This window comes from Pleurodeles waltl, chromosome 3_2 (assembly GCF_031143425.1).
Source record: "Pleurodeles waltl isolate 20211129_DDA chromosome 3_2, aPleWal1.hap1.20221129, whole genome shotgun sequence".
NCBI classification, from domain to species: domain Eukaryota; kingdom Metazoa; phylum Chordata; class Amphibia; order Caudata; family Salamandridae; genus Pleurodeles; species Pleurodeles waltl.
In genome coordinates, this window is record NC_090441.1 from 216075910 (window position 1) to 216220088 (window position 144179).

Sequence of the window (144179 nt, forward strand, 5' to 3'; positions counted from 1 at the left end):
CCGCAGTACTTATCCGTCGTTGATTCTCTACTCTCTCTTGTGTACTTCGTTTGATGTCGTGATCGGGCTTGCGATAATGGGCCTCGGGTGAGCCTCAAGCCTGTACGTTCTCCTCACTACGTGTGCCTCAGGGGGGGGGGGCCCGTCGCCTTCTCGGCCCATATGTCCTGTGGCTCCAAGATGTCCCCCATTGGCGTGCCACGGCGTGCGCCCTCTTCACCGTGGCCAAATGCCAGAGTTTGCAATGCTGCCCGTGGATAGTAGCTTGGGGACAGGAATTGAGGTGAGAGCGGAGGGGGCCCTCTTCTGTCGCTACTCACCTCCACGCCTCCCGGCACCTTGTGCCACTCACCTCCACGCCTCCCGGCACCTTGTTCTTTGCTGGTAGTCTCAGTCGCTCTGTTTGGATCGTAGCCGTGGTTCCAAGACTTCCGAAGGTATTTATTTCGGCGGGCAGGCCCCTCACTTTAGGCCGCGGTCGGCCACGCCGTCAGAGGCCTCCAGCGGTCTGCGTCCGATGGCGTTGCGGGCATCATATCTCGCTGGGGAAATCTGTTATTTCCCCGGGCTGCACATCTCGCAGTCCCGGGAAGCCGTTGTGAGGCTGCCTGAGGCTCGTGTTACCCCCGTCGTAGCCGAAATCTATCTCAGCGCGCGGAGCTTCGTCCTCAGGCGGCCATTCTGTTCGGAGGCCAAACCACGCCCCCGCTATCTGTCTTTGAATTAGTGGCTTTCCAAAAATTCACAAGAACTTACAGAAGTCGACAAGGAAATTGTACTCCTAGAAAATATCTGTGAACTGTATTTTAGCACAAGCACTTATGCATGTGTAGATTTGCTCACACAAAAATCTGTTGAGCATTTACAAGTTCACAATGACTCCAACCACTTTTTTCCCAATCCTGGAAGAACTACTTCTGTCATTATCAGGAGTACATTTCCAACCTTTCTCAGTATGGGGAAAGATTAAAGAACAGCTAGTGAACATACTTAAAACATGCAAGTTAACATCCTTAAAACATGCAAGCTAGTAGGTTTGCAGACTCAAAGGGATTCCAGCCCTGGAACTATTGCTTACTGCTTCCTCCAGCCCCAGTATGTAGATCTGCGGAAAGGTAGCAAAATAAAGGAATTGCTATAGTAGGGATTGAAATGGAAATGGAACTATTGCTTACTGCTTCCTCCAGCCCCAGTATGTAGATCTGCGGAAAGGTAGCAAAATAAAGGAATTGCTATAGTAGGGATTGAAATTGCAGGTATTCAAGCCCTACTATAGTATTTGCCCTGGCATATTCAGAGAGGCCATTTGCAGAGCTCTTACAGAATGAGATTGCTGCCATAAATTGTCGCCACACTACATGGCACCAGAGGGACAAGTAGATTTTTTTACAGAAGTAGATTTAAGAAGCAACCTGTCCCCTGGACAAGTAGATATTTTATTAAATTCCACACCTCTGGGGTCCCCCAGAGCTTGGGGAGCCCCCCTCACAGTGGGAGCTGTGGGGACTATTGTTCCACCACTGCGCTGAGTCAGAGGGCCTGTGACTGGTGATTAAAATAAGGCACTGGGTATTCACTTATGCTATTAAAATATTACAACTTTCCCACTTGCTGATCAGGAAATAAAGAGTAATTTTCACCCATTAAGGACTTTGGATTGAAATTATACACACCATTTTACAACAATCTTTAACAAACAGTCAATCATTTACAAATACTGAGACTCCAAGATTGTTTCAAGTATTTAATAAAATATGTTAAACCACATTATCAAAATGCAGAGTGTTAATTTACCAGCCTTTTTTTTGCAAGAACCAGTCGAGGTCTATCTGGATGCGTGTCACGCTGCTATGAATGGTTGACAGAGGTCTGACCTTTGTGGAAGCATTAGGTGTTGTGCACCAGCAGTGCTTAATTGGTAAAAAAATAAAATTAAAATAAAAAAAGTGCCAGGGCCCTTGCCAGGAGACTACTGCAGCTTGCACGATCCATTGCTACGGTGAGTGCTATCAATGACAATTCAGGCTTTTTATACGCTAAAAATGTCTAGTACCCGCCGCCCAAGCCATTCTTTCACGCTTTGCATGCCAGGTATCAGTCATTTTTCACATAAGTAGAATTATTAAACAAGTGTTGTTGTCTTCACCACAAAATTAGTCAAGCAGTGCCACCATGTGGCAGTCTGTCATATGTGCCAGTATTGATTGACAATGAAGGGCCGGTGCCGAGCACCAGAAACCACTGGCTCAAATTAAGCACTGTGCATCAGGGACCTGCAGCTGCTCCTCTTGTGCTGCGGATGGAGCGCTTTGCATAGGCACATCTGTTATACAGAGAAATGTGAGATTAGCAGAATGGTCCTACGAACCCTGATTGGATGATCCAGTGTGCCACTGGCTTTCTGGTACAGATCCTTACTCTGCGTCAGGAAACTAATTTACCAAGTAGCAGTACTACTGGGAAGATTTTTCAGCGATACTGGGGATGCTTCGCTGATTACCAGTATGTCATCATCTTAGTTTCTGTTACTTACTGTTTTCGCTGCGTGGTTAAATAAGTATTACAAAAAAATGAGGCCCTATTTAGACTCTTCACTCAGTAAGAGATGCAAGAATGAAACCGAGAATCCTGTGTTTCTGTCTAGACAGGGACTGCCAGTTCAGGCTGGACTGGTCCTGCTGGAGGAGAAACAAACCAGATTCGTGTTTGGATGGTTTCTATCCGGAGTGGCGCAGAAGCAACTAAGAGGTGGACTAGAACAGTGGTTCTTAATCTGTGGACCACAGACCCATGGCGGTCTGCAAAGCCTACTAAGGGGGTCTGCGGCTGCTTAGAAAATTAAATATTAACAAACTGAAAACTGTATCTAAATAAAGAAGCAAAGTGTAAAACAGAAACATTTGAAATGTTCTGTAAATTTGAAGGAACTTCAAATTTAAAGCTAAACTATAAGTTAGCACCTCGGATTGATTCATGAGGATGCTGGGCGAAGTGTGTCCTTGACCGAATCAGGAAAAGGTCTAACCTACAATTTAGATTCTTGTATTTTTTGTGAATTAAATAAAATACTTCATCGCTTGCGTGTTTGTTTAATGAATGCTAGTTTCTGTATTTTTTTCATAATGATTTGCGGTTCAAATCGTCAAAAATGCTTAGGCCTCGGTCCCCGGGCTCCAATAATGGTTCAGTGGGAGGTCCCGGATTCCAATATTGATTCAGTGAGCGGTTCCCAGTAATGAGCTCCACAGATATTAAAAGGTTAAGAACCACAGGACTGGAAAGTGGACCAAGCTATTATCAGTGGCTGGAATGAATGCAAGCATCCCACTGATTACCTTTTTATCTTTCTCTTGACTGACCTGTCTGGATGGTGAACAAGGAGATTTAATTCACCTTTGTAATTGTTATCACAGTTCCTGTCTTATCACAGACATCTACATTTGCGCGGAATCAGACGCAGTTCCAGTGCTGCTTATATACACCCTCGGAAAACTTGAACTCAATTATTTTTTTCATTTATCAACTGAGCTTCACATTTAATTACCTTCATGAAGAAAATCAACATTGTACTGAACAATAAAATATAATTAAATAGCCAAAATGCAGCAGAGAGAAAATAAAATGTGAACAATTGTGCAAGACTCCTTCTTAGACATACAAACATCAATATACCTAAATTTCCACTATTGTGCAAACTTGATGCACTCACACACCCACTTCCTGTTTCCGGGGTGTGCCATTTAAGTTGTATAACTTAAGCCTCCTAGCAGTTCTTGTGGAACAGAAATGGCTGAAGGCGCACACTGATACCGAAGAGAGTGAGGGGGTGGGGCACTATAACTCTCCAAGTGTGACAGACACACAGACAGCTAGAGAGTGGGGGAGTGGTGCACCATAAATCTCTGAGGGTGACAGACAGACACACAGACAGCTAGAGAGAGTGAGGGAGTGATGCAGCATAGCTCTCTGAGGGGGACAGACAGATTGACATACAGACAACTAGAGAGAGTGAGGGAGTGATGCAGCGTAAATCTCTACGGGTGACAGACTGACATACAGCCAGCTAGAGAGAGTGTGGAAGTGATGCACCATAAATCTCCGAGGGTGACAGACAGACTGACATACAGACAGCTAGAGAGAGTGAGGGAGTGATGCAACATAGGTCCCCTGAGGGGGACAGACAGATTGACATACAGACAGCTAGAGAGAGTGAGGGAGTGATGCAGCGTAAATCTCTGAGGGGAACAGACACACAGACAGCTAGAGAGTGAGGGAGTGATGCACCGTAAATCTCAGAGACTGACAGACTGACACACAGACAGCTAGAGAGTGAGGGAGTGATGCACCGTAAATCTCGGAGAGTGACAGACCAACATACAGACAGTTAAGGAGAGTGAGGGAGTGGTGCACCATAACTCTCTGGGGGGACAGACACACAGACAACTAGAGAGTGAGGGAGTGATGCACCGTAAATCTCAGAGACTGACACACAGACAGCTAGAGTGAGGGAGTGATGCACCGTAAATCTTTACGGGTGACAGACTGACATACAGACAGCTAGAGAGAGTGAGGGAGTGATGCACCGTAAATCTCAGAGACTGACACACAGACAGCTAGAGTGAGGGAGTGATGCACTTTAAATCTCGGAGAGTTACAGACTAACATACAGACAGCTAGAGAGAGTGAGGGAGTGATGCACCGTAACTCTCTGAGGGTGACAGACACACAGACAGCTAGAGAGTGAGGGAGTGATGCACCGTAAATCTCAGAGAATGACAGACTGACATACAGACAGCTAGAGAGTGAGGGAGGGATGCACTGCAACTCCCTGAGGGTGACAGACAGCTAGAATGTTTCTACATCTGGCTGGGGTTAACCTTGTTGTCCCTTGTCAGGTTTTGAAAATATCTTGGGTCAGATTTATACCAATTATGAATGACACGTTTCTTTAAAGTAGCCCTTTAAAAAAAATGTGTTGCTTTTTAAGCTTTAAAATTGTATTTGAAATAAAGCACAATGGTTAACTGACCCTTGCATCCCTTTGATTGCACAAAATCAAAATTTGCGACCTACCTCTTGAATATTAATGTCCCTGGTCGGACTACAACCCACTGTGAATTGGAAGTTTGGGAACCAGCTAGACATTAAATAGGTTGTTTCACCATTTTTCAAAATTCCACTCTGGTTGCAAAAATACTGGTCGCACATTGAAATCAGTTTTTGCACCCAGTGTAATGATACACCTAGCCGTTATTCCTTGTGCAGACTACAGAATACTTTGGTCCCAACTTCTTCCCCCTCCCTTTACAATCTCCTCAACCATGTTTCCTGGCAGTAACCCTGTAGAGCTGGGCCCACAGGACTAATGTAAAGGAAGAAAAGTGGGTGCTCTGTGGGCGGTGTGGGTGTGGGAAGATAGGGCACTGCAGGGCAGGGATGAGACTGTCTTACTTTGGTTATTGTGAGCATTATAGAAGTCTTACAAGAACCCTTCGCAGTCATTAACACAGGGGAGAACCATGCCTCCAGGTGAACATTCCTGGACAGAAGCCAGTACAGGCACCGCTCCTGCCTGGTAATCCTTGAAAAGTGCAGGCAAAGTCTACTACTAAGAACAGGAGTAAACAGGTCTATACCAGCAATGCATGACCCTTTCCTGGACAGATCAAAAGTAGCAAAAAGATAGTTGCATGTACGTAGAACGCTTTCTTATCCAGATTCCATCTCCCGAATGGCGTCCCCTGGCACAGCAGGAGTTGGATCACATTTTGGGAGGATGGTGTCCTGTTGGAAAGGGAAAGGAGAGGGTACTTTAGGCTCAAACTCTAGCCCTGGCTGGATCTCCACCCTGCCTGAGAAGAACTTCACGAACGAGACCACTATACGAGACAGTCCAGTTGTCCTTGAACTCATCTTAATTATATTCAAAAATCACTTTGGCTGACAGAAGGCAAACTGGAACCCAAAAAGAAGCTGAATGGGTGGAGCCTGTGAGGTTTGCAGCACCACTGGAAAGACTGGTGAAGCAATAGGGGAATGCCCCTCATGGTGATCAAACATTTTTGTAATATAGCTGCAAGTGACTGCATTCATGAAAACTCCGACTCATCCTGATGAAAAGGCTTTCATCACTGCCCACAGAGCCCTAAGCAGGGGCATGGAGAGGGCAAGCAGAAAGGAAAGTGTTATTTACCCAGAAAGCATCTGTTTGTGACATGTAGTGCTGTAGTTTCACATGCTTTGCATAAGTTCGACATCTAGTGTTAGGTCCAGAGTGTTACAAGTTTTTGTTCGAAGAATCTTTTCAAGTCACGGGATCGGGTCACTCCTCCTCTCAGTGATACTGTACATGGGCATTGAGTCCTTTGTTAGAGTGCTTTCTCGCAGGCGGGTGAGGAAGGGGTATATAGAGAGTAATGAGAAAGAAATGTCCATGCAATGTATTTACATATTTACCATATTTATATATTAACATAACTATAATGGCCACAGGCATCCAGGGGGGAGGGTGCATGTGAATCTACAGCTCTACATGCTACAAACAGATGTCTACTGGGTAAGTAACATTTTCCGTTCAATGGCATGTGTGGCTGGAGATACACATGCTTTGCACAGACTGTAAGGCAGTCCCTCCATATAAGCGATGACTAGCATGTGGGAGTTGCAGTTAACTAAAAAAGTGTTCTGAGCACTGCCTGCCCAACATTGGCTTGTTGGCATGCTAATATATCTACACAATAGTGTTTAGTAAATGTGTGTGGTGTAGACCATGTAGCAGCTTTACATATATCTGCTATGGGGATATTACCCAGAAAAGCCACAGAAGCACCTTCCTTTCCGGTGGAATGTACCCTGGGGATAATAGGAACCTGCCTCTCGGTCTTTAGCATAGCAAGTCTGAATACATTTGATTATCGATGTAGCGATACAATTTTTTGATATTGGGTTACCCTTATGAAGTACTGAAAATGCTACAAACAGGTGTTTTGATTCCCTAAGTTCTTTGGTTCTGTCAATATACAATACATGAGAACCCTTTCAACATCCAGTGTATGAAAAGCTCTTTCTGCTACCGAGACTGGCAGCGGGAAGAGCACTGGTAATTCAATAGACTGGCTGATATAGAATTGTGAGACACCTTTTGGAAGGCATTTAGGGTTTATTCTTAGAACTAATCTATCCCTGTGCATTTGGAAGAATGGTTCTTCTAAAGTTCAAGCCTGAAGCTCACTTACACGTCTTAGGGAAGTGATAGCCACGAGAAAAGCCACTTTGCATGAAAGGAACTGTAACTGCCATGAATGCATTGGCTCGGAAGGTGGACCCATGAGCACAGTAAGTACAACATCAAGGTTCCAGGATGGTGCTGAAGGTACCCTGGTGGAATGAATCTTAAGGCCTTCCATGAAAGCCTTAATAACTGGTATTCTGAATAGAGAGGTGTGTTGTCTGTTTTGGAGATCTGCAGCGATAGCTGATAAATGAAGACAAATAGATGAAAATGCTCATTATGCTTTCTGCAAATGTAGCAAATAACAAACAATGTCTTGAACCAAAGCTTTGAGTGGGTCAATGTGTTTAGATTGATAGTAGCAGACAAAACGTTTCAATTTTGCAGCATAACCCTGTCTGGTTGTAGGTTTACGTGCTTCTTTCAGAAGGTCCATACATTCCGGTAGTAGTTTTAAGTGACTAAACTCTAAGGCTTCAGGAGCCAATCGCAAGGTTCAGCGATTTGGGGTCTGGATGCCTTATCTGCCCTTGATTCAGAGTAAGAAGGTCCGGCCTGTTGGGGAGCTTTTCATGTGGAACTAGTGATAGAGTCCAGAAGTCTGGTGAACCAAGGGTGACGTGCCTATGTAGGTGCGACAAGTATCACAGTGAGAGAGGTTTACCTCAATTTGCGAACTAGAGATGGGACGAGTGGGAGAGGCAGAAAAGTCTAAGCAACTATCCATGACCAATTCATCCATACAGCACTGCCCTTGGACTCAGCGTGTGAGTAAATGGATGTAAAGTTTTGGCATTTTGTATTTTCTGCAGTGGCAAAGAGGTCTATTTGGGGTGTTCCCCACTTTAGGAAGTACTGTTGAAGGACTTGTGGGTGGGGTTCCCATTCATGGACTTGTTGCTGCATCCTGCTGAGCAGGTCTGCACATTGGTTGTCCGTGCCTGGGAGATACTCTGCCACTAAGTGAATGTGGTGGTGAATTGCCCATTACCATTGTTTGAGCAAGACGTGGCAGCTGAGACGAACGTGCCCCTTCCGTTTCTGCAGATAATACATGGCTGTCATGTAGTCTGTACGGACTAGAACCACTTGGTGCAAGAGGTGTTGAGGTGTAGAGTGCTAGGAAGACTGCTTGAAGTTCCAGGTTTCCAGGTAGTTTATATGTAAAGACTGATGATTGGATAGACCCTGTATTGTTAGGTTGTGAAGGTGAGCTCCCCAACCTGTCAGTGATGCATCTGTAGTCAGAATGATTTGAGGCACAGGGTCTAAAAAGGGCCGCCTCTTTGAGAGGTTGGCGTAGTTCCACCATTGCAGAGAGGGGTGAGTCTGGCAGTCCAACAACACTAGATCTTCCAGATGACCCTGTGACTGAGACCACTGATGAGACAGACACTGCTGTAGGGTTCATATGTGCCGTCTGGCATGAGGTACGATGGCAATGCAAGAAGCCGTTACACCTAATAGTCGCATCATAGTTTCCACTGTGTAAGTGAGGTCTTCCTGTAACTGGGAAATTAAGTTTTGAAAAGTCTGAATCCGTGCTGGACTTAGATATGCTAACCCCAACCGCGCAATGAGCACTGCTCCTAGATAAGGTTATATCTGCAAAGGTTGAAAATGGGATTTTGGAAAGTTGATGGTGAATCCCAGAGTGTGAAGGAGATCCACTGTTAGCTGAGGGTGTAGCTGACAGTGTTGGCTTTGATGAGCCAATAATCAAGTATGGGAAGACATGAATGTGTTGACGTCTGAGATATGCAGCAACTACAGCTAGCTAAGCACTTTGTGAAGACCCTGGGAGGGTTTTTGTGACCCCAAAAGGTAAAACTTTGAACTGGTAATGCTTTCCTGCAATCATGAATCTGAGATATTTGCGGTGTGCTGGGTGAATGGGAATATGAAAGTAAGCATCCTTTAGATCTAACACTATCATAAAGTCGCCTGGCTGTAACAGTGGAAAGACATCTTGGAGGGTGACCATATGGAAATTCTCTGAAAGAATGTAGAGATTTAACAGTCTGAGATCTAGGATTGGCCTTAGTGATCTGCCCTTCTCTGGTATAAGGAAGTATAGGGAGTGTATTACTGATCTTTGATGTGACAAGGGGACTGGTTCTATGGCCCGTTTGAGAAGGAAGGATTGAACCTCTTCTTTGAGAAGTGTAAGGTATTCTTGTGAGAATTTGTGAGTGTGAGGGGGACTGTTTGGTGGATTGGAAGTGAGCTCCAGACAATAACCATGTTGGATAATTGAAAGGACCCACTGGTCTGTGGCAATATTGGACCATTGTGGGTAAAAGACTTTTAGTCTTCCCCTGACCGGAGAAGTATGAGGTGGTGGAAGGTGTAGGTAGTCACTGACGGGTACTGGAGGCAGATCCTCAGGAGGTGGATGCCTTACCTCTGCCTTTGATTTGTGTCTCTGTATGATCTCCTAAAGGAACCTGTTATAAACATGGGCGGCTTGTTTGGTTTGGGAGGTGGCAGACTCTGTAGACAAGGGTTTGAAGCCTCCCCTGAATGGTGGCCGACGAAAATTACCATGTTGTGTAGCGTTTAGTAGAGCCCCCATTGCTTTAGCTTTCTCAGAGTCCTTTTAAGATTATCACGTGTGGTATCCACTTGTCTAAATAGCCCTATTGAACGGCATGATTACTACTGCGGACCTACGGCACAACAAATGCAATTGTTGGTGATAGCTTGACTTTCTGACACTATTTCTTATGCTATATTCTTCTGGGAGGTACTGAAGGAGATCCTCCATTTCGTCCCAGTGGGCCCGATTTTAGCGTGCTAACAGTGCTTGCGAATCAGCGATATGCCAATGATAGGCAGCTTGTGGAGCTACTCTTTTTTTTTGCTTTCGTTTTTAGGAGGGGGTGAATCTCCTGTAGACTATTAGCACGTTTTCATGCAGTGCTGACCACAACAGAATCAGGAGGGATATGAGCGTGGATAAACAGGTAGGAGCTGCTTTGAATTTGTTATCAACCCTAGGGGTGATGACTCTGGACCTTAGGGGTTCTTTAAAAATGTCATGAGCATGACGAAGCATGCTGGGTAGGATGGGGAGGAATTTACTTTCTTTGTGTGTAGCTGTAAGCGTGTCAAAAAGGAACCTTGCTATCACATGCTGATATGATGAAGAATCTTCAGGTGGTGATGGTCGTGCAGGGCATCGATCTGGATTATTTGGTAATATGGGATCTGGATCAAGTGAATCCCATGGATCTAGATAATGAGGTGCACCACCTAAGTCGTCATCTTGAGGTGAGGGTGAACCTTGTGGTGAAAACTATGGTATAGGAGGTGGATGAGAACGTAGAGGTGGAGGGGTGGAAAGAAGAACTGGAGAATGAGGAACAGAACGAACTGGAGCTTTGTCCTTGGAGGCCTTTTTTTGTGGGTGTCCAAGGTGTCTTCCTAAATTAACTTCCTCTTTAATGGAACAGGGGGAAAAGGAGAGGAACAATAATTCTTCCTGTTCCTTTTTAGTGTGGAGCTGTAAACCTCTAAAATTGATTCCACTGGTGAAGTAGAATCTGTAGTTTGACTGGTGTTCTCATGAGGCACAATCTTGTGTTTCAAAATTTTCGGCACCAAGGTTTTCAGTCGGTGTGACGGGGTCAGCTTCAAAGCTGATTTTGAGGCTTTCTTGGTCAATTCCGAACCATCTGACGGTTCGGCTAGATCCCAAAGCTATATGTGAATTGGTCAAGCTGGAGGTCGATGCCGAAGACATTTTGGTCTAGGCTATCTTTGGTGCCAGGCCGGCAGGTGGAGCATGTGAAGGAGATATGGCCCAAAAAGTGGTGGTCCAGTGGCCTCTTTGTGGGGCTTTTTCAAAGTCTTTTTGGAGTAGGGCTTATTCTACTCACAGGTTGTGCTGATGTCACTGGTTGACTCTCAATGTCGGATTGTACATCTGACTCAGAGTCCTCGATGGAGAAGGCCTCCTCTCGATCTGGCGCCTCCTGCGCGTGTTCTTCCCCAAAGATATCAGACATGTCCTCTGGAGTCTTGGTCGCCATTGCCAGCCAACGAGCTCTTCAGTTCCGGATCGTCTTTTTTGATTGAAAGGAACAGCAGGCGTCACAACTCTGTTCATTGTGGTCAGGGGACAAGAACAGATCACACACCAGATGTTGGTCGGTGTGGGGAAATTTAGAGTGACATTGAGGGCAAAACCGAAATGGAGTACGTTCCATTAGCCCTGCATAGTCCGACGCCACGTGGAGGAGTAGGCCAGAAATCGACGAGTACGCCCCAAAGGGTGGTGAGTCGGATCCCTGAGTTGGAATTCAGACTGACAAGGCAATAATCTGACAACGCGATCAAAGTACAATACCCTTACTGATAGAAATATGAAATAGAACATTTCTGAGTGTTCCAAGTCAAGAAAAACAGGAGTGAGAGGAACATACGTCCAAAGTTGACGGCAGAGTTAAAACAATCTAACAAAAGACTCGATGCCCATGTGTAATATCACCGTGAGGAGGAGTCACTCGATCCTGTGACTCAAAAAGATTCTTCGAACAAAAACAACTTGCAACACTCTGGACCCAACACTAGATGGCGGTCTTATACAAAACATGTGTATCTACAACCACTCATGTCTCAAAACACCTAGAATGAAAACAGGTAGATAGATCTTTGTGAGGAGTCACCAGAACTGTACAAAAGATGTGAATCCTTTTTTTTCAGTAGCAACTTTACATGAGCAGTCTTTCCTATTGAAATCTTTTCCTTTTAACATCCACACTACTGTGTAATGCCCAAGGAAAACCAAAGTTTAGAGATGGCATCAGAGGTATGCAACAGCATAAAAAAGGACATCAGAGGAAAAATAAGAGATTTGGAATATCTTCACCTCATCACTGATCCTCGAGAGAACCACAAAAGCAATGGAATGGAGGAGGATGTGTGCACTTCATCATGGGACCAAAAGAATGGCTACCACCACAAAGACAGCAAAGATACTACTCCAAACAAAATGTGGGTAGAGTAGCTTTCTCTTTTAGACAACAAGATCCAGAAACTGAATGCTGCTTCTCTGATTCAGCTGCAGAAAGAACAACTGACAAAGCTAGAAATAAACAACCTAAGGGACTATTTTCCTGAGGCAATCTTCACACCCATTCTGCCATCCTGGACGTCTGGCTGTGAATGAACGCAGGAGAATATATCTTCTTCTTAAACCAAAGCCAAAGGAGATACTTTAGCTACAGAGTTGACCCCTCATTCATCCTGCCTGCTGACATTTGGTAATATGTTTATCAATTCGAACAAGAGCATAGTGACCAGAGAACAGAAAAAGTGCTGGTATTATCCTGTTAACCTCTTCCAATTTGCAGTGTGCCTCTCCTTCTCCTGCAACCGCGAGTCCAACGTGACTTTGCTTTCCCGAGATCCACCAGGCCTTCAGGCCTGCATTTGGTGTGAGGACTAAGGGAAAGGACACATCCAAAGCATCCCCTTCAAAGAGTGAGATGGCTCCGACCACTAGATCAGGCACCCGATCTATAACAGTACTAGAATCCTGCCTCTACATGCTCAGGAGAAGGCGGAGGGTGGAACTCGGAGAGAAGGCATAGACGACCAGATAAAGGTTTGAGATGTCTCTTATGTCAAGGACGTGTGGATGGAATGTAAGCAGAATGTTCAGAACAGAAGCTGGACTTGTATGCTCAGAGGATGAAGGAGGGGTGGTAAGTAAAACAAGGCAAGGAAGAAGGAAAATAGCTCAATAGTAGTCTGCATAAAGGCAACAAATATAGAAACACTCTATAGAAACAACTACACTGACCTGTCACATGATGCAAACCCCCTTAAACTGGAAAAGGGATATAATGTGGAAGTGTGGAGCAAGCAGTGCTGAAGTTCATTCTCATTGTGCCTTTGGACATACCCAAAGCTAGCCTCGTTCCAAAACTGCTTGCCAAAGAATCACAAACATAATAATACACTGACGCGCACAGAGACGACATGCTAACAGAGGCAGACCCAAACAGACAGGTTCAAGATGACATTCACAAAAATAAAACTATTAGACCCATCTGCAAACAGAAAGAGAGATTAATGCATATAGCCAGCAAAATAGTCAGAGAGGATGGGAGAACTTGAGTGATAGAGAGACATACACGTGCACACAGGAGGGTGGACTAGAGAGTACTAGAAACACTAACAGCCTTGTTTACGGCCTGAGGGACAGGATACTTAGCGAACACATGGCAGAGATCCAGTCCACAATATTCCGAGTGCCACGGTCTAAACTGCACTTGTGATGTGGCGGGTGGCATGTCCGCTATGTTTGCAATGGAGTATCCCATCTGCCAAACTGTACATAAGGGCACACGTTTGTAGAACACACATAAAATCGTAACAAGTGAGAGACTAACATACCCACAGCAATAACCATGGGGAAAGAGAGTGAAAAGCACAAATAAACAATGACGGCAAGAAAGGAGATGAAAAGACAGCCATAGAGACAGGAGGACATAAGAGACCAACTGAAGATACTGTCAGATGACACCAAAGCACAGGCAGAGGCATATATCGAGCACAGAGATTTAAAATTGAAAGGAAGAGGGAAGGAGGAGAGACTGAGAAACTACAAGGGAGACTGAAAAACGCAGGAGGAAAGACAGCTAAAAGTTTAGCTATGATTTTGGGGTTTCACCAGCCATTTCCGTTTACTCATTTGGATGTTCGACTATTTGGAGGTACTGTATGAGGTTGGAGAACCCGAGCATGTCACTGCTATTACGTCCTTTTGATTATTTTGGTTCTGTCAGTACTATATATAGTGCCAATAATATAAACAGTATACCATTCGCTGGATATTACGATCATGTGCTCTATACACTGACTGTTCTCTTGGTAGACTTTACTTGCATCAGTACTAAGCACCAGCTGTACTAAACACTGGTTGCTGAATACTGGTTGCAATCTGGCACCAGTATTTTGAAAACTGACCAATGTACTAATAGGTTGGTTCACAAAATACCAAATCATAGTAGTTCATAATACAACCTACCTCATGGATATGAGCACGAATGGAGGTCATCATAGGGAGAGCAGCCTGCTGGGGTCAGCAGACCACCATGTCGTTGATTGCTTTCTAATAAAGAAAACTTTTAAAATAAAATGCAGCCAGTTTCCCTTAAAGCAAACGGTACTGCGTTTAAAAAGAAAAGTTTTATTTATTTTGTTTGTTTAAGAGGAAATGTAATAAACTTTTTTCTTTTACACTGACAAACGGGAAAGGGTCCCAAGAAGACCTCTTCCCTTTTGCAAATCGGTCCCCCGCGTTTGCGGTGTCAAGATATCAATACGTTGCAACAGCAGCTCGGTCGCAAAACATTGATACATGGCATACAGGTTCAGTATTTAGAAGGGACGCCTACAATACACCCTTTCCAAATACCAAATCAGTATCCATTTCTGAACATATTTAGTAACTGAGAAACACTTTTCTGAATCACTAATTGTGTTCAGAACATAAACAATAGTTTTAGCATTCACATACCCTCTGATTTACTGATTCTGAGGGTTTGTAAATGCATAAACCCTTTGTACATCTGGCCCTTTGTGCCTTACTAACGTAGTTAATACGGAGTTGTCTTTATTTCTATTAGGAAAGATTATGTAAATATCTCTTGATTTCTCTTCATGGGAGTCACCTTTCTGTTTGGAATGTTATCTATTGAATCTCAAAGTGTTGTCCCTGCCATTCTCATGACCCAGTACCTCCTCTTGAAATTGTATAGTGCTTCATACTAGTTTACAAACATTACATTTTGTGTTGTGATGTTTGTTCTATTTATATTTATAAAATATACGAACTGATCGACTGCTAAGGTGGCGCTCTTATCACACATGCTTTTTTCGATGTTGATTTAACTCACCTTTCTGAGTGAAGCATTTCTCGCATTCAGTACATTTGTATGGTCGCTCTCCAGTGTGTGTTCTAATATGTCCATTAAGATAATCTTTGCGACTGAAGCTTCTGTAACAGAATGTGCATGTATATGGTTTTTCCCCAGTGTGTATTCTATAATGGTTTATAAGATTCCCCTTATGGAGAAAGCTTTTCCCACAGTCAGTACAGGTATAGGGCCTCACCCGGGAATGTGTCCCTTTATGTCCAACAAACCTCTCCTTGAGACTGTCGCTATTACCACATTTAGCGTAAGTGTACGATGTCTGCTGTTGTTGTGTATTTGAAAGATCGTTGAGGAATTGTGAATTGCTTGGAAGAAATTCAAAGTCATCATAAGTCTGGGTTAACTCTCCCACGGGTGCTCCGGGAAATGCACCAACATGCTGTGTTGTGCTGGATCCATCTGCACATTGAGCTGCTGCATCGTCTCCCTGCTCCTGGTAAGCTCCCGACAACAGCTGGCTTCTAGAATGTATATCCTTGTGGAAGTTCTCAAGCACCTTGGTGGTGGTCTTCCGAACTAAAGCTCTACACAGTGGTTTCCGTTTGGTCCACCGTATGGACTCTCCAATTTTTCTTTTCCTGTTCAAGCTTCTATCACCTGCTGGATTTAAGGGAGAGTTACTAGTTACAATTCATTTTTGCAAAAACAATCTGTAGAATAATGATTTTCCCTGAGTAAATGCGAGTAGGAAAACAATTTATCTGCATTGAATGCCAGGAATGTGAACTGAGTAAAATGCAATGAAACTGGTAGTGTGCACAGGTGTGCACGCAGGCAAGCACAACACACGCACACACACACACACACCGCCCCCCCCCCATGTTTTAAGTTACTTTATCTTACTTTGTGACAACAATGTCAAGTGGCCAATCGGGCAATCAAGTGGCAGGACCAGTGTCTGTATGTGTTCTAGTATCTCATTAATCTGAAGAGGCTTAGATAATATTGAGTGGAAGGGGGCGCCTGTCCCTTCACTTGAACAAATGGGCTACAGTGGCTCAACCTCAAGTGCTATTTGTTTAGATTCCAATTATATTCCTACTGATGCTCATATTAATGCGACGAGACCGCTAAAACCTGCAACTAAAAACAAAATGTTTTAAATTACCACAGCTTTACAATAAATTTAATGCATAAATAAATTGTATAGAGGACCTAAATAGGTCAGCAAAGTAGTAAAGTTTTTGTAGAGGGCAAAACTTGCCTGTGTGAGTTATTTTGTTGTGAACTGCTGTGTAATTACAGCAGCATATAGGAATGTTGGTGTGGCACTGCTGTAACATCTCAGCAGGTAAAGTCACCCTATCTGTGCTGCTGTAACACCTCAGCAGGGTACAGTCACCCTATCTGGGCTGCTGTAACACCTCAGCAGGGTACAGTCATCCTATCTGTGCTCCTGTAACATCTCAGCAGGGTACAGTCCCCAGTGTGTGCTGCTGTAACATCCCAGCAGGGTACAATCCCCAGTGTGTGCTCCTGTAACATCCCAGCAGGGTAGAGTCACCCTGGGTGTGCTGCTGTAACATCTCAAGGGGGTAGAGTAACCCTGACAGGTCTCATCACGGAACCCGGGCAGAGGCATATTGGCGGCAGCACTGGACCCTTGAAGAATGTGTGACTAAAGGGTGGTGCTCCCACCCGGCTCCAATGAAGATAGGCATTTATGAAACTCGAATACTGAGTGTGCTGACGAATTAAAGAGCATCTAGCAGCACGAATTAACTAGCCTCCTGATCATAGGACAGGTAGGGCTCTTCCTTACAATACTGGGACAGGGGGAAGGTCCTGATGAAGGCCGCATGACCCTAGTGGGCATTAAAAATAGGCTGAAACATGTTGACCCTCCTCAGAGATTGGGGTGTACAGGTGATTAATTCCTAAAACACCACCAATAATATTTTTATCCTGTCCAGGCTGCACCACAATAAATTAGTGAAGTGATCACCCTGAGTCAGTTTTAGATATTTTTTCTGTTGTTCGTCTGTGATCCCTGTACCATAATTGTTGGTCTTGTCTTTCGTGCTTATATGTCCCCCCACCCTTACTGCTCCACTCCAAAGGAGATTTATATTTTTGGAGTGTGTTAGCAGGGCCCTATGATGAAGCATGCCACAATTTGTGGGTGAGGGCCGTTTTTTCAAAATATTGTTGATTTTTTAATTAGTCGGGTCTGGAACTTGACTATATTCTTGTCCTTGCTGTGTGATGACACTGCTGTACAATCTCATCAGGGTACAGTCCCTCTCTTCGCTAGCCACCAGGTGCAGTCCTCAACAGTGCAGCCTCTCTTTGCTGGTCCCCCAGTGCAGCAGGGCAATCCATCTTCAGTCCTTCTTCCTCCAAGCCGGTCAAGAACTGAGCTCTGGCGGTCAGGGGTATACCCCTTTATGCTTGAAATGTGCACTCAGGGCAAGAAGCAGTTGGTAGCGGATGGGCTACCAGGTTCCTTCCTACCTGGTGCCAACTTCCTGTGGGGTCTGGCATCTGGCTATCCAAGGATGCACTATTCTCCCCACTCCCAAGATGACGAGACCCATCTCTTTTGTTGTTCAGTCCGCACTAGCCCCCGGCACCCGGGCCGTGGCTACCGCATGGCTACACAGCCCTGGGGAAATTGGTTTGGCAATTGGTTTCCTCTATCTACTTCCCGTGCCATCCTTTCTAACTCAACAATGGGGCAGCCCTCCTCTCTGGTGTTACATATCTGTCCTATCAAAGGTGGCTTCACCATTGATACCTGCCTTCTGGGGCTAGCACCCAAGTGGTTTCCTGGAGAAGGGAGGTGACACCTCCCTGGCCTGCAATCCCTCATTGCTCTCCTTCCTGGGAGTCGTTAGCACGTCTCTCCAGGAGGGCAGAAAGCGGTCACGTGGGGCAGGCTCTATGTGCGCCCGGGAAGGCACAGGAGTTTTAAAGGCATCAAAGTGGCAGCTTCGCTATAGCTGCACACTGCACAAGTCCCATTAATTGCAGCTTGAAATACAAGTTGGGCTTAATGTAAGGAATTGTTTGATACCGTGAAGTGCCCACCTTAGTCGCACCGTTCATGGGTAAACACAGCTGAGGGGTCAGTGTGTAACCCTGCACTCGCCAATTAGGTGACTAAGGCCCTCATTCTAAGTCTGGCGGGCGGCGGAGGCCGCCCGCCAGACTTCCCCCCTCCAAAATACCGCTCCGCGGTCCAGAGACCGCGGAGGGTATTCCAAGTTTTCCCCTGGGCTGGCGGGCGGCCGCCAAAAGCCCGCCCGCCAGCCCAGGGGAAAACAACCTTCCCACGATGAAGCCGGCTCGTAATTGAGCCGGCGGAGTGGGAAGGTGCGACAGGTGCTACTGCACCCGTCGCGTATTTCACTGTCTGCTATGCAGACAGTGAAATACTAGCGGGGCCCTCTTACGGGGGCCCCTGCAGTGCCCATGCCATTGGCATGGGCACTGCAGGGGCCCCCAGGGGCCCCGCGACACCCCCTACCGCCATCCTGTTCCTGGCGGGCGAACCGCCAGGAACAGCATGGCGGTAGGGGGTGTCAGAATCCCCAAGGCGGCGCAGCATGCTGCGCCGCCTTGGAGGATTCATTTGGGCAGCGGGAAACTGGCGGGAGACCGCCAGTTGTCCCGGTCCGACCGCGGCGTTACCGCCGCGGTCGGAATGCCCAAGGGAGCACCGCCGGCCTGTCGGCGGTGCTCCCGCCCCCGTTGGCCCTGGCGGTTCTGTACCGCCAGGGTCATAATGAGGCCCTAAGTCTTTTAACAGTAAAAACTGTAGTTTTGCATGTTTTACTGTTAGGACATGCAAACTACATGTCTCACGTGTGTCATATGTTGAACCCTGTCTTAGGACTCAATAAGTGGTGACTTTGTCATTGCTTTTAATGGCAAAGTGGGGCTAGCAGTGTCAACTGCTCTACCAGTCTGCAGTGCCAGACTTGGGGGAGTCCTCCAGGGTGGCACAACCAGTGCTACAAGCCCTGTACCCCTCAGGCCCTGGATACCAGGGTACAATCTTGTAGGGACTTACAGGTAAGGTATTCATTTCCAATTAGGTGCAGCCAATTCGACATACACTTCAGGGTCAGGGCACTGGCACGGAGGTCTGGCTAGTGGCCTCAGTGCACTCTCAGAGAAAAAAACAGCAGCATCAGTCGATAGCTGACCATAAATAAGGGCGGCTAGTGTGACTGGAGCAGGGCTTTCTTGCTAGGAATTCACCGGAGCTGAACTTCAAGAAATGAGGGCCTCAGACAAAGAGGCACAAAGCAAGAGGTACGATTTAGCTGAGCTAGCAGTGGCCTCAGCGGCGAGAATGAAAGACATTCAACCACTACAGCGGTGGGCACACACAATTTGAACAAAACTGATTGCTGAGTTTGTGGCCCCTTCCTATTAATAAAGAAATACACGTTCAGCAGGGGGAGTAACTGACTCCCTCCTTTTCACAAAGAGAGTTCCTATGATGCTCGAAGCTCTGGACGCAGTCATTTGAGCTATTAAAGAATGCAGCAAACACGCAGCCAGCCGGCGTCCCTTCGGCCTCGGAAGCAGGTCGGTGCACAAGAGGTAATGTAACATAAGAACGTAAACAGGGTTCACAGTAATAGGAGCAAGCAGCAGGAAAAGGTTCCTTACTTGTAGCCTCAGTTCTTCAGCACAGCACCGTCCATTGAAGTTATACACGTTAGAATAATTCCCCGCTGCACGTATGTATCCCAGGGCACACATATCATGTAACTGTTCATTCCCCGCCGCATGTATGCATCCCAGGGCACACATATCATGTAACTGTTCATTCCCCGCCGCTTGTATGTATCCCAGGGCACACATATCATGTAACTGTTCATTCCCCGCCGCATGTATGTATCCCAGGGCACACATATCATGTAACTGTTCATTCCCCGCCGCTTGTATGTATCCCAGGGCACACATATCATGTAACTGTTCATTCCCCGCCGCATGTATGTATCCCAGGGCACACATATCATGTAACTGTTCATTCCCCGCCGCTTGTATGTATCCCAGGGCACACATATCATGTAACTGTTCATTCCCCGCCGCATGTATGTATCCCAGGGCACACATATCATGTAACTGTTCATTCACCGCCGCATGTATGTATCCCAGGGCACACATATCATGTAACTGTTCATTCCCCGCCGCATGTATGCATCCCAGGGCACACATATCATGTAACTGTTCATTCCCCGCCGCATGTATGTATCCCAGGGCACACATATCATGTAACTGTTCATTCCCCGCCGCTTGTATGTATCCCAGGGCACACATATCATGTAACTGTTCATTCCCCGCCGCATGTATGCATCCCAGGGCACACATATCATGTAACTGTTCATTCACCGCCGCATGTATGTATCCCAGGGCACACATATCATGTAACTGTTCATTCCCAGCCGCATGTATGCATCCCAGGGCACACATATCATGTAACTGTTCATTCCCCGCCGCTTGTATGCATCCCAGGGCACACATATCATGTAACTGTTCATTCCCCGCCGCATGTATGCATCCCAGGGCACACATATCATGTAACTGTTCATTCCCAGCCGCATGTATGCATCCCAGGGCACACATATCATGTAACTGTTCATTCCCCGCCGCATGTATGCATCCCAGGGCACACATATCATGTAACTGTTCATTCCCCGCCGCTTGTATGCATCCCAGGGCACACATATCATGTAACTGTTCATTCCCCGCCGCATGTATGTATCCCAGGACACACATATCATGTAACTGTTCATTCCCCGCCGCTTGTATGTATCCCAGGGCACACATATCATGTAACTGTTCATTCCCCGCCGCATGTATGCATCCCAGGGCACACATATCATGTAACTGTTCATTCCCCGCCGCATGTATGCATCCCAGGGCACACATATCATGTAACTGTTCATTCCCCGCCGCATGTATGTATCCCAGGGTACACATATCATGTAACTGTTCATTCCCCGCCGCTTGTATGTATCCCAGGGCACACATATCATGTAACTGTTCATTCCCCGCCGCATGTATGCATCCCAGGGCACACATATCATGTAACTGTTCATTCCCCGCCGCTTGTATGCATCCCAGGGCACACATATCATGTAACTGTTCATTCCCCGCCGCATGTATGTATCCCAGGACACACATATCATGTAACTGTTCATTCCCCGCCGCTTGTATGTATCCCAGGGCACACATATCATGTAACTGTTCATTCCCCGCCGCATGTATGCATCCCAGGGCACACATATCATGTAACTGTTCATTCCCCGCCGCATGTATGCATCCCAGGGCACACATATCATGTAACTGTTCATTCCCCGCCGCATGTATGTATCCCAGGGCACACATATCATGTAACTGTTCAAAGATTTTCTTCAGGAGATGAATAAGTCTACATGAGGTGCAGCACCCCTTCGAAGTCAACTAAAGGCCAAATGTTTCAGAAATTTACACTGTTAGAAGCTAGCACGCCTGCTTCAAGGTTGTATTGCAACATCCAATACAATAATGGCATAAAAACTGTCTAACATGAAAGAACAAATGAGGCCGAACAGGCTGAGACTGAAGAACGCGAGTAAAGTGCCCCGGCTCTTTAATACTCCAGGATGCTCTTGACACATGATGCATTTCACCGGCAGTTGCCACCCTGAGCCAGTTCTTCTTTTTCACCCATTTGTGTTTCTCATCCAGGTGTTAACGGGAGGACTTCTGTTCAAAGGTTCGGGGTGCTAGCTATCTGCCAGTGAGAGGTCTCTGGCTAGATACGAACGCTTCCTCTGAGCGATCCCCGTCCTGTCCCTCCCCGGTTGTTCCAGTGACGCATGGTGATGGTATTGTCCATTGGCTGTGAGCGTTCTCCGTTGCCAGAGATGGACGGAAAGCCTCCAGAGCTAGACAGACCACTCTCAGTTCCAGGTAGTTGATGTGATCAGATGTTTCCCTGGCTGTCCAGGGATGACCAATGGTTAGGACGAGCTCCCTGGCCTGTCAGTGATGCCTCTGTCATGATCATTTGCGACATAATCTCTTTTTGAAAAGATGTTCCTTTCAGCATGTTCTGTCTTTTGCATCACCATACTAGAGCCTGCTTCGCTAATGGTCCTAGATGCAGTTTATATTCCTGATTGTCTCTCTTCTGCAACCACTGATCCTCTAGGCATTGCTGCAGAGGTCTCATGTGAAGCCTTGCATCGAGGACAATGCAAACACATGGTGCTATCCAACCTCAAAAGGAGATCTGCCGAGCTGCTAGCAACCCTCATGATGTGGCACTTGCCTCAGGCAGGTCATACTCTCTCCTCCAAAGGACACAGTCTTCCTTCTTTTGCGTCTATTGTCGTTCCAAAGGTACGACAGATGCTGAATTGGTCTGAGGTTGATTTTTCTAAGTTGATTTGAAATCCCAGCTTCTTCAGTAGCTTTGTTCTCGTTCTGAAGTCTTGTACAACCTTTAGATGACTGTGTGCCTTCATAAGCCCGTCGTCGAAGGGTGAATGAAACTTCACTTCTCCTCAGATAAGCTGCTACAACTAACAACCATTCTAGCATGTCCGAGGAGCTGATTTCTGGCCCAAGGGCAGCACCATCTATTGATACTGTATTTCTCCTATAACAAAATTGGAGGTACTTTCTTGAGTGACTTGTTACTGGTACGTGAAAGTACGCACCTTGCAGGCCTATTGTGCACATCATCTTGTGGTTTGATGTAGGGAAAGCCAATTAAATTTCACTTTTTGATGAATTTGATTGTGAATCAAAGATCTAAAATTGACCTGTATTCCAGTTTGTGACTTTTTGTTGAATCACAAAATATCTTGAAAATACTCTTTGGCCTTTTGGTTGGATGGAACTTATACCATTGCATGTTTTTTTTTTTTTTTTTTTTACAAAGTACAGTTTTCTCTTTCGAGATGGAAGTGTGGTGCTCTGATGTTGGTTTTAGAGGAACCATCTGTGGTAGTGCTCTAAAACATAGACTGTAGCCTTTCGGCACAAAATTAAGCACCCCTTTGTCCATGTTGATATAACTCCATTCTTCTTGAGGTAGAAAACACCACACCTCTACCAAAGAGGGTAAGGGGAGGTGGATGAAAGACTGTAATATCTATTGCTTACGAAAGTCTCCCTCTGGATGTCTTCGGTGGTGCCATCTTTGCCTTGGAGTACTCCTGTTGATATTGTCGTAGGACTAGCCTCTTTTTGGCATGGTTACCCCCACTTCTTCACTGGGATCCTGCTAACCAGGACGACAGTGACTGTGCTTTCTTTCTCTAAATTTGGTTGTGGGCTGCCTGGGAAAACCCTGAAAACTGGTAGGAGCAAAGCTGGGGGTCCTCTAAGGAGCCCCAAGAGTGCATGGAATCATACAACCAATACTGACAACAGTATTGGGGCATATTTCCAGCATGTTTGATACCAAACATGGCCTGTTTGAAGTTACCATTATGTAGCTGGGCACAGGGGTGTCCAGTACATGGGAAAAATGGCTTCCCCACACTCACGAAGTCCAGTGTATTGGAGCTGGAGTTCGTGGGGACACCTCTGCTCATGCAGGGGTGCCCTCACACACAGCCACTGGGCTAGGAGGGCATACCAAAGGGGTGACTTACAGTGACCTGGTGCAGTGATCTGTTGTGAAAGGGTGGATGCACCTTTTCACACAGGCTGCAATGGCAGGCATGTAGACACATTTTGCATGGGCGCCCCATGGGTGGCAAATACATACTGCAGCCCATGGGGAACCCCTGGAACCTCAATGCCCTGGGTACCTGGGTAGCATAGACTAGGGACTCACATGGGGGCACCAGTATGCCAATTATGGGGTACACTGAGTCAGGAACAACCACATTTACAGGGAGAGAGCACAGGCACTGGGGTCCTGATTAGCAGGATCCCTGTGAACACAGTTAAACACACCGACAACAGGCAGAAAAGGGGTAACCATTCCAAAAAAGAGGGTACTTTCCTACAACAACAACATTAAATTGATGTGTTGCAGGATCCACTCGCAGTGAGGAATTATTATATTTAAGGCAATCAATCAAGAGCCTATGATGCAGACATAAATGAGTTTATGGGGGCTACAGAAAGAGGTTAATAACCTAATAACAACACGTAACTAAAGCCTTGACACAGCTGAGCGCAAAGAGTCATCTACTGAATACCCAAGAGCTTCATGTAGCGGCGGACTGAAAGTTAAGGCTAATCAGAGGAGTGTTAAGCTGAAAGTCGACAAAAGCAGCAAAAGGGAAAGAGAAGAAGTTACACCCGCCGACGACGAGTCCTGGACAGGCGGCTGGTTGCTGTAGCAGACCAAGGCTTTAATCTCAGAGCTGTCTCCAAGCTCAGTCCTGTGGCAGGGACAATAACAAAGCACAGTATGAGAACTAAACCACAGCCACATTACCATGGCAACAAAAGGCACTCCAAGCAAGAAGCCCAGGGTAAATGTCAAAGATGAGGAAGAGGAGCGCATTTATGAGCGAGGTAATGCGGCTTCAAAAGGGAAATTTGTACTCATGATGGCAGTAATAACCGTTTTCATCCCTCCTCAGGCCCTAACTCAGAAGGACAGCACCAAATGAAGAAAGGAAATACAAAGAGAAACCAATTAAGGAAACAATGACACATTTAAAACTATACAGACAAAACCATATACTAATAGGAAGCAAAATGCAGTAATAAAAGACACAAATGCATCTACTGCAAGCATGACCCTTCGAATATACTTACCTGCAAGAGTATCAGATCACCTCCCAAGCTACACCACTGTCCGCGAACCCCCAGCGCACATGCAACTTCAAACTGCAAAGAAAGAGCATCTGAACCTCCGAGAAGCACCTGCTGTACAAGTCCAGGTGATTTACCTGCGGATGTGTGTGATGCAATGAGACTCAACAAATACCTGAGGCCAGGAGCTTTTTTTGCTGCTTTGGCTCTGCCTGAGCGCCACAATACAAAGGGTAACCCGACACAACAGTGGTTTCAGCTGGATGGGGTGCCCCTCCCCTGCAAGAGTGCAGAGGCCTGACACATAAACAAATAGTTAATAACAAGTTTAAAAATGAATCATCTTCAATGTGTGTCTGTGCATGAACAACCTCCATCAGCCACTGCTCAAGGCCAGCTGAACCACAGGAACCAATCATTGAAAGGGGCCGTCCAAACATCCGTTCACTGCGCACGAGCAAGAGTGTGTGTATTACGAGGGGGGTACGAGAGATGAGCTCCAGCAACAGCTAAAGCTGCCTGTAGGCATGAACTAGAGACTCGTTAACGATTAAACCAAGATCATATAGATAAGGCATGCCCAAACAAAGGAAAGACCACGAAAAATGAAAAAGCAGAGTGAAAGTAAAAAAAACAGAAATAGAAACTCTGAGCCTGATTTACATTTTGGCGGATGGGTTGGTGCGTCACGACGGTGACAGATATCACGTCCACTGGAATATAAACCCCCGTACAAAATCTAAATCAGGCCCTCTCTTTTTAGCAATAAGAAACAGCAAAGCAACACGGACAAAACAAAAATAACGTTACCCTGGGAGAACAGGAATAGAGAGCTATTTCGATAAATAAATGGATAAAGGTTGGAGCAGTGTAAGAAGGGAATGACACAAATAGGCAGTGTGATAAGAGAAGCATTTTGAGTGGTGGAGCCAGTTCTGTGACGCCCAATGATAATGCACTTCTGTAAGTGCAACACAACGCCTATTATCATCCAGACCAGCGGTCCCTGTGCGTTCACCACCCACAGGGATACTATCAGCTGTTTAGTTTCCTCTCACAGTGTATGGAGGGAGCCCTCAAACCTCGTACATCTGTGGTTCTCATAAACACTGCCACAGGCTTTCGATGTGCACTAATCTTTACAAACAAATAAAAAACAGAAAACCAGGTATTTCCTCAACTTTATTTTTAAATATGGATAACAATGTAAAATAAGTCTTTAAGTGATTATCAGTGCTGTCACTTATGACTGCCTGGAGATGTGCTGTGCGACTGACATGCAGGGAAGCTTCCTAATGATGTTCAGCAGATGAGCACATACGCCCAACAACACGCGTGCTTCACGCGAGTGTCTGGAACTATCATCTACGGCCATTTACAGCATAAAACAGATCAGGCATCCAAACAGGCTATTTCAGTGGAGTAACACCTTAAACACCTTTACAAAATCAAAAATAAGTACGGGTAACGAGAGACAAAAGTGTCCACAGAATAAATACCATTTAACTAGGAGCACTAATTATAATGAAGATGTCCCACCAGGACTTTGTCCTTTTCTTCTGCTTTATTCCCTGTGTCCACGATCAGACATAAAAAACGAGTGGGAGATTCTAGTGCTTGGAAGCTGCGTCCACCTGGGTGGGCAGAGCAGACGCAACTGGTATGGCTTTTGGAAGAGCAGAACCTCCATCAAATTCATCTCAGCACTTTGTACAATCAGGAATGGCTGCACGCACCATGATGTCAGTAAAAGGTGTCCCTGCCACCTGGGTGTCAGTGCACAGCCAGGTGCACGTGAGCACAGAGAGATGTCGGAAGAAGGGTCCGTCCTCCCAGGTCTCCTTTCTATTGGATTCAATCACACAGGCCCTCATTACAACCCAGGCAGTAAATGTCGCCTACCGCTGTGCTGACGGCCGCCAAGATACCGTGACCGCGGCAGTATTCCGCTACAGGTATTATGACTCACACTGAGAAATCCGCCACTATACAGACACCCACACAAGTCTGCCACACCAAAGATCAGTGATAAATTGGCAATAACAAAACCCACACTGTTACGCCAACAGCAATACGCCCACAGTATCACGATCCACGGATCACTGCGGCGGTCTTTCAACCGAGGTAAACCATTGGTGGTACACACTGCCGCGCTCAAATACACATACACTTACAAAACTACACCGCATTGGACAATTCAAACTACACACACCTGACACACATACACACATCACACCCACACACCCAATCCAATACAAAACACACACCCACATTACCCACAACCCCTTACAGCGAAAAAAAAAGATAGCAAGCAGAGAGAGACAAGCATCAGAGGCACAAAACATCATCACCCATACACCATCCACACACCTCACACCACACACCCCAACACATCACCCCACACACCCTCACACATATCACTCATACCACATCCATGGCACCCCAAAGACACCCCATGTTTTCAGAGGAGCTAGGGTCATGGTGGAGGAAATCATCCGGGTAGAGCCACAGCTATTCGGATCACAGGCGCAGCAGAAGTCCATTGCAAGGAAGATGGACCTATGGCGGAGAATCATGGATAGGGTCAATGCCGTGGGACAACACCCCAGAACAAGGGATGACATCAGGAAGAGGTGGAAAGACCTACGGTGAAAGGTGCGTTCCGTCGTGGCAAGACACCAAGTAGCCGTACAGAGAACTGGCGGTGGACTTCCACCTCCTCCCCCACAACTAACAACATAGGAGGAGCAGGTCTTGGCAATAATGCATCCCGAGGGCCTCGTAGGAGTAGCGGGAGGACTGGACTCTGGTAAGTCAAACCTTTACTACTATCACCCCCCAACCTGCATGCCATCACATACCCCCACCCTCACTATCATCACTCCACCACCTCACACATACCCCAGTATCACAACCCACCCATCCCAATACCAAGCCCTGCATGCCACAACAATCCAGGGACCCCCATCATAGACCTGCATGGATACCCATCTCCACAGCATGCCCAGTAGAGAGAATCACCCAGCCCACAAAATCACCACGCACCCAAGGCAAAGCTGACAGGGAAACCACAACCATACAGCTACATCCAGCACCCCCAGAAGAGGCCCACAGTGATGACAGCAGCTCTGCACGCCTGGATCACGATGACCAACCTGGCCCATCAGGGACCGCTGGACAGTCGGTTACCCTGCCACAGCCTCAACCCACCACAGAGCCCCCCCTCAGGAAACACCACCACAGCACCCACCCAGCGGGCCCATGCCACTGTCCCCAGGACACATCAATCAGCAGTGTGTCCACCACTACAGGGATCCCAGGGAAACCCACAAACACAGGACGATCAGGGACCTGGGGTCAGTGGCAGTGGGCACACGGTTCAGGGGACAGACACACATGACAACAGGGAAGCTGGGAGGACTGCTGTGCAACAGAGGGAGGACAGGCCCAGGGATCCCACTCTCCAGGAGGCCTTCACCAACATCCTGGGAGTATACCACAATTCCCAGGAGACCATGGGCCAGATACAGGCCAAGTTGCAGGAGTCCCAGTGGCTGCAGGAAGGACAGTATCTGGGGATCAGGGAGGACCTCAAACACATCTACACCATCCTGGTCACCATTGCAGTGGAGATGCCCGCCCCTCCGGCCACCGCCCCCACTTTTGGCAGCAAGGCTGGAGGAGATAATGAGAAAAACAAGGAGGAGTCACCCACCAGTCAGGACAGCTCCTAAGGTGTCCTGAGCTGAGGTGACCCCTGCCTTGAGAAATCCTCCATCTTGATTTTGGAGGATTTCCCCAATAGGAATAGGGATGTGCCCCCCTCCCCTCAGGAAGGAGGCACAAATAGTAGCCATTGGCTACTGCCCTCCTGACCTAAACACACCCCTAAATTTAGGGGCACCCCAGAACCCAGGAAAACAGATTCCTGCAACCTGAAGAAGGACTGCTGACCTACAAGCCTGCAGAGACAACGGATGATGACAACTGCTTTGGCCCCAGCTCTACCGGCCTGTCTCCAGAGTCGAAAACCTGCAACCAGTGACGCATCCAACAGGGACCAGCGACCGCTGAAGCCTCAGAGGACTTCCCTGACCCCCCAGGACCAAGTAACTCCTGTGAGCAGTGGCTCTGCTCAACAATCTGCAACAAACTTGCAACTTTTCAGCAACTTTAAAGACTTCACGTTTCCCGCCGGAAGCGTGAGACTTCCCACTCTGCACCCGACGCCCCCGGTTCGAGATCCAGAGAACAAACACCTCAGGGAGGACTCCGCGGTGACCCCCCTGAGCTCCCACAGCGATGCCTGCAGAGAGAATCCAGAGGCTCCCCCTGACCGTGACTGCCTGTAACGAGGGACCCGACGCCTGGAACTAGCACTGCACCCGCAGCCCCCAGGACCTGAAGGAACCAAACCTCAGTGCAGGAGTGACCCCCAGGCGACCCTCTGCCTAGCCCAGGTGGTGGCTGTCCTGAGAAGCCCCCCCCTGTGCCTGCCTGCACCGCTAGAGTGATCCCCGGGTCCCTCCATTGTTTTCTATCTGAAACCTGACGCCTGCTTTGCACACTGCACTCGGCCGTCCCTGTGCCACTGAGGGTGTGTTTTGTGTGCCTACTTGTGTCCCCCCAGTGCTCTAAAAAAAAAACATGGTCTGCCCCCCGACGACGCGGGTACTTACCTGCTGGCAGACTCGAACCGGAGAACCCCTGTTCTACATAGGCACCTATGTGTTTTGGGCACCTCTTTGACCTCTGTGTCAGGTGCTAGCCGGCGCCTACAGGGCCGATCGGGAGATTGTAGTCATTAAGGACTACACTTCCCATGAAGCCCAGCGCGGTAGAGATCGCGTAAAAGTCGGCGCACCCTGGAGAGGGTGTGCGTTATTTGTGCTAATGAGGCAGGTCGGAGCCTCAACGAAGTTGGAGCGGACGGCGTTCCCCAGGGGGGAATTCATCGGCGGCCCGAAAAGAGGAATGCGATTCAGCAAGGCCCCCTCATGGAAACTGACCTTTTACCGGTAGAAGGAGTTCCGAGCTGCTCCTCCTTTTCGAATTCCAAGTACTAAGAAGGTGGTAGGCGGCAAGCTTGCTACTTGCCGGAGGCTATCGCCTTTCTTTATTTCTGCATTCCTTACGGACAGGTTGGGGGTGACTGTCATAAATTGGAGCACTTTACTTTTTGAAGTACCATAATAAAGGAACGGCGATCTTATGAGACATAATCTTTTGGCTTTTTGTTGGCTGCGATTCAGAATGAGATTTACTGTTTGCAGGATTCCAAACAGCCGGGACAAATAATTCTTGTCAACATTCACTGAGATATGAACGAAGTACTTCTTCAAATATACGTGACATTAACGAAAGGCTTAGTGGGTTAACTGAATCATAGGAAGAAGTACAAAATAGATTTTCTTCACCTTATTCTTTCTCCTCATGTTCGTTTCGTTATACGTACTGTAGTATTGTTTAGGAGGAAGGGCGGTGAGACCCTTAGGTGATTATTAGTGGCCGTAGGTGGCTTGGGGCATCCATTGGTGATGCTGATGGAACATAGTCAGGCTTTGGACTAGTTCTGCCCTTATGAGTTATGGGCAGTCCAGGTCGTTTTGGTTTTAGTGAGACCTTATGAGAATAGACAGACAATGTGATAATTAACACTGTGTATTTTTCTTTACAGTTATCCCGTCCCTGCTGATCCTTCCCCTTCCTTCCCTCGCTTGATTACTCCAATGCACTGTGGTTTTTTATCAGTGACTTGGTGGTGTCAGGAGGTGGACCTTGTTTGCATCACACCGAGTCTGAGGAGTACCTACACCGTGACAGAATAACGCACCCACGAATAATACTCCTCCTGCTCGGTGTGATGCAAAGATGGCATCTATGGATGATGTATTACAGGCGTTAGTGTTAGTGCAGCAAGAGTTGGCAGATTCTAGGGTGGAGGCAGCGGCACTAAGGGACAAGGTAGAAAGGCTTACTAGGAATCCCTTCGATGCCTCAGCATCTACACCGCAGATAACCGTGAACGTCTCCCCTCCAATTCCTTTGGCCAGTCCGGAACGGTTTTCAGGGGACCCCAGGAAAGTTCAGGCTTTTTTAACGCAGTTATCTCTTCAATTCTCATGTAGACCGGCGTCTTTTCCCTCTAACCTTTCCAGGGTAATGTTCGCTATTTCTTATCTCTCGGGAGATGCAGCCAACTGGGCAGTGCCGTTAGTTAGAAACGATGACCCATTATTATCGGATTGGAATGCCTTTCGGTCGGCCTTTGAGAAGGTGTTTGATCACAGAACAACCACCTTTAGTGCTGATAGAGAACTGCTGGAACTGAGACAGGGGAGGTCTGACCTGGTTACTTATCTTACCACCTTCAATAGACTGGTAGCGGAATCAGAGTGGCCAGAGGAGAAGAGAATGTCTCTCTATTATCAAGGATTAAGAGACGACATGAAGGATATCCTAGCCCAAATAGATCCACAGCCTTCCACGTGTACTGAACTTGTGAATCTTACCTTGAGATTGAATCATCGGCTAGCAGAGAGAAGGGGAGAGCGTAGAGCGGGTGATAGGCGGCCGGTCATTCCAGAAAGAGAGGGGCGACCAGTTCCTAATTCCCCTGATTTATGCGGGGAACCTATGGAAGTGGGAGCCGTTAGGGCACCTCTGTCAAAGGCCGAAAAAGAGAGTAGGAGGGTACAGGGGTTGTGCATGTATTGCGGCAGGAAGGGTCATTATGTGAGAGAATGTCCCCAAAAACCAAGAAAAAGGTTCTCCTACTCCCCCACTCAAAAGGCCGCGGTGACGTCAGGGAAGATATCAGAGAAAGAGGATTTGCCCTTTATAGAACCCCTATCGGGGTTCCGGTTGACTTCTTTAACCCTCTTGCCACCAGAAGAAAAGGCGTCACACCTGTTGTTATCCGTAGAGCTGGTGTCCCAAGATCGAAACCATCCTGTATGGGCAATGATAGACTCAGGAGCCACGGGAAATTTCATAGATGAAGGGGTGGTTAAGAGACTGGGACTTCTGAGAATTCCAAGAAAGAACCCCGAAATTGTGTTGGCAGTTGACGGTACACCACTGAAGTCTGGACCCCTTACTGAACAAACTGAGGATGTGGGGTTGGTTTTCAGTGGAGTATCTCCGGCACGCAGAGAAATAATTAGGCTAGATATAATAGAGGCTCCTCAGTATGAAATAATTTTGGGAATGCCCTGGCTAAGAAAGAGCAATCCTGTTATCGATTGGCAAGCCAAGACGGTTAGTTTTCAGTCCGTGAGGAGTGAGAAAGTCGGTTCCTTATATGATAACCCCCCCGCGTTAGCGTTGGCTCAAGGGTTACAGTTGGCCACAGTGGTGGAGAAAGCGGTGATATTGCCCTCTGTTTACGCCAAGTTCAAGGATTTGTTTGACGAAGGTCAGGCGGAGACATTGCCACCCCATCGTATATACGATTGCAAGATAGATCTGATTCCGGGAGCACTCCTTCCTTCTTGTAGGGTATATGCTCTATCAGACCCAGAAACCAAACATTTGCGAAGATATCTGGACCGTTTCCTGGAAATCGGGTTCATTAGACCATCTTGTTCTCCGGCAGCTTCTCCACTCTTTTTCATAGCTAAAGCGAATAAAGAGTTGAGAACCTGCATCGATTATAGAATGCTGAACAAGAACACGATAAGGAATAGATACCCTCTTCCCCTCATTCCTGTGTTATTGGAACAGGTGAAAGAGGCAACTATCTATACAAGGTTGGATCTGAAGGGGGCTTACCATCTGGTCAGAATCCGTGAAGGGGATGAATGGAAGACGGCGTTTAAGACCCGTTATGGCCTGTTTGAATACTTGGTAATGCCGTTCGGGTTGTGTAACGCCCCGGCGGCCTTCCAATACTTTCTGAACGATGTTCTCAAAGAATATGTAGACCACTTTGTGATCGTTTATATAGATGACATATTGGTGTATTCTACCTCCTTAGAGCGGCACATGGAACATGTTTCCCTAGTACTCCAAGCATTGCAACAGCACCATCTTTATTGCAAACTGAGCAAATGCGAGTTCCATGTACAGAAGGTTGAGTTCTTGGGGGTGGATTTAAGCCCGGAAGGGTTCTGCATGTCGACAAGAAAAATACAGGCGGTTCAAGAGTGGCCAGTGCCCACTAGTGTGAGAGACGTGCAATGCTTCCTGGGGTTTTCCAATTACTATAGAAGATTCATCTGTCATTTTTCCCACATTGTGTCACCTATAACAAGGTTGCTAAGAAAGGGAGTGTCTTTTGTTTGGTCAGAGGAGGCAGAGGAGGCCTTCTGTTTCTTAAAACAGGCCTTCTGCTCAGCGCCTATACTTCAGCATCCACAGCCAGAAGTACCTTTTATAGTCGAAGCAGATGCCTCGGATATAGCCATTGGGGCTGTGTTATCCCAAAGAAACAAGACCTCAGGACAGCTTCATCCGGTGGCGTTTTTATCTAAGAAGCTATCTGCTGCGGAACTCAATTATACGGTGGCAGAAAAAGAACTACTAGCCATCAAGAAGGCATTTCAGGAATGGAGACACTATCTCTGGGGGGCCCAACACCCGGTCACGGTATATACTGATCACCGAAACCTGCAGTATATGAAGGAGGCTAGACAGCTTACCCAGCGGCAAATGAGGTGGATGCTGTTCTTTTCAGAATATGAGTTTGTAGTAACCTTCCGTCCTGGGGTCGACAATCGCAAGGCAGATTCACTGTCTAGACAAAGGGACGCGAGGAACGTCACTTCAAGACCTGATGAAGCAATCATCCAACCGGAAAAAGTGCTTTGTGCCCTTCATATATCTCACTTCCTAGAAAAGGTCTCTAAGCATAAGTCTGCTGCTCAGTGGAAGGAGTGGGCCGAAGTAAGTCAGGACCGTACCCTTAAGCACGGAATACCGTTGCAAGGTAATCGTTTGTATTTACCAACACCTGAACTTCGAATGCAAGCCTTCAATTGGTGTCATGATGCGGTAACAGCTGGTCATCCGGGGTACACCAAAACTGCGCAAATAGTTCAACGACATTTCAGGTGGAAAGGTTGGGCTAAGGACGTTGCGACATGGGTAGCTCGGTGTGAGATATGTGCTCGATCCAAGGGAGAAAACGCGAAGAGCCAGGGCAAGCTGATGCCTTTGCCCACTCCGGAAAAACCATGGCAAACCATCAGCGTGGATTTTGTGGTAGGATTGCCAATGGATCAGGGGTACAATGCTATCATGGTGGTAATTGATAGTCTTACCAAGATGGGTCACTTTCTCCCTTGTAGAAACCTACCTACAGCAAGTCAGACCGCCCATCTAATTCTGTCTCAAGTGGTGCGGTTACATGGTTTACCAAGAACCATTATTTCAGACAGAGGCCCCCAGTTCGTTGCTAGGTTTTGGCGCATGTGGTGCAAGGTTCTGCGCATTGAATCCGCCCTATCCACCAGTTTTCACCCACAAACCGATGGCCAGACGGAGCGTCTCAACCAAACTCTGAAGAAATATCTGAGGTGCTATGCAAAAGACGCGCAGGAATCGTGGGTGTCATTGCTATGGCTGGCCGAACTATCGTACAACAATGCTTGGCATAGCTCGATAAGGGAGTCTCCTTTTCGTGCTAACACAGGGTTCCACGCGGAAATGTTGCCCATAATCATACCTCGGGATGTCACGGATCAACCTACTGTCCATGCTATGGTTAAGAACCTACAATCCATGCAAAAGAAAATACGACTTAATTTGGATAAAGCCAAGGAACAGTATAAGAAATGGGGTGATGTACATCGGCGTGAGGGGCCGGTGTACCAGCCAGGGGACCGAGTGTGGCTTTCCACCAAGTATATACGTTTTAAGATGCGTAGCATCTTTCATCCTCGTTACATTGGTCCTTATGAGGTGGTACGCAAGATAAACCCTGTGGCTTACCGTCTCAACTTACCTGCTTCCTTAAGAATCCATCCGGTGTTTCATTGCAGCCTTTTGAAGCCAGCTCTGTCCGCGACCCGGCGGGCGGTGCCTCCGGTGGTTAGAGACGGACAGCTGGAGTATGAGGTGCGCAAAGTGTTGGATTCCAAACTACGGGGGGGTAAGTTATGGTACTTGGTGTCGTGGAAAGGGTATGAGGCCGAGGAGGATTCATGGGAGCCGGAAGGCAATGTTCATGCCCCTAGGGCGGTGCAACGGTTTCATGCTTGTCATCCCACTAAACCTGGCCCTAGGAGGCGCTTTGGAGGTGGGCGTACTGTCAGGTGCTAGCCGGCGCCTACAGGGCCGATCGGGAGATTGTAGTCATTAAGGACTACACTTCCCATGAAGCCCAGAGCGGTAGAGATCGCGTAAAAGTCGGCGCACCCTGGAGAGGGTGTGCGTTATTTGTGCTAATGAGGCAGGTCGGAGCCTCAACGAAGTTGGAGCGGACGGCGTTCCCCAGGGGGGAATTCATCGGCGGCCCGAAAAGAGGAATGCGATTCAGCAAGGCCCCCTCATGGAAACTGACCTTTTACCGGTAGAAGGAGTTCCGAGCTGCTCCTCCTTTTCGAATTCCAAGTACTAAGAAGGTGGTAGGCGGCAAGCTTGCTACTTGCCGGAGGCTATCGCCTTTCTTTATTTCTGCATTCCTTACGGACAGGTTGGGGGTGACTGTCATAAATTGGAGCACTTTACTTTTTGAAGTACCATAATAAAGGAACGGCGATCTTATGAGACATAATCTTTTGGCTTTTTGTTGGCTGCGATTCAGAATGAGATTTACTGTTTGCAGGATTCCAAACAGCCGGGACAAATAATTCTTGTCAACATTCACTGAGATATGAACGAAGTACTTCTTCAAATATACGTGACATTAACGAAAGGCTTAGTGGGTTAACTGAATCATAGGAAGAAGTACAAAATAGATTTTCTTCACCTTATTCTTTCTCCTCATGTTCGTTTCGTTATACGTACTGTAGTATTGTTTAGGAGGAAGGGCGGTGAGACCCTTAGGTGATTATTAGTGGCCGTAGGTGGCTTGGGGCATCCATTGGTGATGCTGATGGAACATAGTCAGGCTTTGGACTAGTTCTGCCCTTATGAGTTATGGGCAGTCCAGGTCGTTTTGGTTTTAGTGAGACCTTATGAGAATAGACAGACAATGTGATAATTAACACTGTGTATTTTTCTTTACAGTTATCCCGTCCCTGCTGATCCTTCCCCTTCCTTCCCTCGCTTGATTACTCCAATGCACTGTGGTTTTTTATCAGTGACTTGGTGGTGTCAGGAGGTGGACCTTGTTTGCATCACACCGAGTCTGAGGAGTACCTACACCGTGACACTCTGCACCTGACTGGCACTGAGCTGCTAGTGTGTTAACTTTGGGGTTGCCTTGAACCCCCAACGGTGGGCTGCCTATGCCCAGGAACTGAGGCTTATAAGTGTCTTACTTACCTCACAAACTAACCTTTACTTACCTTCCCCAGGAAATGTTGATTTTTGCACAGTGTCCACTTTTAAAATAGCTTATTGCCATTTTAACAAAGACTGTATATGATATTGTTTTTATTCAAAGTTCCTAACTTACCTGTGTGAAGTACCTTGCATTTTATGTGTTTACTTCAAATCTTGAACTTGTGGTTCTTAAAATAAACTAAGAAATTATATTTTTCTATTTAAAAACCTTTTGGCCTGGAGAAAGTCTTTGAGTGTGTGTTCCTCATTTATTGCCTGTGTGTGTACAACAAATGCTTAACACTAACCTCTGATAAGCCTACTGCTCGATCACACTACCACAAAATAGAGCATTAGAATTATCAAATTTTGCCACTATCTTACCTCTAAGGGGAACCTTTGGACTCTGTGCACACTATTTCTTACTTTGAAATAGTATATACAGAGCCAACTTCCTACAATATGTACAGTTAAATTTCCATTCAAATGACCTTTAGTGGGCAGCAGTAAACATACCAGGAGCCAGAGTGGGCCACAGAGATCTGAAAATAGAGATGCCAAAGGGTACAGTAAGTGGCCATAGACATAGGAAAATCAGGCTGCCATGTACAATGTCCAACAGGAAACTGAAAAGTAAAGTGAAGTTACAGTCTCTTACCTGTGTGTCACTGGAAGTACTGCTGTATTATATTACTTCTGTTGTCAACATCTTCTTCCTCTGCCTCCCCTTCCTCACTGTCCACAGGCTCCACCACTGCCACAAGACCATCTCCAGGCTCATCCAACTGCAGAAAAGGCACCTGGCGTCTCGATGATCTGGCACACCTTATTGGGTGAGTAGTACAGGGATCCACCTGTCAGATGGAGACACCGGAACCTGGCCTTCGGGAGGCCAAAGGTTCTTTCAATGATCCTCCTTGTTCGCCCATGTTCCTCATTGTAACATTCCTCTGCCCATGTCCTGGCATTCCTCACTGGGGTCAGCAGCCATGAGAGGTTGGGGTAACCAGTCACCTGCAAATATTGAGGGACAACCCCAGACACCTACTTATACTGGGTGGGGACCTTGGGTTCACCTATTAGCCACACCCAGTGTCTCTGGAATCGGCCCATCACATATGGGATGCTGCTATTCCTCAAGATAAATGCGTCATGCACAGAGCCAGGGTACTTGCCATTCACATGGGAGATGTACTGGTCCGCCAAACACACCATCTACACATTCATAGAGTGATAGCTTTTTCTATTCCTGAACACTTGTTCATTTCTCGGGGGGAGGGGACACAAATGCCACATGTGTACCATCAATGGCACCAATGATGTTGGGGATATGTCCCACGGCATAAAAGTCAGCTTTCACTGTGGTCAAATCCTCCACCTGGGGGAATACGATGTAGCTGCGCATGTGTTTCAGCAGGGTTGACAACACTCTGGTCAACACACTGGAGAACATTGGCTGAGGCATCCCTGATACCATGGCCACTGTCACTTGGAAGGACCCACTTGCCAGGAAATGCAGCACTGCCAGAACCTGCACTAGAGGGGGGATACCTGTGGGCTGGCGGAGAGCTGACATCAGGTCTGGCTCCAACTGGGCACACAGAACTTGGATTGTGGCCCGATCAAGTCTATATGTCATGATAACGTGTTTGTCCTCCATTGTCGCTAGGTCCACCAGGGGTCTGTACAGCGGTGGATGCCGCCATCTCATATTCAGCCTCAGCGGTTGAAGCCTATGGAAGAAAACGGTGAGCAGAGGGTCATATTCACACATATATAGCATTAATGATGCATCTTTTCCTTTACAGAACCAGTATGTGAATCCGAGAGTCAGTTGCTGTGTCAATCTCTGCTGGGACGCAGTTAGGTGCCATGCCCTGTGCCCCCCTGAAATGGCAGCTGCCTGACCTCTGAGGAGGGACAAGTGGAAATGAGGTAATTCTGCTGGCGTTGTGCGCCGTTGCAGTAGGCGGTCGATGACCGCCACGCAACTTTGCATTGGTTATCATTGGGCCCTATGGGTTTCAAGAGCCAATGGCGATGTACGCTGGTGGTGACGGTACGCACCACCGCAGACGTGACCGCTATTTTATATCTGTTCACTCACTTGCTACCTGACCTTCAACAGGAGAGGACCTGCACTGCAAGTGCTGCTGTGATCTGTGTCTGGAAGCGACAATGGCTCATGTGTCTGGGTAAAGGGCCCCCGCCTTCACTGCAGAGGAGTTGGAGAAACTGGTGGATGGGGTCCTACCCTAGTACACGTTACTCTACGGTCCTCCAGACAAACAGGTACACTGTGAGCATGATGCGTGGGCCATGAATGTATAGAGTGCTGTGTGTGTAAGCCACATGTAGGGGGTGCGGGGGGGCTGAAGCGTCCTGGCCAGAGTGCTGCATATATGGTGGTCAATGTATGTGGGGATGGGAGGGATCTGGTGGGCGATGAGCGTGATGGTCCGGACGGTTGATTAATTCCCTTTTCTGCTGTCTTTTCCATGCAGATCAGCACCCACCAGAAAAAGGGTATTTGGCGTGCTATCGTCAAGAGGTGCGGACCCTGGGGGTCTTTGACAGGCGGAGCACCCACTGCCGCAAATGGTGGGAGGATCTGTGCCGCTGGGCAAGGAAGACGGCGGAGGCCCAGCTGGGGCTGGCCTCCCAACAAGGAAGGAGTGCCTGTCGTACCCTGACCCCCCTGATTTTCCGCATCCCGGCGGTGGCCTATCCAGAGTTGGATGGGCGCTTGAAGGCATCACAGCAGCCACAAGGGGGTGAGTACAGATTAAGAATCATGACTGTGCGTGCGTTAAGGTTTACCTGGGTGGGGGCTGTGGGTGCCCCTTTGCCAGGGCCAACTTGGCAGGGTAGGTCCCTTGTTGGGCAGGCTCTGAAGCACTCCGACCCCAAATGTGTTCGTGGGCATCTACTACTGGGCAGGGTCCTGTGGGTTTCAGGTGTGCAGCTAATGGCAGTAGGCATTGTACCCCATGGGCTGGTGACTATCTTAGTAACTGGTAGTGCATGGCCTAGTGCATAGGGCTGATCCCTGTGTGTTGTGTACGACAATGGTAGTGGTGTTGCTGGCATTGACCAAGTGTATCCTCTGTCTCCCCCCCCTTTCCGTTTTGTCACCCTGTCCTTGTGTGCATTAGCATCATCTGGCGGAGGAGCAGAGGCACCAGCGACAGAGGGAGCTGCATCCTACATGGGCCTGGAGGCCGAATCCACTAACGGTGAGGGCACCAGTGAGATGGACGGCGAGGGGAGCACCACGACGGAGACAGGAGGGAACAGTACAGACAGTGACGCCTCCTCTGATGGAAGGTCCCTGGCAGTGGCAGACACTTCTGTGCCCACCCCAACAACAGGTACAGCCGCCAACCCCCTACCAGCACTGCCCTCCCAGCAGCCCCTCAGTGTGTTTCCCGTGCCAGCTCACCCAGGAGGGTGGGCATCTCCTTCGCCCCAGGCACCTCAGGCCCTGCCCCAGTCAGCCCTGCCGCCCTCAGTGAGGAGGCTATTGACCTCCTGAGATCCCTCACTGTTGGGCAGTCAACCATTCTGAATGCAATCCAGGGTGTCGAGAGGCATTTGCAAATAACAAATGCATACCTGGAGGGCATTCACTCTGGTGTGGCGGCCCAACAGAGAGCATTTCAGGCTCTGGCCTCCTCCCTGATGGCAGCCCTTGTCCCCGTCTCTAGCCTCGGCCTCCACCTTCCTCTACCCAGTCCCAATCCCCTCAACCCTAGCCTATCCCAAGCACACCTTTAGACCAGCATTCACCCAAATCAACACACAAAAGTGGCTCAGGCAAACACAAGCACCACACTTCATCTCACAGGCACTCACACAAACACAATCCCCATGCAGACACACCAACATCCACTGCCTCCACTGTGTCCCCCTCTTCCTCCTCGTCCACCTCCCTCCCAGTAGAGTCTCCACTCACACCTGCATGCACTACATCCTCATCCACTACCTCCATAACCAGCATGCACATCACAACACACCCCTCACTGGCAGTCACCACCCCCATATCCATGCACACGTCACCTGTGTCCTCTCCCACTGTGTCTGTGACCCCTCCTCCCAAAGTACACAAACGCAAGCATCCACACACCAAACAGCCATCCACCTCACAACAGCATCCATCCCATGCACCTGCACCCAAACACAGCAGACAGTCACCTCCTACCACCACTCCTCTTCCTCCACTCCCAAACCCTCTCCCTCTTCCCCCCCAGTGTCTCTAAGACGTTTTTCCTGCCAAACATTGACCACTTCTCTACCCCTCACTCCCCCTGTCCTTCCCCTCGGGACAGGGTGTCCAGAACCCAGCCACCAAGTCGACGTCTGCTGTGGTTCCTGCAGCTATCAGAGGCTCAAAGGGGCACCCATCAGCCCAGCCAGTGTGCCACCAACCCCTGCCAAGGACAAAACCATTCCACCACCTGGCAAGGTGAAGAGGGGGACAGCATCCAGCAAGGGGAAGGAGCCACAACCACCCAGCAAGGCCACCTCAAAGACTCCAGCTGCCAGACCCAAGGTCACACCACCATCTGCCAAAGTGAGGAAGGGGCAAGAAACACCAGGCAAGGCACTTCAGCCGTCGGAGCCTGCAAGTGAAGGCCTGGTGGCTACCAGCACAACCGCCAGCACCGCCACCTGCACCGCGGGCAGCACCGCCAGCAGCCCCGCCGCTATCACCGCCGCAAGCACCGCCACTTGCACCACTGCAAGCACCACTACTGTCAGCAGCAGCAGCCTCAGTGGGCAGCCATCCGAGGCTGCAGGACAAGGGCTGGAGCCTACCACCACCACTGGCAGCACCCCCATCAGCACCGGCACTACCACCAGTTTGCAGCCTTAGCCGCCGCAGGATGGAGTCCCACCCTCCCTCCATGGACTATCATTCAAACTGGTCCCTACAAATCTCGTGCCTCAGACACCCAGGTGAGGGACTGTGAACTGCCACACCCCAATTGCTGCATCACAGGGCACAAGGCCCCCTCCAGAACCAGTGGAGATATGCATCCACTCACCCTGTCCTTGGCAGGTTGAAGCAGACTGGGCACAAAGCCCCCTCCAGAACCAGTGGAGATATGCATCCACTTACCCTATCCTTGGCAGGATGAAGCAGACTGGGCACAAGGCCCCCTCCAGAACCAGTGGAGATATGCATCCACTTACCCTATCCATGGCAGGATTAAGCACACTGGGCACAAGGCCCCCTCCAGAACCAGAGGAGATATGCATCCACTCACCCTGTCCTTGGCAGGTTGAAGCAGACTGGGCACAAAGCCCTCTCCAGAACCAGTGGAGATATGCATCCACTTACCCTATCCTTGGCAGGATGAAGCACACTGGGCACAAGGACCCTTCCAGAACCAGTGGAGATATGCATCCACTTGAGAGACTGTGGCTTTGCACTCCCTAGGACCAAGCAGTGGGCACACCACCCACTTGAGAGACTGTGGCCTTGCACTCCCCAGGACATTGCTGGGGGCATAGAACCCCCTCCAGGAGCAGTGGCGTTATTCCATCTTCCGGCTGAGGTGCCCCCCCTTCCCTGTCCCCCTGAGGTGCCTGTGTGTCTTCGACCTGATGCCCCTGCAGTGTTCTCTCCATATTGAGGCAGGAGTCAAGTGTGGGCTTGGCTCATGAGTTTGGCCCAATGGCTCACGGACATTTTGAATGGACAAAGTACCGCCTTATGTACATATTGTATATTTTTGTAAATACTGTTTTTCTATTCATTACGTCTATCTGACTATTTCTAAAATATCACTGATTTGACTCAATTACTTTTGTCCTTGCCTTCTTCCAGGGGGGTTACGGGTGTAAATGTAATGTTGATGCATGTGTTTGTGTGTATGGTGTTGTGGGTGAGGGTGGGGGTGTTGCGTGTGTGTCACTCTCTTTTTCCTCCCCCCTCCCCTGTGTACTAGGTGCAGTACTCCTGGTAGATGAGGAGGTAGACCAGCATGGGCAGGACCTGCAGCTCAGGCTCCATGGTGTCCTAGTTCTTCGCTGGTGTCCAGAGGTGAGTGGTTTCCCTTCTGTGTTCTGTTTCTGCCGTGCTTTTGATGGCGTTGGTACCGCCCCGGAAAAGATGGCAGATGGGCGGGTTGTGATGGGGTGGGCGGTACATTGACTTCCGCCTGTCTGTTGGTGGTTACCGCCGCAGTGTTTGTTGCCAACGCCGTGGCGGACGGAGTGTTAAAGTGGCTGGCTGTGTTGGCGGTTTCCGCCGTGGTCGTGATCCAATTTTTTTTTTTAATGCCGGCTTGTTGGCGTTATTACCGCCGCTTTAGCACCGACCGCCAGGGTTGTAATGAGGGCCATAGATCTCTCCCTCTTTGTTTTACTTGGACCTATTATTCATTCTGCTGTCCTTAAAGTCCCTTCATGTCAGCCATGCTCCTCAGACCACCACAGTGATAGCACCTTCTGTAATATAATGTGCTCCAACCACTAACCACGTAAACACTACAGAAGCCAACTGATGATGTTGGTCTGGCTTGTAAAAGCCTTTTTTTGGTGGTCTCTCATTCCATATCGAATTTCCAGGGTGTCTCAAGCTACCCACAGATTGTTTCATGTATAAGTTAGTTGTACGGAGGTTTGAAAATTACTTAAAGCCTAGTTTACAGTCTGGTAGATGGTTACTCCATTACGAACCTCAAGGATATCCTGTCCACATTATTACAAGTGCCATCGCATATATTGCTCTTGTAATGAGCTGTACAGTATATTTATTATGTTGCTAACTTAATAATTTATCCGCCATACTTTAAATCAGGTTCTAGGTCCTTGACTAGAAATGCCCAGAATTATCCCCTCACGAGTAACAGTGGGGAGGTGTTGTGATGAGCAGTTACTGCTTACGGTGCAGAACCATGCATTACATGTTTACTAGCGTAGGCAGGTGTGTACCATCTGCTGATCAGTCCTTCCAGGGATCTACTCTACGTGGGCCCTATTCGTCCTGAAGGACTCATCTGCATGGGGCCAGGTCTGTGCTAATAATCAGTGCCCCAAACTAGGAAGACACTTCTTTGGTGCTCCTAATCTGCATGCTCATTCTGGGCACAGGGAGAGGGTACCACACATCCACCATACACAGGACAGAGATGGTCGTACCCTCGATCCGGTCTTCCTGGCAGGAAAGAACAACGCCCTCTCTCACACCTCCGAACACCACTGGACTGACCACTGATGCGTCGATTTCGCTTTCACAAAGACCACCACAGGCCACAACGCTTTCCCGCCTCCCTGGTAGAAACTAGAGCAAGGTCACCGCAGCCCAGCTAGCTGACACACTCAGCCACTCCCCACCAGTAGATGCCACAAACACTAACGACTAGACACACAACCTTCACTGCTGGATCACAGAATGCGCAAACACCATAGCCACCTTCAGAAAACCCCTTCAGAAAACAGCACTGTTCAGTATAGGGAAAGATGCGGAAGACATTGTAACGCGAAGGGTTAATTAGCTTGAGCAGTGTAGATGAGCGTAATGCCTGTTGAAACCCCCTCCCAAACATCGTGGAAAAGTTCATGATATTATTTTCAAGCTTGTTTGTGTAGAAGACTCCGTCTCAACCTTGAGAACGAGAGTACAGGGAGAAGATGGAATGAAAACAAAGGCTGGAGAAGAGCAGAGCAGCCAAGTACTGATAACATAGCTAGAAAATGCCAGAATGAGATAGAATCCAAGCTTCGAGTTATTTAAGCACTGAAGTGTGGGATTTGGAAGCTTGCAGATGGAATTGTGGAAGCTGCCATGGCCCAGCGCTGCCTCCCTGTTTGCTCGTGGTGCTTGAGTGGGAGAGAGGTCCAAGCAGGCGGTAGAGGGCTTCCCAGCATGTGCACTAAGTTAAGTTTCCACGCAGGGATGAAAGGCCTTTGTTTCTCTGCTCTATAATTATGACTGATTATTTATGCTTGCACTGTGTTTATAACCTGAAGTATTCAGTTCGTTTACATTTTGTCTCCTGAACATCGTAGTGAGAGCCTGCTGCAGTAATTGAAACATGCATTTTGGTGTGCAGTAAATCAAAGCTTATCTGAAGTATTCAGTTCGTTTATATTTTGTCTCCTGAACATCGTAGTGAGAGCCTGCTGCAGTAATTGAAACATGCATTTTGGTGTGCAGTAAATCAAAGCTTATCTGAAGTATTCAACTCATTTATATTCTGCTTCGCGAATATCGTAGTGTGATGCATTTTAGTATACAGTTAATCAAAACTTATATCTGTCAATGAACTCTTTGCATATATATACACATAGATGCTCCTTGTAGTGTACTTATATATAAATAAATAGATGCTTTTTATTGCTATTCTTATTCTACTATTGTTAATGTGCTAAATGCCTACATTTTACCTGCAATTCTAGTAAAGCTAAATTGTATTTATAATTGGCGTGTGGTCCTTCATTGAGCGTCCTTATTGACTTATACCGAAAAGGTGTCAACCAGTCACCTGGATAAGGCAAGCACCGTGAGAAAACCAGCTGGTTCACAACAGAACTCCAAGAGTCAAAACGCACCTTCAGACTACTGGAATGAAAATGGAGAAACAGCAAAACAACCGCAGACCACACAGCCTACCAAGATGCAGTCACTGCACATCATCAGCGCATCACAGCCTCCAAGAAGGCTGGCATTCAAAAGTGCATCAGCACCAACACACACAACAGCAAAGGATCTATTCACCATAGTCAAGGAGTTCACGAACCCCGGAACAGAATCCCACCTTTTCCCACCAGAAAATCCAGAACATATACGAAGGATTTGAGAACCAAGCCCTCCCCCACTGCCAACCAGCACCACCTTGAACCCCACGTTGCAGCTGACTCTGAACCATAGTACCCCTATCTCTACTGAAGACACCCGGAAACTCATGAGCTCCATCCATTCAGGGGCACCCTCAGCCCCTTTCCCACATCACATCTTCAACCTAGCCAGCGCCACCATTGCTCCCGAGCTATGCCGGACTATCAACCACTCCATTGAAATCGCCACCCTCCCATCCCACTGGAAGCATGCAGAGATCAACCTGCTACTAAAGAAACCCTCTGCTGACCCAAGGGAGATGACGATTTACAGACCCATATTTCTGCTCCCCTTCCTAGCCAAGCTAACAGAAAAGACCTTCAACATGCAACTAATGGAGTTCTCGAGGCAAATCGCATCCTACACCCCTCCCAGTCCGGATTCAGGAGCAACGACAGCACTGAAATGGCCCTCCTCGGAGCCACCGACGACATCCGTGCCATTCTGGACTACGGAGACACGTCCACCCTCATCCTCCTCGACCTCTCTGCCGCTTTCGACACAGTCTCCCACTCCGCATAATGCACCAGACTCCACGATGCTGCCATCTACGGCAAGGCACTGAAATGGATCTGATCTTTCCTCACCAGAAAAACCCAAGTGTCATACTCCCACTATTCACTTTGTCATCCAAATAAACCTCCTGTAGAGTACCCTAGGGCTCCTCACTAAGTCCGACCCTCTTCCACATTTACATGGCTCAGCTCGCTAAAATTGTCAGACAGCACGGCCTAAATAGCGCCTCCTATTCCAACGATACCCAAATGATCCTCTCTCTGATCGACAGCCCATCAACAGCCAAGAGCAATTTCCACAACGGAATGATAGCAGTAGGCTCCTGGATGAAAGGCAGCTGCCTCAAACTCAACTCGGACAAGGCAGAGATCCTTATACTGGGCTCCACCCACTCTGCCTGGGACAACTCCTGGAGGCCAACCGCCCTAGGTAACGCTCCCACACCCCACCAACCATGCATGTAACCTGGGCATCATCCTGGACTCCACGCCATCCATGACCCATGAAGTCAATGCTGTCTCATCGTCATGCGGGAGCACATGCTTCCACACTCTCCGTCTCTTTCAGAAGATCTTCAAGTGGATCCCCACTGGGATAAGAAGGTCGGTCACCCACGCACTTGTAAGCAGCAGACTCGACTACGGCAACGCACTCTATGCCGGCATCACAAAGAAGCTACAAGCAAGACTACAGAGAATACAGAACGCAGCAGCCAGACTCATGCTGAACATCACCCGCCACATCTCCGCCCACCCTAGAGACTTCCACTGACATCCTGTCGACAAACACATCACCTTCAAGCTACTGAAACACACCTACAACGCACTGCACATCGGACCTGCCTACCTCAACCACTGCCTGACTCTCTCCACTCCCACCAGACAACTCCGATCTTCCCAACTCACACTCGCCACCATCCCCAGAATCAGGAAGAGCACAGCTGGAGGCGGATCCTTCTCTTACCTCGCAGCTCGAACCTGGAACACGCAACCACTCAACCTCAGGCAGGCTCCCTCGCTGAAGCAGTTCAGAAAAGATCTCAAATGGCTTGAATGGTTTACTCTTTGAATGATCAGCACGCCTTGAGACCCTACGGCTGCGCTATACAAGTATTTGACTGATTGATTGATTGTGCCCATACTCCACTGAAGGAATCAAGACTATTAATGTCATGTTCTTTGGTGACACCCATCCATACAAGTGATAAATAATACATAACGATCCTCTGAGAATATATGGAGACAGATATGGCCTATGTTTCCCTTTCCACTTCTCAAGTCAACATTATGGTAAAGAACATTTCTAATGGGTGATCTGGCTGTGTTACATTAACAGGGAATGGGCTTATGGTGTCAGCCACGAATGGGTAGATGGCCAACGGAGTGCGTTAATAAAAGCATTTGAAGCAGGTAAGTGCCCTTCACTCACCTGTTGACCTAAAGCTGCTTCCTCTATTCCGAACATCCTGATGGTCCAATGAACACGCTTCATCCTCTTCCTCTTTTATGATGATGGATATTACATTCTGCTCCACTGTAAGAAACAACGTCAAAGTTGAGAATCATGTCCGACACAAGAGTTGTCATCTATAAATCACACAAATAATGTCATGTTGTCTTAGTGAAAGGAAGAACAGAGGAAGTCCAGATCGTCTGTCACAGGATAGGCAAAAGGGGCCTATTGGCAGATAACATCCTATAGAATGATGCAAGGGCTCTGTAATTGTGCGGCACCTGGCCATACATGGAGTTACAAAGAGCTTCTAAAAAGGTTAGTTAGATGATGACACGTCTCTCGCGATCCAGGAAGTCTAAGGTAAATGCTGATCACCTCCCACTCACCTGTGCCAGGGTTGGGACTGTATTCTTCTTCGCAAGGATAATGCATCGACAATGTTTCTGACTCGTCCTTTTTTCTGTAATGCACTTCGTCACTGAGAAGTGGAAATCCTGCTACATATAAACATATAAAGTTTTTTTAGAAATTTAAAAATACATTTTCAGTCCAATATGTAATGTCATTTTATTGTTCACACTATCACAAGAGCAGTTTAACGCCCATCCTGATGTAAAAAGCTAGAAATTGGGCACCATGCCCTTTCTTCAGACAGAGAGAGTTGATCACATCAGGGCGAGGTCTCCAACGCATTTCAAGCCCACCCCACACAGAGCCTTGAACAATCACAGTCTGTCAGGATGGGCTGTGCTCAGCCTTGGTTTCGGATCCTGCATCTTCACTCAAGCATAATACATTTCCCCCCTGCATGCACCAGTCAGATAGCAATACATTGACAACAATGGATTCAAAGCCCCAAGGATGCTCAAGGGATTTTCCCCAGCCATCACCCCCACATTCTACTATGCTTACAGGGACAACCCCAGGACTCCTAGATCAGCCGCTCCTGCAGCGCACACAAGTCCACTCCTCAGTGCCATTGTGTAAAGGTGGGAGGTGTAGGCTATTTCCAACATGTTGCAATGTCTCTCTTGGCCTGCATCAAGGTGGTCCCCAAAAATGTTCACTCCGCCATCCAAGACCCCCAACAGGACCAACAGGGGGGACAGTGGGATTTCCCAACCGAATACCTCACTCACAACAGCTGACCAAAAGCTTTGAATTGGAGGGCATACCCAAGTCATATGATAGAAATCATCGGAGGAGCCAACACATCGGGGATAAGCAGAGTCCGGAAGGAGCCCTGCCTGATGCAGCTTAGCCGGCGAAATATGATCTCCAAGGACATAATATGTTTGTACCCTGTGCAAGCGGGAGCACATGGTTATAGTCCTAGGAGCCATCAAAGCATCCCACCAGTCTTCATCCTCGTGGGGTCCCAGCCAGTGTTCCCAGTGGCCTCTAATGTGGGCCAGGTCATCAGGGGCGTTGGTAACCAACATTCGATATATTTGGGAAACACTCCCTTTCCCCAGTGTCCCCATGAGAAGTTTGGCTATGAGCGGACTATACTCTGGAAGAGAGAGAGTCTTTATAAGAGAAATGTGAGTGAAAGGCATGGTGAAGTTGGAGGTATTTGTAAAACTGGGTACGAGAGACCTGATCTGTAATTTGGAGATTTTGAAAGGAACACCTGTGCGAACCATCCCATACATCTCTGAGGTGGGCTATACCTAGCAAGTTTCATTTATCAACGCCTTTCAGGTTTGCTGTCTCGCTGTGCCAGAGAGGAATGTGCTGAGTCAGGGTCTCTGTCTAGCAGGTATGTCGCAAGGCCAGGAAGATCTCTTTGGTCACCAAGGCCATACTAATAGAAATAAGGGAGCCGTAAAGGAGACCCAGAATCTGGGGAAACGTAAAGTGGGTAAGCTCAAGCTGATAGGCTGGGTCCAACCAGCCCCCATTAAATCAGTCATGTATAACAAGAAGTTGGAAGGCAAATAGTAAAGATGCAGGTGAGCCATACCCAACCGCTGACAGTGTTGGAATGCTATTAGATGCCTGGTGCCACGGCAGAGGAACGCTGCCGCCGCGCTCCTGGTTCCTGGCCCTGGAAGTGGAATCTTCTGGTAAATGTATACCAACCATGGGAGGATCAGCATTTTGTATAAGGTTTACGGCCCAGAGCACTGAGATGGAGGGTCTGCCACCTCACCAGATCCCCATTAGCCCTCTGAGTCAGTGGTGTGAGGTTCAAGGATGCCAAGATATTTAAAACTCAGACGACGAAGAGCCACAACCCCCTTTCCAGGCAAAACAGTCCCAGGATGGTGCAAGAGGCATTAACACCGACTTAGAAGGGTTCATTTGGAGACCAGTTGCAGCCTCAAAACACCAAAGAAGCTGTAAGCAGCGAGGACCTCTGGTAGCAAGTTCTGCCAGACAGAGGAGGACGTCAACCGCATAGAGAGCTATGCGGTCTTCAGGTCCCCCGCCCCAGCTCCACCCACGAAGGATGAAATCACTTCTGATCAGTTTTGCCAGCAGCTCAAATGCAAAAGCAAAAAGGATAGGAGAGAGAGGGGCAGCCCTGACGAGTACCCCTGCGAATGGGGAATGTGTGCAAGAGAGTTTCATTGATCTGGACCCTGGCCGTCAGGTCTGTATACAAGGCATGGACCAGTCGACAGACCTGAGGCTTCTCAAGACGTGGCTGTTCGAGCAGCAGCAGCACCCCCCACCTCCTCAGTGCCTTGAGACTCTCACGGTGAGTAGTGTGCTTTACAAATTCCTGATTGATTGATTGACAGAAGCGTGGTCCTACTCCCGCCGTTGCAATACCAGTGCCAGATACCCCCAGTCCACTGTGTTAAATGCCTTCTCGAAATCAATAAAAAACAACTAAGTCGGAGGGCAATTGGTGACAGCCGGCCGAGGCTACGTGAAGACGACAAATACAATGTCTCGTGCCTCAATTCGGCATGAACCCGCTTTGGGCCGGACGTATTAAAGTCTGCAATACTTTTTGTCAGATGGGCTGCCAGAATCGTGGCATAAATCTTCACTTCCCCGTTGTTGAGAGAAAGAGGTGGCACAAGACGAGGAGGGAGTGTGGGTTTTCAGAAAAACCACAATAGTGGCCACATCCACCTCAGGTGGAAATGAGCCCAACCGGTCCACCTCAGTATAAATGGCCAGAAGTAGGGGCTCAGAATATCTCGGAGTACAAAGTACTCAGCAGGAAAGCCATCCGTACCAGGAGTCTTTTCAGAAGCAATGGCAGAGATCACCAAAGCTATCTCTGTGGCTGGAATAGGTTGGTCTAACATCTTTGTCTCACACCGAGTCAGTCGAGGGAGGGACACATCCTCAAGAAATTGGGCAGAATAAGCATAGTTGAACTGCAAGGAGACTTCATAGAGTGATTAGTAGTAGTGGGCAAAAGCACCAGCCACCTCAGGGAGTGTGCTCAGCCTAGTACAATCTCAAGGACAATTCTGGATAGTTGCTGGTGGGAAATCAGCCAATAAAGTAGTTTACTGTCCTTATAGCCCCAGCCATAGATTCGGGCTGTGGAGGCTCGCCATAGACATTTGGCTGCCTCCATAAACTGTAGACACATTTCCTCCCTCCGCAAAGAGAGCTGATGGGGTATATCCTCACTCGGGTGCGCAGTCAACGTGTTTTCAAGCCAGTGGGCTTGGGCCTCCAAACAGGTGACCCTTGACAAGAAGGCTTGCTCCCGAGACCGAATAAAGCCCTTAGCAAGACCCCATATCACCACCTTACTGGCTGCCCAAAGGGTGCCCATCATGGTGACAGAGCCATCATTAATATCAAAATATGCCTGAAGCTTCAAGATTTAACATGCCGATACCACACGTTGAGGCGCCACATAGGTCAGCTCTGTGCTCCACGGGGGCCCATGCAAAGGAGAGGAGCATGATCTGAAATGCCTCTTAGCAGGATCTCAGTGTGGGTAATCCCAACGCAGTCAGGGTGAGCATAAAAAGAAGGTCAATGCTGGACTGTGTGTGATGCGCACTGATGTGTGCGTGAACTGCTGGCGCCTCGGATGCCGGGTCTCCATACATCACATAATCCCAGGACGGCAAGCCAGGCCGAGAGATGACGAGCCTTAGTGTGTCTGGAAGTGGAAGCGGGCCAGAGGTGTTATGCACTGGGTGAGGGACCGCGCTGAAGTCTCCACCTATCAGCGTTTTACCATGGGGAAGATCTAGTATTATATTGGAGAAGTCTCCCAAAAAAGTGCGCAGGGGCGCTGGGGGAGCATGATTACAGCAGATTTTACAGCTACTAGAAGTTACTGCTGGGCTCTGTAAGCGAAAAATATATACAGATTAATATAAACCTCACTTTCCTCATTCTGTACACAGTTTATATATTTATTGCTGTCAACATATTTTTAATTTTCCTAATTTTGTGTAACTTAAATTTTGTACTAGGTTATCACATAATATAAGCCTTTAGTTTAAGAATAAATATGTTTCTGTGTGTGCGCTAACCTTGGGGGCAGGGAAGGTAGCCTGAGCGGAAATTTTACAATAAACTCCCAATCGCTGGCAGGAGGATTATCCACAATGGATTGTTTTAAAGTAACCTGTGAAGGAGGGGTGACAACTCAGCTATCAGTTTCCTTCGCACCTTACAAGAGGCAGGGAGACTTTCACTGCTGAGGGAACCAAGCAGAAGCTACTACACTGACTCCCAAGCAACGTGGGCTCAGCCAAGTAGAATTACACCACAGCTGCTAGAGGATCGAAAACTCCAACACAGCCACAGACAATATGAAATTGGTCCGGCAAAATGTCCTCCTTCTAATACGAGAGGAACCCCCTTCGCTTCTTTAACGGATTCTTTAAGCTTTATTAAAAGGGAGTCGCTGATTGAATCTGATGTAAAGTGGCCTCCCAATCATGAGGCCAACACGCAAAGTACAGCTTTGTACAGACTGATGTAGCAAGGACACCCCCGACAGCCCTTTTACTCTGGGTTACAATTCTAGCTAGTGGGACAAGCCTCTAAACATTTATCAGCTACAGGGATTTATTTCCCCCCCAGAGTTATGTCCCATACCAGCAACAAGAAATCTCTATTGGCTTTGAAGAATACAAACAGTAGTTCAAAAACCATCACTGTCCACAGGATTCACTGGGTGTGACTGAAATTGTCAGCACACAACAGTAAGACTAGAAAAGGTGAAGACTGGACTTGGAGACTATCATACGCTTGTGAGCTTTTCCAAGAATCTAGTGGTTTGTTAAGCTTTATCTTCATTTGAACAAAATGACCTGCATCCATCTCAGAATAATATCGGACCAACCAGGAGAGCCGGGGGTCCTGGTGTGGATATATCAGCCAAGAAAACATTACCACATGCAAAAATATGATTAAAATCGTTTTATTGCTATCATTGGCATTTCTTTGGTGGATAACTGTGGTGGGCCACTATCTACTACATATATTGTTTCCACCCACAGTAAGTATAGGGAGAGCTGGTAGGGACGCAATACGTGGAAACAATAATAAAACAAATCCCTTACACAATTTTATCATTTCTGTTGCAAAATAAATGGACACTGCAGTAAAAGTCACGCGTGTTCATGTATCCCGGAGAGAGTTACAATATTTGTTTGTTTCACTTGGGTTGATAATATATTCCCTGCCTTCAAAACTTTTCCACCGGGTTCAACCAACGGCCCTCTTGGCCCAGTTGGTTTCATCCTCTGCACTACTACGCGAATGTCAACACTGTGACTTTTGATGTACTTCAAAGATGACGCGACTCTCCCATTTAAGAATGTATTATTCACATCCTACATATTCTTCCACACAAGTTGTAATCAGTTTGGATGATGATAGTGCGCAATGTTTGCACTGTCACCAACCCCGGATACACAGCTCCACAACGCACACAGGCCCGACTGCCTTCTGGCGCCTGCTTTCTACACATAATGTTGTATCTGTGAAATAATGAATGTCTCTTCTTTTCCTGCGCTATTCTCTACTTATTTTCAGGCCTCTAATGTCATACTATTTTATAGAGCAATATGTGCGACAAAAAAATCATGTTTGATGATGTCATCAATGCTGTCACAAATGATGTCATAGATCATGTCATGAGCAATGTAAAATATGGTCATAAGCAGTGCAAGTTATAGTTGCCCTGCTAAATATAACGGGTGAATTTCTGTGTTTTTTTTTTTGTTCAAAACATTAATGTTGTCACTGACAGATTCATTTACTTATAACTTTAGCTTAACATTTGTTTTTTCAGTGAATTTTTAAGGTTTCTTTTTCAAACAATAACAGATCTTCTTATCACACCTAACTATAACATTACTTTAACCTTTACTTTGGTCAGTGAATTTCTAGGGTATTTTTTTAACATAAAGTAATATTTTGTTACTTTACACATTTTATTACTTTACGTAAAGACAACTCCTAGCTGCACATGGCCGGGATTGGCCACAGGGCCTGCAGAAACACTCCAGAGGGCCTTATGTTTTTTTAAAGGGGAGGAGGGCTGTGTGGCCCCTCTCCCCAAGCCCCATTAGGTTATGGGGACCCCATCACCCAGGGCCCTATGTTTTTTAAAAGGGGACGGGGGTTGTAGGGCTTCTCTCCCCTGCCCCCTCCCGAGTCTCTTTAGGCTCTGGGGAGCCCAGGGCCTTTTTTTTTTTTTTTAATATTAAAGGGGTGGCACCTGCCCCCCCCGAGTCTTATGAGACTCTGGGTGAACCCAATCCCCACAGCCCTTTTTTAAAATTTTATTAAACAGTAAGGGGCTGAGTGCCCCACCTCCCCAAGCTTTCATAGGCCCTGGGGTCCCCATCCCTCAGTGCCTTCTCCCATTAATAAAACAAAGCAGTCCTGACCGCCAATTTGTTTTGTTTTCTACGACCCTGCAGGAATTTCACAGGATTGCACCAGTTTTTGCCCAGTTTCTCTCGCTACTGCTGAATTGCTGGAGTGATGCGGCGTTCCGGAGGTGCAGTAGAAGGTCGTTCCAAGTTTGTGGCTGCCAAATATGAGAAAGAGGGCCCTGTGCTGTTGGCTCGACAGATCGGCAGGAAGAGGGAGGCGGAAAGCAGGTGTCTGATTGGTTAGTGGAGGGTCGGGTGTGTGTTGCTGTTGGCCCTTTGTTCTGCAGGGTTTCTGAATGCGTGGATCAACGTCTTGAACTGGGATCTCTTCTGGATCAGGAGCCACTGGAGCTTCGTCATGTCCGTCTGGAAGAGCGACGATGAGTCTTGCTGCTAAATTTTGTACTGTCTGTATTCATTTCAGGAGGCGTGCACTGATTTTTAAGTAGAATGTGTTCCGGTAGTCCAGTATAGTGACAACGGCATGCATGACGGTCCTTCTGATGTTGACAGGAACCACCTGAAGATCTTGCAGAGCATGCAGAGGTTGTGGAAGCAGGCGGATGACACTGCGTTTATCTGGTTACTGTTACCCAGAATAAACAAGGAGATAATCTACTACTTTTTAGGGTCTAAAGCAGCAATCTCCTGAAACACTGGTGAAGTGCATTTCTTGCCATCAGTGCAAAGAGCAAGTCCAAGGTAAAAGGGAATGACAAAGGCTGCAATTGTGGGTGGGATGGCTCCCCTTAGGAGAGGGCAAAGTCTGCATGATTCATATTGTGGTGTTTGATCTTGCAGGAGGTATAACATGGTTTCTTGGTGGAAGCCACAGACAGGAAGTAAATCTCCCCATCATCCAAAGGGCAAGGAGTGAGTGTGTAAAGGCCCTTGTAGAGTCCTCTCTGTCACTAAAGCAGTTTCCACAAGCATGTGTGATGAACACGACTGTGGCCCCCTATGCACACCAAATAAACAGAGTAAAATATTGGTAGAGTATAAATAGTGTTTGCGGAACTCATATCTCTAGAAATACCCTTCAATGGAGTAAGTGGGGAATCACCCCACCACCACCTTTTCCAAATCTAGGCAATAACAACCTATGACCTTGAATATAACCAGGCTAAAGTGATCTTAAACATCCAATCAGAGGGTGGTGTCACCTCCAATTTCAGGTGATATAGAAGCAATAATACAATACAATTCAATGGCACCATCACAAATCCCTGGACGTAGGTGTAGGGATAACGGGGTGGGTGTGTGGAGACGGTGGGGTGGGGTCACAAGCTCTTTGGAATTAGTGTAACGATAATGGGGTGGGAGTGTGGGGGTAGTGGGGTTAGGGGAGGGTCTTAACCTATAATTCTGCACAGTGACTAAATCTGTGAATTGGAAGTTATTGTCCTCAGAAGGGGGAATAAACCAGGAATCCAGGGTCCAAATCTGTGTATTTGCTTTCACATTTTATTCTGCCCCACCTTGCTCACATTCAGCACATCCCTAACACCCCTCAAATCTCCTAACGGTAGAGGGTTCGCCAGCTTCTAACTCAGCCTAATGGATCCACTGGCCCTGATTCTGGAAAAAAGCAGAGCCAGATCTGCATTTATTACCCCTGCTTGCAGCAGGCAGTAAGTGGATGCCAGGACCTTCTGCTGGTCTGGGTTTTGCATGTGGTGGTGGGAAGGGGGAGGAGTTGGATCACACAGCAGGTGAAGGTGGGGCTGAAGGAGTGTCTGCTGCTCTCTGCTGTGCAGGATAAGGCTGGCTGGGAGACCAGAGGCTGCAGCTGCCCCTCAGCTCCAGGTCGGGTCTGGTGGTTCCAAGGTCACTGCCCCCCTCAACCTCCTGCGGATACTGCTCCCGGTGACCCTGATTAGAGCCCACATGCTTTGCAAAGAAACAGCCAAATCAAGCACCCCTCTGCGTGCCTGACCTGTGCTGAACCAAAGCACCCCTCTGTGTGCCTGACCTGTGCTGAACCAAAGCACCCCTCTGCGTGCCTGACCTGTGCTGAACCAAAGCACCCATCCGTGTGCCTGACCTGTGCTGAACCAAGGCACCCCTCCGCGTGCCTGACCTGTGCTGAACCCAAAGCACCCCTCCGCGTGCCTGACCTGTGCTGAACCCAAGCACCCCTCCGCATGCCTGACCTGTGCTGAACCAAAGCACCCCTCCGCGTGCCTGACCTGTGCTGAACCAAAACACCCCTCCGCGTGCCTGACCTGTGCTGAACCAAAGCACCCCTCCGCGTGCCTGACCTGTGCTGAACCAAAGCACCCCTCCGTGTGCCTGACCTGTGTTGAACCAAGGCACCCCTCCGCGTGCCTGACCTGTGCTGAGCCAAGGCACCCCTCCGTGTGCCTGACCTGTGCTGAGCCAAGGCATCCCTCTGCGTGCCTGACCTGTGCTGAGCCAAGGCACCCCTCCGAGTGCCTGACCTGTGCTGAACCCAAGCACCCCTCTGAGTGCCTGACCTGTGCTGAGCCAAGGAACCCCTCTGCGTGCCTGACCTGTGCTGAACCCAAGCACCCTTCCGCCTGCCTGACCTGTGCTGAACCCAAGCACCCCTCCGCGTGCCTGACCTGTGCTGAACCCAAGCACCCCTCCATGTGCCTGACCTGTGCTGAACCAAAGCACCCCTCTGCGTGCCTGACCTGTGCTGAACCAAAGCACCCCTCTGCGTGCCTGACCTGTGCTGAACCAAAGCACCCCTCCGCATGCCTGACCTGTGCTGAACCTAAGCACCCCTCCGCATGCCTGACCTGTGCTGAACCCAAGCACCCCTCCGCATGCCTGACCTGTGCTGAACCAAAGCAGCCCTCCGGGTGCCTGACCTGTGCTGAACCCAAGCACCCCTCCGCGTGCCTGACCTGTGCTGAACCAAAGCAGCCCTCCGGGTGCCTGACCTGTGCTGAACCCAAGCACCCCTCCGCGTGCCTGACCTGTGCTGAACCAAAGCAGCCCTCTGCATGCCTGACCTGTGGTGAACCTAAGCACCCCTCCGCGTGCCTGACCTGTGCTGAACCAAAGCGCCCCTCCGTGTGCCTGACCTGTGCTGAACCCAAGCACCCCTCCGCGTGCCTGACCTGTGCTGAGCCCAAGCACCCCTCTGCGTGCCTGACCTGTGCTGAACCAAAGCGCCCCTCCGCATGCCTGACCTGTGCTGAACCCAAGCACCCATCCGTGTGCCTGACCTGTGCTGAACCAAAGCGCCCCTCCGGGTGCCTGACCTGTGCTGAACCCAAGCACCCCTCCGCGTGCCTGACCTGTGCTGAGACTCTCTTTGCTTTTCCTTCTGATTGAGGTGCGATCCTGTGGATGGTGAGTTTCTTCTCCTTTTAGTTCCACGGACAATGCAGAGTTATCGGTCATGCCACCTGTCAAGCAAAGAAAACGGTACTTTAGTGTCACACAAAATGGTCCCTTTAGCTTCTAGTTTCCCTCAAACAAGCATTGCTAGTTATTTTACAAACAAAATTATTATTGGTTTTGACGATTCAGGTAACTTTAGACACTGCCAGATACAACTGTGGAAAAGTTGTTTCATCAATATGCTCATTTTACTCCACACACTTTCTCTTTTCCAGCACAGACAGAAAAGCCTAAGACTGAAGATTATGGTTTTTAATTTCCTTTCTAAAAGAGAATGCCCTTACATTTTTAAACTGGTGTTTTTTAACTACTTGAGAAAAGTAGAATATTGCCCAACTAGGCATGAGAGTAGGTCCTTTGTCCATTTTAAACGAGGTACGTCTCCTCCGTGGGTGCAGAATATTCTAATTCGGTCAGAAACAAACAGTCAGAGGGGCCCTTAGGAGGCCTTCAGCAGCCACACCTGAAGGATCCCCACACCCTTCTTGCTACATACCACACGCTGCTGCCAGGAGGTCTCCCGCTCCTGGAGAATCTCACAGCAGCCTTCTCGCCAAGACTGGACGCTACTTGCAGGATTTCCATCTACTATGGAAACCATATGCTTGCTTTGGGGGGAGGAGGGGATGTCTCTACGCAGTAAAAGACGAAGGATACGCTCAGAAATAGGCGGCCACTACATTTTCATTTGGAATCGGCAAGTCATATCACCAGTTATTGTTATGACTGGCTTTTGAACCACCTAGGAGCTATTTTACCTGCAACAAGGAACTGACTTGCTTGATTTTTAACCAGACAACAAAATTGCCTAAAATGGAGGCTAGAGAGCGACTGAACCACTCACAGATATGGTGTCCAGGATCATCTGAGCACAGCAGGACATCAACTTGGCATGTACCCTATAGTGCTAACACAGAGACGTGCTATGAACTAAGAAGTCTGTCACCCAATCCTCAAAAGATCCTAAAAACTGCATTTTCCGGGGCTGAAAACCCCGAAGATCCAGGCCTTGCAGAAATCCTGCCACAAAATCTTATTTGGTGTAGAGCTGCATCAGACATTTGGCACTGAGGATGGGAAAGCGCAGGCCTCCTTGTCCACCACGCCGCAGCTGTTGTGGCACCACAGAAACGTGGCCGTCCGCACTCCGGCGAGGCTTATCCCTCCTCAACGAGGCTTGTTCAGCTTCAGTCACGAGACACCCGTCAACATCCTAAACAGCAATCGAAGAGGAGACGAAGAAACCAAAGAACTGACCAGCTTAAAGTGTCCAAGGGCATAGAACCCCTCTCAGACATTGCCAAGAATCGTATTCCAACTTAAATATTTTAAATCCAAAGAGTCAAAGACACAATGGAACATTTATGAGCAGCCCATACCTCGTGCAGGAGCCTGGCCCCTTGACTCGTGGCCCAGCCTCCCTCTTGGTTCCAAGTCTCACTGATGCTTTGGGGTGTTGTCATATTTTAACACGTGTCATCTTACCCATCAATCTAATGCTCCTCTCCCCAACGACGTCCCTAAGATTGGAGGCTTCCAATGACTTTCATTTTTAGATTAAAGTATGGACATTTATGACAGGAGGTTGCAAGCAAGGTTAATATATTTTGCCACCCCCTGCCGCTCCTTGGCCTTCATTAGACCTAGATCTTGGCTGCTGGGCTACTACTGAGTCAGAGACCACTTCCAAGCGCTCTTTCAAACTACATCTGTTTGCAAACCTCTGGGTATGAACATTTTGGGAGCTCAGATAAACTAGGCCAAGTGCTCTAGTCACTGTCCCACAGGTTTTGAGTACTAAAATTCAGATTTATTTTGAACTTGTAAGTTGCAAACCGTTCACCAAACATTAGCATTTTGGTGCTAAAATACCCAAACTTCAATTTACAAATGCGTAGGAAGGAGGCACGGAGAGTTAACAACGTGCTTTGAGTGCCTTCCTGAAGGACGTGTCACATATAATGGTCTTATACCAATAGGAAGCGTGTGCCACAAACTAGGTCCCAAATATGAAAGTGGCCTGTCTCCCACTCTGGCTCTCCTGACTGTAGGGATGATAAACAGTAGCGCAACATCAGCAGATTTACAGTGAGTAAAGCAAGAGACTAAAGGAGATATTTCCATGCATGATACTTTTTGTGCATCAGGCATGAGGTTTTGGAAATAACTCTTCGTTTCACAGGGAGTCAGTGCAAAGCTCTCCAAGCTTCCAAAACATCGTCACAATGTCTCAATGTATAGATAATCTGGGCCACAACATTGTGTATTCTTTGGAGTTGTTTAAGGATACACTTTGGGAGACACAGATTATACAATAATCTAATCTCGATAGAGTGCATGCTGCCTCTGCTCGCGGACAAATGCTGAGAGGCAGAAAAGGTAATATTTCTCTAAAAAATGGAACAAATTAATCTGGAAGTAGCAACTGCTTTCATTTGAGACTCCTAAATTAAAAGATTCTCAATCCAGATACCTATTGAAAATGAAGGGAGCCCCATAGAGCACTGAAAGCAAAGCAACTGCTAAGACCCTATGTCCTTGAAGAACAATAAATACCATAAAATAAATGTAGTAAGCAGTGGGATACGGTAGGTTTCACTTCGGATTAACGCACAACTACTACAGACGTTGAAACTGCTGCATCAGAGTGCAAGCATGACTCCCCTTCAAAGATGTGCAGGTAGCAGCCAAGATAAGCAGGGAGGGCGGCTCCCGCTTCCTGGACTCTCCAATGTCCGGCAGCCACAAGGAAACTTTATTGTTCTAGCTTATGGGAACTGGCGTGACCAGTGTCTTACGATGGTCATTCACCAACCACAGCAGCCAGTGTCTCACGATGGTCATTCACCAACCACAGCAGCCAGTGTCTTACGATAGCCATTCACACTCACAGCAGCCAGTGTCTTACGATGGTCATTCACCAACCACAGCAGCCAGTGTCTTACGATGGTCATTCACAAAGCACAGCAGCCAGTGTCTTACGATGGTCATTCACAAAGCACAGCAGCCAGTGTCTTACGATGGTCATTCACACTACACAGCAGCCAGTGTCTTACGATAGCCATTCACAAACCACAGCAGCCAGTGTCTTACGATGGTCATTCACACTACACAGCAGCCAGTGTCTTACGATAATCATTCACCAACCACAGCAGCCAGTGTCTCACGATGGTCATTCACCAACCACAGCAGCCAGTGTCTCACGATGGTCATTCACCAACCACAGCAGCCAGTGTCTCACGATGGTCATTCACCAACCACAGCAGCCAGTGTCTTACGATAGCCATTCACAAACCACAGCAGCCAGTGTCTTACGATGGTCATTCACCAACCACAGCAGCCAGTGTCTTACGATAGCCATTCACAAACCACAGCAGCCAGTGTCTTACGATGGTCAGGCACAACTAACCACAGCAGCCAGTGTCTTAAGATGCTCATTCACACTCACAGCAGCCAGTGTATTAAAATGGTCATTCACACTCCACAGCAGCCAGTGTCTTAAGATGGCCATTCACACTCACAGCAGCCAGTGTATTAAAATGGTCATTCACACTCCACAGCAGCCAGTGTCTTAAGATGGTCATTCACACTCACAGCAGCCAGTGTCTTACGATGGTCATTCACACTCTACAGCAGCTAGTGTCTTACGATGGTCAGTCACAACGAACCGCAGAGCCAGTGTCTTACGATGGTCATTCACACTCCAGAGCAGCCAGTGTCTTAAGATGGTCATTCACACTCACAGCAGCCAGTGTCTTAAGATGGTCATTCACACTCACAGCAGCCAGTGTCTTAAGATGGTCATTCACACTCCACAGCAGCCAGTGTCTTAAGATGGTCATTCACACTCACAGCAGCCAGTGTCTTCTGGTGGTCATTCACAACTAACCACAGTGGGCAGTGTCTTCTGGTGGTCATTCACAACTAACCACAGTGGCCAGTGTCTTCTGGTGGTCATTCACAGCTAACCACAGCTCACGGAGGGCAAGACATACAAAGGACAACACGTTCAGTGGTTGTAATGGCTAAAAGTGCGGCCTTTAAGGTTGGTTCCTCTTCTGAACATGGTTTCTCACTCAAAGGGCAACGTCAATGAGCATAACACATTCACTTTCCAAGCAGTAGTAAATAAATCTTCCCTTTGCAATGAACCCTGGCAGCTCATGATTACTCACCTAGGGAATGGTCATCAACGGGTGTTCTCGCGCCGTCCGGGTGGTCAACAGGACACAGACCTTCCTTCTCATGAGCTCGCAATGAAAAGAGAGTGCCGGCTATAAGAGGCCCTAGTATAAGAAGGGAAAGGGAATTAGTAATTTACAACACTGTGATTGAAATGATGGGATTCTTCAGCCCTCAGCAGTTAATGGATTACTAACTGAGTATGACCTGCATTAGGTTTTCAACTAACTCATACAGCGTCTACCATCTATAGGCCTTATGTAGAGTGGGGAGGACAGGATACTCTCTCAATGTGGAAAATGTCCTGTCCATTGTAGTTCAAGTGCTATCGGCTGTAATACGGCAGACAGGACATCCGCAGCGTTTGAGACGGGGTATCCCATCCGCCAAACTCTAAATAAGGTCCAATGTTTATTATCTATGTGTAAAGCCACACCCAAATAACCCACCTCCCAAAATAAAGTCATCACTCAACCACTAACCCTATACTCTCGCCCTGCCCCCCACAGTTGTTGCCATTTCTTGGGACAGTCTCTACCCGAATAAATTACTTCTTCTGGCCTCTGACACCAATCTAGATCTGACTCCCATTCTGTAATGCTTGGGGTGCACTCCCTATGTCCTTGCTATATTCCGCTTAGCTACTCCTGCAGCCAGCTATAACCATTATTTCTGCTATTTGGGCCAAGTGATGTTGCTAGAGATCGTCAGAAGGAGCCACCTGGCTTCCACTGGGATCGGCAAGGATAGAACTCAGGACATTATCTGTGTGATTGTAGACCAGTAGTCTTTCATCATTGACAACAAAAAAGTACACTGTTCCATGGATCTAGGGGGACAGTTCAAGTTCAGGAGCAAGAGCCCTCACACACCCTGATGGGTGTCATGCTTCATGATCGGGAAGCTCCTTGTCAGACCGGCGGTGCAATATCTGACGGGCTCCCCTGTCGGGGGCTCTTTACCGGAGATCTTTTGTATATAAGAGTGGCTGCCGTTAAGATCGTAGAGGTCAGACACTCATTATAGCAGGAGAGTGAAGAAAATTTAAAATTGATTAGTAACCCCAAAGTAATCTACTTTACTAGCTATATCAAGGTGTTCTCAGTCATGTCTCTTTTGAATTTGCTGCACCAAAATCCTGTGTTAAAAGTACTGGAATGGATTAGATAGGAAATTGAAAATAAAACAACCAGGTTTGTGCCATCATCTCATCATGTACCTTTGGTCAACTCAGAGACATCACGCCCAAATTAGTGTCCATCCAAGAGCCCACATTACGGAACAGCCTTCCCTTTCACATTTTATTCTGCCCTACTTCACACACATTCAGCACATCCCTGGCACCCATCATATCTCCTAGATAGAGGGTTTTTCAGCCTCTAACTCGGCCTAATGGACCGAAAACCCAGTTACAAACACAATACACTCTGTGATTTTGCTCTGGACTACAGACTCCAATACACAACACAGTCTCTAAGCAAAAAACAAGGCACAAACCAGCTATTCACCACTGAACCCTATATTTTTCTAGGCTACGACACACCAGGCAGTTTTACTTAACCATGTACTCCACACCACCTCCACAGCAGGACAATTGTATTCAAACTTCAAATGCCCCCCTAGCCCTCCCACAAACGACAGCTGTCTTTCAACTGGGGTGCCTGAAATGTTTCTGAGGGAGGGAAAGGGGGGGGGGGAGCACGAGGCTCTGGCAAAGTGGAACATTTATTAAGTCCTTAGGGCATGGAGCCAAACATTATGTTCATGGGGGATGTGTTTTACTTAAAGAAAACAAAGTGGCAGTGAGCCAGTGTGTGATGGCTCATCATTAATATCTTTCTTTCGTTAATCTCCCAGCGGGGAGTAAATGTGACAGTGAGAAAGAGGTGGGAGAATGGGGGGACCTAGATAACCCTCGAAGTCCCAAACCCATCACTGATAAAAGCTCACACTGTGAATGCTTTTACACTATTAGTGATTCCAGGCTGCCACTAGCATATTGGCAATAGTGTATTTTCATCAGATTTTTAAAAGGAATAGCTGAACAGAACTGCAATGCCCGAGTTGAGAAAAATGCTCAGAGCTACAAGTTTTATAAAATAAATAACATTTTTAACTGAGGGGTGGACATTAAAAAGGTTGAAGACCATTGCTCTATGCTAACAAAAATCACAATGTTACTACAACCCAAAGCTTACCCTCCTGTTTTTTAACAACATTCCAGGAGGAGCTTTAATTGCCAATGAGTGTCTTTGACTGCGTGAGAAAAAGCTCTAGAATTATTTCTACTCATCATTTCCAACTACTCTAAAGCCCTTTATCCACTCTAATATAAATACCTCCAACCCCTCTAATCTAAAGACCTCCAAACACTCTAATCTAGAGACCTCCAACCCCTCTAATCTAAAAACCTCCAACCCCTCTAATCTAAAGAGCTCCAACCACTCTAGAGACCTCCAACCACTCTAATCTAGAGACCTCCAACCCCTCTAATCTAAAGACCTCCAAACACTCTAATCTAGAGACCTCCAACCCCTCTAATCTAGAGACCTCCAACCACTCTAATCTAGAGACCTCCAGCCACTCTAATCTAGAGACCTTCAACCACTCTAAAGGCCGCCAGCCACTCTAAAGACCTCCAACCTCTCTAATCTAAAGAGCTCCAACCACTCTAATCTAGAGACCTCCAACCCCTCTAATCTAAAGAGCGCCAACCACTCTAGAGACCTCCAACCGCTCTAATCTAGAGACCTCCAACCACTCTAATCTAGAGACCTCCAGCCACTCTAATCTAGAGACCTCCAGCCACTCTAATCTAGAGACCTCCAGCCACTCCAATCTAGAGACCTCCAACCACTATATTTTAAAGACCTTCAACCACTCTAAAGATCTCCAGCCACTCTAAAGACCTCCAACCTCTCTAATCTAAAGAGCTCCAACCCCTCTAATCTGAAGACCTCGAACCACTCTAATATAGAGACCTCCAAACACTCTAATCTAGAGAGCTCCAACCACTCTAATCTAAAGACTTCCAACCACTCTAATCTAAAGACCTCCAACCACTCTAAAGACATCCAGCCCCTCTAAAGACCTCCAGCCACTCTAATCTAAAGACCTCCAACCACTCTAATCTAAAGACTTCCAACCACTCTAATCTAAAGACCTCCAACCACTCTATTCTAAAGACCTTCAACCACTCTAAAGACCTCCAGCCCCTCTAAAGACCTCCAACTACCCCAAACACTCTAAAGAGCTCCAACCACTCTATGCTAAAGACCTTTAATCACACACATCAAACCCCTCTACTCTAAAGACTTCCAACCACTCTAATCTAAAAAGCTCAAACCACTCCAATCTAAAGACCTCCAGCCACTCTAATCTAAAGACCTCCAGCCACTCCAATCTAAAGACCTCCAGCCACTCCAATCTAAAGACCTCCAGCCACTCCAATCTAAAGACCTCCAGCCACTCTAATCTAGAGACCTCCAGCCACTCCAATCTAAAGACCTCCAGCCACTCCAATCTAAAGACCTCCAGCCACTCCAATCTAAAGACCTCCAGCCACTCCAATCTAAAGACCTCCAGCCACTCTAATCTAAAGACCTCCAGCCACTCCAATCTAAAGACCTCCAGCCACTCCAATCTAAAGACCTCCAGCCACTCCAATCTAAAGACCTCCAGCCACTCCAATCTAAAGACCTCCAGCCACTCCAATCTAAAGACCTCCAGCCACTCTAATCTAAAGACCTCCAGCCACTCCAATCTAAAGACCTCCAGCCACTCCAATCTAAAGACCTCCAGCCACTCCAATCTAAAGACCTCCAGCCACTCCAATCTAAAGACCTCCAGCCACTCCAATCTAAAGACCTCCAGCCACTCTAATCTAAAGACCTCCAGCCACTCCAATCTAAAGACCTCCAGCCACTCCAATCTAAAGACCTCCAGCCACTCTAATCTAGAGACCTCCAGCCACTCCAATCTAAAGACCTCCAGCCACTCCAATCTAAAGACCTCCAGCCACTCTAATCTAGAGACCTCCAGCCACTCCAATCTAAAGACCTCCAGCCACTCCAATCTAAAGACCTCCAGCCACTCTAATCTAGAGACCTCCAGCCACTCCAATCTAAAGACCTGCAGCCAACCGCTCCAGTTACAATGCAAGAAATACGCTTTCACTGCCTGGGAAACTGCATTCACCCTCAAGCATGTGCCGTGCTAAACCAGGGGCCAAACAAAATGGATCCCACAGATCGCACTACTCACAGTCTCACCAACCACACAGTCCTATCCCCATACATGAGTCACAGACTCGCACACAGAGAGTGTAGCAGCAGAAACGGGATATTGAGCAACCATTCTTTCATGGTGTTTCTTCACTGTCATTTCATGAACCCTGCAGCTGTACAAACGGCCGAGGATGGTAAAAGTCCATGAACTGTTTATTCTGGTTAGCTTCTGTGAGAAAGTAGCCTCCTTCTAGCCTTGTTACCCCCACTTTTGGCCTGTTTGTGAGTGTATGTCAGGGTGTTTTCACTGTCTCACTGGGATCCTGCTAGCCAGGGCCCAGTGCTCATAGTGAAAACCCTATGTTTTCAGTATGTTTGTTATGTGTCACTGGGACCCTGCTAGTCAGGACCCCAGTGCTCATAAGTTTGTGGCCTATATGTATGTGTTCCCTGTGTGGTGCCTAACTGTCTCACTGAGGCTCTGCTAACCAGAACCTCAGTGGTTATGCTCTCTCATTTCTTTCAAATTGTCACTAACAGGCTAGTGACCAATTTTACCAATTTACATTGGCTTACTGGAACACCCTTATAATTCCCTAGTATATGGTACTGAGGTACCCAGGGTATTGGGGTTCCAGGAGATCCCTATGGGCTGCAGCATTTCTTTTGCCACCCATATGGAGCTCTGACAAGTCTTACACAGGCCTGCCACTGCAGCCTGAGTGAAATAACGTCCACGTTATTTCACAGCCATTTACCACTGCACTTAAGTAACTTATAAGTCACCTATATGTCTAACCTTTACCTGGTAAAGGTTGGGTGCTAAGTTACTTAGTGTGAGGGCACCCTGGCACTAGCCAAGGTGCCCCCACATCGTTCAGAGCCAATTCCCCGGACTTTGTGAGTGCGGGGACACCATTACACGCGTGCACTACATATAGGCCACTACCTATATGTAGCTTCACAATGGTAACTCCGAATATGGCCATGTAACATGTCTATGATCATGGAATTGCCCCCTCTATACCATCCTGGCATAGTTGGCACAATCCCATGATCCCAGTGGTCTGTAGCACAGACCCTGGTACTGCCAAACTGCCCTTCCTGGGCTTTCACTGCAGCTGCTGCTGCTGCCAACCCCTCAGACAGGTTTCTGCCCCCCTGGGGTCAAGCCAGGCTTGTCCCAGGATGGCAGAACAAAGAACTTCCTCTGAGAGAGGGTGTGACACCCTCTCCCTTTGGAAAACGGTGTGAAGGCAGGGGAGGAGTAGCCTCCCCCAGCCTCTGGAAATGCTTTCTTGGGCACAGATGTGCCCATTTCTGCATAAGCCAGTCTACACCGGTTCAGGGACCCCTTAGCCCTGCTCTAGCGCGAAACTGGACAAAGGAAAGGGGAGTGACCACTCCCCTGACCTGAACCTCCCCTGGGAGGTGTCCAGAGCTCCTGTAGTGTGCTCCAGACCTCTGCCATCTTGGAAACAGAGGTGCTGCTGGCACACTGGACTGCTCTGAGTGGCCAGTGCCACCAGGTGACGTCAGAGACTCCTTCTGATAGGCTCCTTCAGGTGTTGCTAGCCTATCCTCTCTCCTAGGTAGCCAAACCCTCTTTTCTGGCTATTTAGGGTCTCTGTCTCTGGGGAAACTTTAGATAACGAATGCAAGAGCTCATCCGAGTTCCTCTGCATCTCTCTCTTCACCTTCTGCCAAGGAATCGACTGCTGACCGCGCTGGAAGCCTGCAAAACAGCAACATAGTAGCAAAGACGACTACTGCAACTCTGTAACGCTGATCCTGCCGCCTTCTCGACTGTTTTCCTGGTGGTGCATGCTGTGGGGGTAGTCTGCCTCCTCTCTGCACTAGAAGCTCCGGAGAAATCTCCCGTGGGTCGACGGAATCTTCCCCCTGCAACCGCAGGCACCAAAAAGCTGCATTACCGGTCCCTTGGGTCTCCTCTCAGCACGACGAGCGAGGTCCCTCGAATCCAGCAACTCTGTCCAAGTGACTCCCACAGTCCAGTGACTCTTCAGTCCAAGTTTGGTGGAGGTAAGTCCTTGCCTCCCTACCCCAGACTGCATTGCTGGGAACCGCGACTTTTGCAGCTACTCCGGCCTCCGTGCACTTCCGGCGGAAATCCTTTGTGCACAGTCCAGCCTGGGTCCACGGCACTCTAACCTGCATTGCACGACCTCCTAAGTTGTTCTCCGGCGACGTGGGACTGCTTTGTGCGACTTCGGGTGAGCACCGTTTCACGCATCCTCGTAGTGCCTGTTTCTGGCACTTCTCCGGGTGCTACCTGCTACTGAGAGGGCTCCTTGTCTTGCTCGACGTCCCCTCTCTCTCCTGACGCAATTTGCGACATCCTGGTCCCTCCTGGGCCACACAGCATCCAAAAACGCTTACCGCACGATTTGCAGCTAGCAAGGCTTGTTGGCGGTCTTTCGGCGGGAAAACACTTCTGCACGACTCTCCACGGCGTGAGGGATCCGTCCTCCAAAGGGGAAGTCTCTAGCCCTTGTCGTTCCTGCAGAAACCTTAGCTTCTTCTGTCCAGTAGAAGCTTCTTTGCACCCACAGCTGGCATTTCCTGGGCATCTGCCCATCTCCGACTTGCTTGTGACTTTTGGACTTGGTCCCCTTGTTCCACGGGTACCCTCGACTGGAAATCCATCGTTGTTGCATTGCTGGATTGTGTCTTTCCTGCAGAATCCCCCTATCACGACTTCTTTGTCCTTTGGGGAACTTTAGTGCACTTTGCACTCACTTTTCAGGGTCTTGGGGTGGGCTATTTTTCTAACCCTAACTATTTTCTAATAGTCCCAGCGACCCTCTACAAGGTCACATAGGTTTGGGGTCCATTCGTGGTTCGCATTCCACTTTTGGAGTATATGGTTTGTGTTGCCCCTATCCCTATGTGTCCCCATTGCATCCTATTGTAACTATACATTGTTTGCACTGTTTTCTAAGACTATACTGCATATTTTTGGTATTGTGTATATATATCTTGTGTATATTTCCTATCCTCTCACTGAGGGTACACTCTAAGATACTTTGGCATATTGTCATAAAAATAAAGTACCTTTATTTTTAGTATAACTGTGTATTGTGTTTTCTTATGATATTGTGCATATGACACTAAGTGGTACTGTAGGAGCTTCACTCGTCTCCTAGTTCAGCCTAAGCTGCTCTGCTAAGCTACCATTATCTATCAGCCTATGCTGCTAGACACCCTATACACTAATAAGGGATAACTGGGCCTGGTGCAAGGTGCAAGTACCCCTAGGTACTCACTACAAGCCAGTCCAGCCTCCTACAGCTTCCCCTTTGCTTTCAAGAACTAAAGGATCAGGTAGATAAGATGTTAATCAGAAAGGACAACAAAACCAAATGCTGAAACCGCAACTGTCCTCAGGACTGTGAGAATGTATTCATGCTTTGATAAGATTCCTTTATGATGCCCTTATGCGTGAAGTACCAGACCTGTACCATGCCTATGTCCCTTGGAGCAAGATGGAATAAACTGGAACAGAGAAAATACTATGAGTAGGACAGCAAACATTGAACGGCATAGGCCAAATGTTTCCTGAATTCTCCTGTCTGATTTATGGAAGACGTGCAACAAAGAATACTCTGACAATGTTGACTGGGCCAAAAGTAATAAAGCATATGCCCGGAAAGCTAATGGTCAAGTGACTGATGAAATAGCTGCCCTGCCAGGCACATTAATGGTTAGATTTATAAGATGATCCATCCGTGCCAACATGGGGAGCAAAGCCACTAAGGGAAGTCTCGGCCATGGACCAATACTTCGCTGAGAGGCCTGGCACAGGAAGAACACAATAAGGATAAGAAACTCAAGAGCTAAGCAGTAAAGTGTTGCTCCAGCATCTATAGCAAGGGCCAGGCAGGTGCACATTCTGGGGACAACGTGGGGGACAAGAGGATACTCTGCACCAACTTACAGACCCAGAGTGCCCAAGTAGATAATGGATGCTACCACTGTAAGGAGTCATGGGATAACTGAATGTCCATTACCACAGGAAACTAACAGGGCGCTCCATGGCATAAGGATGTGCCAAAGAGGGATACAAACATTCCTTTAACAGAGGGTCACGATAACATAATCATATGTCCAATAATGGCCTCTGCGCTGAATATTATGCAATGACACCAATGACACCATTTACCGGGGATACCAACAAAACTACTTTGACAGACAGGGTAACAGATCCCAGATGGCAACTGTCCACTTGCCGGATGATGATTTTATCCAAGAGTGTGGACCGAGCGAGATAGAGATACAGGTGAATATTCCAGTGGATCAAAGAGGGTCATATATTGAAGCAATGGCAGAAGGACATAAAGTGAAATTCCTCCTGTGCACCGGGGCCTCTAATTCCTCCATTTTTTAAAAAATGACCTGACATGCACCCCTCTAAGGAAGATACAATACATGATGAAAAGACTGATGAACAGTCTTTTGTGTTAAACAGATAAATGCACCTTTAATTTGTTGGGCACAGGCTTACTTCAAAACTTTCATGCAATAATTAAATGTACTGCAGATTGCACGTATCTTGAATGTACCAAGAACACTCCTATTTTCACTAATGTCTACTTCTCCTAACCCCAAACTACCGTATGTGACTGAATGCTTGACAAAGTAGACAACAATGTTTGAGCCTCCAGTAAGGACGATGTGGGGCGTGTGACAATAGCACCTGTACAAACAACAATGAAACAAAATGTTCTTCTTGCAGTACAAAATATCACCAGAAGGAGAACAGGGACTAGAAATAGTGATACAAAACCTAAGGCCTGGTCCAGATGTCGGCAGACGCGTTACTCTCTCACAACGGTGACTGATATGCCCTCTGCCGAAATCTACATCCCATTGTATTCTATGGGATTTAGATTTCGGCAGACGGGATGTCCATCACAGTTGTTCTAAATCAGGCCCTTACTTAGGTACAGGGTGAGAAGAGAGATACGGGTTTCCCCATATCATAGCGCGATTCTCCCCGTATTAAAAAAGGGTGATGACCCCACTAAGGAGATGTTTAGAGGTTTGTGATTTTTACTCACAGGCACTAACAGCACAAGTAGACACCTTTCAGTTGACACCAACCACATCTCTCATCCACTACATAGATGATACATTATTGGCCAGCACTAGTTAACCAGACTGTGCTTCTGACTCCATTGCATTATTATATTTCCTTGCTACACATGGCTGTAAGGTATCTCCCACTAAATTGAAATTTGTTCAACAGGAGGTTGCCTATTTAGGACACCTGTTAAAGAAGGAAAGGAGACCTGACCCTCTAAGAGTGAAAGTTATATTAGACATTGAAACCCCTACACAACACCAAGTAACTAACTTTTGCCTTCTTTCCAAACACTTGCTAAACCTCACGGCTAAAGACACCCGACAACCTTTACCATGGTTAACCAAACACCAGAATAGTTTTTTTGCTAATCAAACAGGCACTTTGTAACGCTCTTGCTCTTGGAACGCCTGACTATACTAAAGAATTTTAGCTTTTTGTACATGAACAAGATGGGTGCACACCTGCTGTTCTTACACAACAATAGAGTAACAGGAAAAAACCCTGCGCTTATTGCCCCACCACCTTAGACACGGCTGCTCGAGCCTTATAGGCACGCCTGCCTGCAACTGTATCAGCAGATGTTTCTCTACAACAAGCAGAAATATGGATTCTTGGACGCAAAGTACATCTGTATGTACCTCACTTTGTAGATATACTGTTAAATAAAGTGCAAACTCAACACTTCACAAATGCCAAACTAACACATACTGAGTTATGTTTGTTCAGTCATCATTTTACCATACATCAATGTAACACACTTAATCCATCAACCCTCTTGCCCCTTTCACGGAATGATACTTATACACCCCAAAATTGTGTACTAATTACAGAAGAACAGCCCTAAGGGAGAACAGATTTACAGGACACACAAATGAAAGAAAGCAATGGTGACTTGTGGGGCTCTTGCTTTCAGCTTAACGATGGGACAACTACTGCAGCCTGTGCTGTGACCACCTTACACAGCGTCATTGAAACTTGTAGACTATTAGAATTATCAGCACAAGCAGCCAAATTATTAGGATTAATAAGGGTCTGTGAGCTGAGCGCTGGATTACCTGTGAATATATATACCGATAGTTAAAATGCGTTTGGAGTTGCACATAATTTTGGCAGGCTTTGGGCAGGAAGAGGTTTTCTCACGTCTCAAGGAATAAAAATACAATATGGTTAACTGATTGTTAAATTATTGAATGCTTTATCATTGTCAAAAAAAGAAGGTATTGTCAATAATGCATACAAAAAGATAGGCAAGGGTAATGCTTTTGCTGATGGAACAGCCAGACAAGCAGCACAGAAGGTCACATCGTTAACATGTTTCTAGTCGAATGTTTATAGAAGAGAAAGAAAGTGCATATGACTTCAGTGAGAGGGGAACAGCAGATTCGCAAACACGAGCAACTAAAGAAGAGATACAAAATGGCAAGAATATGGTTCTCTGGTGAATGGCTGTTGGAAGGATGATTATTGATTCATGCTATCTGACAAATTGGTATATTTTATGACATTTTTGAAGCATGGCCCTTCTCATTCGGGAAGAGATGGCCCTGTATACAGCATGAAACTGTTTTGGGAAAACGCTATTGCAGCCAAAATATGTACAAATAACATGGTATGCACCCAGTATAATGCTGGGAAAGGAATTTCTACCGCCGCGGAGCAGTTTGCACCTGCTGAGGTACCCTTTGAACATTTGCCAATGAACTGACTGTACTGACTGTGGGATGAATGTTCAGCAAGTGGATCAAATGCTACCCTGCTAAGCGATGCCATGCTATACTATGACCATAGCTAAAATGCTTGCCGAAAAAATTATTTCCATGCTTTGGTTTGCTCCGGATGATGTCTAGTGATAACAGGGTGCACCTCGTTAATAAGGTAATGGAACTGGTCTACAATGGGAGTACAACAGAAATTGCATTCTGCATATCACCCAGAAGCAGCCGGTGCCAGTGAACCAAGAAATGGCATCCTGAAGGCCAAGATAGCCAAAATATGTGCAGAATTCACATTTACTTGGGTGGATGTCTTGCCACTTGCCCTTATGAGTATACAAACTACCTCAGATACTGTAACACATCTCAGTCCACATGAAATAGTGACTGGACAGCCCCTCACCCGTTGAGGGGGCATCCCAAAAATATTGTTAACAGCACAAATAACTGATGCACTGCTCCATGTGAATTGTCTTGAATGGACAAAACATGTTTCTGCCATTAATAAACAGGGGAAAGATGCATTGCCTCTGCAGGGGCCTAGACACAAGCTTCAACCTGGCGAATGGGTGATGGTTAAGAACTTTTAGAGATCTGACTGTCTACACCCGGGCTGGAAGGGCCTCGTACAAGTTCTGGTGGCAACACAAACAGGCGTGAAGTGTACAGAATATAAAAATTTGATTCATGCCTCACATGTGAAAAGAGCTCCCTTGCCTCAGACCCCACCACTGGCTGCAGCACAAATCACTGCCCAACGATTGTGCCACCTCAGCCCATAAAGGGCGCTGAAGTCCACGCTCTGAAGTCCATCTTCCTGGCCCAACCAACAATAGTTTACTATCCGGTCCAAAGCAACAAAGTACTGGTGAAATCCTGCGGCCTAGTGATGGTGAAGAAATAGGGAACAAAGGGGCCCAACTACTCAGGAGAAACAATTATGATGTAAGGAACCATGCTGACATAAAGACTGTGAATACCATTTGCCCTGATCATCATTACTACCCTAATATTCTTCGCCATCTGATTGTGTGGTCTATACTTCCTGACATTACTGGATTTAAATAACACCATGCTTACTGAAGATCTGCACGACTACCGTTCCAAAGACTACAGTGAAAACGTTGCCGTACGAATGATGAACACCTATCACAAGGAATTAAGGGCCAGATGTAGCAAAGGTTTTTACCCATTCTGTGTCTATGGGAAAAAGTGTTCGTACATATGGCCCTAAATGTCTTGGTTTGCTGGATTTGTCTAAAACATCCTTCTGTAACACAACACTGGATGCCTTTGTTGTCTTTAAGTTTGACGCTTTATGATTTTTGTTATATTCAATTTATAGCAGTGATCGCCTAGTTTTCTAGCCAGAAGAGTGCTGAAGGCAGACACAAATAGAGAGATGAAATAGTGGTACCACTGGGTTGTTCTGTCAAAGGAGAAGGTTCACCCTACAGGGATGCCTTCAATGATAGTGTCATGAGGTAAAGATGTAAACAATTCGTCATAGGGATGAAATTTCTTCTCTATCTGGAGTCTGAGGTCAGACTATAGGTAAATGCATTGTAATATTAGCTGTTTGTTTATCTGTAAATATGCTGCCCATTTGCTGTCAGGCATGTACCAATTTGTGCATTCTGCCACCAAGTAATATTCATGTTTGAAGCGTCATAATACAGTGGGAAGAAGTGACTGCACTAATTTATAACAACATGTTGACCAGATGTTCAAAGGGTGGTTTGTAGGAGCAGAAATGTGAGACTGAACACCTCTTCTTTAATTTTGCTGTCTTCACTGTGATTTCATGAACCCTGCCGCTGTAAAAACCCTGGATTTTTCAGTTAGGCCAAGGAGGGTAAAAGTCCATGAACTGTTTATTATGGTTAGCTTCCCCTTTGCTTTCAAGAACTAAAAAATCAGGTAGATAAGAAAGGAAGACAAACAGCAGATGACAAAACTGTCAATGTTTTTCTTCAACTTAAGTTACATATTTTATATTATGCACACGCATTACTCAGCCATTCAAATATATGTCGATGATGCTTAAATGGTATAAAAGCATTGCGCCAGCTGTGACTGGCAGAGTATGCTTGGAAGTTGACTGCTTCATATCTCTCTAAGCTCAAGCTTAAATAAATATACCTCCATGACTGTGTTTGACTGCTGTATCTCATTAACAGAGAAGTGTACCTGATTTGTTTGTTTACAACACACAACAAATGTCCAAAAACCTCTCCACTAACTTGCAGCTTTACTGATAAAACGATATAGTGCATTAACAATCTGTGAAAATTGGGTTTCAGAAAACATATCCTTTGCACATCAACACGTAAAGTATTCTGATTTGTTTTCATCCTATTAAAATATATTTTTCAATCAGACAGAAATATAAAAAAATGGGCTTTCACAATTACTGAAATATATTTTGAAATGGTTGCACAGTTGCCTTAATCATTTAAATGTTGTGTGTTAGGAAAAACCTGACACCCTATATCCTTTTATTTTACATTCTAAACAGCAGGTAACACAGTTCAACTTACAAAAGCCTGGAACTCTGCAATCAGAAGGAAACTAATTGTAAGACAGACTGACTCTTGACCTCAGTCTGTGACCACAGAGCAAATGTGACATAAGAACAAGTTTTAAAAGCATCTTTTATGGCCCCTCCACCTTTCAACTGAACAGAACACCTGTTCTTTGTCAACTCGCCAGAAGGGGCGAGTAAGTCCTAAACATAGCTCGACCTGATCAAATAAGACTCGCCACAGCGAGTGCTTGAGTAGATGTTTCGAGCCCTGCAGGTGTATATTAGGATCCAATTTAACTTCTAATGACATGTAAGGGTAAACAGAATGATCCCAATATACGTGAATCTGCTGAATCCTATTCTTCATTAATAGACAGCAACCTGACGCTCTTAATTCATATTCAAAGCAGCCATGAATATGTGCAGATTAACCCAAATATAACGGAAATGAGTATTCTTTGGTAAAAATTAAGCAAGCCTAGCAATAAGGTTAATGAGGAAGTTATTTACATTATTCTGAAGCTTCTTTTACTTAGTGAATTAGAGAGGGTCTTGGAGGAACAAAAGATGATGTGGATATAGGGAGGTTACATACCTTTAACTTCAAAGAAAGATTTGCACAGTAGAAATGCTGTGCTTGTTCGATATTCTTGAGCAAGATGGATAGAATCTAAGGATGATACAAGGTCTTTTTGCTAAGCTGCAATTTCGATACCCGAATTGCTGCTTCTACTCCCAACTCTTGCACTTAACTGACAATTTGTGTGATTCTGGGCAAATCACTTTTAGCCTCGATTACAAGTTAACCAGAAACTCTAAACCCTGTGTTAACCCTTGTTTGCCAAGGGATTGCAAGAAAAAGTTGTGTTGTGCAGATTTTACTAGCAGGTTTGTTAAAGCCTGAACTACAGATTACTTTAAGCAAAACTCGGAGAAAAATGTCAGGTTAATTCCAAGAGATACATTGTTTGGAGCGCAGAGATGGTATGCCCCGTTTGTGAGGGCTGAACTCATAGCAGGTGGTAATTATTACACTGATCTACTCAGAGCTGAGGCTATGATGTCTGTGGTTAAAACTGGAAATGTATGATATGTGAGGCAGTTATTCATATCTGAAATGTATCGTAATTGTTCAACTAAAAAAGTCAATCATAAAAGTAAACATGGGTCATAATATTGTATTATGGCAGACTTCTGGAACATTTTTCAAAGTGTAAAGGTTGTTTAACATTACCAAGGGAGACCAAGGCCTGGTGGATCTCGTTCATCACGTTCTTGTAAAGGTCCTTCTGCCAGTCGTGCAAGAGCTTCCACTCCTCTCCCGAGAAGTACGAAGAGACATCAAGCATTGTAATAGGGACCTGCAAGAGAACAATATACATGGCACAGTCAGGTACCAAGGCCAGTGAAAGACGACACTGACGTTCTTGTACATATGCAATCACTTTCAACCCAGCACTGTGTTCTTCACATTTCTAAGTGCCGTGTGATTTGTACTTGTGTGTGCAGGTAGCCTCTCTACAAAGAAGCAGCGATTCTGTCACTCAACCCAGAGTCCGAACACAGGCATTTGTGAAATATTTTCGGGCTTTGTATTGTATATGCGGATTGATCAAACCCAAGGTGTAACACACCATGGAGGACAGAAGCTCCTTTCTACCAGACTATGGAGAGGCTGGCGTGTCAGTGGCAGAACACATGCTAGAAGGTGGGAGTCTTTCTAATCGGGTCCCTCACTTCCACTGGAGCCTTCGTGCTAATGACAGCACATGCTATCAATAGGTTTTGCATGTACCATGGGGAGGGCGTCCTTTGTGAAGTGGGTGTGATGTGGCCTATTCAGGTAGCCTGGGATGGAGCAAGACATTTTCCCCTTTGTAGACAAAAATGCTACATCAAAACAGAGAACGAACCGGGACCGGCTGGAGGCTATGGTTCTTCAGCGCTCACGTCAGCCTAGAAGTGAGAAACCTCTGCTCAAGATGTCCAAACTTGCCTTGGAACAATCAATCAATCAAGAAATTTGTATAGCGCGCTACTCACCCGGAGGGTCTCAAGGCGCTGGGGGAGGGGGGACCGCTACTGCTCAAACAGCCAGGTCTTGAGTTGCTTCCTGAAGGAGAGGTGGTCTTGGGTCAGACGGAGGTGGATGGGGTGGGAGTTCCAAGTCTTGGCTGCCAGGTAGGAGAAGGATCTTCCTCCCATGGTGACTTTTCTGATGCGTGGCACGGCGGCGAGGGCATGGCTGGTCGATCGTAGCTGGCGGGTGGGAGTGTAGAAGGTCAGGCGGTTGTTGAGGTACCTGGGGCCCAGGTCGTGGAGGGCCTTGTGTGCGTGGGTGAGGAGGCGGAACGTGATTCTCTTGCTGACGGGGAGCCAGTGCAAGTCTCTCAGGTGTCCGGAGATGTGGCTGTGTCGGGGGATGTCAAGGATGAGGCGTGCGGAGGCGTTCTGGATGCGTTGGAGTCTTTTCTGTAGTTTGACCGTGGTTCCGGTGTAGAGGGTGTTACCGTAGTCCAGTCGGCTGGTGACGAGTGCCTGGGTGACCGTCTTCCTGGTTTCGGTGGGGATCCATCGGAAGATCTTTCGGAGCATGCATAGGATGTTGAAGCATGATGATGAGACGGGGTTGACTTGTCTGGTCATCGAGAGGGAGGAGTCCAGGATGAAGCCCAGGTTGCGTGCGTGGTCCGTTGGTTTGGGTGCGCTGCCCAGGGCAGGGGGCCACCAGGAGTCGTCCCAGGCAGAGGGTGATGATCCAAGGATGATCATCTGGGGTAATTCCCTTTGTTCTATAAAGTAAGTTATTTGGCAAGCAGACAATCCTCACTTGAGATAAGTTTACACATTTCTGTGACCACCTGTTACATGTCCACTTGTCATCTTTGAAAACGTATGTGTGGGGAGGGGAGGGTCAGTGTCTGCCCATGGGTTTGGATTTTGAAGATGGTACATCTTTAGACTGGCCCGAGTTGTCGCCAGTGCCCACACCCGTTAAAATGGAGAAGAACTCGTCAACCAAAACTACATCTTAATATCCACATGGACTTCTGGAGAAGCTCAGGTGCATCAGTATGGAGTTATACCTGGCCAAGAAAAGACTGTGCTGTGCTTCTTTCTCCCCATACATCTAGGATCAAAGAGACGTTTCTTGAGAAGCACTTCTGGTGTGACTGGTGCTGAGAGCAGAGGGAATGGGCTGCCCAGACTTGACAGACACTAACCCATTGACATCATGACACATGACAATGAGCGCGTGTTGGTGGACATCTTGGAATGGCTTTCCTTTATTATAAAATACACTCCACGACAGGTGTGCATGTGCGATTATGCCCTGGTGACCATTTTGAAATTACCTTATGCCAATGCAAATAAGCACTAGCAAATCAAACATCGCGGTCTTTCAAAAGGTAAGCACTACTGGCATTGCCATTTTTTGCTCTCTTCAAGGATGGAATGTTATGAGGACACATGGGACACTCTGTGAAATAGAAAATATTAACTAAGTTGTTCCAAGAGAACAACCTTACGTTCATGACGGGAGAAATATTAACATCTTACAATGAAGAGAACGACCTTATGATCACAGTGAGAGAAATATTAACAATCTACAATAAGTGTACCTTTAGAAAAGAGATTTGTCTAGTGGTTTGAATTGTCAACTTTGGAACTGTGTAACCAGGTTTGACCCCAGCCTTGGCTCAAAAGCTCGAGATTTTGACCCAAGCATAGTCACCCATACCCAAAAAAACAAAAAGAAATTGCCCCCTCCGACAAAACAATAAAAACACAAACAGAAGTGTAGTACAGTTCAGTGCTCCAGTTAAGGCCAAAATTGAGCTATTTAAAACAGCAAAGTTGTTTAAAAAAAATGATTATCTGAAGGAAATGGCAACATAAGCGGAACTCCTAAGAGACAATGAGCGACAGAGAATGCAAGCTGCAAAGATAAAGAGTACTGTGCCCCTGAACATCAGCGAGTAATAGTTTAGGAGATAGTGCATCTCTAAATTGATACCATACATAGGGCCTCATTACGACCCTGGCAGCCAGCGGTAACACCACCAACAGGCTGGTGGTGTTACTCCAGCTATTATGACCGTGGTGCAGTAGCCACGGCCATACTGCCGGCCCCTCCACTATACCGCCCGGTCATAATCCCCAGGGCAGCAGTGCAAGCACCCCTGCCCTGGGGATTATGAGTCCCCGACCGCCAGCCTGGCCATGGCAGTAAACACCACCACGGAAAGGCTGGAGGTAAGGGGGACTCAGAGTGCCCCTGGGTGCCCCTGCACTGCCCATGCACTTGGCATGGGTAGTGCAGGGGCCCCCAGGCATAGCCCCGTCGCGCATTTGACTGCCCGAATTTCGGACAGTGAAATGGATGACGGGTGCTACTGCACCCGCTGCACATTAGCATTGCCGCCGGCTCTATTACGAGCCGGCAGCAATGTTGATGTGCCTTTTCCGCTGGGCCAGCGGAGAGTAACTCTGTTACCGTCCGCTGGCCCAGCGGAAAAGTCATAATAGGGAGCCAGAAATACCGCCGGCACTGGCGGTATTGTCTCCCGCAGCCTCGGCGCTCTTTTTGAAAGACCGCTGAGGTTGTAATGACGGCCATAGTCCTAGAAAACATACAACAGGTATTCACAAAGTAGCATCCAACATGTGCTAAACCATGGTATTGGACACTGAACCTTTAAAAATTGTTCCTCAACACAGCCATTATATTTAATTCAGACACATGAAATGACCATTATGAGCGATGGTGGCCCCTTCTAAATCTAGTTTGCCAACCAGCTGGCAGCTTTATCTCCCAAGCAGTTCCTATGTTAATGGTAGAAGATGTGAGAGACGCTTTGAGAGAAAAAAATGTGAGCTCAGGTCTGCAGACCACAGTGGCCTTTCAATCATTTTTTTTTTTTTTTCAAAGACCCTCAGGATGGAAAGAGGGACAGGGAAAGAAAGTAGAGAGAAAGAAAGAAAGAAAAACAGAAGAGAGGACAGAAACAAAGAGAAGAAGAAAAAGAGGGTGCGCATGCCAGAGCGAGAAAGGCAGGCAGGCATTATAAGGCAACCATAAATAAAGCAATAACCATTGGATGTTAAGTCATGAATATTTCCTTCCTGCATCGGATACTGAGACATGAAATATCCTTTTACCAAGTAATTAAAGGGCCACCAGGTCCTGAGCTGCAAAAGACCTATTGGACATTATCCAAGGAGATGGTCAGACTAGTGTGAAAAAATAATTCTGTACCATGAGTTGCCCAGAAACTATGCTGGGACTTTGATTCATTGTAGCATTTATATAGCACAGGCCTCATCACATGAGTAGCAGGCGCTGCATGGAAAAGAACAGGTTATGTAGAAATAGCAACAAGCTGATTAGAAAGCAATAAAATGCCTTTAAATCTTTTTAGCATGTCACATTCGCTCTGTGTTCAGAGAAAGAGGTCAGAAGTCAGTTGACTTCTCTAACTGCAGAGTTCAAGGATTTTGTTAAGTGAACTGTCTGACCTGTTTTACAAAGAGTGTGAAATGAGAGGCTGTAGGGTGTCAGATTTTTCCTAACACACAATAGTTAAATAACTGAGTCAACTGCACAAGCATTTCAAAATATATTTCAGTAGCTGTGGAATTCCATTTTATGTACTTTTCTAGGATTAAAAAAAAGTATTTTGATGAATAAACAGGAGTTGAGGGAAAAAGTTCTAAAGAATTGGAACAAATCCAAAGATTGCAAAGTTGCACAATGGGCTGTGGTTAAGGAACCTTTATTCATCAAAACAAATTTGACAAATATCACAAACCAGAAAGAATCAAAAAAGTAAAAAAGAATGAGAAGATCGTAGAAGATGGTCACATGTGGAGCATAGACAGATTGGCACATTGTCCCAGGAAAATGTTACAGGGTATAGATTCATTCAAGAATGGAGAAAATTCACACAACAGCACCAGGAGCAATAGAAGAGATCAAAGAAAGGTACAACTCGTGGTGTGCACAGACACTATCAAATGAAGTTACCTAACCTTTTAGTCTTTGTTAGCCTCATCCTCCTTTTAAGATTCCCATGCCTCTTAGTTTTTACCTTGGTGTTAGTTGTAACAAGAGCTATACATGTGGTACTTATTTTAGCCATATTTTAACTTCAAATGCAATTTGGAATTTGCAGGTATCTTCGAAACTGTTACTCACATTATTGTGCTTCAATGCTCCATTTACAGCATTTTGTTTCTCAATTATCGAAGGAAGAAGTGTTTAAGGTTCTTCCGAATCGTAATTTCCTTTTATACAGGTTCCTCCGCCTTTCCCCTGCCTTGGTTACTTCCCTGGAGTCGTCAGACAGAGCTCAATGAGAAAGTTATGATTCCTATCAGTGAAGGACCTGCTTGGCAGGACAGGAGACGCACCAGTGTTGTACCCTAAATAAAAGGCTTCTACAACTTCCCTTTAGAGTCTTCTTTTCAGTTTCCCCATAAATGAGGATGACTTAAGCGTCGCCGAAACAACCTCTCAGGTTAGTCGGCAAGAGTCTCCACATATAACTCCTACAGGGCACTTAACTGTGTTGTCTAAGGGAAGATAATGGAGAGATTGTCCTCTTTTAAAACCACAGCCCGGAAGAGAACCCGGAGGCTGCTATGTGTGTGCAAAGCAGACACTACAAACGAACTAAAGCGCTTGTGTGAGCAGAGCACTCTTATCCTGCCGATCGAGAATCGCAAAAAAGTACTCAATATGCCTTGATGTTCATGGAATCCTGGAACACTGGAGCCTGCCAGACAGAGTCCTTTGTTGCCACCACATTAATGTTCGGGAATCTGTTCCAAGAGGTGTCTTCACCAAGCAAGGACACAAAAAACGTGCTCTACATCGTTGCCGGCAAAGGCATCATAATTCCCTGGATTCTATCCACGACAGGAAACAAAAAAGGAAGTGCTGGGGAAATACTACTCTAGTACTCGGCTGGGGATGGGTGGGGCTGTTTGCTTTTCTGTCCTATGATTGGGTGACAATTCCCATAGGTAAGTGACTGGGTAGAGGACAAGGGGTGTGGAGCTAATATTCCACTATTCCAAGGGGGCCAACGCGTTCTTTCTAAATGTGGCGGCCAAGCTTGAACTTGAAAACAATAGACTATTTTTAATACCTTTGTAAGATGGACACCGCTGCTACGTTTATTGTTGCTATTACCAGCATATGCCTGCTGTGTTTAGACAACTGCATGTTTTCTTTTTCTACTGGCATTCTTTTAACTTTGCAAACGTTGTTGAGTTTTTGTGTTTTATTGCAGTTGCGTCAGAGGGTGACTTGAACAATGAGTTAGTGGATTTATAAATGCATGAATGAGTTGGTGCATTGATAAATGCATGCATGATTTGGTGGATTGATAAATGCATGAATGAGTTGGTGGGTTGATAAATGTGAGAATGAGTTGGTGGATTGATAAATGCATGCCTGAGTTGGTGGATTGATAAATGCATGCATGAGTTAGTGGATTGATAAATGTGAGAATGAGTTGGTGGACTGATAAATACATACATGTTAGTAGATTGATAAATGCATTAATGAGTTAGTGGACCGATAAATGCATGAATGAGTTAGTGGATTGATAAATGCATGCCTGAGCGCAAGGGTGAGTGACAGAGTGCATGTATGATGAATTACTGAGTGCTAAAACCCACCAATGACACAAATGGCGCCTTCATTCCTAAGCCAAAGCAAGTGCCACTGCCCCTGCCTCTTTAAGCGCTTGTCAAGGGTGCCGGCCTCAGGTTTATGAGCTCGTCAAGGGTGCAGGCCTCAGGTTTATGAGCTTGTCAAGGGTGTAGACCTCAAGTTTATGAAGTATTGACTGAGGAGCTCGTCAAGGCTGCAGGTCTCAGGTTTATGAGCTTGTCAATGGTGCAGGCCTCAAGTTTATGAAGCATCTACTGAGAAGCTCGTCAAGGGTGCAGGTCTCAGGTTTATGAAGTAATTACTAAGGAGCTTGTCAAGGATGCAGGCCTCAGGTTTATGAAGTATTTACTGAGGAGCTCGTCAAGGGTGCAGGCCTCAGGTTTATGGATTATTTACTGAGGAGCTCATCAAGGGTGCAGGCCTCAAGTTTATGTAGTATCTACTGGGGAGCTTCTCAAGGCTGCAGGCCTCAGGTTTATGAAGTATCTACTGAGGAGCTCCTCAAGGCTGCAGGTCTCAGAATTATGAAGTATCTACTGAGGAGCTCGTCAAGGTTGCAGGCCTCAGGTCTATGAAGTATCTACTGAGGAGCTCGTCAAGGCTGCAGGCCTCAGGTTCATGAAGCATCTACTGAGGAGCTCCTCAGGCTGCAGGCCTCAGGCTCATGGAGTATCTACTCAGGAGCTGCTCAAGGCTGCAGGACTCAGGATTATGAAGTATTTACTGAGGAGCACCTCAAGGCATCAGGTGTATGAAGTATCTACTCAGGAGCTCCTCAAGGCTGCAGGCCTCAGGTTTATGAAGCATCTAGTCAGGAGCTCCTCAAGGCTGCAGGCCTCAGGTTTATGAAGTATCTACTCAGGAGCTCCTCAAGGCTGCAGGCCTCAGGTCTATGAAGTATCTACTGAGGAGCTCCTCAAGGCTGCAGGCCTCAGGTCTATGAAGTATCTACTGAGGAGCTCCTCAAGGCTGCAGGCCTCAGGTCTATGAAGTATCTACTGGGGAGCTTCTCAAGACTGCAGGCCTCAGGTTTATGAAGCATCTATTCAGGAGCTCGTCAAGGCTGCAGGCCTCAGGTCTATGAAGTATCTACTGAGGAGCTCGTCAAGGCTGCAGGCCTCAGGTTCATGAAGTATCTACTGAGAAGCTCCTCAAGGCTGCAGGCCTCAGGTTCATGAAGTGTTTACTGAGGAGGTCCTCAAGGCTGCAGGCCTCAGGTTTATGAAGTATCTACTGAGGAGCTCCTCAAGGCTGCAGGCCTCAGGTTTATGAAGCATCTACTCTGGAGCTCCTCAAGGCTGCAGGCCTCAGGTTCATGAAGCACCTACTCAGGAGCTCCTCAAGGCTGCAAGCCTCAGGTTTATGAAGCATCTACTCTGGAGCTCCTCAAGGCTGCAGGTCTCAGGCTCATGAAGCATCTACTGAGGAGCTCCTCAAGGCTGCAGGCCTCAGGTTCATGAAGTGTTTACTGAGGAGCTCCTCAAGGCTGCAGGCCTCAGGTTTATGAAGTATCTACTGAGGAGCTCCTCAAGGCTGCAGGCCTCAGGTTCATGAAGCACCTACTCAAGAGCTCCTCAAGGCTGCAGGCCTCGGGTTCATGAAGCACCTACTCTGGAGCTCCTCAAGGCTGCAGGCCTCAGGTTCATGAAGCACCTACTCAGAAGCTCCTCAAGGCTGCAAGCCTCAGGTTTATGAAGCATCTACTCTGGAGCTCCTCAGGCTGCAGGCCTCAGGCTCATGAAGCATCTACTGAGGAGCTCCTCAAGGCTGCAGGCCTCAGGTTTACAGGCCTCAGGTCTATGAAGTATCTACTGAGGAGCTCGTCAAGGCTGCAGGCCTCAGGTTCATGAAGCACCTACTCAGGAGCTCCTCAAGGCTGCAGGCCTCGGGTCTATGAAGTATCTACTGGGGAGCTTCTCAAGACTGCAGGCCTCAGGCTCATGAAGCACCTACTCAGGAGCTCCTCAAGGCTGCAGGCCTCGGGTCTATGAAGTATCTACTGGGGAGCTTCTCAAGACTGCAGGCCTCAGGCTCATGAAGCACCTACTCAGGAGCTCCTCAAGGTTGCAGGCCTCAGGCTCATGAAGCATCTACTGAGGAGCTCCTCAAGGCTGCAGGCCTCAGGCTCATGAAGCATCTACTGAGGAGCTCCTCAAGGCTGCAGGCCTCAGGCTCATGAAGCACCTACTCAAGAGCTCCTCAAGGCTGCAGGCCTCAGGTTCATGAAGCACCTACTCTGGAGCTCCTCAAGGCTGCAGGCCTCAGGTTCATGAAGCATCTACTCAGGAGCAGGTCAAGGCTGCAAGCCTCAGGTTTATGAAGCATCTACTCTGGAGATCCTCAGGCTGCAGGCCTCAGGTTCATGAAGCACCTACTGAGGAGCTCCTCAAGGCTGCAGGTCTCAGGTCTATGAAGTATCTACTGAGGAGCTCCTCAAGGCTGCAGGCCTCAGGCTCATGAAGCATCTACTGAGGAGCTCCTCAAGGCTGCAGGCCTCAGGCTCATGAAGCATCTACTGAGGAGCTCCTCAAGGCTGCAGGTCTCAGGCTCATGAAGCATCTACTCAGGAGCTCCTCAAGGCTGCAGGCCTCAGGTTTATGAAGTATCTACTGAGGAGCTCCTCAAGGCTGCAGGCCTCAGGCTCATGAAGCATCTACTGAGGAGCTCCTCAAGGCTGCAGGCCTCAGGTCTATGAAGTATCTACTGAGGAGCTCCTCAAGGCTGCAGGCCTCAGGTTCATGAAGTGTTTACTGAGGAGCTCCTCAGGCTGCAGGCCTCAGGTTTATGAAGTGTTTACTGAGGAGCTCCTCAAGGCTGCAGGCCTCAGGTTCATGAAGCACCTACTCTGGAGCTCCTCAAGGCTGCAGGCCTCAGGTTCATGAAGCACCTACTCAGAAGCTCCTCAAGGCTGCAAGCCTCAGGTTTATGAAGCATCTACTCTGGAGCTCCTCAGGCTGCAGGTCTCAGGCTCATGAAGCATCTACTGAGGAGCTCATCAAGGCTGCAGGCCTCAGGTTCATGAAGTGTTTACTGAGGAGCTCCTCAAGGCTGCAGGCCTCAGGTTTATGAAGTGTTTACTGAGGAGCTCATCAAGGCTGCAGGCCTCAGGTTTATGAAGCATCTACTCTGGAGATCCTCAGGCTGCAAGCCTCAGGTTTATGAAGCATCTACTGAGGAGCTCCTCAAGGCTGCAGGCCTCAGGTTCATGAAGTGTTTACTGAGGAGCTCATCAAGGGTGCAGGCCTCAGGTTTATGAAGCATCTACTGAGGAGCTCCTCAAGGCTGCAGGTCTCAGGCTCATGAAGCATCTACTGAGGAGCTCCTCAAGGCTGCAGGCCTCAGGCTCATGAAGCATCTACTCAGGAGCTCCTCAAGGCTGCAGGCCTCAGGTTCATGAAGCATCTACTGAGGAGCTCCTCAAGGCTGCAGGTCTCAGGCTCATGAAGTATCTACTGAGGAGCTCCTCAAGGCTGCAGGCCTCAGGTTTATGAAGCATCTACTCTGGAGATCCTCAGGCTGCAGGCCTCAGGTTTATGAAGCATCTACTCTGGAGATCCTCAGGCTGCAAGCCTCAGGTTCATGAAGCATCTACTGAGGAGCTCCTCAAGGCTGCAGGCCTCAGGTTCATTAAGTGTTTACTGAGGAGCTCATCAAGGGTGCAGGCCTCAGGTTTATGAAGCATCTACTGAGGAGCTCCTCAAGGCTGCAGGCCTCAGGCTCATGAAGCATCTACTCAGGAGCTCCTCAAGGCTGCAAGCCTCAGGTTTATAAAGCATCTACTCTGGAGATCCTCAGGCTGCAGGCCTCAGGCTCATGAAGCATCTACTGAGGAGCTGCTCAAGGCTGCAGGCCTCAGGCTCATGAAGCATCTACTGAGGAGCTCCTCAAGGCTGCAGGCCTCAGGCTCATGAAGCATCTACTGAGGAGCTCCTCAAGGCTGCAGGCCTCAGGTTCATGAAGCACCTACTCAAGAGCTCCTCAAGGCTGCAGGCCTCAGGTTTATGAAGCCTCTACTCTGGAGATCCTCAGGCTGCAGGCCTCAGGCTCATGAAGCATCTACTCAGGAGCTCCTCAAGGGTGCAGGCCTCAGGTTCATGAAGCATCTACTGAGGAGCTCCTCAAGGCTGCAGGTCTCAGGCTCATGAAGTATCTACTGAGGAGCTCCTCAAGGCTGCAGGCCTCAGGTTTATGAAGCATCTACTCTGGAGATCCTCAGGCTGCAGGCCTCAGGTTTATGAAGCATCTACTCTGGAGATCCTCAGGCTGCAAGCCTCAGGTTCATGAAGCATCTACTGAGGAGCTCCTCAAGGCTGCAGGCCTCAGGTTCATGAAGTGTTTACTGAGGAGCTCATCAAGGGTGCAGGCCTCAGGTTTATGAAGCATCTACTGAGGAGCTCCTCAAGGCTGCAGGCCTCAGGCTCATGAAGCATCTACTCAGGAGCTCCTCAAGGCTGCAAGCCTCAGGTTTATAAAGCATCTACTCTGGAGATCCTCAGGCTGCAGGCCTCAGGCTCATGAAGCATCTACTGAGGAGCTGCTCAAGGCTGCAGGCCTCAGGCTCATGAAGCATCTACTGAGGAGCTCCTCAAGGCTGCAGGCCTCAGGCTCATGAAGCATCTACTGAGGAGCTCCTCAAGGCTGCAGGCCTCAGGTTCATGAAGCACCTACTCAAGAGCTCCTCAAGGCTGCAGGCCTCAGGTTTATGAAGCCTCTACTATGGAGATCCTCAGGCTGCAGGCCTCAGGCTCATGAAGCATCTACTCAGGAGCTCCTCAAGGGTGCAGGCCTCAGGTTCATGAAGCATCTACTCAGGAGCTCCTCAAGGGTGCAGGCCTCAGGCTCATGAAGCATCTACTGAGGAGCTCGTCAAGGCTGCAGGCCTCAGGCTCATGAAGCATCTACTCAGGAGTTCCTCAAGGCTGCAGGTCTCAGGCTCATGAAGCATCTACTCAGGAGCTCCTCAAGGCTGCAGGTCTCAGGCTCATGAAGCATCTACTCAGGAGCTGCTCAAGGCTGCAGGCCTCAGGTTCATGAAGTGTTTACTGAGGAGCTCCTCAAGGGTGCAGGTCTCAGGCTCATGAAGCATCTACTCTGGAGATCCTCAGGCTGCAGGCCTCAGGTTCATGAAGCATCTACTCAGGAGCTCCTCAAGGCTGCAGGCCTCAGGTTCATGAAGTATCTACTGAGAAGCTCCTCAAGGCTGCAGGCCTCAGGTTCATGAAGTGTTTACTGAGGAGGTCCTCAAGGCTGCAGGCCTCAGGTTTATGAAGTATCTACTGAGGAGCTCCTCAAGGCTGCAGGCCTCAGGTTTATGAAGCATCTACTCTGGAGCTCCTCAAGGCTGCAGGCCTCAGGTTCATGAAGCACCTACTCAGGAGCTCCTCAAGGCTGCAAGCCTCAGGTTTATGAAGCATCTACTCTGGAGCTCCTCAAGGCTGCAGGTCTCAGGCTCATGAAGCATCTACTGAGGAGCTCCTCAAGGCTGCAGGCCTCAGGTTTATGAAGCATCTACTCTGGAGATCCTCAGGCTGCAGGCCTCAGGTTTATGAAGCATCTACTCTGGAGATCCTCAGGCTGCAAGCCTCAGGTTCATGAAGCATCTACTGAGGAGCTCCTCAAGGCTGCAGGCCTCAGGTTCATGAAGTGTTTACTGAGGAGCTCATCAAGGGTGCAGGCCTCAGGTTTATGAAGCATCTACTGAGGAGCTCCTCAAGGCTGCAGGCCTCAGGCTCATGAAGCATCTACTCAGGAGCTCCTCAAGGCTGCAAGCCTCAGGTTTATAAAGCATCTACTCTGGAGATCCTCAGGCTGCAGGCCTCAGGCTCATGAAGCATCTACTGAGGAGCTGCTCAAGGTTGCAGGCCTCAGGCTCATGAAGCATCTACTGAGGAGCTCCTCAAGGCTGCAGGCCTCAGGCTCATGAAGCATCTACTGAGGAGCTCCTCAAGGCTGCAGGCCTCAGGTTCATGAAGCACCTACTCAAGAGCTCCTCAAGGCTGCAGGCCTCAGGTTTATGAAGCCTCTACTCTGGAGATCCTCAGGCTGCAGGCCTCAGGCTCATGAAGCATCTACTCAGGAGCTCCTCAAGGGTGCAGGCCTCAGGTTCATGAAGCATCTACTCAGGAGCTCCTCAAGGGTGCAGGCCTCAGGCTCATGAAGCATCTACTGAGGAGCTTGTCAAGGCTGCAGGCCTCAGGCTCATGAAGCATCTACTCAGGAGCTGCTCAAGGCTGCAGGCCTCAGGTTCATGAAGTGTTTACTGAGGAGCTCCTCAAGGGTGCAGGTCTCAGGCTCATGAAGCATCTACTGAGGAGCTCCTCAAGGCTGCAGGTCTCAGGTTTATGAAGCATCTACTCAGGAGATCCTCAGGCTGCAAGCCTCAGGTTCATGAAGTGTTTACTGAGGAGCTCCTCAAGGCTGCAGGCCTCAGGTTTATGAAGCCTCTACTCTGGAGATCCTCAGGCTGCAGGCCTCAGGTTCATGAAGCATCTACTCAGGAGCTCCTCAAGGCTGCAGGCCTCAGGCTCATGAAGTATCTACTGAGGAGCTCCTCAAGGCTGCAGGCCTCAGGTTCATGAAGTATCTACTGAGGAGCTCCTCAGGCTGCAGGCCTCAGGCTCATGAAGTATCTACTGAGGAGCTCCTCAAGGCTGCAGGCCTCAGGTTCATGAAGTATCTACTGAGGAGCTCCTCAAGGCTGCAGGCCTCAGGTTCATCAAGTATCTACTGAGGAGCTCCTCAAGGGTGCAGGCCTCAGGCTCATGAAGCATCTACTCAGGGGCTCCTCAAGGCTGCAGGCCTCAGGCTCATGAAGCACCTACTCAAGAGCTCCTCAAGGCTGCAGGCCTCAGGTTTATGAAGCATCTACTGAGGAGCTCCTCAAGGCTGCAAGCCTCAGGTTCATGAAGCATCTACTCAAGAGCTCCTCAAGGCTGCAGGCCTCAGGCTCATGAAGCATCTACTGAGGAGCTCCTCAAGGCTGCAGGCCTCAGGCTCATGAAGCATCTACTCAGGAGCAGGTCAAGGCTGCAGGCCTCAGGCTCATGAAGCATCTACTCAGGAGCAGGTCAAGGCTGCAGGCCTCAGGCTCATGAAGCATCTACTCAGGAGCTCCTCAAGGGTGCAGGCCTCAGGTTCATGAAGTATCTACTGAGGAGCTCCTCAAGGCTGCAGGCCTCAGGTTCATGAAGTATCTACTGAGGAGCTCCTCAGGCTGCAGGCCTCAGGCTCATGAAGTATCTACTGAGGAGCTCCTCAAGGCTGCAGGTCTCAGGTTCATGAAGCACCTACTCAAGAGCTCCTCAAGGCTGCAGGTCTCAGGTTTATGAAGCATCTACTCAGGAGCTCCTCAAGGCTGCAGGTCTCAGGCTCATGAAGCATCTACTCAGGAGCTCCTCAAGGCTGCAGGCCTCAGGTTCATGAAGTATCTACTGAGGAGCTCCTCAAGGGTGCAGGCCTCAGGCTCATGAAGCATCTACTCAGGAGCTCCTCAAGGGTGCAGGCCTCAGGTTCATGAAGTATCTACTGAGGAGCTCCTCAAGGCTGCAGGCCTCAGGCTCATGAAGTATCTACTGAGAAGCTCCTCAAGGCTGCAGGCCTCAGGTTCATGAAGTGTTTACTGAGGAGGTCCTCAAGGCTGCAGGCCTCAGGTTTATGAAGTATCTACTGAGGAGCTCCTCAAGGCTGCAGGCCTCAGGTTTATGAAGCATCTACTCTGGAGCTCCTCAAGGCTGCAGGCCTCAGGTTCATGAAGCACCTACTCAGGAGCTCCTCAAGGCTGCAAGCCTCAGGTTTATGAAGCATCTACTCTGGAGCTCCTCAAGGCTGCAGGTCTCAGGCTCATGAAGCATCTACTGAGGAGCTCCTCAAGGCTGCAGGCCTCAGGTTTATGAAGCATCTACTCTGGAGATCCTCAGGCTGCAGGCCTCAGGTTTATGAAGCATCTACTCTGGAGATCCTCAGGCTGCAAGCCTCAGGTTCATGAAGCATCTACTGAGGAGCTCCTCAAGGCTGCAGGCCTCAGGTTCATGAAGTGTTTACTGAGGAGCTCATCAAGGGTGCAGGCCTCAGGTTTATGAAGCATCTACTGAGGAGCTCCTCAAGGCTGCAGGCCTCAGGCTCATGAAGCATCTACTCAGGAGCTCCTCAAGGCTGCAAGCCTCAGGTTTATAAAGCATCTACTCTGGAGATCCTCAGGCTGCAGGCCTCAGGCTCATGAAGCATCTACTGAGGAGCTGCTCAAGGTTGCAGGCCTCAGGCTCATGAAGCATCTACTGAGGAGCTCCTCAAGGCTGCAGGCCTCAGGCTCATGAAGCATCTACTGAGGAGCTCCTCAAGGCTGCAGGCCTCAGGTTCATGAAGCACCTACTCAAGAGCTCCTCAAGGCTGCAGGCCTCAGGTTTATGAAGCCTCTACTCTGGAGATCCTCAGGCTGCAGGCCTCAGGCTCATGAAGCATCTACTCAGGAGCTCCTCAAGGGTGCAGGCCTCAGGTTCATGAAGCATCTACTCAGGAGCTCCTCAAGGGTGCAGGCCTCAGGCTCATGAAGCATCTACTGAGGAGCTCGTCAAGGCTGCAGGCCTCAGGCTCATGAAGCATCTACTCAGGAGCTGCTCAAGGCTGCAGGCCTCAGGTTCATGAAGTGTTTACTGAGGAGCTCCTCAAGGGTGCAGGTCTCAGGCTCATGAAGCATCTACTGAGGAGCTCCTCAAGGCTGCAGGTCTCAGGTTTATGAAGCATCTACTCAGGAGATCCTCAGGCTGCAAGCCTCAGGTTCATGAAGTGTTTACTGAGGAGCTCCTCAAGGCTGCAGGCCTCAGGTTTATGAAGCCTCTACTCTGGAGATCCTCAGGCTGCAGGCCTCAGGTTCATGAAGCATCTACTCAGGAGCTCCTCAAGGCTGCAGGCCTCAGGCTCATGAAGTATCTACTGAGGAGCTCCTCAAGGCTGCAGGCCTCAGGTTCATGAAGTATCTACTGAGGAGCTCCTCAGGCTGCAGGCCTCAGGCTCATGAAGTATCTACTGAGGAGCTCCTCAAGGCTGCAGGCCTCAGGTTCATGAAGTATCTACTGAGGAGCTCCTCAAGGCTGCAGGCCTCAGGTTCATGAAGTATCTACTGAGGAGCTCCTCAAGGGTGCAGGCCTCAGGCTCATGAAGCATCTACTCAGGGGCTCCTCAAGGCTGCAGGCCTCAGGCTCATGAAGCACCTACTCAAGAGCTCCTCAAGGCTGCAGGCCTCAGGTTTATGAAGCATCTACTGAGGAGCTCCTCAAGGCTGCAAGCCTCAGGTTCATGAAGCATCTACTCAAGAGCTCCTCAAGGCTGCAGGCCTCAGGCTCATGAAGCATCTACTGAGGAGCTCCTCAAGGCTGCAGGCCTCAGGCTCATGAAGCATCTACTCAGGAGCAGGTCAAGGCTGCAGGCCTCAGGCTCATGAAGCATCTACTCAGGAGCAGGTCAAGGCTGCAGGCCTCAGGCTCATGAAGCATCTACTCAGGAGCTCCTCAAGGGTGCAGGCCTCAGGTTCATGAAGTATCTACTGAGGAGCTCGTCAAGGCTGCAGGCCTCAGGTTCATGAAGTATCTACTGAGGAGCTCCTCAGGCTGCAGGCCTCAGGCTCATGAAGCATCTACTGAGGAGCTCCTCAAGGCTGCAGGCCTCAGGTTCATGAAGTGTTTACTGAGGAGCTCCTCAAGGCTGCAGGCCTCAGGCTCATGAAGCATCTACTGAGGAGCTCCTCAAGGGTGCAGGCCTCAGGTTCATGAAGTGTTTACTGAGGAGCTCCTCAAGGCTGCAGGCCTCAGGCTCATGAAGCATCTACTGAGGAGCTCCTCAAGGGTGCAGGCCTGAAGTTTGATAAGTAGTAAGAAGTACAGGAGAAGCTTACATAACCCCAATCACATATGCTTTGGCTGCCCTGGGAGGATGACAGCTGCTGCCTGCACTGACTCTGCTGGAAGGGGGTCCGGCTATCGCGACATGCCTGTGGGTATCGCGATAGAGCCCTGAGACCGCAGCAGCTGTGTGATCCTGCGCACACCCGGGTGCAGAGGGGAGAGCCTCACCTTCTCTGGGGCCGGCTGGTACATGGCTGCTTGGGGGACCCTCCTCGGGGGTTGCTCCGGGGGTCAGAGCGGGGTCACTGGATCCTCACCCGGGCCGCAGGCTCTCTCTGGGTGGCAGCACCTGCGGTAATGCAGCTGGGACGGCTGATACTGCGCATGCGCACTGGCACAGCAGTCCGGGCAGGAAGACCCGAAGCTTGGGACTACGCATGCGCAGCAGTCCGGCCCTTTACTTGCGACAGCGCATGCGCACCAGCACAGCACTCCGGGATGGCCGGGGAGACCGACGCTTCAGACTACGCTTGCGCATGCGCACCAGCACATCAGTGTGAGCAGGAAGACCCTAAGCATGCGACAGCGGGCGCGCGCGGGCACACCAGTCCGGGCAGGAGACCCACAAGCTTCTGATAGCGCATGCGCATCAGTCTAGACTCTTCGCTTGTGACAGCGCACAGGTGTACTGCCTACACTCCAGGCTGGGGGAGGAGCCAACACTTCAGACTGCGCATGCGCACCAGCACACCATGTGGGCTGGGAGCCTGAAGCTTGTGACTGCGCATGCGGACCACCCCACCACTCCGGGCAGGAAGACCGTTGCTTGTAACTGCGCATGCGTGCGCAGACGTGGCGTGGGACAGGAGGCTGCCTCTCCGGTGCCCTACTGCGCACGCGCAGACCTTGAGACACCATGATCAGCACGTGTGTAGAGCCACCCTTGCGCACAGACGTTATTTTATGTCAGGACTGGGGCTCTGCGTATGATTAAAATACCGCGTTTACCTGAACATCAAACAGTCACATGACCAACCACAGAAAGACCTCTATATAAGCGTGCTGACATCATAAAACCCCCTCTTTCTTTGCTGCTCTGCGGCCAGTTAAGTGCACGCCTTTTGCTAATGATTATAAACTGTAAACTTTGCACTTGTATAGCGCACTACTCACCCGTTAGGGTCTCAAGGCGCTGTACTCATACCGCTATGGAACCCCTCCTGGCTTTTCCCTGTGAGGCGCCCACTCCAGGGTGAAGCCAGGCATCCAAGCGCTGTTGGGGCCGTTGTGGAGATTAAGCAAGCTATTGCCCAGAGTTGCAGAGTGGGACCCATGAATTAGATTAGGCACCGAGGCGAGAATTATCTGGTCAAGGGGAATTGAGCCCAAGACCTGCCGAAGCGGGACTTGAACCCTGGTCTTGAGCCAGATCTCTGCTACTAATTGTTTCTGTGTTGACTTGACCGGCACCGCGCGCGCGCATGTCGAAGCCTGAAGTAGACCCTACGATGGTCAATTTTATGAAGAAATGTTCCTGTGATCCAAAAAAATGGCTGGACAGAGCCTGGCGATCCTGCCTGGATAAACGACTTGACCTTTCAGGACCCTGAACGAAAATACTGGAAATGGGGATCCTGGCAAAGAGGTCTGGGGGGTCCGGTTAATCCGGACATTTTGATCGGTTGGGCACAACAGGCAGTATGCCAACTGGGCAATGCCAACGTGGCCGTGTTGACCGAAAGGAGAAGGTCGATCCTCATGCCGATTGATCCAAAGTTAAATGATCTGGCTTCCTCCAAATCAGGTCCGTGGCCAAATACGGTCCGTGGCACAAGGTCTATTGTTTGGGGTCCATTTGTTAAGGATTTGGCAAAGTTCGCGGCCACATATAATACGTTAGACAAGCACATTTTGTAGTGAATCCTAGTATGTTTTAATGGGATAACAGGAGTTAGCTCAGCCTCTGGCTTGCGGACTCGTGCCCCCGTCACCTAGTGACTTTTAACCTATTTAGCTTGTTCTGTCTTAGCCCATTTAATTATTTAATTCTTCTAAGATGGCTGCCTTGATTTTAGTCAGGCCACTTGTTATGATTTGCATTATCATTGCCACCGCGTAAAGGCGTCAAGATCAAGTGACAAAAACAAACTGTAGGTGTTCACTCTTAGGGACTCTCTACATGCTTTTGAGGGAATTGTTTATAATTATTGCCGCCCCAAGCATGCTATTATCTATTGTTTGGGAACGCACCTACGTTAGGGGTCCAAGTATATCTGTATAAATACATCACACTTTAGACAGATAATCAGAGGGATTCCGACCAGAGGGCATCGTCACCATCGCTGATATCGATGCTGCACGTCGTCTTGACGCTGACCCAGTCTATGTGTCCCTGCAGAGTCTGAGATAGAGACCTCATTCCAAGGTAACAAGGGTTGGGGGCTCCTCTCATGGACATAGCATTGGCAGATTAGGTTTACCATACCCAACTCTCCCTTAGGTAGGAGGATAGGCCTAGCATAATAGGGTATTAGCACATATTACACACTTTAAGTCTTTTCATGTTATTGCAAGATGGTGGGGGTCTTTGTAATAATGACTCTTGTCTTTATAATTCTGTTTCTTGCACTGTTCATATCCTAATCTTTGCAATCCATGCAATTTATCACAGATTGCAGTTGTGTTAAATAAAAACTATTGAAACTTCACTGCATCTTTGTTATTGCCTGTGTTTGGATGAGACATGATATATCTGTGAAAAAGGGGTAATCTCCATTTAACCACAACACTCTCTGAGATGTCATACTCTCGAGTCCATGCGTAAAGGCTACCACAAATCACCTTTTACTATTTGGGTTTTTGGTGAGGTGCTGGTAGTGAGCCGGAAGGATTGGGATGACAGCTGCGACTTGTTTTAGGATAGGCATAGTCGCCCACAAACATAAGTACTGTCATCCTTAAACCAGCAGTCTTGCCTACAGCAAGAGTCCAAACTACAACAATTTGTCTTTAAAAAAAGACTTCTGCAATACCCTTTTTGGAAGGGCCGGACGATACAGAGCCCATTCGTCAGGCCGGGAATCTTATCAGGGCTCCCAGCGTGAAGCCTTCTACAGGTCTAGAGGCTCATGGCAGGAACAAGACCAGACCTTCTATCCGACTAGACCCAGAGGAGCTCGTCAGCGCTTCTGTAGAGGAAGAGGTTATCAGAAAGGTGCCCAAGACACAGGATATTCCAAATTCAGAGGTGGTGTTGGGGGGGAAGGATTCAGTTCTTCAGACACAACTGGACGATCATAACACAAGACACAAGGGTCCTAGAGTCGGTTCAGGGATACAAACTAGAGTTTTACAATTCCCCACTTCAGGGCTCTCCCCAGAGGGAGATATTTTATTCCCTACAAGATCAAGAACTCATTACAGAGGAAAGTCTTTCCCTGCTTCGCAAAGACGCTATTTGTCTCTCCTCTCCTCATCCTGTGGGATTTGTCAGCAAAAGAGGCGGGGTTCCCGTTTAGTTCTTGAATTAAAGAACTTCAATTCTTGGCATTTCAAGATGGAGGGTATCCATCTCATGCGGAATTTATTACAGGAAGGAGACTGGATTTGAAAGATGCTTCCTTCAATTCTTTTGGCAGGGGCAATGCTACGAGTACAAAGTCCTGCCGTTCGGTCTTTCTTCAGCCTCATGGTGTTTCACCAAGCTGATGAGACCAGTAGTAGAGGCTCTCAATGCCAGAAGTGTCAGGTTAATCGCGTATCTCGACGACTTAATCCTGATGGCCCAGGATCCACAGACTATGGTTCTCCATTTGTCTTGGACGATCCAGCTATTGCAGGAACTGGGTTTTCTCATCAACCTACCAGTCTCTGATTCCTTCACAACGGATGGAATTTTGGGGATTTTAGATTGATTCGGTGTTGTCCCAGTTAGTCCTTCCCTCACAGAAGATTCAGAAGATCAAGAGGGAATTGAGATCTGCCTTGCAAGACTAGATAATCGTTGAGATCCATAGCTCGGATTGTGGGTCTCCTGGCCACGTCTATTCAGGCGATTTTACCAGGTCCCCTGTATTACAGGGCCCTTCAACGCCTCAAAATTCAACACCTACGAAAGGGATTGTCGTACTCCGACCATGTGCAACTATTGGCGGATGCCAAGCTGGAAATGAACTGGTGGTTGAACCACATGGAGGCCTGAAATGGCAGGGCGATTGTATGGCAATGTTCCAGATGTTGTTCTGGAATCGGATGCTGGCAGGTGGGGTTGGGGCACCAGGTGTGGGCCTCTCTCTACGAGGGTCGTTAGACGGAGGGCAAACTCCAAATTTACATCAATTGTCTGGCGCTGTTGGCGGGCTCCTTTGCCATCAAGAGCATCTCACCAGTCAGGTTGGATTGTTGCATTCTGCTGAGGATGGGCAACGTCTCTGCAGTGCGCTATGTCAACAGACTGGGGGCACGAAGTCTCGCATGCTAGCAGAGATTGCTAAGGATCTGTGGCAGTATTGTCTGCAGCGTCGGATTTCGGTCATTGCAGAGTACCTTCCGGGAAACTCAATCGCATTTGGGGTCCTTGCTCCGTGGACCTCTTTGCCTCCCGAACCAATCATCAGATTTCAGCCTTTTTCAGCTGGCATACGGATCCGGAGGCTTTGGCGACGGATTCATTTTTTGCAGGATTGGTTCCCCCACAGGGGTTACGCGTTTCTGCCATTCAGCATGATCTCCTGAGTTCTCTCTCTGGTGAATCGGCAGAAAACCGAGGTAGTGTTAGTAACACCGTTATGGAGGGTTCAACCATGGTTTCCTCTGCTTCTAGAAATGTCATGCGATCTCCCTCGACGGATTCCTCATCTTTCGAATCTTTTACAGAATCCAAAGGGTCTTCCACATCCTCTGATCTCGTCGAACCAGCTCAAACTAGTGGCATGGAAGGTTTCAGGGATGGATGGAAATTGCCGGGCATTTCGTCTCAAGCTTCCGTCTTTATTAACCAGGCGTGGTCCAGTAATACCCATAAACAATATACTTCGGCATGGAGGAGATGGGTTTGCTGGTGTAACAAGAGGAGTTTGGATCCCTCTCAAGAGGATGTATGTTCTGTAATTAATTTTTTATATTCTTTAGCTGAATCTGGTTTAGCTTATAGGTCAGTTAACAATTATAGATCAGCTGTTTCTGCAGGCCGTGTTCCCGTCAATGGTACACCTGTTGGGGGGGATCCATTAATATGTAAATTATTGAGAGGTATTCATTTGGCCAAACCCCCTCAAGTGAAGTATTCCTCTTTATGGGACGTGAACATCATCCTTCGATTTTTGAAATCTTGGCCGGACAACAAATACTTATCGCGCAAGCAGTTGTCAGCTAAATTGACTATGTTGTTATGTCTAATTTCTTGCAAAAGGGTTTCAGACGTTCGCGCTTTGGACCTCAGAGGTCGTTAATTTTCTCCGGAGGGGGTCAGCTTTACAGTGTCCAAAAGGATCCAAACTAACATTAGATCGGTTTCATGTCCAGTTTTCCTTCAAGATTATAAATTATGTGTGGTTCACTGCCTCAGAGATTATGAAGCAGCTACTAGTGAATTCCATGTGGATCCTGAGGGGCAATTACTGATTGCGTTACAAAAGCTGTTTAAACCAGTTTCATCTGCCACTTTGGCTTGATGGCAGCGCCGGTTACTTACTGAAGTGGGAATTGATACTTCAGTGCTCATTTTGTCAGAGGGGCTATGGCATCAAAATCATGTAATTTAGGATCCCGTCTGGAAGACATTATGAAGGCGGCAGATTGGTCGTCTGAATCTACCTTTAAGTCGTTTTATTACAAACCTGTGGTGGATGTAGGGTCGATAGTGGTGGCTCAGCTTTGAACAAGCGTAATCGGAGCATCCGGTCCTGACATAGAGTAAAAAACATTCTAGCTATCGCATCAAGAATTTTAATTTCTATTAAGGACACGGAGGCGAGGGTTATCCCACCCGACAAACAATACATGAAGACATACGTAAGGTAGAAGTATGATTTGCCTATGGTTATTTGAAGTATAAAAATGTTTGTGCCCGACCTTGTGCTTTTGTTGGGGTTAGGGAATAGTAGTTATGGCTCTGTTTTTGTTTTTCCCAGGTACAGGAACAGGCTTTGTGAAGCTGTTTTTGCGTGTGATGTACATCATAGGATGTTGTTCCCTTCGATGTTGGATATCTTCTTCTGGGATCCTGACGTTCCATCCAGGATTGTGCAGTTATGGATCTTTCGAAATGGCACCATTCTGTCTATGGGTCCCAATTGCGATTAAGGACTGTTCCTTCTGTAGGTTCATTAGGCTGACGAGTTTGGATTAATGTACTTGTTTTATTATTTTCCGCAAAGAAAGAGGAAGTTTATTGTGTCAGCAGGATTATATATGGAGGACTCTATGGCTGGTCATGTGACTATTGTTTTGAAGTAATGGAAAATTTAGTATTTTAACTTCTTTATTTTAATTGGCTGCTGAGTAAAATAAAGCATGGAAAGAGAAGCACATTGCTCACCTCCGTGTCCTTAATAGAATTGAAAATTCTTGACGCGATAGCTAGAATCTTTTTTATTCTATGACAGGACTGGAGGCGAAGATTATGCAGTCCTTTCTTCGCTTTCTTAAATAAAGCAAGTTCAAACAAGAAAAACATTATCAAAACTCCAACTCCCATGATTCCCATGATCGTAACATGTGACGCCGCGCTTAACCATGGCATCTCTTTTTCTGACCGTGGTCAGACGGCGACTCCAATTATCAGAGCACCGTCCTCTGCGTTTTTGTACCTAATTAACAGCTCGTTTCGGGAAGCACATTTCGTGCTCCTGGTCACGTCGTACTTACCTATTTTCATGATTATTCTTTTTGCTTGTAGGTGGTGGGCTCCTCTCCTTTTCTTTTTCTTTCTTTTTCTTCTGTTTTATGTGCACTTCTTCTTTTCTCTGGTTTCCATGCTGCCTTCTTGCTGGTCTTCATGTTGTCTTCCTTCTGTTCCTTTTCCCAGCATGCCTTTTTTCTTTATACTGCTACCTTTTTTCTATTCTTTTCTATGGGCCTTTCCCAATCCAAGATGGTGTTGTTTCTCCTTCCTGTGTTGTCACTTCCTGTCTTCCAGTATATAAGTCACCCAGTCCTGATCTGCTTTGCAATGCAAACACTTCCTCTTGGTGGTGATCCTCGCTCCTGTTTGTGTTTTTCTCCAGTTCCTGTTGCTCAGATAGAGACTTCGTCCAATTTTTTCCTTTTTTTTACTCTTTGTTTTTTCCTCTTTTTCAGGAGTTCCTGTTTTGAGGTTTTTCCCATATTTCTGATTTGTTTTCCCTCTGGGGCTCCTTCTGGAGGGTACAGCCAGCTTAAGCGTTTCCCTGTCAAGCAGCACCGTGGCTACTAGAAAGGGTTGCCCTTATCTTGGTCTATCCAGAACCAGCAGAAGACCGGGTCCTCTTTCAAATCCTTCAGTCAAAGGTGAGAAGCATCCTGCAGATCGTGACAGTAACCATAACAACCAGTAAACCAATCATGTCTCCATCCGACTCTCTATATAAATGTCAAACAGGAGCAGCCCTTCCTCCTTCTGTACTGCTGCCCCTCAGTTAAGTCCTTGCTTCCTTAACATTCCTTTACGAGGTGTTGTTGGGGATTGCCTTGTGTTTCAATCGCGCATTGTGTTGAGCAGATTCAGTTTATTTGTGTTGTTCTGACATTGACTGAAAAGTTTCCTAGCTATTGTGAAGGAAACTTTAAATTCTATTAAGGACAAGGAGGCGAAGATTATGCAGTCCTTTCTTCACTTTTATTAATTACAGCAAATTCAAAGTTCATCATAGAAAGAGAAAAAACATCTGTAAACTGCAAATCCCATGATGCTCCATCGTCGCTATTGTGACCGATAACCAATCCTGTCCCGCATCCGATAACCATATAACTGTCAGACAATAGTCGTCCTTCCTCTTCTTCACTGTAGGAAGTTAGGTTCGAGAGGCCTCACTCCGACTTCCCATCTCCTGCAAAATAAGTAGATGTGAGAAATCTATCCTTCACCATTAAGGTATCCATACAAACTTGCTAAACTTTCAATTGTCAAGCAGCGGGCGATTTCAAATAATCAACTATAAGCATAAATTCTTACATATTTGAATATTCCTGAGTACAGGACATTTTTATCCATAAAAATAAGCAACCTATCTCAGTTTTTTTAAACCCATCACAATATCTTGTAATAAGAAAACAGAAATACACCTGTGAAAATGATGACCATTCATCCTTACGCCTCGATGAAAAACACCCCCCTAAACAAATTCCAAAAATGCGGCCTAATTTATTAGCTTAAAATAGAATTTTTAAAGAACTGATTGTGATGACCAGTCGGCTGCATTCATGATATCCTCCCGTCTACCACCTACCTGAATAACTTTAGAGGCCATCGCCCCTCTGGTAGAATGTGCACCAAAAACACATATATCAATGACTGCTTCTGTCATGATCCATCAAACCCATCTAGCAATTGTGGGTGTAGAAACCGCTCTAAATGGTTTCTTAATAGTGATCAGTAATTGTCTCTCCTACGGAGGTCTGCTCTCCTCCATCATTCCTCATATGCTTTCAGGCACCTCACCATGCAAAGCTTGGGATGAGATTCAAAACTAGGATAAGATACCGACCTGGTACTTGTTTTAGTCATCCTAGAAATAGTAAACGTCACCCCCTTGGGGGTAAAAACCCTTGCTGATATGTCCAAAGCTCGGACATCCGAAACCCTTTTGCAGGAAATCAGACACAGTAGATGTAGGAAAGTACCATCTTGCCTGGCATGTTACCCCCATATTTCACTGTATATATGTTGTTTTAGTTGTATGTGTCACTGGGACCCTGCCAGCCAGGGCCCCAGTGCTCATAAGTGTGCCCTTTATGTGTTCCCTGTGTGATGACTAACTGTCTCACTGAGGCTTTGCTAACCAGAACCTCAGTGGTTATGCTCTCTCTTTGCTTTCCAAATTGTAACTAACAGGCTAGTGACCAATTTCACCAATTCACATTGGCTTACTGGAACACCCTTATAATTCCCTAGTATATGGTACAGAGGTACCCAGGGTATTGGGGTTCCAGAAGATCCCTATGGGCTGCAGCATTTCTTTTGCCACCCATAGGGAGCTCTGACAATTCTTACACAGGCCTGCCACTGCAGCCTGAGTGAAATAACGTCCATGTTATTTCACAGCCATTTACCACTGCACTTAAGTAACTTATAAGTCACCTATATGTCTAACCCTTACCTGGTAAAGGTTGGGTGCTAAGTTACTTAGTGTGAGGGCACCCTGGCACTAGCCAAGGTGCCCCCACATCGTTCAGGGCAAATTCCCCGGACTTTGTGAGTGCGGGGACACCTTTACACGCGTGCACTGTACATAGGTCACTACCATTCTGGCATTGGGGAGACAATTCCATGATCCCCCGAGTCTCTAGCACAGACCCGGGTACTGCCAAACTACCTTTCCCGGGATTTCACTGCAGCTGCTGCTGCTGCCAACCCTTCAGCCAGGTTTCTGCCCTCCTGGGGTCCAGCCAGGCTTGGCCCAGGAAGGCAGAACAAAGGACTTCCTCAGAGAGAGGGTGTTACACCCTCTCCCTTTAGAAAAAGGTGTCAGGGCTGGGGAGGAGTAGCCTCCCCCAGCCTCTGGAAGTGCTTTGATGGGCACAGATGGTGCCCATCTCTGCATAAGCCAGTCTGCACCGGTTCAGGGATCCCCCAGCCCTGCTCTGGTGCGAAACTGGACAAAGGAAAGGGGAGTGACCACTCCCCTGACCTGCACATCCCAGGGGAGGTGCCCAGAGCTCCTCCAGTGTGCTCCAGACCACTGCCATCTTGGAAACAGAGGTGCTGCTGGCACACTGGACTGCTCTGAGTGGCCAGTGCCAGCAGGTGACGTCAGAGACTCCTCCTGATAGGCTCTTACCTGTGTTGCTAGCCTATTCTCCTTCCTAGGTAGCCAAACCTTTTCTGGCTATTTAGGGTCTCTGCTTTGGGGAATTCTTTAAATAACGAATGCAAGAGCTCATCAGAGTTCCTCTGCATCTCTCTCTTCACCTTCTGCCAAGGAATCGACCGCTGACTGCTCAGGCCACCTGCAAAACCGCAACAAAGTAGCAAAGACGACTACTGCAACCTTGTATTGCTGATCCTGCCGCCTTCTCGACTGTTTTCCTGGTGGTGCATGCTGTGGGGGTAGTCTGCCTCCTCTCTGCACTAGAAGCTCCGAAGAAATCTCCCGTGGGTCGAAGGAATCTTCCCCCTGCAACCGCAGGCAACAAAAGACTGCATCACCGGTCCTCTGGGTACCCTCTCAGCACGACGAGCGTGGTCCCTGGAACTCAGCAACTCAGTCCAAGTGACTCCCACAGTCCAGTGACTCTTCAGTCCAAGTTTGGTAGAGGTAAGTCCTTGCCTCCTCACGCTAGACTGCATTGCTGGGTACCGCGTGATTTGCAGCTGGTCCTGCTCCTGTGCACTCTTCGAGGATTTCCTTTGTGCACAGCCAAGCCTGGGTCCCCGACACTCTAACCTGCAGTGCACAACCTTCTGAGTTGTCCTCCGGCGTCGTGGGATCTTCTTTTGTGACTTCGGGTGAGCTCCGGTTCACTCTTCTTCGTAGTGCCTGTTCCGGCACTTCTGTGGGTGCTGCATGCTTCTGTGAGGGCTCCTTATCTTGCTGGGCGCCCCCTCTGTCTCCTCACGCAATTGGCGACATCCTGGTCCCTCCTGGGCCACAGCAGCATCCAAAAACCCTAACCGCGACCCTTGCAGCTAGCAAGGCTTGTTTGCGGTCTTTCTGCGTGGGAACACCTCTGCAAGCTTCTTCCCGACGTTGGCCATCCATCCTCCAAAGGGGAAGTTCCTAGTCCTCTTCGTTCTTGCAGACTCCACAGCTTCTACCATCCGGTGGCAGCTTCTTTGCATCCTCAGCTGGCATTTCCTGGGCATTTGCCCAATCTCGACTTTGTCGCGACTCTTGGACTTGGTCCCCTTGTTCCACAGGTACTCTTGTCCAGAAATCCACCTTTGTTGCATTGCTGGTGTTGGTCTTCCTTGCAGAAATCCCCTATCACGACTTCTGTGCTCTCTGGGGAACATAGGTGCACTTTACACCTACTTTTCAGGGTCTTGGGGTGGGCTATTTTTCTAACCCTCACTGTTTTCTTACAGTCCCAGCGACCCTCTACAAGTTCACATAGGTTTGGGGTCCATTCGTGGTTCGCATTCCACTTTTGAAGTATATGGTTTGTGTTGCCCCTATAACTATGTGCTCTCATTGCAATCTATTGTGACTGTACATTGCTTGCATTACTTCCTTTTGCTATTACTGCATATTTTTAGTATTGTGTACATATATCTTGTGTATATTTGCTATCCTCATACTGAGGGTACTCACTGAGATACTTTTGGCACATTGTCATAAAAATAAAGTACCTTTATTTTTAGTATATCTGTGTATTGTGTTTTCTTATGATATTGTGCATATGACACCAGTGGTATAGTAGGAGCTTTGCATGTCTCCTAGTTCAGCCTAAGCTGCTCTGCTAAGCTACCTTTTCTATCAGCCTAAGCTGCTAGAACACCTCTTCTACACTAATAAGGGTGCAGAGTGTAAGTACCTCTTGGTACCCACTACAAACCAGCCCAGCCTCCTACAGTAGAATAGCCAATTTTGCTGAAATCTCCTTCCTGGAAAGAAAATGGTTATCCTGCCAAGATGAAATAAAATTTAAAACTGTATTGACATCCCATAACGCCGAGTATCTGGGGACAGGAGGTCTGGAAAATCTAACTCCTTTGAGAAGCTTGCTTACCCAGGGGTGTTCACCCACCGGTAAATTGTTGACTTGGTTGTGCCCTGTTGAAATGGCTGATCTGAATGAGTTAATCGTATAATAGGCTTACCCTGACATGTAGAGTTCAGCCAGAAAGTTCACTATGAGAGTGACGGGTGCCCCCATGGGATCCACCTGTCATTCCTGACACCAACGGGACTATCGATTCCAGGCTGATCTATACCTCTTAATCGTGCCTGGTGCCCAGGATTGCTTGATAAGGTCATTAGCATCTTGTGAAAGTTGTAAGTCTTGCCAACGTCCCCTTAAATCCTCCAAGCCATTAGTTTGAGGTTCCCCTGTAACACCAGAGGATGTTCACAACCTACCGCGTCTCGAAGGATCCCCGGTGATACTGGTAATTTCAGAGGAGCCATCCACGAAAGCTCCAACAGGATAGGAAACCACCCCTATGCCTTCCACACTGGTGTAATCAGTACCAGAGACGCTTTCTGCCTCCTGACCGGAGCCGCTACCCTCGGAATCAAAAGAAACAGTGGGAAAGCATATCCCTGAAATTTGGACCAATCTTGTAGAAATCATCCACCACCTCTGCTCCCGGATCCACTCTCCAGCTGAAATACCGGGGAAGCTGAGCGTTCAACCTGTACGCCAACAGGTACACTTCGTAGGGACCCCAGCGTGCTATCAGGGATTGAAAAATTGACGTATCCAGTCGGCAATCGCTGTAGTCTCTGAGATGACGGGAGTTCCAGTCTGCCACCAAGTTCTGTTGACCCGGAAGGTACTCCACCGTCACCGTGATCCGTTTCTCCAGGTAATAATGCCAAAAATCCCTGTCCAGGTCCGCCAGGACTCTGGATCGTGTGCCGCCCAGCTTGTTGATGTACTGGACCGCCAACGTGTTGTCCATTCTTAACAGGATACAACAAGATGCTTTGTCCTGTGTTAATGAACGGATAGCAAAGGAACCCGCCAGGAGTTCAAAGCAATTGATAAGGAGATTCAGTTCCTCCGAAGTCCATTGACTTCCCATGGAGATCTGACAACATCTGGCTCCCCAGCCCATCCTGCTGGCGTCGGACTTTATTATTATGTCAGGGAGGGATCCAAAGATCACCCTCCCGTTCCATGCCTCCATGTGGTTCAACCACCAAGTTATCTCCGACCTAGCCTCTGCAGGTAGTTCCACCAACTCTGAGTACGTGAGGCCCCCCTGGAGATGAGACGCCTTGAGCCGTTGGAGGGCCCTGTAGTGGAGGGGCCCCAGGAAGATCGCCTGAATGGACGAGGATAAGAGACCCACTATCCTGGCAACCGGCCGCAGGGAAATCCTGTCCCTCCTGATCACCCTAGCAAGTTCCTTCTTGATTTTGGAGATCTTGATCTCCGGAAGACTCAGAATAGCCGAGACTGTGTCTACTAGGAATCCCAGGAAGATCATGGACTGGGACGGACGAAGCATCGACTTGTCCCTGTTGAACACAAACCCAAGGTCCTGAAGCAACACAATAGTTGTGTTCAAGTAATTCAGCAGTTGACCCCTTGACTGGTCCATCAGGAGGATACCATCTAGACAAATTATCACCTGATACCCCGTGTTCTTAGAATCTCTAGGACCGGCCTCAGTAGCTTCGTGCAACACCACAGAGCGGAAGACAGGCCAAATGGTAGGCACTGGCACTCTTATACCCGATCATGCCATTGAAACTGCAGAAAACGTCGATGTGGAGGGAAAATGGGGGCTGTCAGTTCAACGTCCTTTAGGTCATAGCGGACCAACCAATTTCATTGAAGCAATATATCCCTGAGAAGATGGATACCCTCCATCTTGAAGTGACGGTAGACCATCCACTCGTTGAATTCCCTGAGATTTATCACAGGACAGAAACCCTTGTCTTTCTTCTCGACCAAGAATATGTTGCTCAAGAAACCCCTCGGGTGCAGGGACGTCTGTATTATAGCCCCTTTGCAAAGAAGTTGTTGAATCTCTGACTCTACCAACTGGGACGCTTGCAAATTGAACTGAATGGGACGAGGTCTTACTCGTTGGATCGGAGAACTCTATGTGGAAACCTATGACTGTCTCCAGTACCCAGGGATCGGAGGTAATCCGCTCCCAGTTTCTCACAAATGGTGCCAATCGCCCTCCTAGATTTACAGTGGGAAAAAAAGGGAACACTTACCAACAGTTCCTGCTGAGGCGCCGTAGCCTCCTCTGGCCCTCCGGGATTGTCTACCTCTCTTGGCACCTCTGTTGGGGACAAAGGTCCTTTGTATGCCCTCACTCCATTCTTAGTTCCGGCTGACCTGGAATCTGGAGGGGCCTGACTGGAGAGCCCAGCCGGAGAAGCGACCCCTGCCTCTTCCAGCCCCCTGGAAAACCTTTCCCAGAAATATATTTTTCATGGGCGACTGCGCTTTATCTAACGCAGAAAAAGTCGCCACAAACTTCCCCAGCTTCTTAATGAATGAGTCTCTGAAGAGATTGCCTTGCGCCACTGCTCCCCTTTATGAGTTGGATAACTCCTCCAGTTTGTGATAAATTGTTATCTGCAAGGATTTATGCCTCTCATCCGAGATGGCGCAATTAGTGTTATCGAACAGGCGGACCGCTCGTTGCGCCCAGCTTGTGACACTATCCGTCTGTATTTCAATGATCTTGGTGATTGGACCCAGGAAATCCAGAAGTTTATCCTGGCAAGCCTGCCAGGAGCGATTGATACCCTTCATGGGATCGCGCAGATTTTTAGAAAAGAATGTACACAATTTAGGGTCAATGGAGGTGGTTACAGCCACTTTGTCCTCCAGTGCCGGTCTAGGGCACTCCGCCTGCAAGGGGCCTCTCACCTCCTGTGAGAAGGTAGCCTCTTTCTAGCCTTGTTACCCCCACTTTTGGCCTGTTTGTGAGTGTATGTCAGGGTGTTTGTCACTGTTTTCACTGTCTCACTGGGATCCTGATAGCCAGGCCTCAGTGCTCATAGTGAAAACACTATGTTTTCAGTATGTTTGTTATGTGTCACTGGGATCCTGCTGGTCAGGACCCCAGTGCTCATAGGTTTGTGGCCTATATGTATGTGTCCTGTCACACAGGGCCCCAGTGCTCATAGGTGTGCATGTATATGTTCCCTGTGTGGTGCCTAACTGTCTCACTGAGGCTCTGCTAACCAGAACCTCAGTGGTTATGCTCTCTCATTACTTTCAAATTGTCACTAACAGGCTAGTGACCAATTTTACCAATTTACATTGGCTTACTGGAACACCCTTATAATTCCCTAGTATATGGTACTGAGGTACCCAGGGTATTGGGGTTCCAGGAGATCCCTATGGGCTACAGCATTTCTTTTGCCACCCATAGGGAGCTCCGACAATTCTTACACAGGCCTGCCACTGCAGCCTGAGTGAAATAACGTCCACGTTATTTCACAGCCATTTTACACTGCACTTAAGTAACTTATAAGTCACCTATATGTCTAACCTTTACCTGGTAAAGGTTAGGTGCAAAGTTACTTAGTGTGAGGGCACCCTGGCACTAGCCAAGGTGCCCCCACATTGTTCAGAGCCAATTCCCTGAACTTTGAGTGCGGGGACACCATTACACGCGTGCACTACATATAGGTCACTACCTATACAGGGAGTGCAGAATTATTAGGCAAGTTGTATTTTTGAGGATTAATTTTATTATTGAACAACAACCATGTTCTCAATGAACCCAAAAAACTCATTAATATCAAAGCTGAATATTTTTGGAAGTAGTTTTTAGTTTGTTTTTAGTTTTAGCTATGTTAGGGGGATATCTGTGTGTGCAGGTGACTATTACTGTGCATAATTATTAGGCAACTTAACAAAAAACAAATATATACCCATTTCAATTATTTATTATTACCAGTGAAACCAATATAACATCTCAACATTCACAAATATACATGTCTGACATTCAAAAACAAAACAAAAACAAATCAGTAACCAATATAGCCACCTTTCTTTGCAAGGACACTCAAAAGCCTGCCATCCATGGATTCTGTCAGTGTTTTGATCTGTTCACCATCAACATTGCGTGCAGCAGCAACCACAGCCTCCCAGACACTGTTCAGAGAGGTGTACTGTTTTCCCTCCTTGTAAATCTCACATTTGATGATGGACCACAGGTTCTCAATGGGGTTCAGATCAGGTGAACAAGGAGGCCATGTCATTAGATTTCCTTCTTTTATACCCTTTCTTGCCAGCCACGCTGTGGAGTACTTGGACGCGTGTGATGGAGCATTGTCCTGCATGAAAATCATGTTTTTCTTGAAGGATGCAGACTTCTTCCTGTACCACTGCTTGAAGAAGGTGTCTACCAGGAACTGGCCGTAGGACTGGGAGTTGATCTTGACTCCATCCTCAACCCGAAAAGGCCCCACAAGCTCATCTTTGATGATACCAGCCCAAACCAGTACTCCACCTCCACCTTGCTGGCGTCTGAGTCGGACTGGAGCTCTCTGCCCTTTACCAATCCAGCCACGGGCCCATCCATCTGGCCCATCAAGACTCACTCTCATTTCATCAGTCCATGAAACCTTAGAAAAATCAGTCTTGAGATATTTATTGGCCCAGTCTTGACGTTTCAGCTTGTGTGTCTTGTTCAGTGGTGGTCGTCTTTCAGCCTTTCTTACCTTGGCCATGTCTTTGAGTATTGCACACGTTGTGCTTTTGGGCACTCCAGTGATGTTGCAGCTCTGAAATATGGCCAAACTGGTGGCAAGTGGCATTGTGGCAGCTGCACGCTTGACTTTTCTCAGTTCATGGGCAGTTATTTTGCGCCTTGGTTTTTCCACACGCTTCTTGCGACCCTGTTGACTATTTTGAATGAAACGCTTGATTGTTCGATGATCACGCTTCAGAAGCTTTGCAATTTTAAGAGTGCTGCATCCCTCTGCAAGATATCTCACTATTTTTGACTTTTCTGAGCCTGTCAAGTCCTTCTTTTGACCCATTTTGCCAAAGGAAAGGAAGTTGCCTAATAATTATGCACACCTGATATAGGGTGGTGATGTCATTAGACCACACCCCTTCTCGTTACAGAGATGCACATCACCTAATATGCTTAATTGGTAGTAGGCTTTCGAGCCTATACAGCTTGGAGTAAGACAACATGCATAAAGAGGATGATGTGGTCAAAATACTCATTTGCCTAATAATTCTGCACTCCCTGTATGTAGCTTCACAATGGTAACTCCGAATATGGCCATGTAACATGTCTATGATCATGGAATTGCCCCCTCTATGCCATCCTGGCATAGTTGGCACAATCCCATGATCCCAGTGGTCTGTAGCACAGACCCTGGTACTGCCAAACTGCCCTTCCTGGGGTTTCACTGCAGCTGCTGCTGCTGCCAACCCCTCAGACAGGCAGCTGCCCTCCTGGGGTCCAGCCAGGCCTGGCCCAGGATGGCAGAACAAAGAACTTCCTCTGAGAGAGGGTGTGACACCCTCTCCCTTTGGAAAATGGTGTGAAGGCAGGGGAGGAGTAGCCTCCCCCAGCCTCTGGAAATGCTTTGTTGGGCACAGAGGTGCCCAATTCTGCATAAGCCAGTCTACACCGGTTCAGGGACCCCTTAGCCCCTGCTGTGGCGCGAAACTGGACAAAGGAAAGGGGAGTGACCACTCCCCTGACCTGCACCTCCCCTGGGAGGTGTCCAGAGCTCCTCCAGTGTGCTCCAGACCTCTGCCATCTTGGAAACAGAGGTGCTGCTGGCACACTGGACTGCTCTGAGTGGCCAGTGCCACCAGGTGACGTCAGAGACTCCTGCTGATAGGCTTCTTCAGGTGTTAGTAGCCTATCCTCTCTCCTAGGTAGCCAAACCCTCTTTTCTGGCTATTTAGGGTCTCTGTCTCTGGGGAAACTTTAGATAACGAATGCATGAGCTCAGCCGAGTTCCTCTGCATCTCTCTCTTCACCTTCTGATAAGGAAACGACCGCTGACCGCGCTGGAAGCCTGCAAACCTGCAACATAGTAGCAAAGACCAGTGTTTTTCAACCTTTTTTGGGCAAAGGCACACTTGTTTCATGAAAAAAATCACGAGGCACACCACCATTAGAAAATGTTAAAAAATTTAACTCTGTGCCTATATTGACTATATATAAAGTAATTCTCTTGAATAGGAATCAAATAAACACAAAGAAAGTATTTTATAATTACTTTATTATGAAATAGTAAGTAAACAGAAATATGAAAAATTATAAAATACTTTATTCAGTGCGCAACCTGGGCCTGTTTGGCTGAACACAAAGCTGATATTCTGGCTGGAATCGAAGAAAGACACACACGTAGCTCTTCGTCAACGGCTCTCAGTCTCTCTCTGTATTTAGTTTTTATAGCAATCATGCTTGAAAAGCTCATCTCACACAGATATGTAGTGGAAAATGGGAGCAATGTCAAAATAGCTTTGTTTGCCAGAAGGGGGAACTCCTTGGCAGTATCCAACCAAAAACTGTCCAAAGGTAGATCAGCAAATCTTAGCTTGAAACCACGATTTTGTCTCAGTTCAGTTAGTTCCTCCTGCTCCTGTAAAGTCATGTCCTTTCCACCAACTGATACTGAGCTATAAGGGTCCCTAACCCAGTCAAGGCATTCAGTGGAGACTGAAGAGAAATAAAATGACAACTTCTCCTCGAGAGTTTTTAAATGTTTAACTATTATCTCACACAGTGCAGCAGTGTGAACACCTTGCCATTGCTTGGTGAGTGCGAACATTTCAAGATTGCCACTTTCCACGTGTTGATGCCAGAGTTGCACCTTTGAACGGAATCCATTTATTTTATCTGTACTTGTAAGCAGGTTTTCATTTCGGCCTTGCATTCGTGTGTTCAGTTCATTCAGATGATGAAATATATCTGCCAGGTATGCCAGCCTTGCACACCACTCATCACTTGCAAGCAGCTTTGCGTAATCTGACCTCTCATTTGTCAGAAACACTTTAAGTTCCTCCCGCAGCTCATACACACGAACCAAGACCTTGCCACGCGACAACCACCGGACCTCCGTATGAAACAGCAAGGTTTTATGCTTCGCTCCCATCTCCTCACACAAAGCTGCAAATATGCGAGTTTTCATGGGTCGTGACTTTACAAAGTTTACCATGCGCACAACATCATCCAACACATGAACTAGGTCTGCTGGTAAAGTCTTGGCTACGAGGGCCTCACGGTGTAAAAAACAATGCGTAACAATAACATCTGGATTTCTTTCCTTCACTCTGCTTACAAAGCCTTTGGTGCGCCCGACCATGGCTGCAGCTCCATCGGTGCAGACACTTGTGCAGTTTTCCCACTTAAGTCCTCCTTGTTCAAGGTATTCTGATGTGACCCGAAAAATTTCTTCTCCTGTAGTTTTTTCTGGCAATGCCTTGCAAAAAAAGAAGTTTTCTCTAATTGCATCACCATCAACAAAACGCACATTGGCCAAGAGTTGAGCATGTCCACTGATATCAGTAGACTCGTCAAGTTGCAATGCAAATTTCTCACTGATACGGATCTTTTCCAAAACCACACTTTCGATGTCTGCAGACATGTCATTAATACGTCTGGAAATTGTGTTGTCTGAGAGAGGGACTTTGGCTATTTCCTTAGCTGCTTCAGGTCCGAGCATCTCCTCTACAATAGCTTTGCAGGCGGGAAGTATTAATGTCTCTGCCACAGTGTGCGACTTTTTTGACTTGGCTATAAGTTCAGCAACTTGATAGCTAGCTTTAAGAGCTCTTTCATTTACCTTTGTGGTTTTTCTCATGAAAGTTGCCTCTTTCTCCGTGTTTTGACGCAGGCGAACAAAATAGTCTGCATTCTTGTTTTGAAGCGAAGGGTGTTTCGTTTGGAGATGGCGTTTAAGTTTGCTTGGGACCATAGCACTGTTAGCTAGCTTTTCACCACACACCACGCACAGTGGAGTTGGTTTGTTTGCATCTCCGGTGAAAGTAAATCCAAATGAAATATAGCTTTCGCTATATTGCCTTGTGCCAGAGAATTTGCTTGAGCTAACCATCTTTGCTTTCTTTTGATCCCCACTCGTACTTGGGCTCTCATCTGGCTCCAAATTTTGTTCAGAGTCCAGTTCTTTCCTTTTCAAAAACTTGTCCATCACTGCAGTATCTCACTGTCACTCAGTACTTACTGCGCTTGTCTCCTCCAGATAGCCGCTATCCGTCACACTCAGCACTCTTCTGCGTATGTCTCCATCCAGATCCATCAGTCAGCGCTCTTCTGCTCATGTTTCCTCCAGATCCATTGGCGCTCTTCTGCTCATCGGCGATGTCTCCTCCTGTCCTCCTCCTGTTAGTGTAACAGTGACACCGGAGCTATTTATAGTCCTTAACATCAGTGGTGGGATTCAAAAATTTTAGTAACCAGTTCCGACTAGACCACAGATATGTGTAACCTTCCATCACCTGTAATACCATTTCTTTCACAATGCACAATACAAAGGTGTGACAGGCTTGGGCACAGAGACACTAAAATGGTTGCTGAAAGGAGAACTTCCCCAGACAGGAGCATCGGCACAGACCCAAGCAGAGCATCCCATACAGAAACAGACTAGTAGTCAATCAATCAATCAAAGAATTTGTAAAGTGCGCTAGTGGGAAAAGCCCCAAGGGTTCTTGCCTCAGACAAAACCAGCAAAATAATGGCCACGACATACGACTTCGGCTGTTCCTCCTTGGTAAATGCTACAATGTCTGACTTCGGTTGGGTACACATATTTCCCTAAAACTTCACACATGCTTCGAAACCAGATTTACATGGGGGAAGTTATAGTAACATTCAGGGAGGTCAACAACTGGGCAGTGATTACATGGAACATTGAAGCTATTCTTCAACATAATGATTTCTTAATCATCTTTAAAACAATACTGCCTCAACCACAAGCAGGACCAGCTGTACCATTAGTTGCAGGGCTTATGAAGCATACAGTACACACATTCCTGTGTTCACAGTTGAGAAGAGACAAGAGATTAAATACAATGGGCCCACTTTAAGGCCTTTCTCTTAGGGCCCTGGGACAGTCAGAGATTAAAGGATATTACCCTTTGTGGCTCATGTCACTTACCACTGGTGTCACAGGATCACAGTACTGGTGCACTCCAAACTGGATAGCCAGAAAAATCAATCCCTGACCTCGTCGCGCTCTCCCTCTCCGCGTCTTTCGGCTCTGGCGCTTTTTCACCATCGCTGCCCCGGAATTCCTCAAGCGTTTCCCTGGAAACAGGGAAACGCGTCATCGACGCCCGGAGCGTTCCCATGGAGACATGGGAACGCGCAACTGACTTTCCTGGCGAGAAGCTGGTTGGCGCTGGCGCTGGCGTGGACGTGGTCGTAACGACCCGTTCACAATGTCCTACAGTCCGGCGCCCCCTCCCACGGCACACCAGGCAACCTCTCGCGGCACACTAGTGTGCCGCGGAACAGTGGTTGAAAAACACTGGCAAAGACGACTACTGCAACTCTGTAACGCTGATCCTGCCACCTTCTCGACTGTTTTTCTGCTTGTGCATGCTGTGGGGGTAGCCTGCCTCCTCTCTGCACCAGAAGCTCCGAAGAAATCTCCCCTGGGTCGACGGAATCTTCCCCCTGCAACCGCAGGCACCAAAAAGCTGCATTACCGGTCCCTTGGGTCTCCTCTCAGCACGACGAGCGAGGTCCCTCGAATCCAGCGACTCTGTCCAAGTGACCCCCACAGTCCAGTGACTCTTCAGCCCAAGTTTGGTGGAGGTAAGTCCTTGCCTCACCTCGCTGGGCTGCATTGCTGGGAACCGCGACTTTGCAGCTACTCCGGCCCCTGTGCACTTCCGGCGGAAATCCTTTGTGCACAGCCAAGCCTGGGTCCACGGCACTCTAACCTGCATTGCACGACTTTCTAAGTTGGTCTCCGGCGACGTGGGACTCCTTTGTGCAACTTCGGCGAGCACCGTTTCACGCATCCTCGTAGTGCCTGTTTCTGGCACTTCTCCGGGTGCTACCTGCTTCTGAGAGGGCTCTTTGTCTTGCTCGATGTCCCCTCTCTCTTCAGGTCCAATTTGCGACCTCCTGGTCCCTCCTGGGCCCCAGCAGCGTCCAAAAACGCCAAACGCACGATTTGCGGCTAGCAAGGCTTGTTGGCGTCCTTTCAGCGGGAAAACACTTCTGCACGACTCTCCAAGGCGAGAGGGATCCGTCCACCAAAGGGGAAGTCTCTAGCCCTTTTCGTTCCTGCAGAAACCTCAGCTTCTTCTGTCCAGTCGAAGCTTCTTTGCACCCGCAGCTGGCATTTCCTGGGCATCTGCCCATCTCCGACTTGCTTGTGACTTTTGGACTTGGTCCCCTTGTTCCACAGGTACCCTAGATTGGAAATCCACAGTTGTTGCATTGCTGGTTTGTGTCTTTCCTGCATTATTCCTCTAACACAACTCTTTTGTCCTTAGGGGAACTTTAGTGCACTTTGCACTCACTTTTCAGGGTCTTGGGGAGGGTTATTTTTCTAACTCTCACTATTTTCTAATAGTCCCAGCGACCCTCTACAAGGTCACATAGGTTTGGGGTCCATTCGTGGTTCGCATTCCACTTTTGGAGTATATGGTTTGTGTTGCCCCTATCCCTATGTTTCCCCATTGCATCCTATTGTAACTATACATTGTTTGCACTGTTTTCTAAGACTACACTGCATATTTTTGCTATTGTGTATATATATCTTGTGTATATTTCCTATCCTCTCACTGAGGGTACACTCTAAGATACTTTGGCATATTGTCATAAAAATAAAGTACCTTTATTTTTAGTATAACTGTGTATTGTGTTTTCTTATGATATTGTGCATATGACACTAAGTGGTACTGTAGTAGCTTCACACGTCTCCTAGTTCAGCCTAAGCTGCTCTGCTAAGCTACCATTATCTATCAGCCTAAGCTGCTAGACACCCTATACACTAATAAGGGATAACTGGGCCTGGTGCAAGGTGCAAGTACCCCTTGGTACTCACTACAAGCCAGTCCAGCCTCCTACACCTCCTTGTCCAGAGGATGGCGGATGGCCTTGGCCACGTAAGCTGCCACCTTAGTGTCCGGCACCCACTCAGAAGACCTGGGAGGATATATGTTTTCTGGTTCAAACATATCAGACTCCTCTGGCCCGTCCTCCTCGAAACTAGAAGTGGTTGTCAATGGGCGCCAAGGCCTGCCCAAATCGCACCCCTCCTCCGATGATCCCTCGTCATCAGAGTCACCCTTCCCAAACTGGGAGATCCCTGGAAGAGATCCATGTCCAGGGCGGCTGCGCCGACATGCTATCCGGATATTACATCCTCCCGGCAGGGTGTGTATTCCTGCCTGCGCGCACTCTTGCGAAACACTTCGCACAGCTTATCAAAGCCTTGCAGGTGCCCTGCGTCACGCTTCATTTGTCTTGAGGAGGAGGCCTTGGTAGCGTTACTGGGGCAGGCACCTAAATCTCCTAAAATGCTCAGGTATTGTACACTTGGTCCATCAGCTCGTCTACCCTGTCCTGTAGGGGGGCAAGAGCCTTCGCAATGACTTGCAAAAGGATTCTGTCAACCCCTGCTGGAAGGTGACGCTGAGAGGGCCAAACCTCCCCAGCAGCTGGGAAAGAGGCATAAGCATGGTCCTCCCCGGGGTCCATGAAAGAAACTGCACAGGGCTAGGATAGGTAGTCACTTATTCCCCAAGGAATGTCAATAAAGCAGTAATCACCCTATAGATTCAAGGGTAGCCCCCTCGCAGTGCTCCAAATATGTAATTTGTGTGAGGAGGGTACAGGAAAAAACCTGGGCTCTGCCGAGTACAACAACCTCCCCACACGGGGTTAATTATTTTTACAGGCCGATCACAGGGAGCGAAGAAAAACGCTTCGGTGCGATTGGCAAGTGCCTGACGGAGCGCAATGTGGCGTGAAAGTGCACTCCTAGCGACTCCACACGTCACCACACACGTGCTCGGGCCGAAGCCTACCATGCAAGACAATACCTACAAAGAAAGTAAACCAATGAACAACAACGCTAATAGCCATGTACAATAATCAGCAAAAAGCACAAGGCAAACCCCAGCAACCCCGCAATGAACATTAAGGCAGCGAGGAATTAACTGACGTTGCAGCAGTGAAGAAAGAGGAAGGATGGCGTTTGTCTGACATTTATATGGACAGGGACAGGATTGGTTATCGGTCACCATGGCGACAATCGAGAATCATGGGATTTGCAGTTTACAAATGTTTTTTTCTTTCTATGTTGAACTTTGAACTTGCTGTAATTAATAAGAGTGAAGAAAGGACTGCATAATCCTCACCTCTGGTCCTGACATAGAATTGCACTTTCAGTGGGGAGAGACACGCAGTAGGCTATGGCCCGAGCGCACAGTGCAGTGACTTCCAGAGCCACTAGGGGCACGCTTTCGCGCCGTTATCGTGCTCTGGCAAACACTGGACAGGTTGCGCTGCAGCGCTTCATTTAGTGTGTACGCGAGCTGCCGGCGTGTGTGGGAATCGATCAGACCCTGCCATTGGGGTTTTTGATCAGTTTCGTTCCCCTCCAACCTTTGCTGACACTGCCCTCACAGTAGGTGCTGGTTAGACCTGCTGAATATTTACCAGGTGGGGAAACACAGTAGTGTAAATCACAGCCACCAATTAAATTGTGGAGCACAGCGAGGGGGCTGGCCTTAATTAATTTTAGTACTGGGCAAAAGCTGGTGCTCTCACCCAAGAATTACATTCCCTAAGGGGAGTAAAGTCCTTTGAGGATCGCTCCTACACACCTTCTTTGGTGGCTGAGGAAGTATGCCCTCCCCCCCACATCAATTACCCGCTGGGGCAGACAAAGTCCATTCGCAGGCAATAGCTAAGGCCTTAGCACCCCTGCAGGATAGAATAAACAAATTAATGGCACAAGTTTCTAACGCCCCAGGGATTTTGTGGGACTCAGGGACTAGGCCAAACAAGCATGACGTGGGGTACCTGGAAGGTTTCGACAAATTGAGAGAGACCTTCCATAAAAGTGCGTGAACGCTAAAAAACATACCTTGCCGGGAGGATGCAAAACCCGAAGAGCATGGCGGCGCGGCTGCCCTAAAGATGGATCCTTTCATGGGATCGCTCCATTCGGGGGGTGAACCGGTGATGAGGGCTCATCGGATGAGGGACGCATATTGGGCAGACCTCTGCCCCCATCAGTGACCACCTCAAGCCTCGAGGAGGAGGGGCCAGATGATTACGATATGTATGACCCTGAGGACATCTACCATCCAAGGTCCTCAGAATGGGTCCCAGACCCCAAAGTGGCAGCATATGTAGCCAAGACGATTCAACACCCCTTAGAGAAGGAGGTGAGAGCCCGTCTTCACGTGGAGTGACCCAGACCCCAGCTGGAGGACAAAGTGGCGGAACTTGCTGTATTTAATAAAGTGAAGAAAGTACTGCATAAACCTCACCTCCGTGTCCTTAATAGAATTGAAACTTTCCTTCACATTAGCTAGGAAATTTTTCATTCTATGTCAGGACACGGAAGCGAGGATTATGGTTTTCTTTCTTTACTTCAAAATATTCAGCAGTGTAGGAGGCTGGCCTGGCTTGTAGTGGGTACCAAGGGGTACTTACACCTTGCACCAGGTCCAGGTATCCCTTATTAGTGTAGAGGGGTGTCTAGCAGCTTAGGCTGATAGAAAAGGTAGCTTAGCAGAGCAGCTTAGGGTGAACTAGGAGACGGGTGAAGCTCCCACTATACCACTGGTGTCATATGCACAATATCATAAGAAAACACAATACACAGATATACTAAAAATAAAGGTGCTTTATTTTTATGACAATATGCCAAAAGTATCTCAGTGAGTACCCTCAGTATGAGGATAGCAAATATACACAAGATATGTGTACACAATACCAAAAATATGCAGTAATAGCAATAGAAAGCAATGCAAGCAATGTACAGTCACAATAGATTGCAATGAGAGCACATAGGGATAGGGGCAACACAAACCATATACTCTAGAAGTGGAATGCGAACCACGAATGGACCCCAAACCTATGTGACCTTGTAGAGGGTCGCTGGGACTATAAGAAAACAGTGAGGGTTAGAAAAATAGCCCACCCCAAGACCCTGAAAAGTGGGTGCAAAGTGCACCTAAGTTCCCCAAAGAGGACAGAAGTCGTGATAGGGGAATTCTGCAAGGAAGACCAACACCAGCAATGCAACAACAATGGATTTCCTGACGAGAGTACCTGTGGAACAAGGGGACCAAGTCCAAGAGTCACGATCAAGTCGGGAGTGGGCAGATGCCCAGGAAATGCCAGCTGTGGGTGCAAAGAAGTGCCACCGGATGGTAGAAGCTGTGGATTCTTCAAGAACGACAAGGGCTAGAAACTTCCCCTTTGGAGGATGGATGTCCCACGTCGTGAAGAAGCTTGCAGAGGTGTTTCCGTGCAGAAAGACCGCAAACAAGCCGTGCTAGCTGCAAGGGTCGCGGTTAGGGTTTTTGGATGCTGCTGTGGCCCAGGAGGGACCAGGATGTCATCAATTGCGTGAGGAGACAGAGGGGGCGACCTGCAAGACAAAGAGCCCACTCAGAAGCAAGCAGCACCCGCAGCGGTGCCGGAACAGGCACTACGAAGTGGAGTGAACCGGACCTCACCCGAAGTCACAAAGGAAGGTCCCACGACGCCGGAGGACAACTCAGGAGGTCGTGCACTGCAAGTTAGAGTGTCGGGGACCCAGGCTTGGCTGTGCACAAAGGAAATCCTGGAAGAGTGCACAGGAGCCGGAGCAGCTGCAAATCACGCGGTACCCAGCAATGCAGTCTAGCGTGGGGAGGCAAGGACTTACCTCCACCAAACTTGGACTGAAGAGTCACTGGACTGTGGGAGTCACTTGGACAGAGTTGCCGAGTTCCAGGGACCACGCTCGTCATGCTGAGAGGGGACCCAGAGGACCGGTGATGCAGTTCTTTGGTGCCTGCGGTTGCAGGGGGAAGATTCCGTCGACCCACAGGAGATTTCTTCGGAGCTTCTAGTGCAGAGAGGAGGCAGACTACCCCCACAGCATGCACCACCAGGAAAACAATCAAGAAGGCGGCCGGATCAGCGTTACAAGGTCGCAGTAGTCATCTTTGCTACTTTGTTGCAGTTTTGCAGGCTTCCAGAGCAGTCAGCGGTCGATTCCTTGGCAGAAGGTGAAGAGAGAGATGCAGAGGAACTCTGATGAGCTCTTTCATTCGTTATCTAAAGAATTCCCCAAAGCAGAGACCCTAAATAGCCAGAAAAGGTTTGGCTACCTAGGAAGGAGGATAGGCTAACAACACAGGTAAGAGCCTATCAGGAGGAGTCTCTGACGTCACCTGCTGGCACTGGCCACTCTGAGCAGTCCAGTGTGCCAGCAGCACCTCTGTTTCCAAGATGGCAGAGGTCTGGAGCACACTGAAGGAGCTCTGGGCACCTCCCAGGGGAGGTGCAGGTCAGGGGAGTGGTCACTCCCCTTTCCTTTGTCCAGTTTCGCGCCAGAGCAGGGCTGGGGGATCCCTGAACCGGTGTAGACTGGCTTATGCAGAAATGGGCACCATCTGTGCCCATGATAACATTTCCAGAGGTTGGGGGAGGCTACTCCGCCCCAGCCCTGACAACTTTTCCAAAGGGAGAGGGTGTAACACCCTCTCTCTGAGGAAGTCCTTTGTTCTGCCTTCGTGGGCCAAGCCTGGCTGGACCCCAGGAGGGCAGAAACCTGTCTGAGGGGTTGGCAGCAGCAGCAGCTGCAGTGAAACCCCGGGAAATGTAGTTTGGCAGTACCCGGGTCGGTGCTAGAGACTCGGGGGATCATGGAATTGTTACCCCAATGCCAGAATGGCATTGGGATGACAATTCCATGATCTTAGACATGTTACATGGCCATGTTCGGAGTTACCATTGTGACGCTATACATATGTCGTGACATATGTATAGTGCACGCATGTAATGGTGTCCCCGCACTTACAAAGTCCGGGGAATTTGCCCTGAACAATGTGGGGGCACCTTGGCTAGTGCCAGGGTGCCCACACACTAAGTAACTTAGCACCCAACCTTTACCAGGTAAAGGTTAGACATATAGGTGACTTATAAGTTACTTAAGTGCAGTGGTAAATGGCTGTGAAATAACGTGGACGTTATTTCACTCAGGCTGTAATGGCAGGCCTGTGTAAGAATTGTCAGAGCTCACTATGGGTGGCAAAAGAAATGCTGCAGCCCATAGGGATCTCCTGGAACCCCAATACCCTGGGTACCTTAGTACCATATACTAGGGAACTATAAGGGTGTTCCAGTATGCCAATGTAAATTGGTGAAATTGGTCACTAGCCTGTTAGTGACAATTTGGAAAGAAATGAGAGAGCATACCCACTGAGGTTCTGGTTAGCAGAGCCTCAGTGAGACAGTTAGTCATAACACAGGTAACACATACAGGGCACACTTATGAGCACTGGGGCCCTGGCTGGCAGGGTCCCAGTGACACATACCACTAAAACAACATATATACAGTGAAATATGGGGGTAACATGCCAGGCAAGATGGTACTTTCCTACAAGCAGCCAATCAGATTAAGTTAACAGAAAAACTACATTACCCATGTACTCCAGCACATCTCATATTACAAGCTCCAATAGTATGCAGTCACCCCTCATAAGTATCAATGCCATTTTGTGTCCTCTTTTTGATAAGTCATTTTTCCCCTTATTGAAGGCATTGTTATATTGTGCATTATTATTGATTTTGCCCCCTTTACAGTCACGGGGATATGATTAACTGATCAGTGTTTTGCCACAATGTTGGAGTGAAAACTCGAGACTACGCTCGTGCTGATAATTAGAGCGGTCGGTTTCCGGTGCTCTTGCCTCTGTGGAGCAGTTAGCCGATTACGCGCGTCTTCCTGATGCGCACAGTCCTATTTCTAGGACTAGCACTCATCGCTTGTGCAGTTACCAGCAACGCTGAAATTGAATAATAAAGCGAGCGTCAGTTTCTCTGTTGCCGTGGTGACAGGTCCATTGAGAATTGCTCCCCTCACACCTGTCTGGAAATTACAGGGTTGTAAAGTACACAAAGGCTTGCCCTAGAGTGTCTCCAGCCATCTCCCTCCACTTTGTAATTGAGGCATAAAATAATAAGCCTGGAAGGGGTCCCACTCCTACTTCTTCTCTCTTGACTGCACTGTGAAAGATATTAAAAATTAAGAGAATGGCACAATGGGAGCCTTACGAGGCTGAGGTAGAATACTACCCTGAACAAGTTGGTGACTAGTTTGAACTGGGCTTGGGGGAGGCCCTGAATTGCAGTGTCCAGCAATAAGTAAATAAAGCACTTGGTAGAGCTTTGGGCCCTTTTACTGGGCATTTACGTGATTTTGCGTGCAAACAGAGCTGGCAACCTATGCTCCTTCCAATTAGCGATGTAACTTTCCCTTCAAAAAAGGGAAAATCTAAATCTAAGGCCCAGAAGGCTTGCTCTTCAGAGGTCCCTTTTTTAAGGAATTCTCCAGATTCTGCTCCACTTACACATTGATTGACATAGCCCAAACGTCGCTCAATAAAGTGTTCCACAGAGGCCTTTTTGGCAGGACTGGAAGCTATGAAGGACGAGTGTCAGGCCGAGGAAATCCCCAAGGCTCTCAGTATGGCTTCTCCCCGGTGGCAGAGGGGGCTGGTATGGAGACCACTCAGAGCCCACGTTCTATTCTACCTACTCCAGAGGTGGTCGGTTCTGGTACTGTCGTGGCGGGTGACGCAGACAACAGGGAACTTTCCAAGACACAGGATATTCTCGTAAGCATTATTCCTTTTTCCAAGGCGCTTTTGGGGGGAAGAGTGGGCATGTTCCCATACAATTGGAGACAAATTTCCAGGGACCCATGGGTCTTAGACACCACCTTGGGATTCATACTAGAGTTTTATGTCACGCCTGTCCAGTCTGCCCCTCCAAAATAAATGTACTTTTCCCAAACAGAGCAGTCTTTTACAGACTCAGAAGTTCAAACACAATTGGACAAAGGGGCAATAACTGCAACAACTCCCCATCCCAGGGGATTCATAAGTCCCATATTTCTAGTCGAAAAGAAAGAAGGGGGTTTCCGACTAGTGTTAAACCTCAAAGACCTGGATTTTGTACAGACATTTGAAAATGGAGGGCATTCATTTACTAAGAGATATCCTCCAGGAAGGCGACTGAATGGTCCACCTAGACTTAGAGGACACCTACCAGTCAGTCCCCATTTTTCCACCTCACAGACGATTCCTGCAATTCCTCTGGCAAGGGCAATGTCTAGAATTCATGTACCTTCCCTTTGGCCTATCATCAGCTCCATGGTGCTTTACCAAGCTGATGAGACCAGTGGTGGAGTCTCTGAGAGCTCGGGGGGGTGTCTAATTGTATATCTGGACAATCTCCTTTTGATGGCCAGAGAGCCTTTGTCACTCAGGACTCATTAATCTTGGACAAATTCAACTCTTGTAGAGTCTAGGATTTTTAATCAATTTGCAGAAGTCAGTCTTAGCTCCGGACCAACAGATGGAATTTATTTGGGATTCCAGATATACCCAATCCGAACGCAGTTGGTCTTGCCCCTCCAGAACACTGTGCAGACAGACTGTGTCATTGAGATCGATAGCCAGGATTGTAGGTCTCTTGGCTTCATCGATCCAAGCTATATTGCCTGGACCCCTTCATTACAGGACTCTTCAGAGATTGAAAATCCAACATCTTTGGAAGGGCCTGGCCTACTCGGATCAAGTTCCCCTTTCAGATGAAGTCAAGTTGGAACTGAATTGGTGGCTGGAACACATGGAGTCTTGGAATGGCAGAGCCATTCCCGGCACAGCCCCAGAGGTAGTAATAGAATTGGATGCCAGCCTCTGGGGCTGAGGGACAAGATGCTTAACATTAACAAGAGGGTGCCGTTGGTCGGAAAAGGAAATGAGCCTCCATATCAACTGCCTCGAACTCCTAGCATGTTCTTTCGCCATCAAGAGTCTTTCCCATGTCTAGACAGATTGTTGTATTTTGCGGAAGATGGACAATATTTCAGTGGTTCGCTATGTCAACAAGTTGGGGGGTACGAAATCCAGGCTCTTGGCAGAGATTGCCAATGATTTCTGCCATTATTGCCTCTGTCATCGGATTTCCCTCACTGTGGAATATCTCCCCGGCAAGAACAATCTGAAAGCAGATTGGCAATCCCGACATCTACGGGACTTCAGCGACTGGAGGTTGAATCCCTTAACATTCAACCATCTTCACAAGAGATGGGATCCATGCAATGTGGACCTGTTCGCGTCTCAGCTCAATTGACAACTTCCCCTTTTCTTCAGTTGGCGACTGGATCCGGAAGCTCAAGCCACGGGCGCTTTTCTCCAAGACTGGTCTCGGATACGGGGGTACACCTTTCCTCCGTTCCTTATGATCCCCAGAGCACTGACTCAGCTTAGACGGTAGAACTCAGAGATCATCGTTGTGACTCCATATTTGAGAGCTCAACCTTGGGTCCTAGTAGCCCTATCTCTAGTGAGTGCTCTTCCAGTTCGTCTTCCCATCCTCCCGGATCTGTTGTTGGACCCAGAGAGATATCCTCACCCGCTAGTCCTGTCAGATCAGCTCAGGTTGATGGCCTGGATGATTTCAGGGAAAGACGGTATACCCTAGGTATTTCACAACAAGCTGCGTACTTCATCAGACAAGCTTGGCCTAGTAGCAACCACAAGAGTTGTTCCTCATCCCCGAGGAGATGGTGTGCTTGGTGCGATGAACGGGGTATTGATCCAGTGGGTGCAGATTCTTGTATAGTAATAAATTTCCTTTCAGATTTGGCATCCCCGGGTATAGCATATAGAACTGTGAATAATTTCAAATCGCCGATCTCAGCAGGACATGTTCAAGTGGATGGTAAGCCAATTGGCAAACATCCACTGATATGCAAATTGATGAGAGGTATTCGTATGTCTAATCCTCCGAGGCCCAAGTATGCATCCTTTTGTAATGTGTAGGAAAGTACCATCTTGCCTGGCATGTTACCCCCATATTTCACTGTATATATGTTGTTTTAGTGTATGTGTCACTGGGACCCTGCCAGCAAGGGCCCCAGTGCTCATAAGTGTGCCCTGTATGTGTTCCCTGTGTGATGACTAACTGTCTCACTGAGGCTCTGCTAACCAGAACCTCAGTGGTTATGCTCTCTCTGCTTTACAAATTGTCACTAACAGGCTAGTGACCAATTTCACCAATTCACATTGGCATACTGGAACACCCTTATAATTCCCTAGTATATGGTACTGAGGTACCCAGGGTATTGGGGTTCCAGGAGATCCCTATGGGCTGCAGCATTTCTTTTGCCACCCATAGGGAGATCTGAGAATTCTTACACAGGCCTGCCAGTGCAGCCTGAGTGAAATAACGTCCATGTTATTTCACAGCCATTTACCACTGCACTTAAGTAACTTATAAGTCACCTATATGTCTAACCTTCACCTGGTGAAGGTTGGGTGCAAAGTTACTTAGTGTGTGGGCACCCTGGCACTAGCCAAGGTACCCCCACATCGTTCAGGGCAAATTCCCCGGACTTTGTGAGTGCGGGGACACCATTTCACGCGTGCACTATACATAGGTCACAACCTATGTATAGCATCACAATGGTAACTCCGAACATGGCCATGTAACATGTCTAAGATCATGGAATTGTCACCCCAATGCCATTCTGGCATTGGGGAGACAATTCCATGATCCCCCGAGTCTCTAGCAGAGACCCGGGTACTGCCAAACTACCTTTCCCGAGGTTTCACTGCAGCTGCTGCCAACCCCTCAGACAGGTTTCTGCCCTCCTGGGTTCCAGCCAGGCCTGGCCCAGGAAGGCAGAACAAAGGACTTCCTCAGAGAGAGGGTGTTACACCCTCTCCCTTTGGAAAAAGGTGTCAGGGCTGGGGAGGAGTAGCCTCCCCCCAGCATCTGGAAATGCTTTGATGGGCACAGATGGTGCCCATCTCTGCATAAGCCCGTCTACACCGGTTCAGGGATCCCCCAGCCCTGCTCTGGCGCGAAACTGGACAAAGGAAAGGGGAGTGACCACTCCCCTGACCTGCACCTCCCAGGGGAGGTGCCCAGAGCTCCTCCAGTGTGCTCCAGACCTCTGCCATCTTGGAAACAGAGGTGTTGCTGGCACACTGGACTGCTCTGAGTGGCCAGTGCCAGCAGGTGACTTCAGAGACTCTTTCTGATAGGCTCTTACCTGTGTTGTTAGCCTATCCTCCTTCCTAGGTAGCCAAACTTCCTTTTCTGGCTATTTAGGGTCTCTGCTTTGGGGAATTCTTTAGATAACGAATGCAAGTGCTCATCCGAGTTCCTCTGCATCTCTCTCTTCACCTTCTGCCAAAGGATCGACCGCTGACTGCTCAGGATGCCTGCAAAACCGCAACAAAGTAGCAAAGATGACTACTGCAACCTTGTATCGCTTCTCCTGCCACATTCTCGCCTGTTTCCTGGTGGTGTATGCTCTGGGGGTAGCCTGCCTCCTCTCTGCACCAGGAACTCTGAAGAAATCTCCTGTGGGACGACGGATTCCTCCCCCTGCAACCGCAGGCAACAAAAGACTGCATCACCGGTCCTCTGGGTCCACTCTCAGCACGACGAGCGTGGTCCCTGGAACTCAGCAACTCTGTCCAAGTGACTCCCACAGTCCAGTGACTCTTCAGTCCAAGTTTGGTGGAGGTAAGTCCTTGCCTCCCTACGCTACACTGCATTGCTGGGTACCGCATGATTTGCAGCTGCTCCGGCTCATGTGCACTGTTCCAGGATTTCCTTCGTGCACAGCCAAGCCTGGGTCCCTGACACTCTAAACTGCAGTGCACAACCTTCTGAGTTGTCCTCCGGCGTTGTGGGACTCCCTTTTGTGACTTCGGGTGGACTCTGGTTCACTCCTCTTCCAAGTGCCTGTTCCGGTACTTCTGCGGGTGCTGCCTGCTTCTGTGAGGGCTCCCTGACTTGCTGGGCGCCCCCTCTGTCTCCTCATCCAAGTGGCGACATCCTAGTCCCTCCTGGGCCACAGCAGCATCCAAAAACCCTAACCGCGACCCTTGCAGCTAGCAAGGCTTGTTTGCGGTCTTTCTGCATGGGAACACCTCTGCAAGCTTCTTCACAACGTGGGACATCCATCTTCCAAAGGGGAAGTTCCTAGTCCTCTTCGTTCTTGCAGAATCCACAGCTTCTACCATCCGGTGGCAGCTTCTTTGCACCCTCAGCTGGCATTTCCTGGGCAACTGCCCACTCTCGACATTGTCGCGACTTTTGAACTTGGTCCCCTTGTTCCATAGGTACTCAGGTCTGGAAATCCACTTTGGTTGCATTGCTGGTGTTGGTCTTCCTTGCAGAATTCCCCTATCACTACTTCTGTGCTCTCTGGGGAATATAGGTGCACTTTACACCTACTTTTCAGGGTCTTGGGGTGGGATATTTTTCTAACCCTCACTGTTTTCTTACAGTCCCAGCGACCCTCTACAAGCTCACATAGGTTTGGGGTCCATTCGTGGTTCGCATTCCACTTTTGGAGTATATGATTTGTGTTGCCCCTATACCTATGTGCTCTCATTGCAATCTATTGTGACTGTACATTGCTTGCATTACTTCCTTTTGCTATTACTGCATATTTTTGGTATTGTGTACATATATCTTGTGTATATTTGGCATCCTCATACTGAGGGTACTCACTGAGATACTTTTGGCATATTGTCATAAAAATAAAGTACCTTTATTTTTAGTATATCTGTGTATTGTGTTTTCTTATGATATTGTGCATATGACACCAGTGGTATAGTAGGAGCTTTGCATGTCTCCTAGTTGAGCCTAAGCTGCTCTGCTATAGCTACCTTCTATCAGCCTAAGCTGCTAGAAACACCTCTTCTACACTAATAAGGGATAACTGGACCTGGCACAGAGTGTAAGTACCCCTTGGTACCCACTATACAGGGAGTGCAGAATTATTAGGCAAATGAGTATTTTGACCACATCATCCTCTTTATGCATGTTGTCTTACTCCAAGCTGTATAGGCTCGAAAGCCTACTACCAATTAAGCACATTAGGTGATGTGCATCTCTGTAATGAGAAGGGGTGTGGTCTAATGACATCACCACCCTATATCAGGTGTGCATAATTATTAGGCAACTTCCTTTCCTTTGGCAAAATGGGTCAAAAGAAGGACTTGACAGGCTCAGAAAAGTCAAAAATAGTGAGATATCTTGCAGAGGGATGCAGCACTCTTAAAATTGCAAAGCTTCTGAAGCGTGATCATCGAACAATCAAGCGTTTCATTCAAAATAGTCAACAGGGTCGCAAGAAGCGTGTGGAAAAACCAAGGCGCAAAATAACTGCCCATGAACTGAGAAAAGTCAAGCGTGCAGCTGCCACGATGCCACTTGCCACCAGTTTGGCCATATTTCAAAGCTGCAACATCACTGGAGTGCCAAAAAGCACAAGGTGTGCAATACTCAGAGACTTGGCCAAGGTAAGAAAGGCTGAAAGACGACCACCACTGAACAAGACACACAAGCTGAAACATCAAGACTGGGCCAAGAAATATCTCAAGACTGATTTTCTAAGGTTTTATGGACTGATGAAATGAGAGTGAGTCTTGATGGGCCAGATGGATGGGCCCGTGGCTGGATTGGTAAAGGGCAGAGAGCTCCAGTCCGACTCAGACGCCAGCAAGGTGGAGGTGGAGTACTGGTTTGGGCTGGTATCATCAAAGATGAGCTTGTGGTGCCTTTTCGGGTTGAGGATGGAGTCAAGCTCAACTCCCAGTCCTACTGCCAGTTCCTGGTAGACACCTTCTTCAAGCAGTGGTACAGGAAGAAGTCTGCATCCTTCAAGAAAAACATGATTTTCATGCAGGACAATGCTCCATCACACGCGTCAAAGTACTCCACAGCGTGGCTGGCAAGAAAGGGTATAAAAGAAGGAAATCTAATGACATGGCCTCCTTGTTCACCTGATCTGAACCCCATTGAGAACCTGTGGTCCATCATCAAATGTGAGATTTACAAGGAGGGAAAACAGTACACCTCTCTGAACAGTGTCTGGGAGGCTGTGGTTGCTGCTGCACGCAATGTTGATGGTGAACAGATCAAAACACTGACAGAATCCATGGATGGCAGGCTTTTGAGTGTCCTTGCAAAGAAAGGTGGCTATATTGGTCACTGATTTGTTTTTGTTTTGTTTTTGAATGTCAGACATGTATATTTGTGAATGTTGAGATGTTATATTGGTTTCACTGGTAATAATAAATAATTGAAATGGGTATATATTTGTTTTTTGTTAAGTTGCCTAATAATTATGCACAGTAATAGTCACCTGCACACACAGATATCCCCCTAACATAGCTAAAACTAAAAACAAACTAAAAACTACTTCCAAAAATATTCAGCTTTGATATTAATGAGTTTTTTGGGTTCATTGAGAACATGGTTGTTGTTCAATAATAAAATTAATCCTCAAAAATACAACTTGCCTAATAATTCTGCACTCCCTGTAAGTCAGGCCAGCCTCCTACAGGATGTGAATGTGGTGCTCAGATTTCTAGAGCAATGGCTTACAAACAATAAACTATTGTGTAAACAGGTTTCTGCTAAACTAATCATCTTGTTGAAGAGTAAACATGTAAAAGAGTGTCTGAATGTCGGGCACTTGACCTCGCAGGCAGGGTTTTTTCCAAAGAAGGGGCTTCATTTACTATCACTTGACGGACGAAATCTAATTCCAGGTTAGTAACATACCCAAGTTTTCCAGATAATTCTCAACTTTGTGTCGTTCAATGTTTAAAAGAATATGAAGCTGCTACTTGCGATCTGAGACAGGAGTCTGGTGGACAGATACTCATTGCAGTACAAAAACCTTTTAGACCAGTGTCTTCAGCGACTTTAGCCAGGTGGGTAAGATGGCTGCTGGCGGAAGCTGGTATTGACATTTCTGTCTTTGGTGCTCACTCAGCCAGAGGAGCTATGGCGTCCAAGTCATTTGTGTTAGTGCCCCGCGTTGAGGACATTATGAGAGCTGCAGACAGGTCGTCAGAATCTACATTTCAAAAGTTTTATTATAAGCCTATTGCAGATGTAGCATCTGTAGTGGTGACGCAGCTTTAAACTAGCATAATCGGAGCCTCCATCCTGACATAGAATGAAATATTTTCTAGCTTTTGTATCAAGAATTTTCAATTCCATTAAGGACACGGAGGCGAGGATTATCCCACCCGCTAATCATAAGAATTGTACTCAATTATATCATCTGCATACATAGATTGTGATATCCACATTTTAATGTACAAATTTAATGATTTCTTCCCTCCCTGTAATTGTTGTGGTGATTTGTAAGAAGGTTTTATAATTAGAGGATGTTACGGGGATTTTTCTTGTATTCAAGGAAATTAACAAAAGAGTGGTTGAACAGATTCTGATCGTCTGGGTCAGGATTTCCTTGTAGCATAGTTATGAAGAGCTTTTTGCCTAATTCATAAATGGGACACTGGTCCGGAAGAGGGTCATCGGCCTTGCTGATTGTGCAACATCCTGGTTTGGATCGTTTGCAAGTTATGGAATAGACGTTTGGATCAACATAGACTTGGTGACTATTGTCCTGATTCTCATTAAATAAGCAGTACTTATGGCATTATCCTACAAAGAAAGAGGACACAAAATTGTGGCATCTATACTTATGGGAGGCGACTGCATACTATTGGAGCATGTGATATGAGATGTGCTGGGGGACATCGGTAATGTAGTTTTTCTTGTTTACTTAATGTGATTGGCTGCTGAAAATTTTGAAGTAAGGAAGGAGAAGCATAATCCTCGCTTCTGTGTCCTTAATAGAATTGAAAATTCTTGACGCGAAAGCTAGAAACTTTTTTATTCTATGTCAGGACCGGGGGCGAGGATTATGCAGTCATTTCTTCACTGTCAAGCAGTATCCGGTACACCAATGGATAATGGTTCAAGACGGATTTAATTCAATTTCAAAACACCATAGCTCCCCGTAACATGAGATTTACTCTCTGCTCCCCCCAACTGCCATTCCCGAGTTCTCTAACAATTCACAAAACCTAGAGAACGTGCAGTAGAACGAAGAGCTACACTAAAAATATACAATTCCAACATTACCTCATAGTGTTAAATATTCATATACTTAAATTACAATTATACATTTAAGAAACATAACATTCACTTTCATTATTACAGCAAGTTCAGAGTTAAAAAAAAAAGCACTGTAAACACTACATATCCCTAGAGTCCCTTAACGTTTCCATAGTAACCATAAACCAACAGCAGCACTGTCTGAATGTCCATATAAGTGCATGTCGGGTCCAGTCCTTCCTCTTTCTTCACTGCTGACCCATCAGTTAAGTCCCTTGTTTTTCCTTAACGGTGTTTGGGTTGACGGGGGCTTTGCCTTGCGCTATCGTGCATTGTGACTGTCAGTGTGAGAATACCTTTACATTAAATTGTCCTTTGCTTCACAGCTCTTGTTCAATGTGCAGTAGCCTACAGCCCAAGCGCGCTTTCTTGGTTACTCACTGGTCCTCTAGGTGGGCACTTCTGCGCTGTTCTTGCAGCCTGTCAGGAGCGCAGTGACCTGTTCATCGCGCTTCCACATAGCAAGATTCAGGCTCACGGCACATGCGTTAGGGAGAAAGCAACAGGGCCTGTAACTCTCGTTTGGGTCTGCTTTGATTGCTTTCATCCCTCCCAATCCTCACAGACACTGCCCCGGGGGGCGGGGTATATTAAGGCTTAACCCTTTCGTTGATAAATTAAAAAATATTTAAGCCTTGTTTTTTAAGAGCGCCTGCGACGGGGCTGCCCTATAGAAAATCAGTGCAGGGCGTTTTTTCAGGCTAAGTGCTCTCACCCCAGTTAAGATGGAGGCATTCCAGGACCATATACGTTCCCCTAACTTGGCCTCAGAGGAGGAATGGCCCCCTCAGCGTCACTTTATGGCAGGAGTGGGCCAACTTCTTTCCCAGGAGATCACCAAAGCATTGGCACCCCCAGGACAGTGTGCACAAACTCACGTCCCAGGTTTCAGTGGGATCTGGGATCTTGGGGGACAGTAGGGCAGGTACCAGTACTGCATCTACCACAAATTAATCGAGACCTCTAAAATGTGACATGGGGCTCCTGGAAAGCTTCGACCGATTACGGGTGGCCTTCTGTAAGAGTGAGCGCATGTTAAAGAATGTACCCTACCAGGAGAATGTTTTGCCCGGAGCTCATGGCGAAGAGGCTCACCCCAGAATTCGACCCCAGTCTGGGGTCTCCCCATATTGGGGGAGTGGGGTGGATACACATGAAGAGGGATCATCAGATGAGGGACATAAATCGAGTAGACCTTGGCACCATAGTGTGAACACCTGAGGTTCCTGTGCAGGGGATCAAGGAGACAGGGATATGTTTGACCCTGAAAACATATACTATCCTAGGTCTTAAGAGTGGGTCTCGGACCAAAAACTGGATAAATACCTGGTGTGTAAAATCCATCACCCATTGGATAAGGAGGTGTGCACCCGCTTACATGCGGAGTGCCATTAACCGACTTTGGAGGGCAATGTGGTGGTCACTCCTGGCGTGCATGCCAGGGAAAGCTCCTGGATGTCTTAGGGCCCCTGACTAAGATAGCAGTACTAACAGAGCAATCCAAATGGTCAGGATCACCTGTCCCCACAGACGTAGTAGCGGATTGGGCACAGCAGGCGGTTTGTCTCCTCGGAAACTCCAATTGTGCCCTCTTCACTGAGAGAAGACGATCTATCTTAATAAACATCGACCCCCAAGCTTGGAGAACTTTTGTCATCTGTAGCAGGGCCAATAGCACAAGGCAACCTCTTGGGGGAACCCTTTGTGAAGGAACTAGGGAAGTTTGTTGCAACTTTCTCGGCGCTAGACAAGGCGCAGTCATCTTTTAAAAATGTTTTCCCGGGTAAGATTTTCTGTGGGGCCGGAAGAGGTAGGCGTTGCTCCTCCGGTAATTTCTTCCAATCAGGCCCCACCAGAGGCCAGACCCGTCGCAACAACAGGTGGAACGATGGCCACCAGGCCACCTTTTCCTCCAGCTGAGAAGATGGGAGAGGCAGAGCCAGCCTTGCTGCCAGAGAAGCTGCTAACGCCCCAGGAGGTTCTAATGGTAAGCCGTACCATTTTTTCCCATAAAAAAATAGGAGGAAGACTGAGGTTGTTTTTTCACAAATGCACCCAGATCATTTTGGATCCTTGGGTGTTGGAGACCGTCAAGGGCTTCCACGTAGAGTTCTACGGAACTGTGAACGTCCAATAAGTTTTTCTCTACAGGAGTCGCAATTAACTGACACAGAAGTAAGTCCAGGAGCTACTATCCAAGGCAGCTATCATCAGGACTTCTCCATATCCGAGGGGTTTCTTGAGCAACATTTTCCTGGTGGAAAAGGACAAGGGGTTTTGACCAAGATAAATCTCAAGGAGTTGAACGAGTGGCTGGTTTACCGCCACTTCAAGATGGAGGGAATCCACTTCCTAAGAGATCTTCTCCTTCAGGGCGATTGGGTAGTCGACTGATTCTCAAGGACGCCTATCTGATGGTTCCTATTTTTCCACCCCACCGTCATTTCCACCAGTTCTAATGGAGCAACCAGACCTACAAATTCCAGTCTCCACCATTCAGACTCTCCTCGACCCCATGGTGCTTCACAAAACTCCTGAAACCAGTTGTGGATACACTACAGATGCAGGGTATCAGACTAATAATATATGTAGACCATATTCTGCTAATGGATCAGTCTTGCTCACAGTTAGTGACCCACTGGAACACGACTATTGCGCTATTACCAGACCTCAGTTTTGTCATAAACGGAGAGAAATCGGAGATGACTCCTCTAGGAAAGTACCCTCTTTTAGGCATGTTACCCCCAATTTCTGCCTGATGTCAGTGTGTTTTGACTGTGTCACTGGGATCCTGCTAGCCAGGACCCCAGTGATCATGGTTTTTGGCCTACTGGTCAGTCTGTTTCACTGTTTTGTCAGTATGCTTGACTGTGTCACTGGAGTCCTGCTAACCAGGACCCCACTGCTTATGCGCTCTCTCCTTTCAAATTTGTCACTACATACTGGCAACCCAGTATTTCATCCCAAATTGGCATACTGGTCACCCCTTATCCTTATAAGTCCCTAGTATATGGTACATACGTACCCAGGGCTTTGGGGTTCCAGAGGATCCCTATGGGCTGCAACATTACTTTTGCCACCCATAGTTAGCCCATGCAAAGGATTCTGCAGGACTGCCATTGCACCCTGCGTGAAATGGTGCAGGCACCCTTTCACAGCAATTTTCACTGCTGGGTGCAAAGTACCTTTGTGTGAGGGCACCCCTGCACTAGCAGAGTTGCCCCCATGTTGTCCAGAACCATTTTCCTGGACTTTGTGAGTGCGTGGATGCCATTTTACACGGGCAATGGGGATAGGTCAATACCTATGTCCAGATTCACAATGGTAACTCCGAAAAGGGCCATGTAAGGTGTCTAACAACTGGGAATTGTACCCCCTTACTGATTCTACTATTGGTTGTACAATCCCATGCACTCTGGGGGCTCCACAGTGGACCCCCAGTACTGCCATACCAGACTTCAGAGTTTGTCCAGGCAGCTCCAGCTGCTGCCACCTCACAGACAGGTTTCTGCCCTCCTGTTGCTTGACCAGCTCCAGCCCAGTAAGGCAGAACAAAGGATTTCCTTTGGGAGAGGGGTGTTACACCCTCTCCCTTTGCAAATAGGTGTTACAAGCATGGGAGGGGTAGCCTCCCAGAGCCTCTGGAAATGCTTTGAAGGGCACATATGGCACCCTCTTTGCATTATCCAGTCTACACTGGTTTAGGAACCCCCAGTCCCTGCTCTGGCACGAAACTGGACAAAGGAAAGGTGACTGACCACCCACCTGTCCATCACCACCCCAGGGGTGGTTCCCAGAGCTCCTCCAGAGTGTCTGTTGGTTTTTCCATCTTGGATTCCAAGGTGGTGGGGCACTCTGGGAGCATCTGAATGGCCAGTACCAGCAGGTAATGTCAGAGCCCTCCCCTGATAGGTGCTCACCTGATTAGGTGACCAATCCCCCTTTTAGGGCTATTTAGGGTCTCTCCTCTGGGTGTTTCTTCAGATTCGGATTGGAAGACACCAGCAGGAATCCTTTGCATCCTTTACTTCATCTTCTACCAACAGAACCGCAGCTGAACCCTCCAGAAACTCTACAAACTGCAACAAAGAAGCAAAGATGACTTTTGCAACATTGGATCTTCAGCTCCTGCCAGCAACTGCATCTGTTTCCAGGTCGTGCACCCTCCGAGGACTGCCTGTCTTCAGCCTGCACCAGAAGAATCCAAGGAATCTCCTGTGAGGTGACAAAGTCACTTCCCTGCATCAGTAGGCACCTCTCTGCAGCAATGACCGGTGGCGTGGGTCCCCTCTGCAGACACCGAGCGTCGATCCAGCTACACGGGTGGTGGACTAAAGTGACCGAAAGTCCCAGGGTCCAGCTGTCCGACTTTGGTGGAAGTAAGAGCTTGCCTCCCCACGCAAGACAGTACCCCCGTGCACCGCATGACTTGCAGTTGTCAAGGCTTGTGTGCGACCTTCCAAGATGTTCTTCGTGCACAGCACAGCTTAGGCTCCCAGCACTCCATCCTTCGACACACAGCTTCCTAAGTGGTTCTCCAGCAGTGTGGGATCCCCTTGTGTTGTGCTGCGTGGGCCTCCATTTGCACCTTCTTTGTCCCTATGCTGTGGGACTCCTGTGCACGCTGCCTAGTCTTCTGAGGGCTGAAAGCCCCCTCTGTCTTCCCCTCTTGGGTAGAGGCCACCAGGTCCCTCCTGGTCCCAGGCAATACCATTTTCTACTAACCTCGAGCTTTGCGTGTGCTAAGGCTTGTTGGCGGAATCCAGTGACGCAAACCAGACTGCAATCATCTGTCCGACGTGGGACATTTTCTGTACCAACCAGGAACCCGCATCTGTCTTCTTAGGTGCATAACTGACTTTGCCTGCTCACCAGTGGTTCTTCTTTTGCAACTTCATCCGGGTTAGCAGGGGCTCCTGTTCTCCCTGGACTCTTCAGTGCTTCTTGGGCTTGGTCCCCCTTCTTCCTCAGGCCCTCAGGTCCAGGAATCCATTGTTGGTGTCTTGCAGTCTCTTCTGGTTCTTGCATAATCTTCTATCACAACTTCTTGTGTGTTTCACAAAACTTACTGTGATTTACTTCTGTTTTCATGGGCTCTGGGGTGGTTTGTAGCCTAATATGTATGCCTGTGTAGTGTCTATCTGTGTCACTGAGGCTCTACTAACCAGACCCTCAGTGCTTATGCTCTCTCTGCTTTTAAATTTGTCATTGTAGGCCAGTGACTACATTTACCAATTTCAATTGGCATACTGGACCCCCCTTATAAGTCCCTAGTATATGGTACCTAGGTACCCAGGGCATTGGGGTTCCAGGAGATGCATATGGGCTGCAGCAGTTCTTTTGCCACCCATAGAGAGCACAGACAAACCCTTGACTAGGCCTGCCAGTGCAGCCTGCTTGAAATAACGCACACGTTATTTCACAGCCATTTTCACTGCACTTAAGTAATAAGTCACCTATATGTCTAACCTTCACTTGCTGAAGGTTAGGTGCAAAGTTACTAAGTGTGACGGCACCCTTACACTAGCAAAGGTGCCCCCACATAGTTCAGGGCCCTTTCCCCGGACTTTGTGAGTGCGGGGATGCCATTACACGCGTGCACTACATATAGGTCAATACCTACTTGTAGCTTCACAATGATAACCCCGAATATGGCCATGTTAGGTCTCTAAGGTCATGTAATTGACTCCCATTCCAAATCTGGTATTGGGGAGCCAATTCCATGCATCCTGAGAGCTCCACCATGAACCCCCAGTACTGCCAAACCAGCTCTCTGAGGCTTTCACTGCAGCTACAGCTGCTGCCACCTCACAGACAGGGTTCTGCCCTCCTAGGGTCTGTGCAGCCCAGTTCCTAGAAGGCAGAACAAAGCATTTCCTCTGAGAGCAGGGTGTTACACCCTCTCCCTTTGGAAATAGGTGTTACAGGCTGGGGAGGGGAAGCCTCCCCCAGCCTCTGGAAATGCTTTGAAGGGCACAGATGGTGCATAAACCTGTCTACACCGGTTCACGGACCCCTTCTCTCCTGCTCTGATGGGAAACTGGACAAAGGAAAGGGGAGTGACCACTCCCCTGTCCATCACCACCCCAGGGGTGGTGCCCAGAGCTTCTCCAGTGTGTCCCAGACTTCAGCCATCTTGTTTTCCAAGGTGTAGGGACTGGAGGCCTCTGAGTGGCCAGTGCCAGCAGGTGACGTCAGAGCCCCCTCCTGCTAGGTCCGTACCTGATAAGGTAGCCAATCCCCCTCTCAGGGCTATTTAGGCTCTCTCCTATGGGTTTCTCTTCAGATTCTACTTGCAAGTTTCCAGCAGGAATCCTCTGCAACTAATAATTCATTCTCTGACCTCAGATCGACTGCAATCTGCTCCAGGAAACGCTGTAAGAGCATCAAAGTATCCAGAAGGGCTATTTTTCCTCTGAAATTTCAGCTCCAGCCAGCAACTTCAACAGTTTCCATGGTGTGCATGCTCTGGGGACTCCCTGTCGTCACCCTGCACCAGAAGGACTGAAGAAATCTCCAGTGGAGTGACGGAGCCACTTCCCTGCTTTTGCAGGTACCTTCTAAGTCGACGACCAGTTCTCTTGAACTCCTCTCCTGGTGACAAGCGTGCTCCTTGGAACACAGGTGGTTGACCCCTTCGACGCAGACTGTCCTAAGGTCCTGCTGTCCAAATTTAGAGGAGGTTAGAGATTGCCTTCCCCGTTTGCAACAGTACCCCTGTGCATCGCATCATCTTCACTCCCTGAGGCCTCTGTGCACTATTTGCAAGAATCCTTCGTGCACAGCCTGGCCTAGGTCCCCAGCACTCTATCCTGTGACGCTCAACTCGCTGAGTTGTCCTCCGGCAGCGTGGGATCTTCTTTTGAAGTGCTGCAACAACCACAATTTGCATTTTCTTTGTCCCTGTGTCCTGGGACCTCTGTGGGTGCTGCCTGGTCATCTGTGGGTTCCCTCCAGAGTTGGGAGCTCCCTCTGCCTCCTCAGTCTGAGTTGAGTCCCCCAGGTCCCTCCTGGGTCCAGGCGGCGCCACTTTGACACAATCTGTGACTTTGCTTGAACCAAGGCTTGTTGGACGAATCCAGCGCCGTAACTCGCCTGCATCCAACATCTCTTTGTGGGACATCCATTGCATCACACAGGAACCTGCAGCCATCTTTCTTTGGTGCATTTCTGCAGTCTTCGTCCAACCGGGGACTCTTCTTTTACACCCTTTTCTAGGTTGGCAGGGGCTTCTGTCCTTCCTGGAACTTCTTCTGACTTCTGGACTTGGTCTCCTCTCTTTGCAGGTCTTCAGGTCAAGGAATCCACCACTTGTTGTTTGCAGTCTTGCTTGGTTCCTGCAATAACTCCAATCACGACTTGTAGTGTGTCCTCAGGAAACTTGCAGTACTTTACTTCTACTTTCCTGGGCTCTGGGGTTGGGTATTTTACTCACCTTTGTGGTTTTTTTTACTCTCCCAGTGATTCTGCACACACTACACTTGTCTAGGGGGGAATTCGTGATTCGCATTCCACTTTCTTAGTATATGGTTTGTGTTGCCCAGACCTATTTTCTCCCATTGCATTCTATAGCATTTCCTATTGTTTGCTCTATCCTATGTTTAATTACTTACCTTATTTTGGTGTCTAGAGTATATATTGTGTATAATACTTACCTCCAGAAGGAGTATTTCCTCTAAGATATTTCTGGTACTGTGTCGCCAAATAAATACATTTATTTTTGGTAACACTGAGTATTGTCTTTACATGTGTTTAAGTACTGTGTAACTATGGGCCAGATGTATGAAACTTTTTTGCATTCGCAAACAGTGCGAATCGCAAAAATCGTAGTTTGCGAATGCAAAAACTTGTTTTGCGATGTATGAAAGGCATTCGCAGGCCAAAAACAAGTAATTGCAAAAATTGCGCTTTTTTTGTGAAGCAACATGGTTTTGCGTGTCGCAATCTGCGTATCGCAATTTGCGACATGAAAAACCAAATCGGTATTTGCATATCACAAATTGCGAACTCGAATAGGGACTCACAAATAGAGATTCGGTATTTCATGTCGCAAATTCCAATACGCAGATTGCGACACGCAAAACCATGCTATGTGATGCATAAAAAATTCACAAAATGCGAATATTCGCAGAATGGCCTTTTGCACATGCAATTTACCACGAATTGAAATCAGGTGGTAACCAGGTGCAACCTATATAAAGAGGCCCAGAATGCCTCAGCCTCTTTTCCACAATGGCTGCACTCTACGTCATGGCGAGGAGAATGAGGATCTTGGCAGGTTTGAGGAGAGGGAGGAGGAGACAGGAGAGCATTTTCAGGGTGCGCATTACCTTTTTTTACCAGACGGAGGAGGAAATATTTGAGAAGTACAAGTTAAGCTCAGCCATGATACTTGACCTGATAGCTGAGCTACAACCCATACTGCAGCGCAGAACACACAGGACCAATAGCATACCCACCTATGTGAAGGTATTATGCTCCCTGCACCTACTTGCCTCAGGGAGCTATCAAGGGGTCATAGCAGCAGCTGGAGGGGTATCACAGAGTGCCCTCTCCAGACTTTTCAATGCATTTCTAAACGCCATGCTGAGCAGGATACACCGGTACATCAGATTCCCCCACACCCCACAGGAAATACAGCAGACAAAAATAGATTTCTACCAGATAGCACAGTTCCCCCACGTCCTAGGTGCCATAGATGGGACACATGTTGCAATCTGTCCACCATCGGCCACAGAGTATGTGTACCACAACCGTAAATACCAACATTCAATGAACATACAGGTGATATGCAATGCCTCCTATATCATAACTGATCTCATGGCCAGGTACCCAGGGAGCACACATGATTCGTACATCTTTCGCCACAGCAGGATTCACAGAAGACTGCTAGCTGGGGAATTTGGTGAAGGATATCTACTAGGTAATTTCCAACTTTACAATGGTGCATTGATGGCTGTGTGCCGTCAGATGGCAAAGCTACTCATTATACCCTTTGTTCCTTCCAGGAGACAGTGCCTACGCAGTGCGCACCTACATGATGACGCCCTACCTAAATCCTGCAACACCAGCAGAGCGGAGATACAATTCAGCACACAGGGCAACCCGCAATGTAGTGGACCGCACCTTTGGCCTGCTGAAGAGTCGCTTACGATGCATCCACAAAAGTGGAGGGGCACTACAGTACAGCCCGGACACGACCTGTAGAATAGTGGCCACATTTGCGATCTTGCACAATATAGCTACCACCAGGGGCATACCTGTGGAAATATCTGAGCCAGACTCAGATGAGGAGGATGATCCCATACCACCCCTACACCCAGCAGACAGGACCAGTGCAGCAGAGGGAAGGCAAAGGCGTGCTGAAATCACGCACAACCATTTCAGATGTAAGTAATGACAACACCACCTCACTGACATGTATTCCGCTAGTTAGCACCTTTATTACCTTGACTTCAGGTAACATATGTGTCACTAGGACAAAGCTATGCACAATAGGCAGACATGAGCCATTAACAGTGTCACACTATTATCATCATAGTTTTACTGTATTGCTACATGTGAAGGTAGTCCCCTGTAGCCCTCAATGTCATTTCTTACGTCCATGCATTCCACTTGAGTGCGCAGTGGCCTCGCCGGCACCACTTGTATCAGGCTCACAGGCAGTACTGTGCCTGGCACTGCGACGCCTTTGATCCATCACAGGGACTGCAAGACTGCTGAGGCTAGAGGAATCCTTAGTATCCCCAACACCCAGTTCGCTGGATGTAGCACTGCGTGCTGTCTGCATAGCATCAAGAACGTTGGTTATTTGCACCAATCCCTGTGCAACGTCCCGACTGCTATGTGCTGCCTCCACCTGTGCGGCCACAGCACGCCGTGATATCAGGGCAGTTGAAGTAGCGAGCCGATTTACGGATCTGCAGAAGCCATTGAACATTCCCATGAGTTGCCGATGGCGCCTGCGGTGCCTCACACGCTCATGGCTGATCTCAGTACAGAGCTCTTTAATGGCATTTGTCAGTTCCTTCGTGTTATCCGCAGCTGTTTGCTGTCCCTCATGCAGCTTGCAGATGTTTGCATTCAGAGACTCCAACTGCTTGTGCAGTCCTCCCATATTGTCATTGTATGACTGCAACTCCCTGTGTATTGCCCTCATGTTTTTGCATTGCAGGCGCTGCACTTTGAGCATGGACGCTTCAAGGCCCCCAAAGATAGATGGGCTCTCGAGTTCATCTGTGTGCTGTGTGCCTGCATCGTGAGGCCTCCTGCGGGAAGTTGAGTGACGCTGGGGCAGGGACTGCTGCCTTCCTGTGGACCTAGCTTCTGGGGGTGGTGTGTGGCCTTCATCCGGCATTTCATCGGAGTCCAGGTTCAACTCGTGGAGAGGTAACACCCTTGCCCTGCGTCTGATTGGTGCTTTACACAATGACTCACTGGTGTTTGAGTCGGACAGTGGCTGTGTTTCTGCATCCCCTACATTGGCACATTCTGCTGCTGCTGGGCCTGAGACATCTGCAACGACAATGTGTAGCATGTCATTTATGAATGTATCATCAAATGTTGCACAATTGTAATAAATGTACACCTACATCGTATCACTGTGAGTTGTGTGTGTTGTTCTTCTGTGTGTCTGTATACTTAATTGCTATCTATGTGCTATTTTCTGCTCAGGGTTGTGGACTACCACTCCCATAAGGCATTGTTGTGCCGCATGTAAGATGTGGAATGGACTAATTATCACAATGCTTTGCACTAATTGCTATTTCCTAAGGGGCATTTGTACATGCACAAATGGGGATACACAGCATTATTGGACTTACCTTTACTGGTGCTGGGTGTGCCGGAAGTGACAATGTCAGTGACCCCACTGACAGCTTCTGGAAGCAGTGTGGACTCCACCAGGTCTTCCATGGGGGTGGAGGGTGTCTGGGTGGATGGTCCGCCTCCTGTGCTCCTTGCCTCCTTTAGCCTGCTGGCCACTCTCTCCTTGGCACGGGAACCCAGGTCGTACCACCTCTTGCGTATCTCTTCCACTGAGCGCTGTGCTACCCCCACTGCGCAGATTTTGGTCTAGATGTCAGCCCAAAGTTTCTGCTTCTCACTCTCTGGTACCTGGAGTGAGCTCTTCCCAAAGAGCCGGTCATGGCTCCTCACCACCTCCTCAGTGAGCACCTCCAATTCTTGCTCACTGAATTTCAGCTTCCTCTTCCTGTCTCCCTTCTCCTTCCCATTGCCAGCATTGGCCATGTTGGTGTTAGGTCCTAGCTTGCTCCCACAATAGCCTTCCTGGGGCTGGTCTGTGACTCTCTGACTGCTCCTGTGGGTGTGGTACCTGGAAACAGCATGGGCTGACTCACTTCCTGCTTGTGATGTCATCAGGCTGTGCCGGGTAACCGTTTTCGCAATTTGTGATTTTCAAATACCGAATCGCAATTTTATTTGCGATTCGGTGTTTGGACCTCGTAAATTGCATTAGCGATTTTTAAGAAATCGCTATTTCCGACTCCCAATTTTGATACATCACATTTTGCGTGCCAGAAATAGCGATTTCTTAAAATTCGCTATTTGAGACTTGCAAAGCAAAATCTTGATACATCTGGCTCTATAAGTGGTATTGCATGAGCTCTGCATGTCTCCTAGTTCAGCCTAAGCTGCTCTGCTATAGCTACCTCTATCGGCCTAAGCTGCTAGAACACTACTACTTCACTTATAAGGGATAACTTGACCTGGTGTAAGGTGTAAGTACCTAAAGTACCCACTACAAACCAGGCCAGCCTCCTACAGATGTTGGAAATATTTAGAGAATGCGCCTAATCTTGTTTTTAGGGTCGAGAGCACAAGCGCCTATTCCCTCTTGTAATCTCTCTTTGGGCTTTTAACCACCCCCATGCCACGCCTCTCAGTTTCATTGGTTTGTGGGCTTGCCTTTTAAAATCTGCTCGATTTCATCAGTGAAAGGCATACATACGTCATGCCTTTTCCTGTGTTTAGCCCTGCTCAAGCGCACCGGCCATCTATTGAAAACATACAAGGCTCCATGTTTTCAGCCTGGTTTCTGCAATACTTTGGGCCTCATTACAACTTTGGCGGACGGCAACCGCTGCCTGCCAAGTTGTAACCGCTGTGCGGCCGCCAATGCAGCCGCACTCCTGCGGTGCCCATTTTGACATCCCTGCTGGGCCGGCCACTGGCCCAGAGGGGATGTGGGCCACAACATGGGAGCCGGCTCCAAATGGAGCCGGCGGTGTTGCGGCCGTGCGACGGGTGCAGTTGCACCCATCGCGCTTTTCACTGTCTGCAGAGCAGACAGTGAAAAGCCACATGGGGCCCTGTCTGGGGGCCCCACGACTCCCCGTACCCCCAGCCTTTTCATGGCGGTTAAAACCGCCAGGAAAAGGCTGGCTGTCGGGGACTCGTAATCCCCTGCCCAGGCGGATTATCACCGCCCGGGCAAATGTGGTGGGAAACCGCCGGCCCTGGCAGTGCGACCGCGGTGCAACCGCCGCAGTCGTAATGACCTCTGAAGCACCGCCAGCCTGTTGGCGGTGCTTCCATCATTTCAGCCCTTGCGGTCCTGTACCGCCAGGGTTGAAATGACCCCCTTTATCTTTTTACTTTCCACGCAGGGCGTTTGTGCTGGGTTTTACATAGCACGATTGTGCTCTGTTTTTTGGTTTTCAAGTTCAGTGCGATCGCGCTGGGTTTTACATAGCACAATCGTGCTCATTTTCTTTTTTCAATTTATGTGGCAAGAAAAGTCCGGTTAGGAGTTTACAATGCTAATAGCTCTAACTCGAGCAAATGCGAGACCTGTTGCATTGCAAATGCTTGTTATTTCTATGGCACGTAATAAGCATGGCACAGAGGTGGCATGCCAACGCACATAGTCTGGGAGTGTGGCCAGTGAGCTTTTCAAACTATCAGGTGCGTAGCGCTCTTTGGGAAATGATTATTTATGCAGGCCTCATTTTCTTGACGGAGGATTTGTTTTTAGTTTTGCCTCACAGTTACTATGGGGCGACACTATAGCTGTATTATATTGTGAATGAAGGCAACTCGAAAGATACAGTGAATGTTGTTAACCTCTTCATTGCTAGGACTTCCCAACCCCCTGAAATCCCCCACCCACTCAATCCCCCCATACTAAGCCCTTTTTTGGCTATTTAGGCTAGTATGCGCTTAGGCCCCAAAACCTTTTGGCCACATAAGCTATCCACACCAACTATACGCCCTTTTTTCCCAACATTCTGGGTATTCTAAAGATACCCATGGTTTGTGGATTCTCCTGGATGGGACCGAGAAATTAGCCTTCAGACAGCTAAATTAGGGGCGTTTTGGGAAAAAGTGCTGCAGAAGAGAGCGTCTGTTTTTTCCCTGCAGATGGCATCAATGGAGGGTTTGTGGTGCTAAAATCACCATCTTCCCAGCTTTCAGGAACAAGCAGACTTGAATCGGAAAACCACATTTTTCAACACAGTTTTGGCATTTTACTGGGGCATACCCC

General features: G+C 47.9%; 1 protein-coding gene across 4 annotated transcripts; it reads right to left on the minus strand.

Annotated features, from left to right (window-relative positions):
* Positions 1 to 1739: 1739 nt before the first annotated feature.
* LOC138286719 (zinc finger protein 25-like) lies at positions 1740 to 93024 on the minus strand. Of its 4 annotated transcripts, none has more exons than XM_069227235.1 (7): positions 92863 to 93024; positions 76349 to 76475; positions 61536 to 61646; positions 57255 to 57365; positions 47545 to 47652; positions 47132 to 47236; positions 1740 to 15777 (listed from the first exon to the last, which is right to left on the minus strand). In XM_069227235.1, exons 1-7 carry the CDS (start codon positions 92884 to 92886, stop codon positions 15107 to 15109), a joined length of 1257 nt encoding a protein of 418 aa, XP_069083336.1. In that variant the 5' UTR covers positions 92887 to 93024; the 3' UTR covers positions 1740 to 15106. The 4 variants fall into 4 exon arrangements, with proteins under 4 accessions (XP_069083336.1, XP_069083335.1, XP_069083334.1 ...); XM_069227234.1 differs by having other exon boundaries at positions 1740 to 15780; XM_069227233.1 differs by having other exon boundaries at positions 47545 to 47655.
* Positions 93025 to 144179: the final 51155 nt, after the last annotated feature.

What these genes read in the sequence shown, in the direction of transcription:
- LOC138286719 (XM_069227232.1), bottom strand. Translation starts at nt 92,886, where the DNA reads ATGTACCAGCCGGCCCCAGAGAAG. An exon ending in CCAGGCCTTGGTCTCCCTTG is followed by an intron (nt 61,647 to 76,348) that starts GTAATGTTAAAC and finishes TTCTTATACTAG; the next exon opens with GGCCTCTTATAGCCGGCACT. An exon ending in CAAAGAGAGTCTCAGCACAG is followed by an intron (nt 47,656 to 57,254) that starts GTCAGGCACGCG and finishes GTTTATATGTAG; the next exon opens with CAGGATTTCCACTTCTCAGT.